At 46.2% G+C, this 144,179-nt stretch overlaps 2 protein-coding genes across 2 annotated transcripts in view; one reads left to right on the top strand and one right to left on the bottom strand.

The window, feature by feature from the left end:
• Positions 1–42,805: 42,805 nt before the first annotated feature.
• On the bottom strand, positions 42,806–133,121 carry LOC119172561 (FAST kinase domain-containing protein 1, mitochondrial). Its single transcript, XM_037423720.2, has 9 exons — positions 132,723–133,121; positions 112,574–114,024; positions 107,533–107,772; positions 103,908–104,044; positions 70,760–70,897; positions 60,902–61,015; positions 60,186–60,303; positions 47,740–47,854; positions 42,806–43,073 (listed from the first exon to the last, which is right to left on the bottom strand). The coding sequence occupies exons 1-9, from the start codon at positions 132,990–132,992 to the stop codon at positions 42,984–42,986; spliced, it is 2,673 nt and encodes an 890-aa protein (XP_037279617.1). The 5' UTR covers positions 132,993–133,121; the 3' UTR covers positions 42,806–42,983.
• Positions 133,122–140,637: 7,516 nt separating this feature from the next.
• The window catches only part of LOC119172562 (ELMO domain-containing protein 1), a 10,128-nt gene continuing 6,586 nt past the window's right edge, over positions 140,638–144,179 (top strand). The window contains exon 1 of the mRNA XM_075893878.1: positions 140,638–144,179. This exon is cut by the window's right edge and continues 6,586 nt beyond it. Coding sequence (XP_075749993.1) covers positions 140,929–141,876 — 948 coding nt within the window. The 5' untranslated portion in view covers positions 140,638–140,928 and the 3' untranslated portion in view covers positions 141,877–144,179.

Genomic DNA, 144,179 nt, shown 5'->3' with positions numbered 1-144,179 from the left:
TTTCTGGCACCATACCTACTTCCTGGAAAGAAGCCATTGTTATCCCTATTTTGAAACAGGGCAAGGACCCTTCCTCTGTTTCAAGTTATAGGCCAATTGCACTAACCAGCTGCCTTTGTAAACTTTTTGAAAAAATGATAAACCGCCGACTTTTATATTTCCTTGAAACACACAATCTGCTTGACCAATACCAATGTGGGTTTCGAGAGGGTAGATCTACCACCGACCATCTGGTGCGTATCGAGGCACAGATTCGAGACGCTTTCGTCCACAAACAATACTTTCTTTCTGTGTTTCTCGATATCGAAAAGGCTTACGACACAACATGGCGTTTTGGCATATTAAGAGACTTGTCTCACCTGGGTGTGCGCGGTAGAATGCTTTCCATAATTGAGAGTTACTTGTCCAATCGGACATTCCATGTCCGTCTGGGCAGTGTGCTCTGTCAAACATTTGTCCAGGAAACAGGCGTGCCTCAAGGTGGCGTGCTTAGTTGCACACTTTTTATTATCAAAATGAATTCTTTGCACTTGTCCATTCGCCGCAATATGTTCTATTGTACATATGTCGACGACGTTCAGCTTGGCTTCAAGTCATGCAACTTGGCCATGTGTGAGCGGCAGGTTCAGCTGGGTTTAAATAAGGTCTCCAAATGGGCAGATGAAAACGGATTTCGACTTAACCCACAAAAAAGCACGTGTGTTTTGTTCTCTCGAAAGAGAGGCATGCACTCGGAACCTGACATTCCACTGAACGGGCAACGTCTGTCCGTCAAAGCCGAGCATAAATTCTTAGGCCTAATCTTGGACAACAAGTTGGCATTCGTGCCGTACATCAAGTATTTAAAAACAAAATGTTTAAAAGCCATGAATGTTATAAAAGTGTTGTCACGTACTACGTGGGGGAGTGATAGGCAATGCCTCATGAACCTCTATAGAAGCCTCATTCGCACCCGCTTAGACTATGGGGCCGTTGTCTATCAGTCTGCTACTCAAAGTGCCTTGAAGATGCTGGACCCCGTGCACCATTTGGGCATCCGCCTTTCTACGGGTGCTTTTCGCACCAGCCCCGTAGAAAGCCTTTACGTTGAGTCAAATGAATGGTCGCTTCATCTGCAAAGAACTTAAATGTCCTTTGTTTATTTCTTTAAGGTGAAAGCAGACAAGGAGTACCCCTCATACTCTACAATTAATGATTTGTCGAGATCAACTCTGTTTCAAAACAGGCCTTCGATGAGGCAGCCCTTCTCAGTTCGCCTGAAGTGTCTAGCTGAAGAAACTGCAGTGTCACTTGAACACAGTTTAATGGCTCCTGTAGCATACCCGCCACCGTGGCAGTGGCAGACTATAGACTGCGATGTGTCTTTCCTAGAAGTTACAAAACATGCACCTATTGCCCATATCCGAACATACTTTTTGGAACTTCAAAACAAATACACACGTCCTGAGTTCTTCACAGATGCCTCCAAGACTAACTCCTCTGTGTCCTACGCTGCTGTCGGCCCATCGTTTTCGGATGCTGGCCCTCTACATCCACGCACAAGTATCTTCACAGCGGAAGTTTACGCGATACTTGTGGCAGCTAAACACATCAAACAATTACAAATACAAAAAGCAGTAATTTATACAGACTCCCTCAGTGTGGTAACGGCTCTGCACAGTCTTAAAAAACAAAAAAACCCGGTCCTTGTCTCACTTTACTCCATTTTGTGCACACTCCACACACTCAAACAACATGTTGTAGTGTGCAGGGTGCCAGGGCACCGTGAGATCCAAGGCAACGTGAGGGCGGATCAGCTCGCTGCATCCGTCCATGAGAGCACCGCCATTACATCCATATCAATCCCGGTCCTTGATCTTAAGCCGTCTCTCAAACGAAACCTCAGGGACTACTGGCAGAGCAAGTGGGATACACACACACAAAACAAACTACACGTTATTAAGCCACACCTTGGTCATTGGCTGCCTGTATCGAAATCACGTCATACAGAGGTAATACTAACGAGACTCAGGATAGGACACACATACACGACACACACACACCTTTTGTCCGGTGGCGATCCACTATTGTGTGACAGATGTGGTGAAGCATTAACAGTCCTTCACATTTTAATTCAGTGCAAACAATTGGACACTGTAAGAAAAGAACATTTTCCATTGCCCTACCGACAACATATACCTTTACACCCTGCAATGTTCGTCGGTAGGGAACCACTTTTTAGTCACAAATCATTGTTAGCGTTTTTTAAAGAAATTCATAGTTTTCATATCATATACCCGGGCATCCCGTAGCATGACCTCTCCAGAGAGGTTTTTGCTGCGGTGATTACACAAGAATGCACGTGCCTCACGGCCCTTGGACGCAAGGGTATGAACGTGTGAGGCACTTGTGCTAATGCCATACATATTCACCATCGTCTTTTATTATCACCAACTTTTGCCATCTATTCACACCACACACCTTTCACGGCATGGTCATGATTTTATTACTTGTATGTTTTTACCCGCCTTACCGCGAGGAATTTTATGGCCCTTATACAGCCGCTAATCACAATCATCGTCCACATTCCATGTCCCATGAACTGGCGCTCTTTGGCCATCAAATGGCCCTTGCGCCAAAAAACACTATATATCATCATTGCTTAGGGGCGCCGTACACGCTCCCTTGGACTTCGCATCAGGTACCATCCCTGGAGCAACCTTGGTACCGTCGCCAGAAGACAGGCGTAATTCCTCGCCTGTAGCCGCCAGCGAACTCTGCACGGCTCTGCAGGCCGTCGCTACTACGAGCCAGCGTCTTGCAGACGCCACCGTCGCCTTCTCAGCAGCCTGTGCACGCGCCATGTTGCCTCCTCCGTCTATGGAAAAAATTCCTGACTTTACTGGCGTTGATCAGGACCCAACCGTCTGGCTGGATGAAATCCATTCGTTGGCCCATCGACATGCATGGACTGACGACGTGACGCTATCTCTAGCCGTAAGCCGACTGCGCGAGTCCGCCAAAGCGTGGCATCAATACTATGGCTGCAAGTACAAATCCTGGAGTTACTGGACTACAGCCTTCGTCACGGCCTTCCCACCACTTCCATCCGCATACGACGACCATTTCATGCGCATGCGATTGCGTCGGCAGGCTCCATCAGAAGACGCCCGTAAATCCGTTTACGATAAGCTCGGGCTTCTCGACAAATGTGGCATTACATGGATCTCTCTGGCTGCCCGCCAGTATGTCGTTGATGGCTTGGCTGACCCTACCCATGCTGCCAACTTATCTTGCCAGTCCCCTGAAACGTCACCCCAGGTTTTCCCTCAAAAGGCAGCCGAACTTCAGCAAAACTCCCGTCGTCAGCTTAGCATGGACACATTACCGGCTGTCCGTTCGACTTACGCCTCCACACGACACTGATGCTTCAAGCAACGGATGCGGTCGCATTGGCCACAACGCCAAGGAGTGTCGTCAACCTTTCCAGACCCGAATCCACTACCAAGCTTTTCAAACTCCTCGGATGTCCATTCATGTTGAGGGAATAGGTGACCTATCTGCTCTGGTGGATACCAGTGCGGAACGAACTGCGCTACATCGACGTCATGCTCCGGACACAATCCGACCGTGGACGCAACCTCCCCTCTGCGGACTTGGAGGAAGTGTCATGCCAGTCGGAATGCTCGACATTTCAGTCCGGACGGCAGCGGGCACTAAAGTTCTTCCAGCCATTCCCGTCCTTGAAGACCTCCCTGCCGACATGATCCTTGGTGCTGACTTCTTGCTATCTGATGACATTGAGCTCACCATACATCGCGGCCACGTCGAGCTCCGGTCTTCGACAGCTGGGACTACCGCCACAACCCTGCCACCACCGACAGGTGAGCCGTCCACTCCGCCTACCTTATCTTCTATATTGGCTCGCCATCAGCCAGTATTCGCTAGCAATACAGCAGAACTGCCAGGCACTAATTTGCTGCTCCATCGCATACCAACGGGAGATCATCCGCCAATATGTGTACCACTGCGACGACACGCTGAACGAGAACAGGCAGTGATCGCAGAACAAGTAGATGAAATGCTTGCCGCGGGCATTATTAGGCCGTCATCGAGTCCGTGGGCAGCGCCGGTCATCCTTGTTTGCAAGAAAAACGGATCACTACGCTTCTGCGTGGACTACAGGGAGGTCAATAAGTGTTAAATGCCTGACTCGTACCCTTTACTCCGCATTGATGACGCTGTTGATACAGTACGTCACTGCAAGTTCTTTTCGTTGCTTGATTTACGCGCAGGGTACTGGCAGATTAGCGTCGCGGAGGAAGATCGATGTAAAACGGCCTTTCGCACACCTTTCGGTTTGTATGAATTCAACCGCATGCCGTTTGTACTAAGAACGGCTCCTTGCACTTTTCAGCGTGCGATGAATTCAGTGCTCGGACCATTGAAAAACCAAGCCTATGTGGTGTACTTAGACGACATCCTGGTCGTTGGCAGGACGGAGGATGAACACCTCCGCAATTTGGACGAATTACTACACAGACTCCATGCAGCAGGGTTTCGTTTGAACAAAGAGAAATGCCAGTTGCGGTGTCCAAGATTTCGTACCTGGGACATAATATATCTCCTGTCGGCATTCAGCCACTCCAGGAGCGAATAGCTGCCGTGTCGCAGTATCCCACACCAACCTGCTTGAAGCAGGTTCAGTCATTTCTGGGTATGGCGTCATATTTGCGAAGGTTTATTCCTCACTTCGCTTCGATCGCAGCTCCCTTGAGCGGTCTTCTTAAAAAAGACGCGCGGCTTGAATGGGGCGTCTCACAAGAAAATGCTTTTCGAGCTATAAAACAAAAGATCACTTGTGGCCCCATACTAAGTCACTTCAATGAATACTGGTCCACCGAAGTGCACACTGATGCCAGCCAAGTCGGGCTAGGAGCTGTGTTAGTGCAGCGTGATCCAGATGGCGTAGAACACGTGGTCGCTTATGCCAGCCGAAAACTTTCAGACACCGAGCGCCACTATCACTCCAACGAGCTTGAATGTCTTGCAGTGGTATGGAGCGTCGATGATAAGTTTCGACATTATCTTTTCGGGCGTAAATTCACTGTTGTGACTGATAATGCTGCTATAGCATGGATGTTCTCCAAGCAGCAACTTAAGCAAAATTTGCCCGGTGGATAATCACGCTGCAAGAATACAATTTTGACGTGCGCCACTGCGCCGGGTGGCTAAACAACGTCGCCGATGCACTCTCACGGAACCCCCTTGACTGCGCGCAACAAACCAGGCAAACCCACATCTTTTTCGCCCAGATGGATATATCCCGAGCCCAACAGGAGGATAAAGATTTCGCATCCATTATTGCATCTATTACTGACAAGGGAAATCACAGTACTTTTGTGATGCGCAATGCCGCATTGTACCGGCGTCACTGGCAAGCGGACCGATCCGAAGAACGTTACCTCCTGGTGATCCCGAAATCCCACAGGTCAGAAATATTACGAGCCATTCACGACTCCCCAGAAGGCGGACACACCGGCCAACGAGCCACACTCCAGAAACTACAAGAACGTTTTTGGTGGCCGAAGATGCAAAGTAGCGTCCGTTCGTATGTCGCCAGTTGTAAAATTTGCCAGCAGCTTAAGCGACTGCCTGGGTTTCAACCCGGATTACTAACACCAATCCAGATACCCGAAACTATTTTCCACACGATTGGCATTGATTACATGGGCCCTCTGCCCACCACCACTGCGAAAAATCATTACGTCATTATAGCAGTAGACTACCTGTCAAAATACGTGGAAGTGGAGGCCGTGCCATCTCTTCGACTTCCTCAAGCACCGATTTGAATGAAGACATGAGTTACGTTCCGTCTGGTTCTTTCCACTCGCCTCTCGCTTGTTGCGCGGCCCCGCCGCGGTGGTCTAGTGGCTAAGGTACTCGGCTGCTGACCCGCAGGTCGCGGGTTCGATTCCCGGCTGCGGCGGCTGCATTTCCGATGGAGGCGGAAATGTTGTAGGCCCGTGTGCTCAGATTTGGGTGCACGTTAAAGAACCCCAGGTGGTCAAAATTTCCGGAGCCCTCCAATGCGGCGTCTCTCATAATCAAATGGTGGTTTTGGGACGTTAAACCCCACAAATCAATCAATCAATCGCTTGTTGCGCGACATTTGCTGCTGTCGCCAAGGAAGCCGAAGACGAGAACTTTTCATCTGCTGGCACCTTGAGGAAACGACTGCTCCGACATCATCTGGATATAGAGACGTTTATTCGTTTCTCTTCTCCTTTTTTCTCCTTCACTGTCCCTGCACCCCTAGTTTTATACCCTGTCTCCCCATTCAACCACTCTTACAGTCCAATCGTAACGCACCACTCTTACAGTCCAATCGGAACGCACAGATGTGTCTCTCCTAGCCACAACCTCGAAGACCCACCGCCTCTTGCCCACTCATCGGTTCTCCGCCGTCGCTCGGGTTTCTTTCACACCGGTTCCCGGAATGGTCGACGACGGGCGTTGCCAGGTCGTGGAAAAGCGCCTCCGAGTAAGTTCCCGCGATGCCGGGCTGACAGGCCATCAATACAATTGGCCCTTGCGCCAATGCCGTCGCCTCCGCTGATTCTGATTGTCCGGCGGACGCGTACGTGTACCTTCCACGTGTACCTTCCACGTGTACCGACCCTGACCTGGCTTGGTCTCCTGTAAGGCGGCATAATTGAGCCCGACAGCGGCACGGGAGTTGTCGCGTCCTTTGTGGCCAGCAGACAGTCATCGTCCCGCATTCCGGTGGCCCTGCTTCCTTGTTGGCGAGGGGTCGCCTGCCGCGGGGTGGGTAACATAAGGTATTCGGGGAACGCACGAAGTTCGAGCCCAACAACATGGCTTACCAAAAAATTTAATATCTGATCGGGCTACAACATTTCGTAGCATGGAACTGAAAAAGTACATTTGCACGGCAGGCGTGCAGCACCACTTTGCATCCACGTTTCATCCTCAAGCAAACGGCCTTACTGAGAGAACCAACCAGAGCATCCAGGCACGACTCGCTCCATATACGAAGGCAGGGACAAGAGGAGAGGCCGACTGGGACGTCCACCTTCCGTCAGCCGCTTTTGCGATTAACACGGCACTGCAGACGTCTACCGGGGAAACGCCCTACGAAACTGTTTATGGGAAACTACCACAGCTGAAAGCGGTGCTCAGTCTGGATTCTCCCAGTATATTTCCACGTGCAGACGATCGCAAAGCGGCCTGTCAGAAGATCTGAACTGAGGCGATCAAGAAAGCCACCCACGCACAAGAAAATCAAAAGTGCCACTATGACAGACGCCTTAGACCCACTCCTGCTTACAACATCGGTGACGAGGTCTGGGTGCAGAGGGGCACCAGCGGGCCTGGCAAGAAGCTACTCCCTAAGTTCGACGGGCCATTCATAATTACTCAGCGTGTAGGAGAAAATACCTGGCGTGTGAACACCTCAGATGCGAACTTCACTCTGGATAAACGCAAAAGAAACAACTTTGCCGTGCATGTGTCGCGCTTGAAAAAAGCAGTCGGACTGCTGCAGGTTCAATGAACTGAAATTTCTTTTTTTTTCGTTTTCAGGTCCGCAGTATGGCCGAATGTAACGAAGAGCGGCGTGGCAGCTGTGGGCCATGGGCTAGAAAGCCAGGAAGAAGAGGCAGAATAGAACAGCTTGCCCGACGAACGGGTGTTGTGTCTAGGTCCGTTCAATTCACCTGCACCACGTGAACCAGTTCACGGGGTGCTGCACTTTGCCATTCGTTTCAGCGGTGCAGCATTGACGACCTTTGAACCCTGTCATTCGTTTCATGCAGGAAAGGTGCAGCACTGGTTCAAGATTTTCCTGCACCTCCTACACTGATGGTGCCGGCTTGGTGCAGCCGCATGTGCAACTGAGCAGACGACGCAGCACTTTCGCGTAGGGTGGCTTAGGCGTCATACACGCCTCTAAAACGCGCTGTGTTTTGCCAATATGTTTGCGCCTCATAAATGTCCACATATGTGGTTCGCCATCGTTCAGTGTTAGCTGTACGGTGTAAATTAAGCTAATAGAAATAAGGCCTGCACGCTGTTGGCACATCGTCATTCGTTTCGGGGGTCACGCTGTGCCTGCGCCGCTGAACTCACGCTGCACAATTTATGAACTTCGCGTGCACAGCCGTGAACTGGTTCCAATTGGTGCAGGTGAATCGAAGGGACCTTCTGTCTCGCTTTCTACAATATATATATATATATATATATATATATATATATATATATATATATATATATATATATATATATATATATATATATATATATATATATATATATATCATTCTATGCCAAGTGTCCCAGACGTGGCGCTCGACTATCACAGATTCTGCCGATAAAGTTTACACCCAGAGGATGTCCACAAATGGTCTGAATATCGAATGTTATTTGTGAATATTCAGTGTATGTTGAGTGAAAACTTCTATTTAAATATTAAAAGTGGATATTCATAAAATATTTGTGAACATTGTTTTACTAACATATATGCCTAAACGAGTTCAACCCGAAGGTCGCGGAAGCGAATCCCGGCCGCGGAGGCTGCATTTTTTATCAAGACGGAAATGCATTAGGCTCGTGGATTTAAATTTAGGTGAATTTTAAAGGACCCCAGGTGGTCGAAATTTCCGGAGCCCTTCACTACGGCATCGTTTTGGGACGTTAAGCACCAACAATTATTTGCATCAAGACGCCAGAGCTATTTTATGTATAAAGATAACAGTAATGTGTAGATTTTTCTATTTATGTACATAAATCAATAAGATGCTTTGTTAATAGGTTACTTTTTTGTGAAAATAACCTGATTTGTACACAGACTAGTTCGCATGTGCATGCATGCTTTTGTATTCACCCACACTTCAGCCACTGCAACATTGTGGGATTGTATGCACGTTGTGCAATCAAATTTCACATTAGCATGCAATCAATTTGACACTTCATAATGAGCATTGTGATTGTATGTATGTATCTCTAAAAATAATTTAAAAAGAGAGTGATTTCAACAACAATTTTTACATGTTACACCACAAGCAGAATATATTGTAAAACTTGATCGTTGTGGGAAGTCACTCGTAAAACGCAGCCTACACCAGGTCGCTCAAATCTCGAGTAGAAAATCAGAAAAACAATTCTGCTACACTGAGCTGAACGCGCTTGGGCCACTCACAGGATGTGACGGCTCGTTCGGGGCTCGATAAATACCACAGTAAATCCCACGCGCTCTTTCAAACAACTACGGGGCACTACTTCACATTACCGCGCTCACAACTCTATGGGCGCGGCACCCGCACGCCAGCGATGTTGTGTATTGCATCGTCTAGGCCACGAAGGAAGGAAAGGTAAGGATAGGGCAAGCCCAGCCGGCGCAAGACGTAAAAAAATGTGTCAGAAATTACGTCACGCGCAGCCATATTCACTGGGCACAATGGCGGCGTTTTGTTAGTATTGATGTAGTGCGGTGCGGCACCATTCAGGCGGTCCAGCAGCAGTGTGCGCGTTTTCATGGGCCTCGCACCTAACCATGGCGTACTGCAGGTATTCGACAGCATCCATTCTTTGTGCCGCATTGTTAGTTACGCGATTTTGCTCCAGTGGTGGTTGTAACCAGGTGTCTGAACTAGAAACCACGGAACGAGCGCGCGTATACATACTCCAAATTTGCAGCGTCCGTTAAAAGTATGCTGAAAAGCCATCATAGTAGATAATGACTGTGCTCAAGAATTCGTTCAATGAATGCCTTGCAGGTTAGTGACAGTTACCCGGTGTGGCTTCTTATGACAATGGACGATGCATTTACGGTCCACAGGCCCTTATTAAGACTGTAATGTAATCTTGCTTTTCATGTTCCTGTACAGTTACCACATGCTTCTGCGCAATAAAGCTCCTGTTCTGCTTCGCTTAAGATGCTCCCTCTCCGCAATATTGTCTGTATTGTAGCAAAACTCGTTAAAATGTCTACACGCACCTGCACAAGGTAACTAGGTGCAACGTCACTAGATGCGCGTGCTTGTGCATTCAGAAGCTGACAAAGCCGTGTTGACAAACGATGTTGACCAAGTGATGTTGACCTTTTCTCATGCATTCCTTCGGCTAACTTTCCCACCTTTCGCCCTAACGCGATCCTGGTCTTCGTTATCCGTAGCTACTGGTGCACGTGAATCACACAGGAGCCGTGTTCCCACGCACTTTCGGGTGGTCTTCGCTGCTTTCGTCCTAATGAAATCATGGCCTTTGGGATATCCGTAGGAACCAGTGCTCGTCGGACAAAAGAGGGGCGAAAACAAAGAGGCTGGCGCAAACTCAACGGGCTGCCACGCACACAAGCTCCACCGACGCCGACTTTACTGGCATAATTACAGACCATCGGGTTTATTGCAGGGAAGACATTTTTTTCTTTTTTTTATTGTTGTGTCTAGCCCACAGTCTGACCGAAAGTTTCATAAAGCCTAAAGAGAAGCGCAAAAGGGGGAAATAGTGATTGAAAGAAGCTGCACAAATTTCGGTGCCTGGTTCGTCGCGCGGCAATGTCCGAAATATCATCTTTATTTTCACAAAAAACACATGAAATAAGAAAGCTTAACGTGCAACTTGCCGTGTTTATCGTAAACGCCGGTAGTGCAAGAGTACAACAGCCATACGCAGAGATTTCGTCAACCGTATTGCGGCAAAACAGCGAGTTGAAATCCGTTCCATTGGTTTCGGATAGCACCAGCGCACGCGGCGCGCAGGCCACGTGCTTTTTGAGACAGAGAGGGAGTCGCGCCTTCTGCTTCGCATTCATATTGTCACGTTACTCACGACAAACTTGATACAGTGGGTTCATTGAGTCGACAAGCCAAGCAGCGGCTCAGAGAGATCGTCTTTGTCCTCTTTCACTCTTCGATCTCACCCAAGCAAACCATGTGGCAATAGTCCCCCCCCCCCTTTGAAAGCATCGGCTCGATGCTCATAAATAAAAAAAATGAAGGTATACACACGCAGATATAGAGAACCAAAAGAGGGAGAGTGCCAGTACTCGCAGCGCAAATGAGGAAGTTTCGGCAACGCTTGCGCCAAGCGCAAAAAGAAAAGGCATAAAAACACAGGAGAACACAAACAGCAGCAGCAACGCAAAGTCACGGCATGTGGTAGCACGTGAAACCACAAGGGCTACTGTGTGAAGTAGGGCTTCAGCCGATCGACATGCACGGTTTCGGGCCGAAGCTGTCGACGAGAAGACGCTGCGCCGTCCGGAAATACCCCGTAGGTAACATCTGTGTTTCGTCTAAGAACCTTGTACGGTCCAAAATAACGTAGAAGTGTGACAGCTTGGGCTAGTTGGTATGGCATGACGATAGTTCTAGCGCGAGAACAAAACGACGACACAGAGACAAGAAGGACACGAAAGACACTTATAGCGCTCGTGTCTTTCGTGTCCTTCTTGTCTCTGTGTCGTCGTTTTGTTTTCGCGCTATAACAATCGCCAAAATAACGGCTTAGGAGTTTTTCGGATAAGCCTGGTCGCCGGACAGGGATCCACACCCACACTCGGTCCCCAGGGTGGTAGGTGACATTTCGATGGCGGAGGTTGTAACGTCGTGCATCTGCATCTTGTTGGTGACTGGTGTTTATGCGAGCTAGCTGACGAGCTTCTTCAGCGTATTGAGTGTATTGCTCAGCGTCTTGAGCAAGTTCATTGCTTTGGTCGCATGGAAGCATAGCATCGATCATGGTTCGCACGTTGCGTCCGTAAACAAGTCGGAAAGGCGGAAATCGCGTTGTTTCTTGCGTTGCCGTATTGTAAGCAAACGTGGTGTATGAAAGAATCTCGTCCCAGGTTTTGTGTTGTACGTCCACGTACATTGACAGCATGTCCGCTATGGTCTTGTTAAGCCTCTCTGTCAGTCCATTGGATTGCGGGTGATAAGCCGTTGTTTTTCGATGACTTGTGCAGCTCAGTTTAAAAATTTCCTCCATCATTCGTGCTGTAAACGACGTCCCTCTGTCCGTTATCACGCATGACGGGGCACCATGCCGTAGGACGATTTGGTGCACGAAGAACTGCGCGACTTCAGAGGCCGTGCCACAGGGTAACGCTTTTGTTTCAGCATAACGCGTAAGATAATCTGTCGCAACCATAATCTATTTCTTCCCAGAGGACGACAAAGGGAAGGTCCCGAGAAGGACCATTCCCACAAGGTCAAAGGGTGTCCGTGGTGGTGCGATCGGCTGAAGCAGGCCCGCGGGTCTCACAGGCGGAGTTTTGCGGCGCTGGCACTCACGGCAGCCTTTCACATATCGATGTACACTAGTTGATAGTCGCGGCCAGTAATACTGTTGGCGTACTCTGGCGAGAGTTCGCGAATAGCCCAAATGTCCTGACGTGGGCTCGTCGTGGCACGCAAGGAGGATCTCATCACGCATCTCGGTAGGAACAACGAGTACGAAGGCTTCGTCGCTACCACGGGCGTTTTTCTTGTAAAGAATGCCTCTTCTTAGACAAAAAGAGGACAGTTCGCGAGCAATGTGTTGAGGGACCTGAGAGTTGTGGCCTTCCAGGGAATCAATGACTGGGCGTAATTCGTCGTCTGCCCGCTGCTTTGACATAAATTCGGAGTCGCTAACTTCTTCGAAAAAGGCATCTTCATTTTCGGAGCCCCTGACAGCGTTCCCCACAGGTGCTTGAGAAAGCGCGTCGGCGTCTTCGAGTTTGCGCCCTGACCTGTACACAATCGTAATATCGAACTCCTGCAAACGCAAACTCAACCGTGCGAGACGGCCGGATGGATCTCTGAGATTTGCCAGCCAGCAGAGCGAGTGGTGGTCAGTCACCACTTTGAAGGGACGACGGTAGAGGTAAGGCCGAAATTTAGTCGTCACCCACACGACTGCGAGGCATTCTTTTTCTGACGTAGAATAGTTGGTCTCGACTCGAGAAAGAGTACGACTGGCGTAAGCTATCACATGCTCAACGCCGCCGTGTCATTGTACAAGGACAGCGCCAAGTCTGACGTTGCTGGCATCTGTATGAATTTTTGTAGCAGCGTCCTCATCAAAATGGGCAAGAACAGGGGCTGTTTGCATTCTCTGTCGTAACTCTGTGAACGCTGTATTTTGTTCTGCGCCCCAAGTAAAGGGCACATCATCTCGGGTGAGTCGCGTAAAAGGTTCAGCTATCGTCGAGAAGTTGGCGATAAATCGGCGATAATACGCGCACAAGCCGAAGAAACGGCGTACTGCTCTTTTATCTGATGGAACAGGGAAGGTGGCGACAGCAGCAGTTTTGTCTGGATCAGGTCGCACTCCATCCGCACTAACGACATGTCCCAGAAATTTCAGCTCTTCATAGCCAAAATGGCATTTTTGAGGTTTCAGCGTGAGTTCAGCTGTGCGAATTGCTTCCAGAACCTTTCTCAGACGCTTCAGATGTTCTTCGAAGCTCTCAGAAAAGATGACCACATCATCGAGGTAGACAAGGCAGCTTTGCCACTTCAAGCCAGTGAGAACTGTGTCCATCATCCTCTGAAAAGTGGCTGGTGCAGAACAGAGGCCGAAGCGAAGGACTCGGAATTCGTAAAGTTCGTCGGGAGTCACAAACGCGGTTTTTTCTCGGTCTCGTTCATCCTCCTCAATTTGCCAATAGCCACTCATTAGATCAATGGACGAAAAATACTTCGCGCGTCGTAACCTGTCGAGGGAGTCGTCGACGCGTGGAAGCGGGTAGACGTCCTTTTTTGTGACGCTATTAAGCTTCCTGTAGTCAATACAGAATCGCAGCGTTCCGTCTTTTTTCTTTACTAGAACGACTGGCGAGGACTAAGCGCTGCTGGATGGTTGAATAATCCCGTCATCAAGCATCTCTTTTACTTGTGTCTGAATAGACTCGCGTTCTTTGGCAGAAACGCAATAAGGCCGCTGCCGGACGGGGCGGACGTCATCGTCGGTAATAATTCAATGCTTCGTGAGGTGTGTTGGACGGACTTTAGAAGAAGAGGCGGCGCAAGATCGAAACTCCCTTAAAAGGTCGTGGAGTGCAGCCTTCCTCTCGTCTGACAGCGTCGAATTAATGTCGATGCGGTCTAGAAATTCCTAATCCTCATGCGTTTCCTCGGACGCGAAACACTCCGTGACGTCGGCAACAGGGTCTCCATAAGCTAGGGTGGTTCCGCGGAAAAGATGACGGTGCTCGTAACTGAAGTTCGTAACTAGTATAGTTGACTGTCCGTCACGGACGCGCACAACACTTCGGGCGGCGCATACACCTTGGAGCAGCAGAAGTGATAAGTTGCTTTCAGCCACCACGTCGCCGTCTTGGAAGTCTTCACAAGCGACTTCGATGGGAACAGTTGCTCGAGGTGGCAGCGTCACACTGTCGTCAGCAACACGCAGCGCAGGTCTACGGCTGTTATCAGCGTCTCGATCTGTTGCGCCTTGAGTCGAGAAGGTCACGATGGGCTCACGGAGATTTATGATGGCACCGTATTCCCTAAGGAAGTCCATGCCGATAATCAGCTGACGCGAACAGTCGCGAAGAACGAGGCAGCTGAGCACAAACGTTGACGCACGAATTTTCACTCTTGCGGTACAGCGACCCAGCGGTGTTACAACGGGTCCTCCAGCTGTTCGAATTCGCGTTCCATTCCACGGCGTGATCACTTTCCTGAGATCTTTCGCTAGCCTCCCGCTGATGATCAAATAGTCTGCACCAGTGTCTACCAATGCACTGACCTGAAGACCGTCAATCAGCACAGGTATGTCGAGTGACACGCGGTCACTAGGTTCAGATGTGGATGTCGGCGTTTCTTCGGTACTGCGATTACTCTCTGACGAAATGCCTTCGGCGTTGCGTGCAAGCGTCGATGGGAGGTCTTCCGCACTTTGAGTCCCAGCGACCTTGCCGCCGAAGGCCGCTGCCTTCAGTTTTCCCGACGAGGGCTCGGAGAGCGTTCCCGTGCCGTCACCCCGAAACGTGGCCCAGTGGCTGCGGGTCTCCTCGGAGATGGTGACCGCGATTGCCGTCGTGTAAAGGGCGCACGCTGTTGCGCGAGATACTCTTTGTTATCTCTTGGCCTTTGACCGATTCGGGGACGAGGGGAATTGACGGAAAATCCGCGCAGTCCAAGTTGCCGGTATGGGCATTCGCGGTAAATGTGACCAGCCTCACCACAATGATAGCAGAGGGGTCGTCTGTCTGGTGTACGCCAGAGATCAGACTTGCGCATCGGTGCACGGCGACTATCGATGTCCAAATCAGCGTGCGCTGACTGAATCGCGACTGGCGGCATCATTGTCTGGATCGGGACGTATGGCATTGTCTGGAGCGGGACGTGCGGCACTGTCTGGATCGGGACGTGTGGCACTGGCTGGGTCGGGACCCCTTGACCAGAAAGAGGAGTGGCAGATCGCAAGGCTTCCGTGTACGTACAACGGCGACTGTCAGTAGACACAGGAGCCGTTTCCAGGTCAACCGACATGGGCGGAAAACGATGGGCGTGCAGCACCTGCTGGACCTCGTCACGGTTGACACTGGTGATAGAACCAACATCGATTTGCCTTGTCCCGTACATCTTTTCCATTTCTCCCCGGATGACAGATCGGATGATCTCGCGAATCCATTCGGGGCTCTTGCTTCCAGGGGGGGCGAAAATTTCGGGAGTTGAGGCAGCATTCACTTGACGGTCAAAGAGGGCAGACCGTTGGTGCAGTACTCGCTCCATTGTTGCCGCTTCAGTAAGGAACTCAGCAACACTTTTAGGGGGACTACGCACCAAACCAGCAAAAAGTTGTTCCTTCACACCACGCATGAGGTGGCGCAACTTTTTTCTTCTGCCATAGCAGGATCCGCTCGCTTGAAAAGCCGTGTCATGTCCTCGACGTACATCGAGACGGTCTCATTGGGCATCTGGATGCGTGATTGTAGTGCACGCTCCGCCCGTTCGCGGCGGTCGGGACTCCTGTAGGTCTCCAGGAGGCGACGCTGGAACTCGTGCCAAGATGTCAGAACATCATCCCTGTTCAAAAACCACGTCTTGGCACCGTCTTTTAGGCAAGTGTACACGTTCCGGAGCTTCGCGGCATCATCCCAGTAATTGATCACTGCGACACGTTCGAACTCACTCAGCCAATCGTCAACATCTTCATGCTGCTCTCTGTGAAAGGGGCCAGGCATGAGCGGGTTCTGGACGGTGCAGTAGATCGGCGTGGTAGGTGTCGGAGCTTGCACGGTATCTTGTGTCGAAGTCATAGTCGCTGCGTCAGTGGTTGGTGCCTCAGGCGGTAGGCCTCGTTGGCGGCGGCTTACTCTAAGAACAGGAGTGTCCACGGGTGCAGGGCTTATGTTCCGGCTGCTAGACGGGGTCTTGGGCATCGGGTGGATCGTGAGACGTTGTACCCAGCACCTCCACCAGTCTTGTCACGTTACTCACGACAAACTTGATACAGTGGGCTCGTTGAGTCGACTAGCCAAGCAGCTGCTCGAGAGATCGTCTTTGTCCTCTTTCACTCTTCGATCTCACCCAAGCGAACCATGTGGCAATATGTAAACAAGAAAGGAGAATTTGCCCAGTCAATATGGCCGACTTCTGGCTTCATCGCGGCTTCACAACTAGTGACGTCAGGGCCTCTCCTTACGTTTCCTTGCTCCGTGGTCTAGGCCACAGAGGCAGGATGGTCACGGTGTAGGAAGTGTCCGTGGTTAGGGTGCCTAGAGTTGGTAGGTGTGAAAACCGGCCGCTCCAAAATTGCTCCCACTCGCGAGCTTGCAGCGGTGGCTCTGTAGTCGGAGGCGCTGCCAGTTTTCTCCGTTGCAATTAACCCGCAATGGTCTTTTCAAGTTTTTCGTCAGTACAAGAGTTTTATCAAAGTAAATATCAAACAGCAATTTCACCTAATATGAAAACACGCATCTTTCGCTACACGAACATTTCATTGGAGCGGAATTTTCGACAGAGCATCATTCCGACAGCACCACTCTTTATATGCTTGGTGAAACTAAAACGTTTTTATTTTCTATAACATTGAACTACGTCTTAACGGAGTAAAAAAAGCATGCTTTAGGGGAGCAGGGTATCTTTGACGACGTTAGTTTGCCAACATTACCTTGTGCTAACCCGCGATAGATTGTGACGTTTGCTGCTAAATGTGCCTGGACAGTGTGACTTACCGAGTGCAGTTATGCAATGCTATTTTCTCAATGCTGGACTTGTATTACACTTGAGGCAGTATTCTGAAACATGTGCAGAAACTGAGACAACACTTAGTTTTATGGCTGCAACAAAATTTATTACAGTAAGTCACTAACGGACATTTTGCTTACGTGACACAGGGCTTCAATCACTTGACTTTTTTCTCGCTTTTTGCTTGTTTCAGACCCTTAAAAAACTGTCATCACGCAAAATCATCTGACCACTGCTTTGTTCAACTATTTGAAATGTTCAACTCAGCCAATTTCTGGAAACTGCTCAGAAATCCTAGAGGACTGGCTACTAAATTCGAATGCAGGCGCACTGTGCTAAACACGTGTGTCAATTTGGTTTCCATAGTCTCTACCAGGTTTTAGAGAGACTATAAGAGATACAGAAGTCCCCTTAGATCCAAATTTCTAGTCGCCTGCCTTGGCAGCTCGTTGAGTCATTTGGGTAATCCCCCAACGTGCTAGGGTTATCGGGTCATTTCTTTGCGTGTACGTAGTCCGATGAAGCAGCATTTGGTCTTTTTTGTTCTTTAGGCAAGCTTTTTTATATATATTTGGGCAGGCTTGGGAATAAGGTGGGTACAGCATCATCTCATAAACTATAGTCTCGTCACGCTGCATTCTTCCAGTCCTTCCACAATATGCACGGATTCTCACACGCTGAATCTAAAAACCAAGTGAGAAGACATAATTTTCAGGTAAATAAATGTATTTATCGAAAAGCAATGACCGAAGTGTTAAGAGCGGCTCAAGGTGTTCAATATCTTCACTTGCCGATGCCTTCCACACATGCACACAAGTCTTTTCTGCCCTTAAATAAATTCAAAACATTTACCATGGGTCGAAATGTTTTCCGCTGACGGCGGTATTTTCCTGGCGTGCTTTGTCCACCCTTGCGATGGTGCGCTCCCTTTTTGCTCACCTGCCTTTGCATGCCAGAGCACACAAAAAAGGGTGGGTGGGTGGATGGATGGATGGATGGATGGATGGATGGATGGATGGATGGATGGATGGATGGATGGATGGATGGATGGATGGATGGATGGATGGATGGATCGGTCGGTGGGTGGGTGGGTGGGTGGATGGATGGATGGATGGATGGATGGATGGATGGATGGATGGATGGATGGATGGATGGATGGATGGATGGGTGGGTGGGTGGGTGGGTGCTCGGGTGGGTGAGTGGGTGGGTGGGTGGGTGGGTGGGTGGGTGGATGGATGTGGTGGCTAGCGTCACCAAGGCGTAATACTTAATGAACCAAAAACAAGATTTATTTTTCCCCTTTAAATAGTGATGTTGAGGATTCGTACTTTGCATTGAAGGGTTTAATTTTCACTCGTGCCTTGACTTTAGCCACCAATCAGATAACCTGCTTCTAGTTAATTCTACCCGCTTAAAGTCTAGTTTGCCATCCCTGTCTTTAAATCCCGGTGCTTTGAAAAACTCTGCGCCATCATCCTGAACAATAGGGTGAAGCCCTTTACAGAAAATTATCAAGTGTTCGGCAGTTTCCTCTTCCTCTCCACACGCACTGCATACCGTGTCTACCCCTTCGTATTTGGCCCAATATGACTTGGTTCGCAATACTCCCGTCCTGGCCTCAAACAGTAGAGAACTACCCCGAGTATTATCATAGATCTTTTCCTTCGCAATTTCCTGCTTAAAAGTTCAATAGATCTGTAGTGCAGACTTTTTAATCATGACAACTCTCCACATATCGGTCTCAGCTTCCTTCACTTTCTTCTTAACCAATAATTCGTTTTGGCTTGGCCCCCTGCTGTTTTCAAAGTATTTACCCGTCAATTTTCTGGTTGACTTTTTCCATTTCGTATCGACATTCTTCGTGTACAAGTAGCTGAAAACCTTCCTAGCCCAACGCTCCTCCCCCAGTTCTCTCAATTGCTTCTCAAATTTTATCTTGCTGCGAGCTTCCCTGCCCTCAAATGATGCCCATCCCATATTACCTTGTACTCCCTGATTTCGTGTATTTTCGTGAGCTCCTAAGCCAGGCATACCTGTTCTACGTCGCTTAATTTCTAGTCTTGCTTGAACTTCTGATCTCATGCACAAGACCGCATTGCCGAACGTCAGACCAGGAACCATGACCCCTTTCTATATTCCTCTCACAACATCATAACTACTGTAATTTTACAGTGACCTGTTTTTTATCACCGCTGCATTCCTGTTACCTTTAGTCGTCACGTATATTTCGTGTTCCCTTAGGTACTCAGCCCCATTGCTTATCCATACGGCCAGATATTTGTATTTATCTGTTATCTCTAGCGTGACCTCCTGTATTCTAAGCTCACTACCTTCATTACCATTAAACATCATGACTGCTGGTTTTTCCTTACTGAATCTGAAATCTAACCAATCTCCTTCCTTACCACAGATGTCCATCAATCTCTGCAAATCTTTTTTGTTGTCGGCCATTATCACTATATCATCTGCGTACATCAATGCCGGTAGTGCCTGTTCAATGAGTTTTCCTTGTTTGATGAAAGAGAGGTTCCCCAGTCCACTTCCTTCTAATTCGGCCTCTAATCCTTGTAGGCACATCATGAATAACGAGGGTGACTGAGGACACCCCTGCCTAAGTCACCGTTTTACCTCTGCGGGCTTGGATACCTGTTTTTTCCACTTTATAACTACCTTTTTACCTTTATAGATGTCCTTTAAAAGATTAGTTACTCCATCTTCCACACCTAGTGTATCCAGTTTTCGCCACAAGTCCTCTTGAACCACGTTATCGTATGCTCCTTTGATATCCAAAAATGCTAGCCACAGGGGTCTGTGTTCCTTTTCTGCTATTTCGATGCACTGCGTCAGTGAGAACAGATTGTCTTCCAACCTCCTGTGTTTCCGAAAGCCATTCTGCAGTTCCCCCAGCACCCTCTCATCCTCTATCCATGCCTGCAGTCTTTCCTTTATAATCTGCATCGCCAGCCTCTAGACCACTGATGTCACGGTTATAGGACGGTAGTTGTGTATGTCAGCTTTGTCCCCCTTTCCTTTATAGATCATGCTCATCCTGCTTAGTTTCCATCCCTCGGGGACTTCACCATCGATTATTATTTTGCTCACTGCCTCTCTCAAGGCCTGCTTAGACTTCGGACCTAATGTCTTTATCAGCATAATTGGAATGCCATCTGGGCCTTTTGATGTACTACTAGGAACCCTCTTCTCAGCGCTTACCCACTCTCGTGAAAATGGAGCCATTGCGTAACATGATTCATCCTTGTCTATTTTGGTGCATAAAGCACTTCTATGCTGAAAAATTTCATTCATCATTCTTCTAATATATTCAATAGCTTCGTCCCCTTCTAGCCTAGCACCTTGAGCTGTAGTTATAAACCTCTGCTCTAGGCTCGTCTAATTTCTTGGGGAGTTTAGATGGTTCCGAAATTTCGCAGCTGCCTTTCTATCTTTTTTATGTAGTTCTGCCAGCCACTGAGCACCCTTTCTTCTAGTCTTTTCATTAATCAGAAGGTATGTATCCCTTCTACAGCTTAGAAAGATTTTTCATTTTCTTCAAACATCATCTGTCGGTTTACGCCGCTGCTTGGCATATCTGTCTTCCCTATAGGCTTCTTGACGTTTTGCTATGGCTTTCTTACCTTCCTCATCCTACGAACTCTTGGGTTTGGGTCTTCTTTTCCAGGTTGACTTGTCAGGTGCCTTAGTAAGCGCTAACTCAAGCAGTCTAATTAGATTCGTGTATGGTCACACTGTTTTATTATCCTCAGTGATTACTTTCTCAATTTGTTTAGTAGCTATTTCTATTTGCCTTTTGAATAAAAATTTCTCTGTAGTTGCTCATCTTGTCTCTTTCCCATTTTCCCTGCTCTTCCAAAACTTTGCTTGATACGTTTGTGATCACTAGCCAGACTTCTGGAGCCACCTTCATCTATGCGCATTCCCCTGAGCTTATCATACATCCTAAGTGACATCAGTGCGTAATCTATCGTCAACTGCAGCCTTCCTACCTCCCATGTTATTTGCCCTTCACACTTCTCGGTACTGTTGCAAATGATCAAACCAAGCCTTTCGCACATATCCATGATCATTTTGCCTGTCGGGTCGGTACAACCATCTATATATTGTATGTGCGCATTCATGTCTCCTAGTATAATTATCACGCACTCTCTTCCTAACTCCTGAACGTCCTTTGATATACACTCTACCATTGCCTGGTTTTCCTCTCTGGCCTTTGCTCCCGTCCACAAGTACACGAAACCAAGGAGTGTCATTTGACCTGCCACTTTCCCTTTTAGCCATAAATGTTCCTTGCACTCCTGCTTGACCCTTTGCCAGTCTGTACTTTTATGAATAAATGCCCCAATACCACCCCCCTTTCTGCTGCCTTCTGTTCTATTACAATATTCCCACGCGTAGTCCGTATTGTCCGGAGGTTGTTCCATGTCCCTGAGATGTGTTTCTACAAAACCGTATACCATCGGCCTCTCCTCCCTTAGCTGTTCTTCTATCTCTTCCCACTTAAGCCTGTTCCTACCACCCTGCATCTTAATGCAGGGTGGTAAGACCCTATGTCTGAATACCCTATGTCTGAATTGGCTCGGCGCTCGTGGCTACGTCTATTTCTGCCCCGGACTCTACCCATCTTTGATATTGGCGCCACTTTGAAATCGTAACTGTCTATACCACCAGTCAAAGAGTCCCGCTGGTTGTTATCCTCGTTACTGGCTATCCTGGACCACAAAAAGGCCGCGTGCCCCCCCCCCCCAATAAAAAGCTACTGCGTGTCCTGAAAGTCGCCAACTCATCTTATGACCTAGCCTTTTATCGAAGTGAATTCTGTCTCATTGAAAACCACCCCACCTAGGCACCTCTCTGTTTATTTACACTACCTCAAAGCCTTTCTCTTAACTCATCTGCTATATCTCTTTGTTTGCGTCGACAACAGCTCTTTACAGGTTGCCGTCACGCACAAGTAGTTCCGGTGTCGTGTGCATCACTTCCTGTATCTAAGGGAAAATGGCGCGCATGTCATCGACCCCTTTCGCCAAAATGGTCGCTAGTCCTACTGAATCTACATTTAATATATTCTTTAAACTACCCGCAATTATCACGAGGTTTTGTCCATCAGCTTTAGTTGCGAGTTTCGCGCTCGCTTGCCTCATGGCTGCTCCCAGCTTATGTCTTGGAAATGCCCCTACTGAAACCCTTTTGTCACCTCTTACCCTCTCTTTGATTGCTTCTGCACAAGAATTTGAGCCCCTGGCGAGTATCACGTGCTGTGACTTTTCAGCTAGAGTGTCCCGCACCTGGAGGTTACTTGCACCTGTGACACCGACTGCTTTGTCCCCTCCCACCTCCACCACTACTTCCCTGAAGTTAGGTCTTCTGATCACTGAACCGGCTGAACCTGTTTTTTTTTTTCGAATCTGTTTTCTCTTTCTTCTCCCCTGTTTTGAGTTGGTGCCCTACCGTTCTCTCCATCAGCCGCTCCTTTGTTCACCTTTGCTAATGCCTCCTCAGCTGAGCTAAGCCATTCTCCCATAGCAATTGTTTTTTGCTTGCTCTGTCACCAACACAGTCTCCAGCTCGGCAATTCTCATCAGCAGTTCCTTTTGGGCAACCATTATTTTCTCAATTTTTTCTCAACCTCACATTGCCTACACTTGGCGTCAGCCTCCTCTGCATACGCGTCCGCACTGGCCTTCATTTTCAAACCCACCCCACATCCTGAACATTTTAGTTCTTTAACGATTTCCTTTGACAACAATTGTCCTTATGTATTGTCCCACTCATTAAATACAAAACACGGTGTACTACGAAGGCTGCCCTAAGTAAAAAAGTCTACGCTCTACTGCATTTGCATGTTCGGTGTACGTGCGCCCACCCGACGGGGTGGCAGGAGAACACACACACACAAACACGTAAATACCTGGTGACTAAACCTCCAAAAAGTCGTACAATGTAATCAGTGCTATGAAGGTTTACAATGCTGCCTTATTAATTATAAAAGCAAGCTCGAAACATGCTAAAACACTTATCAGCGCAGTCGATCGGGACCCCTCGCAAAACACGTCCATCAACCTAGCCAGTCTGAACTGAACTTCGATGGATGAATTCAATAGCTTTGTCTTTCTGAATAAAAATTCCCCTGTAGTTGCTCATCTTACCTCCTTCCCACTTTAATTGCTCCTCCAAAACTTAGCTTGATACGTATGTGATCACTAACCAGACTTCTAGAGCCACATTCATCTATGTGCATTCCACTGAGCCTATCATACATCCTATGCGACATCAGTGCATAATCTATCGTCGACTGCAGCCTTCCTACCTCCCATGTTATTTGCCCTTCACACTTCTCAGTACTGTTGCAAATGATCAAATCATGCCTTTCACACATATCCATGATTTTTGCCTGTTGTGTCAGTATACCAATCTATATCTTCTATGTGCACATTCATATCTCCTAGTATAGTTATCTCTCACTCTCCTCCGGAGTCCTCAATGTAATTTGTTATACACTCGATCATTGTTTGGTCTTCCTATCTGGTCTTTGCTCCCGTCCACAAGTACACCAAACCAAGGAGTGTCGTCTGCCCAGCTACTTTCTCTTTTTACCATAAATGCTCCATGCATCCCTTAAACCCATACTTTTATTTATAAATGCCCCAATTCCACCACACCCCTTTTTGCTGCCTTCTGTTCTATTGCAATATTTTCATACGTAGTCTGTATTGCAAGGTGGTTGCTCCATGTCCCAAAGATGTGTCTCCACAACCCCCTTTACCATCAGCTCCTCCTGCCTTGACTGCTCTTCTATATCTTCCCACTTTAACCTATTCCTGCCACCCTGCATGTTAATACAGCCTATGTCTGATTTAGCTCGGCCCTTGAGCTTACGTCGACTTGTTATCTCGCGGAGCCCATGTGGTTTGAATATTGGTGCCCCTTTAGAATCGCCTTTGGCTACACTGTTGGCCTCAGGGCTCTGAGACCCCCGAAAAAGCTGTGGCTTGACGATTGATCCTATTACCAACTTTCCTGCCCGTCGCAACACTGCAATGAATGCCATCCTGTGCAAGGGCACACTGTGTTTCTGCTAAGGGCACGTTGCTTCCACCTGTGACCACATGACAGCTACTGCAAGTTTAATGGCTGAAATCGGTATATGAACGGAAAGTTCAAAGCGCACGAGAAGCCGACTGGCGCAGCATAGGTGGTAATGGAGAGCTGTTTAAACTGCTTGTGTGCTCATTTTCGGCTCCTATGGAGCATTACAGTAGAAATGTATGATGAGTTTGCGCCTGAAGAAGCGGCCATATAAGTGCGGTTCGTGACTTCCAAATTTACGTGGACGGCGTACATAAAGCGGTCAAAAGTAAGGTTGACACTGTGGGCACGTAACATTCGCCTCGGGCTTGCGGGTCAACCACTTTTGTGTGTAAGGGCTCGCCTGAGACGTCTACTGCGATGTCGTCTGAGATGTCTACTGTGGAGTCACTATGTTTTATCACAACAAGCGGCGACGCAGAACGGCACAACGCTCCACAAGAGTCATGCCATTTCGATGTTTTCAGCTTCGTCGCCAGTGAATAATCACATTTTACAAAAAAAGAAAATCCTAGTAGCCGAGTGGAAATGTGCGAGTAAGTGTACCAGCCATGTGTGTTCTATTGTGATGCCCACTTATGTCCCCTCACGAACCAAATTAGCGTGGCACGCAGCTTCGTAGAAGGCAGACGCAAGATAATTGTGTGACAGTGAACTTGGTGCCTGCCACCTTTCAGCTTTTTCCTTGACGATAACATAATGCAAAGTTGCGCACACCAGCAAGCTGTTTGCATTGCTGCATTCAACGTCTAATAAGATTAATACATTTGATGGCATTCACGCCTTTGGGATTACATGTTTTCATTAAATGGCACGGTGTTCTCGAACAGCTGAGCTGGCTATGACTTTGTGCCTTCTTTCCATAGTTCGATGTCCAAAAAAAAAACTTTTTTTGGACCCATGTCTCTGCACAAAATCATCATCAGCAGCAGCAGCAGCAGCCTGACTACGTTCACTGCAGGACAAAGGCCTCTCCCATGTTCCGCCAGTTAACCCGGTCCTGTGCTTGCTGCTGCCAATTTATACCCGCAAACTTCTTAATCTCATCTGCCCACCTAACATTCTGCCTCACCCTAACCCGCTTCCCTTCTCCGGGAATCCGGAGAGTCACGGAGAGCCCCGCACGGAGCAGACATGTTTTTTCCCCGTCCCCAGTCCTTTGATTTTGGCAGTTTTTGCTCACTCCCGTGGGCGTATTTATTTCTCGCCTAAACCTTAAATGGCACTCTCGAGTGCAGCCCTTTTTAGGGCTCTAAGGTTTAGCATGTGATTTCTCAACGCCCCTTTTTTTTCTTTTTTATCATTGTTTACTTTATTTCTATGGCACCACCCTGGATGGTCCCTCAATCCCATCGCTACTGGCGGACGGCCTGCCTGGGGGCTTCCCGTCAGGTTATGCCCTCGACTTGGCAGAAAGAGCCAAGGCCTGCGACCTACTGCTCAAAACCGCGGCACAGGTCTTGCACACAGGAACGGCCGACCGACCAAGCCCACCTCACCTACCCTCACCTACCTCCAGCGCACGTACCAGGGCAGGGAGACTCAAGGCAGCCACGAGCCTGCTGTCCAAACCTCCGCAGCAGACCGCGAGCAACGCTGGTCCAAGGCTCCACGCAAGAAGAGCGAAAAACTTCCTACCGAAAAAGCGCCCAGTAACAAGAAGGCATACAGCAGCCACCGCCATTTTAGGGACGCCCGCCATCCTGCAGAACCGGTCTCCATGCCAGGAGACAGGAATTCAAGCCAGCAGCAGTAATGAGGTTGGCTACCCAGAAAAGGCAGAATGTGAGCTGTGTCCCTGCCCTCAGAAGAGCGACGCATCCAGCAGTGGTTCTTCCCCCCCCTCTTCCTCGTCGTGGTCACACAGCACGCCGGCCTCCTCTTCCAACACCTCTGTAGAAGAGAGCAGCCCGGAACAGAAAGAGCAGGGCTCCTCCTCCCCTTTGGTGACTGACACCTGGAAAGGCAGCCCTCTCTACCCCACAAGTCGAGGGAGAAAAACAAGTTTTCCTCTCGGTACCGAGTACATTTCTCTCAAGACCGCCTAATCAGCTACGCCGGGATGTAAACGAATGCAGCGCATCTCGAGAAACGCAGCCGCGCCACCTTGCTCGCAACAGCTGTGTGCTGAAGCTGCCCGAGGAACCATTTCCTTCACTGCCATCCACAGGGGCTCCAAACGGCACCAAACTCTGCGAACCACTGGTTCCTACTACCAACACACGGAAGAAGAACTAGGGGGTACAAAAACCTGCACTTTCAACCCAAAAATGTACCCCACCCTCTCAGCTACCTGCGAGCCCTGGGTCCATTTCCCAGCTGGAGACCGTCCTCTACAGGCCAACCGCCAGAAAAACCTCCTTTCGGTCTGCGACACAAGAGGCGATCTCCGCACAATTAGCGGCAGTTGAGGGGGCACACCGCGTGCGAATTAACTTCGGCCGCAATGTTATCGCTGTCGACGTTGCCGCGGGAGCACCACTCACACCCCTCTTCGCAGTTTCCGACATCTGCGAAATTCCCGTGCGTGCCAGGTAGGCATCAACCAACACCTGCAGTGGAATAATCCACAACGTCGACCCAGCATTCACGGAGGAGAAACTATGCAACATTGCATCGCAGCTCCCTGTACTGCAATGCACGCGATCCGGACGCAATTTCGTGATCATGTTCTTTGGACGGAAACCTTCACAGGACATCGAACTTTACAAACAACGACGCCCGGTTCATGCTCGCCGCCCTCGTCCTGTGCAGTGCGAACGGTTCGGTCGCTACGGCCACACGGACATCACCTGCACCGCACATGAACGTTGTGTGCGCTGTGGCGTGCCACATCCGCGTGCCGAATGCACCGCGCAGCGCCCGCGTTGCATATTCTGGCCACCCATCTGGCCACAGAACCCCGCTGTCCTTGCTGGCAACAAGAGCGTCAGCTACTAGAGGTCCGCGCGCAATCGGCCCGCCCCATGACACGCCGTGAGGCCTTTGCAGTTGTTCGCAAGAACAACTACACGGCACACAATTCTGCCACTCGAGAAGGGTTTTCATATGCGGCGGCCGCTGGTGGCTCTACTGCTCATGCATCAACGAACACCACCACCGCTCCAGAGAACTCCTCGGCGATCTCGGTGCTCGCGGCCGCAGTTCGTGCCGCGTTGGACTTCCTCCCTCACGACTGTCCGGTTCGCCCGCTCTGCATAGCAGCGCTGGCTACGCAACAAGCTCTGACACAGCATGGCGAGTAAAAACTGTGCACGGCGGCCGCGCATCCTTCAGTGGAACTGTCGTTCTTTGCGCCGCCGTCACAATGAGCTCGCTGAGTACTTGCGGCTCAACGAGAACGACATCGTCGCACTACAGGAGGCTTATGTACGCGGAAGCGAATGTAGACTCACTGGTTACTCGAGCTACCACTGTGCAGCGAGGTGTCAAGTGCGCGATTGCGACCTAGATGTGTGCTGCGACCCCACACATCCTCCCACCCGCTCTTACGCCTCCATCTACGTGCGCAATGAACTTTCACATTGCACTGTTGATGTTTCTGACACCTTGTGCAGTGAGGTTGAATGTGTGGCGGTTAAAGTGCGCCTCGGGCAGTGCGACACGGCAGTGGCGTGTGTTTATGTCTATCCTGTCCACAGGTGGGACACGGTATTTGTGACCCGTTTGGTGCGACGCCTACAAGGTGACTGTGTGATTTGTGCAGACTTCAACTCGCACCATACGGCTTGGGGGAGTGACCACATAGACTGCAGAGGCAGAGACCTGTTGGATACCATTGCTGGGACAGGCTTGCTTATTATAAATACGGGCTGTCCGACTTTCGTTCGTCGCGGCGTAAAAAGCAGTGCCATAGACCTCTCACTTGTGAGTGACCATTGCCGGTACGAATGGAAGAGGGAGGCAGACACGTGAGGCTCAGATCATTACCCCCTCCACCTAGAGCCACTTGATCGGCGCCGCGCGGGCACGCGCACATACACTGTCACTGACTGGCCACGTTTTCGGCAACTCTCGGCTGCCTCCCCGCCTTCCGGTGTCACCTACTTCTCGCACGTTGCCCGCTGCGTCGAAGCGGCCTCGCGCAAGTGCACAGTGCCAGTGGGAACACCAGCTCCGGACATAAAACTTCTTAATTTACGTGCGACTCGCGGGAGGCTCCAGCGCCGGGCGACTAAAAGCGACCACAAGGAGCACTGGACACTTTATAATCGCCTTGACGCCGTGTGTCGCCGACACGCACGGCAAAGACGCGACCACTCCTGGAGCAGTCTATGTGTCACGCTGGACGACCCGCGACGCTCCGCGCGTGCGTGGAGGATATTTAGTGCCGTCCTCTGCCCCGTTGAGTTACGTTTCCCAGCCCTCGCCATTGCTGTTGCACATTGTCTCACTTACCAGCAATTGGCCGAGCTACTGGCTGACACCCTCCGCCTCAGCGCTCCTGAAAGCTTGCCCGAGGTTCCCCAACTCCCGGTGCACCATCGCCGAGAGTGGTACAAACCTCGCCGCTTTTTTCTCACCACCAGCATGCACAATCAAGTACGTGCTTTATGCACTGAGGATTTCACTCTCGGGGAGTTGCGCCTGGCTTTGGCGTCGCGCAAACGCTCAGCGCCAGGCGCTGACGGCGTGACATACCAGATGCTTCGCAACATCGATCAGTGCCAGCTCCCAGTGCTCTTGGCCGCCTACAACGACGTGTGGCGCACGGGGATAGTGTCGCAAGAGTGGCGCGAAGCCCTCGTCATCCCCGTGCTCAAGAAGGGCAAACCCGCCTCGGAGCCAGCGTCCTATCGCCCTGTTTCCCTTACCTCCGCAGCGGGCAAGCTCTTCGAGGCCATGGCACTGAGGAGACTTGAATGGATTGCCGAGGCACTGGATGTTTTCTCGCCTTCGCAGTGTGGCTTCCGCCATTCGCGTGCTACTATCGACGCCCTTGCCGACGTCTTCGCAACGCTAGAGGAGGCACAGCACAAAGGAGAGGCCGGGTACCTCATCCTGTTAGACATCAAGGCGGCATTCGACTCCCTGCCACACCCCACCATCCTGAACGCGGTGCGCGATCTCGGAGTGACCGGTCTCCTCTTCACGTACATCGCTTCCTTCCTCGGCGGCAGAACCATGCGTGTGCGCGTCGGTGGAGTCCTTAGTGAGCCGCGTCCCGTGAGTGTCGGTGTTCCGCAGGGCAGTGTACTCAGCCCCTTCTTGTTCAATCTCGCCCTGGCTGACATCGACGATTACATTCCCCGTGCTCTTTCCTGTGATGTGCGCGTGGCGGTCTACGCGGACGACATTGCGGTGTTCGCGACGGGACCTGTGCCCAGTGGCCGGTGTATTCGCACCAGTGTCCAAACCGTCCTAGATTCTATTGGCGCGTTCATCACGGGCAGGGGGATGACGCTTTCACCGGCGAAGACGGAGGCGATGCTGCTGCACCCGAGTTATGGCGCCCAGCGCTACACACTGAAGTTCACTCTCCAAACAATCCCCATCCCTTGGAAGAGGCGAGTGACCTACCTCGGAGGGCAGCTGGACTAACGCCTCAACTGGTCACCAGCGGTCAGCGACCAGCTTCGAAACGCGCGAAGGGTCGCCTCCGCCGCTCGATCGCTCCTTGCTTGCGGCAATGGATGCACACCATACCTTGCTCTCCGCATCTACAACAGAATGGCTGCGGCGCGCATTTTGTACGGCCTTCCTCTCGCAGCGCTTACGCGTTCCAACTGGGAGACACTGGACGCAGCGCATCGTATCGCGATTCGCCAGTTTTTCAGCTTGCCCAGATCATCTCAAATCGGCCCAACACTTGCTCAGGCGGGAGACATGCCACTGTCACTCCGGGCCGATCTTCGAGCGCTAAATCACATAGAGCGTATGAAACGCTCGCGCCACGGACAGCAGCTGGTATTCTGGCTCTCCTCACTTCTGCACTCACGGATGGGGCAATGCGCTGCGGCATTCTACGCCTTTGTCCCGAGCTCACCGGATGTGAATGACTATAGTGCCCCACCCTGCCACCATCGCCCTCTCAAGATTCGGACACGGTTACCGGGAGTGGCAAGCAAGCGGACGACGCCAGTCTGTGCGCTTCGGCACGAAACGGCTGCCACTTTTGACGAACTTCTCGCGGGACGACTTCTCGTCTTTACTGACGGTTCAGAGTTGAACGACGGTTGTGCCGCGGCTGCGTGTGTGGTGCCTTCGCTGGAGCTTCACAATCAGTGCCGCCTCACCTGCGAGGCATCGTCGACGATAGCCGAACTCGCCGCGCTTGACCTCACCGCCGATGCCCTCATTCAACTGAGAGTTCCGTCGACTGCCGTTCTCTCAGACTCACGTGCTGTTCTCCAACTACTCGCGCAGATGGCCCGCACACCTCCGGTTGCCACGCGCATCGCGCGAAAGCTCGAAGCAGTGCAGGACCTAGGGTGTGATCTTGTGCTCCAATGGATACCGGCGCACGTTGTAATATCCGGCAACGAAGCGGCCGACGAGCTGGCCAAAGAAGCACACTCTCCGGGAACCCCTGTGACTACAACGGTGAGCACATTCGACGTAGCAAGGCTTCGCACACGGTGCTCCGTCACCGCTCGCCACCCAGACCCACGAGTTGCGGCAGGGCAGCCACCACGCCCACTCCCGAAAACTTAACTTTCGAGAGAGGAGCGTGCCCTCCTTCTCCGCCTGCGCATCGGCTGCTACCGCACACCGGAACGGGTTCACAGACAGTCGGGACGGGGAGACCCAAACTGCCGTCATTGCCCACAGCCCGAAACACTCCATCACATTATCTTCAAGTGTGAGGAGTATTCGGACGCGCGCAGATCACTCTTCGATGCTTACAGCAAACTGGGACTCTCCACCAGCACTGTTGATGTGATTTTTTCCCCGTGCGCACGCATGCCTGGTGAAGCGCGCGCAAGCTGCCCTCATCACCTTCCTCAAGGCTTATGCGCTATTTGAGCGCTTGTGAACTGAAGGAACATTAGTGCCTCCCCATCGATGTCCACTGGACTCGAATTAATGAGTGCTACGGACCACATTTCTTTTTCGTACAGAGATTACGCGCTTCGGCGAGTGCTTCACGCGCTTTGTACGCCGCACCAATCAAACCGTTGTCCTCCTCTCGATGACGATGCCTCTCCGGCCCTTGGGAGCTTTTCTAGTCAGCTGCGCATGGCGCGTGGGGGCTTGTGCAACACCTCCTAAAAATTCTTCAGGCCTGCGCCCTCCGCCGTGACGTCACCACCAGCCGTCCTACCAGTTCAATACTTCCTGACCGGTTCCGTCGCGCATTCCCGAATTTCCACTTGCTGCAGTGGTGACGGCCGTGCTGCACGTGTTTTTTTTTTTTTTTTCGCGAGTCTGCCGAGCCATTTTCTTTGCGTTGTGTGCAGTGAATTTTACTGCCGGAATTTTATTGCACGAAGCTTCTGACATGCCCAATAAGTGTTGTGTGCCGGCATGTTCAAGTAATTACAAGACCGGGAAGAAAGTTCAAGTATTTTCATTCCCCAAGGATGAAGTGCTAAGGAAGAAGTGGCTCAGTGCTATTCCAAGAAAGGATTTCTTCCCTACGGAAAACAACAAGGTAAGAGCAAACTGGATGTCACCATTGCATCACACTGATGGTGAAATTATACTCATTGTAACCGTTCGCGAAGTGCTTGTGCAATGTTTAGACGCATTCCGAGGTTCGCTGACACTCTGCGACTGCCATTGGTATGCAGGTATGCGCATTGCATTTCACCGAGTCATGCCTTCAGAACAAGTCTACCTACACGGATCCTATGACAGCAAGAGTGCTAGAGGTCTCACTGAAAGTACCACGCCTGCGTTCAGGATCAGTGCCCACACTGTTCCCAGGATGTCCTTCGTACTTGCCGAAGGATGACCCTTCTTCGAGAGAATGCCCGGAAACGAAAAAAATGCGCCGAGAAGCGGCGGACCTCGCTCGTGCCATCGCAGAATCGGAGGCTTCTTATCGTGATGAAGAAACGAAATGCTGTTTTTCCTCGCTTTTTGAGCTTATGGAATGTTTGAAAAGTGCACCTGTGCCAAATGAGTGGATTGTAATTCACCGCGCAAACTGTGCCCTGTTTTTAAATATTGTTGATGAGAGCATGCCGATGTTGCGGTCGTCAGTTACTGTTTTCAGCGACCTGAGTATCAGTGTATGTTTTCATGGTACCAAATTAAGCCGTATAGGTGATTATGTCGTGCCAGGAAGCATTGGGAATGTGAATGTCCTGTCTGCCATCCTGAGTAGGGTTCAAAGCATCCTCGATGAAAAATGCTCCTCAGAAGGTCTTTGTGACGTAGTCGTTAGCCTTCTTGAGCAACTTGAACGAGATGCCATTGACAGCAAGAAACGTATCAGTCGCTTCTTGCGAGAACAGGTGGCGTTGCTTGAAAAAGAACGATTGGAGTATTCCTCCGAAAGTATGGTGGTTGCTTGCATATTGCATACCATATCTCCACACGCCTACAAATTTCTCAGGGGTTCAGGTTTTTTTGCCATGCCACATCCCAGTACTTGTCGAAATGTCTGCTCCTCGTTTCACTGAGTCAGCCAGTGAAAATTTTCTCAGGTACATAAAGCACAGATTTAAGCAATTGCAGCCGCATGAAAGTGCCGTGGTTCTCATGGTTGACGAAATTCACATCCAGCCTTTCTTCGATTTTAAAGGTGGAAAAATTTCAGGGGCAGCAGGAAACAGTGAAGAGGCCACTACTTCTGCTCATGTGTTTATGGTGCAAAGCATGCTGAGTTCTTTTCGCGAAGTGGTGCACATTCTGCCTGCACGAACAATGAATGCTCACTCTCTTCATGCTGTCCTGAAAAATGTAATCATTGGCCTTGAGGAAATTGGTTTTAAAGTTCTTGCAGTAGTTTTAGACAACAACGCAATCAATCACAAAGCACTCAGTATGTTTTCAGATCCGCCAAAGCCGAGCATCGTTTACCCAAATCCAAAAGACTCAACAAGACCTATGTTTTATGTTGTAGATTCTGTGCACTTGTTGAAATGCATTCGAAACAACTGGATAAATCAAAAGAATCTTGGGACAAACCTATATTTTCTATGTTTGATCTCTCAAACAACAGTGTCCATCCCGACTGCATACAGCGGGCATCATTCAAAGATCTTCGGGAGCTGCACAAGCTAGAGGCTTCTCAGCTTTTGAAGTACAGCTATCGCCTTTCGTCAAAGGCGCTAAATCCTAGCAACTTCGAAAGGCAAAATGTTAAGCTAAAACTACAAATATTCAATGCTTTTGTAGCTGAGGCACTGGATCACCACTGGAACTTTCATGCTTTATGGCATGCCAAAGAAACTGCCAATTTTATCAGGATAGTTCTCCGCTGGTGGAAGATTGTAAACATTAAAACACCTTACAAAGGCCATCACCACAGAGATGTTTATGAAGAGCCAGTTTGGTGCCTGAATGGTGACCCTAAGCTGGAATTTCTCGATGCGTTTGTCACTTGGTTGGATGTGTGAGAATCCTACAAACACGACAACGACGTTCTCACGCGAGAAACTCAATTTGCTCTAAGGCATTCCGCCTATGCAATACTTGAATTCACCAAGTACTGCCTTGTCGAGCTTCGTTATAAATATGTCCTGCTCGGCAAGCTGCAGACAGACGGCCTCGAAAACCGATTTGGCCAGTACAGGCAAATGGCTGGTGATCATTACCACATCAGCATTAGGCACCTGTACGAGAGTGAAGGCAGGATTCGCCTACAAAATACTCTTCCTATAATGAGCAGTGACGATTTCATTGATGAGGCTCTTCCATCGGCAACAGCCATAAATCAACAGGACTTCAGAGTTACTGTCAAACCTGAAGATCTTGACAGCTTAAGCGCACGCATCGCTGTTTTTGCTTATGTTGGAGGCATTTGCACTAACTCTGTGGTAAAAACGTTGAAGTGCATCTACTGTCAAGAGAACCTTGTTGCTGACAGTTGCGATGCTGAGTGCGATGGTGATGCTAATTCTTTAATAGGAAGTCTCAATCGAGGTGGCTTAAAATTTCCGAACGCGTGTGTTGTGACAGTAGTGATGCACACTGAAGTTGTTGTTGCAAAGTTGCTGCAGAATGAAAAAAATGCCGGGTGCTTTCTGCAGGCACGAAATCACAGATGCATTGTTCAACAGCTTGTGAAGGAGAGCTTGCCAGCATTTGAGGAACTGGTGACTTGTGCGAATGGGCACGAACCAGACTTGGTGATAAATATGTTGATAAAATGTTCGACAAATGTTCTGCTAAATAATTATTGCAAAGAGAGGAATGACGCAGCCGCTGTTGCTAAAGCCGATGCCAAAGCTGTCGCAAAAGCACGGAAATTGAAAACTGTTGCTCCAAAATAAAGTGCTCATGTATCATTTGTAATTTTCATTAGTATGTTCATTTATTTGTGTTTTTGATCATTGCTTCGTGCCCTTGTTTCGTGTGTACATGTTGAATAAACTAACTCTTACTACAGGAAGTTTCCACGTTTGACAAGTTTCTTATAATTAACAATACCCTTTGAAGACATTGTGACGCGAGAGAAAACAATATTGCTGAGATACAACTCGTTCACTGCGAGAGGAGTGCCAGAAGCGGCGCGCTCCAGCAGGACCGGTCGGACGGCGAGTGATGACGTAGCTGACGTCATGTCACGTGAGGCGCAGGCCTGAAGAATTTTAGGAGGTGTTGGCTTGTGAGTCCGTTGCGGAGAGCAGAACGAATGACCCTCGCCTCTCTTTTTATTTTATTTTTTTCCAATCTTTCCCTCCCTATATCTTTTATTCCCCATACCCCATTCCTGTGCTGACCTGTTGAGGTGTCCTTGTAAGGGGAGACAGTTACGGGTCGGCACTTTTCTTTTCTTCTGTTATAACCACTTATATATATCTGGGAATCCAATCTGTTACCCTTAATGACCAGCGGTTATCCTGTGTACGCGCTACATGCCCGGCCCATGTTCATTTACTCTTCTTTATTTCAACTATGATATCCTTAACCCCCGTTTGTCCCCTAATCCACTCTGCTCTCTTCTTGTCTCTTAAGGTTACACCTCTCATTTTTCTTTCCATTGCTCACTGCGTCGTCCTCAATTTAAGCTGAACCCTCTTTGTAAGTCTCCAGGCTTCTGCTCCGTAGCTAAGTACCGGCAAGATATAGCTGTTATATACATTCCCCTTGAGGGATAGTGGCAATCTACCTGCCATGATTTGAGAGTGCTTGCCAAATGTGCTCCACCCCATTCTTATTATTCTAGTTACTTCAATCTCGTGGTTCGGCTCTGCGGTTATTACCTGCCCTAAGTAGACATAGTCTTTTACAGCTTGAAGTGCACTATTACCTATCTCGAAGCGCTGCTCTTTTCCAAGGTTGTTGTACATTACTTTCGTTTTCTGCAGATTAATTTTAAGACCCACCTTTCTGCTCTCCTTGTCTAACTTCGTAATCATGAGTTGCAAATCGTCCCCTGAGTTACTCAGCAATGCAATGTCATCGGCGAAGCGCAGGTTACTAAGGTACTCTCCAATAACTCTTATCCCTAACTGTTCACATTCTTGGCTTCTGAAAACCTCCTGTAAGCACGCGGTAAATAGCATTGGGGAGATTGTGTCCCCCTGCCTTACACCCTTCTTGATTGGTATTCTGTCGCTTTCTTTATGAAGCACTATGGTAGCAGTTGATCCCCTGTAGATTTCTTCCAGAATGTTTATATATACTTCATCTACGCCTTGAATTCGTAGTGTCTGCATGATGGCTGATATTTCTACTGAATCAAACGCCTTCTCGTAATCTATGAAAGCTACGTATAGTGGTTGGTTATATTCTGAGCATTTCTCTATTACCTGATTGATAGTATGAATGTGGTCAATTGTTGAGTAGCCTGTTCGAAATCCTGCTTGTTCCTTTGGTTGATTGAATTCTAATGTTTTCTTTACTCTGTTAGCAATTACCTTTGTATATAGCTTGTATACTACAGAGAGCAAGCTGATCGGCCTGTAAGTCCTTGTCATCTCCTTTCTTATGTATTAAGATGATGTTAGCGTTCTTCCAAAACTCTGGTACTCTTCCCGTCAGGAGGCACCTCGTAAACAGGATGGCTAGTTTTTCTAACACAATCTGTCCTCCATCTTTCAGCAGATCTGATGTTACCTGATTCTCACCAGCAGCTTTGCCTCTTTGCATGCTCTCCAAAGCTTTCTGACTTCTTCTATCATTACCGGCGGGGCGTCATCTCGGTTACTGCTAGTTCTTATAGTATTAGGGTCGTGGTTGTCTCGGCTACTGTACACATCTCTGTAAAACTCCTCCGCTATTTTAACTATCCTATCCATATCGATAGTTATTTTGCCTTGTTTTGTCCCTCAGTGCATACATCCGACTTTTGCCTATCCCAAGTTTCCTCTTCACTGCTTTGACGCTTCCTCCGTTTTTCAGAGTGTGTTCAATTCTTTCCATGTTATACCTTCTTAAATCGCATACCTTACGCCTATTAATCAACTTCGAAAGTTCTGCCAGTTCTATGTTGCCTGTTGTACTTAAGAATTCATGATTTGACACTTCTTAATTAGATTTTTCGTTTCCTGGGAAAGCTTGCCAGTGTCCTGTCTAGCTACCCTGCCTCCAACTTCCACTGCACACTCCGTAATGATACTCGTCAGATTATCATTCATTGTATCTACGTTAAGGTGGGTTTCCTCACTAAGAGCCGAGTACCTGTTCTGAAGCGACAATTTGAATTCCTGTACTTTCCCTCTCAGTGCTAGCTCATTGATTGGCTTCTTGCCTATCAGTTTCTGTCATTCCTTCTTCAAGTGTAGGCGAATTAGAGACCGTACCATTCTATGGTCACTGCAGCGTACCTTGCCAACCACTTTCATATTCTGCACGATGCCTGGGTGTGCACTCATTATAAAGTCTATTTCGTTCTTGTTTTCGCCATTAGGGCTCCTCCATGTCCACTAGCGGTTTCCTTGTTTTCGGTAGAAGGTATTCAATATCCGTATATTATTGCGTTCTGCGAATTCTACTAGTGATTCTCCTCTGGCGTCTCTAGTACCGATGCCATAATCTCCTACTGCCTGGTCTCCAGCCTGCTTCTTCCCTACCTTTGCATTGAAGTCGCCCATCACTATAGTATATTGTGTTTTTACCTTACTCACTGCAGATTTCACGTCTTCATAGAAGCTTTCAACTGAAGCGTTATCATGGCTGGATGTAGGCGGGTAAGCCTGTACCACCTTGATCTTGTATCTTTTATTCAGTTTAATTTTGATATCTACCACCCTTTCATTAATGCTATAGTATTCCTCTATGTTACCAGCTATGTTTCTGTGAATTAGGTACCCCACTCCTCGTTCTCTTCTGTCTGCCAAGCCCCGATAGCAAAGGACGTGCCCATTCTGTAGCACCGTATAGGCGTCATCTGTCCTCCTAACCTCACTGAGCCCTATTATATCCCATTTAACACCCTCTAGCTCCTCGAATAGTACAGCTAGACTTCCCTCACTAGATAAGGTTCTAGCGTTAAACAATGCCAAGTTCAGGTTCCAATGGTGACCTGTGCGGATCCAGAGATTCTTAGCACCCTCTGCTGCGTTACAGATCTGACCGCCGCCGTGGTCAGTTGCTTCGCAGCTGCTGGAGACTGAGGGCCGTGAGTTATTTGACGTATGCATGTGGGAGGTACAAAATACATCGGGTTAATTGGCATGGAAGTAAGCAGTGCTCGCACCAATGTCGTGTTTGTAGCAGACGCAGGAGTGATGCTAGCTCAAACAGTGAAACGTGTTGCAAAGAATGCTTTTAATGAGACAGCGGGATTCCTACCATTTCACTACGGGAATAACTCGAAGTAGCACAGTTTCACTTTTAAGCACAATGGTTACAAAATTAAAATCGTGCCGATAGCTTCCAAAAGGGATCAATAAGCGATACTGTAGGTGAGAGCCTCTGACTGCACACTTTTGTGAGCAAGACATGATGAAAAAGCACTTGTGGAACAATTATGTTTTGCTAAACTACCTGTAAGGCCTGGAGTAATTATTATGTGATGCATCGTGAAGTAATGAGTTTTTAACTTAGTGCAAAATGGGTAACATGCGGCCAGAAACAATACAAAAACACCATAGTTCCACTCTTTCAGAAGCTGCATGCCTATTATGACAGCCCGGACGTTTTTGCACAAATTTAACTGCGTATGCTACTTGATGAAGTTGCTTTCGCATCCTGCATCTTTCATTTATGTACAGTAGGTAGACATTGTGCATTCGCATGAGCAAGGCATTTTAATGTTTCGCTAAAACAGCGAAAATCTCTCGATCATAGAAACACGAAACATGCTTTCTGTGCTTCCCGACTAGTTTGTGTAAGTTTTGCATTTGCATTGGGTAGCATCTGCTGGGATGGCAGGCCCGGAACATTTTTTTGTCGCACTTGCAATACATGGCATGACACGTGATGCAATTCATTGAATTCTGTATGTTCTGGTCTGTAGATGTGGGAATTATTCCCTTCAGTTCGCCATACGGACTAAGTTCTAAACGAGTTAAATGCAGGTCACCACCAGTGGCTGTACACCAATTTCACAAAAAAAAAAGGGTGCCATTTTTAAAGCAATTCATCGCCACCGTGCCGTCCAGCTTCTGTGATGTTTTGGGGTCATGCCGGCGTGTCGGGTTCTGCGGCAGTGTATGCAGCAGATGCACTCAGTTCATCAAGTACTGCTGCACTTTGCATGCACAGGCTGAATACAGCAATGTTTGGCGAGTGTAAGGGCACTCTAAGTAACTTCTAAGTTGTCACCTTCAATATAACTAAAATAACAAGCAGCAGCAGCAAACAAGACATTGCCACACCTTCGCTGATGATTGGCATAGGAGGCGAGTTGAATTCTAATGTAGTCTTCGAGGAGCACGTGTCAATTGGTAGTTGCTCTTTGTGTTTTGTTATAGTAGCTGGCCCTGTTATGCCCTGGGAATACGTGCTCGCGTTTACATTTAGGAGACGAGCGAATATGTACACCATTGAATTCGCTGTTATTTGATTTGTTGTACAGACTTTGCTCCCATAGAGGGCAACACCACAAGCAATTATACTTCCGAAGTATTCACATAAAAGCGGTTGAGGCTGAGCTGAAGCAAGCTAAAGGAGAGAGATTGCGCTGATGACACATTGAGCCCTTTCTTGGAGCTTGGTCACCATGCATCTTGGTCACCGCCCTTTCTTGGTCACCATGCATCTGGGAGATAAGTCCGCAATCTTATGAATCGACTCATTGAGACTCGGATCGAACCATAAGCCTGAGTGATTCCGGGTCAGTATGAAAAGTTTGAGTGAGTCTAGTTGATAAAAATTTTAGTGATTCTGAGTCTGAGTGATCGTGAAATATATATTTCATAGGTGAGCCTGAACCAGTTCCACATTGTTTTGCCGACCTCTTGTACCATCTAATTGATTTCAGAGTTACCATAAGATTTACCTCAGCTCATGCTAATCATGTCTAGCCACACATCGATGCAGTAGTGTTTATACACCAGCTTGATAGTATACGAATAGATTCGTGAGTTAAGAGGGGGAGGTGGCTTGACCCTTCCCCACTTTTTATCAAAGGAAGGTTTTGTTAAAAACATCTAGTGCAAATCATCGCTTTTAATAAAAATGTCCTCAGTGGATTACAACCACTGATAACTTGCATTTTAAGATACAAGATCAAAAGCACAAAGTAGAGCACAAATTATGCTAGATATCGGTGTTAAATAGCACTAACTCCTTGGACGAAACGGCTAATGGTACGCGGATGGACAAGTGAGTTGACTCACTCAGACGGAGCGGAGAGTGAGTCTGAGTGAGTCAGGGTGAGTTTTTGTAAGTGATTTTGGGCGCAATTGAGAAAAATTTGAGTGGGTGTTAGTCCAGTTAAAAAAGTTGTTGAGTGTGAGTGTAAGTGTGAGTCTAAGTCTAGGGGCAAGGTATGTTTCATGAGTGAGCTCTAACTTTTGTGCCAACCTATGGTCTGGGATGACCTCTGCAACGTCTTATTGTCACCATTACTACTAAGATCGGCTCCATCAAGCAATCTGCCTGGAGCTTCTTGGTGCAATAATGTGGTAGTTGTGGCTGGCCTCACCTTTTCCTGGAACTGAAACAGCTATGTTCTTCCCCTTTGGGGCATTGTGTTTAGACTTCGTGTGAACAATAGATTCCCTAGCAATTGCCCAAAATACATTTCAACTGATCTTTCGCCTGCTAGAAAAGGTAAAACAGCTGTGTTTTTTATCTCCCAACACTTCGCCGGACACGTTTCTCACTGCTGCCTCGAGGGCTCCTGGCCGAGAGGTGAGTTCTTACAGTGCCCCATGAGGCCATTCAGCAAAGCTTGACAGTCGTCCCACCGAGTACGTTCAATAATGCAGTGACGATTAATAAACCTTAGAGGGGCACTCTTGGATGCGAGAGTGATGACAGAAGCCCATATTGACGTAATCATGCTCCCGAGTGTAGGAGAAAGACTTCATTGTAATCCAGAATGTGGGACATTCAAAGGAGAAAAAAATAGGAGAGAGAGAAAAAAAAGTACAGTGCATCGATAGAAGAAGCATTCCAATGCTTTGTTTCAGGATGTGTTGTATGCCCTCATGAGCTTCGAAGTACATAGTCAGTACCCTTTCTTGGACAGAACACAAAATCGTGATGAAATAGAGTGACTAGATGTCTCGATTTAGGCGGGACATATCCCACTTCTGAGGCTGTCCTCCCGATGTGCCGCCAACTACTTTTGCGGGGGCATTCTGTCCTTTTTTCAGCCGAAGGCCGGCTCGCAAACCTTCAAGCAATACAATACCCTACATGGCTATGATCTTTCATTCCTTTAATTTTTCTTTCTCCCTATCTTTTCTCATTCTCTCGCCCATTGCAATGTGGTTTCCATAAACACTTGTTCAGGTACCGTGCCTGAATAGCATAATGATTACGTTGCTTTTTACAGCGAAAGCTGTTATAAAACCACAACTCTGCTCATGCCCAGTTGTCCATAGCCAGATCGTGCTCTGGTCATGCCCAGTTGTCCATAACCAGATCGAAATTAGAAAAAAAAAAACTAGCACCAATGACACTGGGGCTTGAACCCGAGTCCACTGGGTGCCAGCCTAGTATTCTACCACAGAGCTACACCAGTGCTTGTGACTAGTTGGCAAACTTGCCTTAGGCAAGCTTGATGTCGAGAAAACAATCGCATTAATTCAACTAATAAAGCGTTTTAAAACAGCCGAAGAACAACCAGTCAGCGCACAATGCAAATAGCCGTCCAATGCTCTAACCTCTTACAAAAGCTTGTTTTTGTTCCCCTATTTACTGTGGCGCATACCCACTTCAGCCATAATTCATCATCGTTGTCAGCCACTGCACGAACAAATGGCACAAAATTCTTTGCAAGTGTTAAGCGGATACCATGCTTCTCAGAAGAATCACGAAAAATAGCGTAGCGAATGCGGATCTTTCACCCCAAAAATTTTATTATTAATGCTCTAGTGGGCACCAAGCAAATGTGCTTGCAGTAGTTACCCAATGAGTGTTTTGAAAGGCTCTGAAAGGCCGCTCTTCTAGCTTTCGCTGTGACTGTGCTGCGCCTTCCACGCAGGCCTGGCTTTTTTTTTTTTTCAGAGTGTGGTTATCAGAGTTTGCAGTTTTATTGGGCTTTATGTGATTTTTCTTTTCCCCTGGTCATTGAAACGAAAGCTAGCCATACAAAAAGGCAATTCTTAAAATCTAGGCATACCCAAATGCCACGTCGAAATATTGAAGGGACACTAAACAGAAACACTGATTTCGTTTAGATTGATAAACTGCCCTCTGAGAACTCTAATGCCACAAATTTCACTATTATTAGTTTTTTATTAGCAGATGAAAAGAAGGTTGAAGTTTGATCTTTAAATTTTGCACTGAAGTCTTTTCACATGACGTAACAAACTTCAAAATGTATTTTTCGTATTTTGACAATATTGGCTCGATGAAATTTTCTGGAACTTCGTATTTCAGGTCTATGCCACCAACAGATGACAATGTAAATTAGAAGCTATGTACGACCGAGTAGACGCGTTTCAAATTTATGACGTCAAGGCGTTTGGTGCGGAAATACAAGATGGCGTCTGCACTCACATTTCCTTTTTGTGCGTTTTCTTGCTTAGCAAGCATTGTCTTGTGTTGAAAGTGCTGTTTTCGAGATTGCAAAATTGTACTTTACTAATATGCGAAAAATCATTTTGCCCTTCAGTGTCCCTTTGCCACTCAACTGGGACACTGGCAAGCGTGTATGTACATGGTCTTCGGAACCAATCGAGAAAACAGCGCAGCAATAAACATGACGGCAGAGAGAGGGACATCTTCTGAGAATTGTCGCTAGTTTCGAAGCCAGCCACAGGGTTGACCTCTGGAGAAGAGGCCGAATTGGTCTTGAAACGTGGGGACAGTTTTTCATATAAAAAACTATACACTAATTGTGGCTGGAAAGTCTGTTTATCCATTCATAAGTTTGTGCCACGTATAAGGTTCTGTAAAATGCTAGCAGAAAATAAGAACAACTTAGCAAGGCACACAAAGGTCATTCTGTTTGTACACTATGTCCTCTTTACAAGAATAAATTACACAGTAAATTGCTATCCGCAGAGTTATCTGTTAGCTGATGCCAAAGATCTTGCCATGGAGGTAGTCTTGCTTGGCACTTGATTCGGCCAACTTCATTGAGTTCCACTCGTAGAATGGCACCTGTCGAAAGCAAGTAGCATTCATTGTGTAAAAAACAGCAGCAGCAGCAGCATCCAAGTACACCACATGATATTTCTAAACCTCACAAAAAAAAAAGGCAAATACTAATCTTGTGCAAATATTAGAATAATTCAATTATTTGAACAATTATTACAGTATTCGAATTTGCTAAAAATCAAATAATAATTCTCCAAAGCGCCCTTTCGAAGACTACTGACATGCAGACGATGCACTCATAATAGAACATTTGGAAATGTGCCTAACTGATTTTACCGACACTAATGTCAACTCACTTTGGTCGTTTGAAAGATGTGTCATTACTGTATACATACGTTTGCACCGACCAAATAAAAGTTACTAGGCAGACACCATGGATGACGCGTGAGATAATCCACCTGAAGCGAAAAACAAAGAGATTAAAAAACACACCGCATACCTATTGGTAACCTGAAGGAACTAAAAGAAAACCTTGCGCCGTGCACGTGGTACCTTCTTCGAAAGATGACTATTTTAGGACAGCGCTACTAAACTTTATTTCTTCTGAGAAGATCCTAAAAAGTTTTGGAATTATATAAGCAAAAAAAAAAAGAAGCCAGTGTCTCGAATTTCTATTAATGGTTCAACTGTTACTGATCCTGGTGGCATTGCATGCCATTTGAATGAGTACTTCCAGAGCATTTTTTCTAAGTCTGGTATTTGTCCAGCAAGAGACACAACATTTCATCCCTCCGATGTCAGTTTTATTTCTTACCCAGGCGTGGTTTCTATGCTATTAAACTTAAAGACTAAATCTTCATGTGGTTCTGACAACCTTCCTAACGTGTTCCTGAAGCAATATGCCGAGTCTATTGCAAAGTTTCTTGATATAATTTAGCGCGATTCTTTACTTTGTGGTAAATTACCAGATGATTGTAGGGTAGCCAGTGTATTGCCAAATACAAGAAAGGTGATTGATCTTTATTAAAAAAATTATCTATCGATATCACATACATCACTCTGTTGTAAACTTATCGAGCACATTATTGCAAATCCAATAAATTAATTTTTAGATGAACATTCAGCCCTCTCTAATTATCAAAATAAGTTTATAAAAAGCTACTTAATAGTTACACAATTTGATACAGCTATCCATTCACTTGCTTCATGTTTGGATACAAATGGTCAAATTGATGCAATATTTCTAGACTTTAGCAAAGCGTTTGATGGTCCCACATGACAAACTAATCTTAAAACTCAGAAACACTGAACTTCCAAAAATTTTGATCACATGGATTAGGAGCTATTTGACTAATTGATCCCAGTGTGTGGAAGTTAACGAGTGGCGGTCTGGATATATCCGGTTGGCTCCGGAGTCCCTCAAGGGGGTGTATTAGGACAATTGCTGTTTCTGCTGTACATTATTGATATCGTTACTGTCATTGATCCTGGCATTCAAACAAGATTGCTTGCAGGTGACTGCGTGTTGTTCCATGAAATCACCTCACCTAAAAATCGGCACCACATTAACTCTGCTCTTGCTAACATTTCCGAATAGTGTAACACATGGGACATGAAACTTAATGTTGATAAGACAGTCTCTATCTTCGTTTCTCTCGCCGAAAAGCTCCCCTTACCTTTGTATACAAGCTAGACTCATTATCATTGCATGAGGGTCATTCCACGCCAAACGTCCCAGGCATTTTGGCGACCATGTCAAATGTAATAAAAAAAAATCATGCTGATTTACTGCATTGAGGACAGTAAATTGCCAAAATATTTCGGACAGAAAAAATTTTTTGGTCACATTGGTACTTTCTGAACTTCCTAGAATGTCGTCTGGGTGTTGATTGGGAAAACATTTATTTTAAAAGTACCACTTTCTCTTTCTGTACCAAATTTAGTGTGCATGTCAAGTAAAGGTGATTGTGTAAGGTGTTTGAAGCTTAGTAATATTAATGCAATTTTTCTGCCTCATGTGCCTCCAAGAACTAAGCCAAAATGTGTTATGTGTGCAATTTCTTTGTTGCAATACTACATTTTGTATGAATATCTGAACAATTAATTCTTACTCAACAATGTACTTTGCAGAAAAAATAAATTTTGAACGCTCAAATTGTCGATATTTATGAGAAAAAAATCACAAATTCCATAAAATCGGCATTTCTGTCCATAGTGAGACGCGATCGGCACCATGTGATGGTCCATTTAAAAATCACCTTCAGACCTAACTCGAAAGCAAATGAACAGTTATTTTTATGTGGCAAATTTTATCAGTACATTTTTTGTTTGAAGCAAAAAAATAATTTTTGAAATTTCCCGTTGATGTTGATCTTTCCATTTGGTTATACCACAGCTTTCGCCTTGAAGTTCCCTATTGCTATCATTGGGAAACTTGGCACATAAAAGGAACTGTTTATTTGCTTTTGATTTAGGCTTAAAAGTGATTTTTAACTGGACCACAACGTGGTGCCAATCGCGTCTCGATATGGACAAAAATGACGGTTTTGTGAAATTTGTGATTTTTTCCCGTAAATTTCGACAACTTGAGCGGTCAAAATGTATTTTTTCTACAAAGTATACCTTCTGTGGAATAAGTATTCATTGTTCAGATATTCATACAAGGTGCAGTATTGCAACAGAAAAAATACAAACATCACATAACATTTCGGTTGAATTCTTGGAGGCACATGAGACAGAAAAATTGCATTATTATTACTGAGCTTCAAACACCTTACACAATCACCTTTACTTGACAAGCACACTAAATTTTGTACATAAAGAAAGAGTGGTACATTTAAAATAAATTTTTTCCCAATCAACACCCAGACAACATTCTAGGAAGTTCGGAAAGCGCTGACGTGACCAAAATTTTTTTTGTGTCCAAAATATTCTAGCAATTCACTCTACTCAATGCAGTAAATCAGCACCATTTTTTTCAAATCAATTTGAGATGGTCGCCAGAACGGCTGGAACGTTTGGCATGGAATGACCCATGAGGACATGGTATACAAGTACTTAGGTGTCACTCTTACTAATACCTTATCATGGAATACACATATAGATAATATTTATTCTTTCGTATACTGCAAATTATACTTTCTAAGACATAGGCTCGAATAGACTCCTCCAGCTGTAAAATTACTTGCTTAGAACACACTAATTAGGCCGAAACTTGAATATGCATGTGTTGTTAAGACCTCTTTACTAAAAGCAACATTACTCGCCTAGAAAATGTGCAAAAAAAGGCTGTCAGGTTTATTTATTCAAATATTCTTCCATGTGACTCACCCACTGAACTAATGCAGGCTAACAACATTCCATGCCTTGCAATAATACGGAAAGCTGCACGTTTAGAATTTCTTTACCACCATTGGAATTGGAAACCAGCAATTAACCCCTAACCCTATCTTTCATCTTCAACATCAAGACTTACTCGCCACCGTCATCTTAATTCTTAGACACCTCATTTTACGAGAACAGATTTATTCAAATTTTCTTTTTTTCCACCCATTGCAACAGACTGGAATAATTCTTTGTAGCTTTTAATAACATTGGAATTGTTGCAAATTGTTTTAGCTATATTTATTTTTTTCTATTGTTACTGCTTTTTTTTTTAACTCACCCTATTTGGACCTGTAAAGGTCAGCAGTATTGAATAAAGAAAAGAAAGAGAAGATAATTGCTGTAAATTTTGAAGTATTAAAAATGAACCAATAGATGTGAAAAGAATGTCCAAATGCTTGGTGAGTTCATGATTAACTTAGTGCCGAGTGCTGCGAATTAGCGACATACCAAAAAACTTCGAGCTAGCAAGCACAAAATGCGGGCCACCTTTGATGCCGGCTGTCACATACTCACGGGGAACGTAGCTTTGAAAAGCCTAGCACACTCTCAAGCAAAGCATTCTATGCTAGAACCATTTGTATTGTAGCTGATGGACGACACTGCGAAGAACATCTAACAGCCTTCACATCTTCTTTCTTTCTCACATGCAGGGGTGTAACAGCCGAAATAAAATGTGGAGCAATTTTCAGAGCAGCAATATCTTCCTTTTGGAGCACTAAAATGCAAATTTGCAGCAGGTTACAAGAAATAAAACATCAATTTTTTATCAAAGACCAAATTTGGAGCAGGATAAAAAGAAGGCTTACATTTAGAAAAAGAAAAGTATGTGCAAACAATTCAACATAACCTAAATTGAGCAGAGTAATTTGATTTGATTGATATGTGGGGTTTAACGTCCCAAAACCACCATATAATTATGAGAGACGCCATAGTGGAGGGCTCCGGAAATTTCGACCACCTGGGGTTTTTTAACATGCACCCAAATCTGAACACACAGGCCTACAACATTTCCGCCTCCACTGGAAATGCAGCCGCCGTAGCCGGGATTCGATCCCGCCACCTGCGGGTCAGCAGCCGAGTACCTTAGCCACTAGACCACCGCAGCGGGGCAAATTGTGCAGAGTAAACATGAGCACTGCTATTTCAATAAAACTAGTATTTTACGAGCCACCCCACTGGGCAAACGATGATGATGTCCGCATTAGCATTTCCTGCGTCTGTCAAATCCTTTGACAGAATTCGTGAATTCAAATGTAGATCTGCCAAGCCGGCGACCTTGAAAATCAATGAGTTGGTGAAACTGAAGAGCAGGGGTTCGGTGAAAAAATGGCATAGCACTTACCAGAACCAGCTGGTAACCAAGGATCTCGAGGTGCCTTATCTTAAGTTGCTGATAGCCTGTTATCTGGGGATAGTTCTCACAGAAGCTTTTCTCTCCCAGGACAAGAATTGCGATCCTGCATCACCACAAGTACGCTGCCAATTAGTACACTGATGACTGTGAGCTAGTCTTGAGGCACTTCATCACTAGAAGGAAGAAAGGCCGCATATTACGGCAAACACTAGTTGTAGTGAAACAACTATGTATTACTTTTTTCACAACACCACTTTAACGCATAACTGCCAACCTAGGAACCTCGAAATTAGGAGGATTTACAGAGCAAAAAGCGTGATAAGGCGGGCGTGCTATAAAAGAGAACTGCAGTACACTTTTCTTTTCTCACAGCTGCAGTAATGTCCTAGGCAGCTAAGAATGATTGCCACTAAAATTTTAGACGTCAGCAATCCCACTTGTTAATACAAAGAGCACGCACACGTGTGTAATTAAAATAAAAGATATCCCATGCGCCGTAACAGCTAGTAGCCTCATTTCAATATGAGAACGCATTTTCACAAGAGAAGAGTGTACCGAGAAGAAAGTGAGTAAGGGAAGATGCTACGCGAAAAAAAAAAGTTTGTTCAATCTTTAGCTTATGGAAATATTATTCTTTCTGTATAAACAGGCTTTTATGCTCATTTCAAACATGTAATCAGTTTTATAGTAAGTTGCACAGTTTTCATTTTGTTCCATAATAATGTGTAAAATACAAATCTTTTTAAACACCCTTTTCTTGCCACTAAACTTTTATGGGTCCATACAGTTAATGACTAATATTGCTCATCATTAACTGTAGAATGCAAATAACAAAAAAGAAAGTGTGTATAAGACATCTTAAAGGGCAAAAAAATATTGTAATGTGAGAAGTCCTACAATGTGCTGACCATACTAATTGCTTATTTTACGCTCATAATAATTATATCGGTCATATCAAGTTTAAAAGAGACTCTGGAACAGTTCTTTGACGTTTTGTCAACATTTAGGCTAGAGCATCATCAAATCATTCGCACCACAAATTTAGTGACATGCCGTGTACCAAAGCCCTTACGGTATCATACCCTTCTCCCTCACTTCTGCCTTTCCTCCTCAACTCATGAGACACGCTGGTGATCGCAGAGCTCTCATGAGCTCGCACAACGATTTGAGCTTCGCCCCGTCTAGACCTCCATGATTACTTGTACGCTGACAGGTTGCATGGCATCTCGGAGGCCATCACACAGGGCGCCTGGCAGCACGCATGCCTTCTGGCAACAGAGACGAAGATCGTGGAGTGGTTCATATCTGTTCCAACAGGTGCCGCCAACCTAGCAGCCGATCTTACTTCCGCACTTTCATTCCATGACAGCCAATCAGGCCAGCAGCCACAGTGACGTCAAATGGCCAGAGCGTGTCGCTCTTGAAAAAGGCGGTTGAAAACCTGTTTGGCTAGGTTGCAGTGATTTATAATGATCTGCATCGATTCGCAGCTTTAAAGCATTGTAATAAATTACACTGTTTATGCAAAGAGCTCAAATCGGTCTCTAAATGACCCTTAACACATGATTTACTTGCCCAATGTGTTTGTAGAAAATCGCCAAGACCATTTCACGGTCCCTTTAAAGGAGATATTTTCATTCTTTACATGTTAAGAAATACAAGGGTGAAATTTCATCATGGTCTGCTATCAGAAGTGCCAAAAACAAGATGTCCAAACTCAAATAATTTTGCAACATTGTATATTGAAAAAAAAAAAACGCATTTCAAAGATATAAGTTTAAGAGGAGATGCTACTCGAAGATGCTTTTTTTTAATATTCACCCTAGAGCAATGAAACTTCAGCTGTTTATAGAACTTTTTATGCTGATTTCAAATATATAACTAGTTTTCTTGCAAGCTGCTTACATTTAGCTCTGCAAAATGACAAAGTGAAAACCTTAACCCTTCTGTTCCTCCCCCCCCTCTTTTCATCTCTGAAGTTCGGTAATTTTTTACCATTCATAGTTCATAATGTTTCAAACAAAGTGTAGAATACAAATAAATAATTAGAAAGCACATATAAAATATATAATAGGCATGAAAAATATTAGACATAAAAAGTCCTTATTTGACCTATCCTAGTTAAGGTTTACATACATTTTTTATTATAAAATAAAATATTGAAATTTAAACTACGTAATTGTATATGTCATACTTCGGAAAAAATTTGGGCAAAATTTCAGACAGATGCGAGCACTAGAAGTGCCCGAAAAAGGAGGGGCACATTGAAAAAAATGGCAACATTTGTGTTTTGAGAAAAATGAGTTTTAAAGTTAAAATTGAGTTTTTATTTATGAAATATCTCTATAAATGTGATGAAATTTGCACATCAGAAAGAACAATCTTTGTTGTAGTGGCCACTGCCACTGGAATATGCTAGCACCATGAGTTTGTCTTTCTCAGCTTTTTTGAGACGACTCCTCACAGACATTTCGCTCACAGACAGTGTGTCACAGGTCCCGTTAATTCGGGAGGCGATCACCGGGCTAATTCCAAGGGCCGAAGTATAGGCCCCCCCCCCCGAACTGCACCACGAAAGCGTGGACAATTTAGAAGAGGTCCTTTTTGGCGCGCCAGCGGACGCCGGCTGTGGCCCAAAAAACAAGGCAGAGACTAGAGTTGATAACAAAACAAAATTATATTCTCAATAATGGCACACCAAAACAATACACAAGTATGCACACTCCACAATAGTTGAGTACAATATGTCACCAATCAAACAACGTACTACACAGTACAATCAGCCACACTCGAAACAACGGACACAGACAACAATATGCACTACAATGCAGTCGCATGCATTGAACAACCAAGACACTTAAAGACTAAAGAGATAGAAAACCTATTCAGTCCAAAGTTCTTGGAACAAAAGTCTGGATGATACTCTTTTGAGAATCACTCACTCAAAGTCCAGCGTTGTTGTCGTTCCGCTGCCCCCGAAGTTTCTCTTCCAGGAAACCTCTGTCGTTCCGATGCCCCCGAAGTTTCTCTTCCAGGAAACCTCTGTCGTTCTGCTGCCTCGAAGTTTCTCTTCCAGGAAACCACACGTCTTCACTTGGCCGCTCTCCAAGCTTCAAACTTCTTCGCCGTAAACATGCCGGCTTCACACACGCAGCTGTTGCCATGCGTCTTCGCTCGATAGCGATAGACACACGCTCTTGCCTGTAGCTCGAGCCTTCACCCCTCAGGTGGAAATCCTCTTCTTCTCCTGCTTTGTCACTACGGACAAAACCTTCGCCGACTACACGGCGGAATCCCTACGCGCTCTGGCGCTAACTTCCATCTTCTCCTGATCTCTCATCTCGGCTGCTCGATTAAATACCTTCTGCGCGAGATTCCAGAAAGTTCTCATCATTTCGTCGGCGCGATACGTAGCGAAGGCTGGGGAGAGGGCGAGACGGTTCGAAGGCTGTTCGCGACGGATGACGCAACCCGGCATCACCCCGCCCCTTTCCATCTAGAAAATTCCAGTGCTTGCTCGGCCTCCGACGTGAGGAGGTTTTGTCGGCGAACCTATGCTTCCGAGGAAGAGAGTCGCGCGCCTGGGGAGTCTTTGGATGTTTGTTTTCTTTTTTTTATCGTTCACCTCGCGGCGTCACTCCGGCGTTTTGCCGCGAGAAGTTGGCGGCGCCCCCTTTTTGAGCGCTCGTTTTGTGACACAGTGCCATAAAACGCTTGTCAAACTTCTTCCGTTCCTTTTGGAAGAGCTTTGTGCCGACTGCAAGCTAGGAAAAAGTTCGACAGGACTGCGAAATCTAAACTAAGTCCAGTGCCGGTGCCATTTTGCGGCCATGTTTGTGCCACATACCATCGTACATAATGTCAACGTCATCCCCGCTAAGCTTCTTCACTGTGAGCTCCTTCGACCTCGCAAGATTGGCACTGACATCATCCATTGCCGCATCACGAACTTTCTGGCTGATGGCTGTGAATTACATTTAATGCATTGGCTTTTGCAAGCCAAGAACTGCCGCAAATTGAACCAGCTGCGCGAGGGCGTGGTGCCACAACGGCTTTCAGCGTGAGCAATGGCTTTTTTCATTCACAACGGAGGTAAATACACGATAAAAGCATTATTCAGCTGCGCTGCTCGACAAGACATGGACCCCGCAAGTAGGCTTCACAGCACATACAGGCGCGCAGCGGTCAATGGCGATCTCCGATCCGTACTACGTGATAAGCCAGTCGTGGCACTCGAAAAACGCGCAAAAGCATGCTTCTTTTTATTGTTTCTTGCACCGCACCAGCGAGGGAAACTGTCGTTATTTGAAGAGTGAGGCTCGACTTTTTGCCTCATGCAATCGACAATGGCGAGTGGCGGCGCATTATCGGCGGCAAGGTGCTCGAAGACTGGACATTTTGGACCTTTCAACAGGCACCCTGTGCTCTTTACATGCAATTTTAAACCATTCCCAGTTAAGTCTCGACATGTATTTTTTTTTCTTTTCAGAACAGTAGAGGTACTAATCTTATCAAAACAGGCGAAAATAAAAAATAGTTAATTTTGAAGAAAACTCGCGTTTTTCGACCCGCTTCTCCCCTTAACCTGACCATGCAGCAAAGATATGTTTTTTAAAACGATTTCTTCCACGAGAGCTTGGGAATCATGGTTTTTTTGAGCATATGGGTTTAGTGAACAGCTCATGCGAAATGCAATGGCTTTACGCAGCTGGGTGACAATTTTCAAGAGACTCAAGACAATAAGCTTACTTTAGCTTTAGTAGTCACCTTGTGTCGTTTGAAAGCTATTTTAACCTACTTTGAGCTTATTACAATCTTCAATTTTTCTTCCGTTGTGAAAGTAAAGAAACTAAATTTGTGAAAGCAAGTAAGAACAAAAATATGTAACTTTGGAAACAGCTTGCGTTTCTCGACTCGCATCTCGTCTTAAAGAGCATTATGCAAGCAATTAAAGCAAGGATGTTTTTTTGAATAGCTGTCCTTTGTTATTAAGGCGAAAGCCTTAAATGGCAATGTTGCCGCACATGTGCAAGACTTCACCCACTTCACCAAACAAGTCCAGCAAATGTGAGCAAAATAGCTGTGGGGGAAAGCAAACTGCCTAAGCATGCAGTAGATTCCTCTTCCCCCGCGGGTGCTCACTTCCCCCGCAGGTGCTCAGGCTTGCAGGTGTTCTGTGGAGGTGCACCGTGCAGACAGAGGCGGGGCACGCTGTCATCATGTGCACTCCCTCCCACCAGTTTCCCGGTCCACAAAGTGCAATGCATTGCCATTGTGCCGCTCAGCTTCTGCTGTCTGTCTCGTGCAACAAGAGTCCAACACGTGCTGAATAGTTATTTTGTTTTCACACCAGGATTACTGCTGTTTTTCGAAAGATTTAGAGCCCTGCCTATAATATCGTGAGGGTCAAAATTCAAAGGTCGCCCAGGCAAGAGCTAATTGGCAGCTGTTGTAATGAAACATTCCCTTAACTTCAGCCTATTTTAAGGGGCCATGACACCTAATTTTCCCTCATATTCTGTGTTATGGAGTTAATCCTTGGGTGTTCAGAAACAAGCTGGTGAAATTTCAGCACATTTAGCTGAGCACTGCATTTATGACTGAATATTTTCATAAACACACAAACGACCCAAGAGTCTGACAATACTGGAGCACTCATGAGCTGCGCCGTACCAAGCCACTTGCTTTGCGAGCATCAATATTTAAGCCAACGATTTTGTTTTGTGGTCAGTTTGTGCATACAATTAAGCTATTTGAGCTTTCTTCAGCCTGGCATTGAAAACTGAACAACTTGCAGTGGCTGAGAGTTAGGTAGAAGAAGGCGGCTTGTGATGGGCTCTAGATGCTAAACAAAACAAAAACGCTGGGAATAAAGAAAAATTCTTTACCCGACAAAACATAAACTATATACACAATAAGTGGTGAAAAATGCAATAACTTAAACTAAAGCTCCTGGCACACACTACATCCCCAAAACTAAAAACAGTATTTTTACAGTTACATCACTGCTTGAAGACCTTGAAAAAGCAACTCCAGTACCAGGTCAAAGTCCTGTTGTGTTCATGAAGAACAAAACTTCACCAAAGCATGACTGTTCGATGCATTGTCAGGTTTCCGTAAAGTCTGGTAACCGACGCGTCAAACACCTGCCGAGGCTGTCTGGCCCGTCCTCAGGTACACAGTCCAAAGAGCAGCAGAACATCTGTGCTGTCCCAAGAGCAAGGTCTTGCTGGGTTGAGCTGATCGTGCCCCGCAGGCCACAGTGCATTGCTGTGAAGATGGGGGTGCACTTTACCAGGCAGACATACTTGCGGTGAACCATCACACATCCACACTTCTTGCCACTCGAATCCGCTCTCCTTCTCTTCTTCTATGTGCTGGCCATGTCACCTCTTGTGCCGCTTCTTTAACCTCTTCTTCTTTGTGCTCTTTTTTCCACTTTCTGCAGGATACAATCTTCTTTAATATATACATCTTCGTTGATACCCTTTTATTTTATTTATTCTTCCTCATTTTCTCCCTCTTTTCCGACAATTCCACATACTCATGACACTCCATGAAACACATGACATCGTGGCAGCAGTTGGCGGGGTTATTGCTAGCAACTCCTAGGGTTCATTTTGCAATGACATCTTCTTTTGCTGTTTACTTTTTCCAATTGGAAAAGGTGCAGTAACAACTTAACTTTTATTTCTCACAGAGGACCACAATGTGGTGTCATGGCCCCTTTAATGGCTCGAATGCATTACATAAATGGCCACACATCGAGTGCAAGAACATTACAACAAAAAGTCAGCATGTAAAGACATTTTTTTACCAACCCAGGAGGCTTTTGAGATGTCTGTCAAACTTAAAATTATTCTTGTCAGCTTTTGCAGGCTTCTTTTGCAGGCATATATTTCTTATCTAGTTTAGATTTGTAAAAAAAGGTGAAGCTCACTCATACACACTTGAGAGACATATTCTGTACTTAGGGCCCACTAGCACTTAGACTCAAGGCCTGATCTAAGTTGGAGCGAGTGTTCTAATTTGAGGCCATATTGTTTTTAGCAAGTTCCGGATTGGCACTAGTGCTGCATGTTTGGTATTTGCTCTGAAACTGCTTAAAATGTGCTCCAGTTCTTCATTTATGAGATGAGATTACCTTTGTTACAGTTGGTGATTAGTTTATCTGACTGAGATGTATTCTTTTCTATTAGCAAAGAAAGACAGTTTCTCCTCAAGGGCAATGCAGTGAATGCGATAGCAACAAATTGGGATGACATGCGAAGAGTGGCAAGCAGATCGATACCTGCAGTGCAGTGTGTTACACACAAACAATGCATGAAACATGCTCACAGACACAGATGAACGATAACTAATAAATCTCACAGTTGTTACTTCGCTGTGTCTGAAAAGCGCGCCCTTTTCGCAAACGGGGACTGTGCAGCGAACAGAGTGACCTTAGTGCGTCTGGTAAATTCAACGCAATCGTTCAAGTGAAAGCCCAAGTTGACCATTCTCCCCATTGCAAGATAGGCGCACGCATGCACGAGCTTCTATCCCTCCACAGCCCCCTCCTCGGGGCAATGTACGCGTGGAAGATGAGCGTGCTTTGCCGCGTCACGCCGAGCAGGGTGCCGAGCACCCTCTTTGCGCCATCTCGCTGGTAATGCTGAAAACACGCTGATATTTTCCCCGATATTGGAACCGCCAGCAGCAAGTGGTGTAGATAAATGGCTTGCTGTTTGAACACAATTGCATGTTTGCACACAGCTGTATGTGTGTTTTCATCATCATTATCATCATCATCAGCCTGACTACGTCCACTGCAGGACAAAGGCCTCTCCCATGTTCCGCCAGTTAACCCAGTCCTGTGCTTGCTGCTGCCAATTTATACCCGCAAACTTCTTAATCACATCTGCCCACCTAACCTTCTGTCTCCCCCTAACCCGCTTGTCTTCTCTGGGAATTCAGTTAGTTTTTTTCCGTGTAAAAATATTTTTGATAGCTTAAGGTAACCGGAAGATACAGAGTTAGAAAGAATTTAACGAGAACCGCTAATAAACCCTCGCCCTCGCTCAGGAGGAGGGTGGCTCACTGCTCGGGAGAAAGGTACGCCCGTCAGATCGAAGACTTGGACCACGTGTTTTTTTTTTTTTCCCTTACGATTGCTTTTAACTTTGGTAATAACCTACCGGGAAACTTCTAACTCATACAGTGCAAAGCCCTAGTTGTAAACCTGTCGCCGCTCAAGTTTCATCAGGACAGGAGCAATAGTACCGGAACTATTTCGTGACCAAAATTAAGCCTAATCACTAAAAAGATTAATTTGGTAACACCATCTCACAAAAGAATTCAAATTTTGTCCGCTTAATATATTAATAAACAGCACTCCATAGGCTAACCGGAGGCCCAACTCGGTACTCTCTAGGCCCTTAATTAAGGGGGTAATCAGCAGAAATCTCATTTCATTAAAACATTTTTATAAAAATAACCACAAACTTGACTGATACACCGCTGAAACCAACCCTTAGAACATAACAATTCGTTTCTTGTGAAAAAAGTATTTCGACAGCTTTAGCCAACTAAAAGGTATGCAGTTAGAAAGAAGTTAAAGAGAAACGCTAATAAACGTGAGGTGCCCGCATCTTCCCTCGCCCTCGCTCAGAGGAGGAGGGTGGCTCACTGCTCGGCCAAAAGGTACGCCCGTCAAATCAAAGCCTCAGACCACTTTTTTTTTTTTTTTCCCTTACGATCGCTTTAACTTTGGTAATAACCTACCGGGAAACTTCTAACTCATACAGTGCAAAACCCTAGTAGTAGACCTGTCGCCGCTCAGGTTTCATCAGGACAGGTGTAATAGTTCCGGAGCTATATCGTGATCAAAATTAAGCCTAATCACTAAAAAGATAAATTTGGAAACATCACCTCACAAACGAATTTAAATTTTCTCCGCCTAATACACTAATAAACAGAATTGCTTAATTTTGCGCACTTGCGAATGAACAAGTCTAGAAATGCATCTCTCGTGAGTGATGTGCCGCGCCTACTGACACACACTAACACATTCGAAAAATTCAGCTTAAGACTGTCTCATGACCGTTACTTCTGAATTTAAATAAGGTAGAAGTTCATGGGAGGATCCTTGGAACATGAGCTGGCGCTGGAGCCAAGATTTTGAAAAGCAAACTTATTCAAATGTTTGCTTCAGCAACACACCACGAACTTTTCGTTGCTTGTACCGTGTCCAACATGTAGAGTGTTTCAGCAGATATGTTCGAAGTCCTTTTAAAAATAGAAATGACTAGATCAATTAGGCAACATATGCAAGACTGTGTTTACTGCTGAGGCAGTCATGTGTTAAAATAACTACAGGTTGTGATTCGATAACCAAATATAAAAATTGGACCAGGGTTTATGGACAAGACAGCTAAAGCAGGGATCCCACCTCTAGGATGAAAGTGTGTGTTATCCGAGAAGCACACAACTAATTCTGTACATGCCAAAAACTTATGCACTCTAATGAGGGATGACAGCATTTTCACTGAAAATTGAAAATGAAGTGAGAAATATCACAACTACCAAATTCTTATTGCGGACTATTTACTATTTACTGTCATGTAAAAATTAAGCAAGTGTCCATTCTAGGCTGTGCCATGGCTCACTGAAGCACACTGTATGTTTTGGAATAGCTCTCGCCCACAGCACAAAGTGAATATATGTGTACCTAATATATAATGTAGTAATATATATGAGTGAGCTGCTTATTTTCGGTTATTAGCTAATTATTTTTGTAAACAGCTATTGTAACAAGCACCTGTGTACTTTAAAAAAAACCTCGTCTGTTTTAGCACTATGCAATGATAGTGCTAAAGCAGCAGCGATGGCGTAGTGATTAGAGCATCCGCCTCGCATGCAAAAGGTCCGTGGTTCAAATCCCGGTGCCGCACAGTTTCCAACCAGATAAAAAAATCCGCATAGTGATGGAACTGCATTACGGGGCCTGGAGTGCGGCCTTACCGGTAACCACTGCCAGGAACGCACTCCCTCACCAGAGAAGGATTGGCCACCCTGGTGCAGTATCTGGCCGCTACCTCCCACATGCAAACGTCAAACGTGTGTTTTCCAGGCTTCAGCAAATATTCAAGCACTTTGAATATTCAAATGAATATTGCAGCATACAAATGTGCTTCAATATGAATTTAAATTATTGCAAATTTCGAATTGAACAAACAAACATATATTAGACTGCATGTTACCCCTGTAAAAGTGGTTTCACTGCAGTGCAGGGCTAAACCGTAAATACAGCTAGACAATAAAAATCCGCACTGCCGCAAAGCCCCACTTCGAGGTAAAATAAACATATATTACTTGGCTTACCATCATTTCATTATTTTTTAAGTATGAAAGCTTCTTATACTGGCCTATATGCTCTAAGTAGAGTAAATTTTAAAACAGAACATATGTGACAGGTTATAACTAGCACTCTACCGAAAGTCAAATCTTGCTGCTATTTAATGTTGAAGCAGCCTGGAACGAAAAAGAATGACATTTTCACAGACCTCGTTCTAATTTTTTTTTAATGTTGCACAAATGAGTACGGTCACGACAAATATGGAAAATTTTTTTATATGTGCTGTATACTGTTCGAATCCCATTCAAAATGATTGGTCCAAATCACTAATTGCTTCAAGTTCACTTTGACCCTAAAATTTACTGTATGCACACTCCTGGTGTTTTCATTTCACAGGTTCCTTTGCGGCAGCATTAAAGGGCCACTCACCAGGCCCCATACCGAATTTTAGTTAGACAGTGGAAGTTGTTGGGTGTCCAATGAAAACATTTTGCCACAAAATTTTTTTGAATCGGTTCATCACAAGCGGAGAAAACGGGTTTTTTGAAGCAGCGCGAAACGAGGATCAGAGGAGGTGAGCTCGAAACCCTTGCCACTCCTCCTCATAGCCTTCGCAAGCCAAATTGCTTCCTCATCCTGCCATCCGACCAAGAGGTCACGTGCACATGACGTGCCCAAACAAGTCCAACTCCCAAGCACGCGAGCGGCGTTGCTTTGTTGTCCCGCGTTACTTTGTGGTCTTCTGCCTGGTTCTGCGGGATGGTTTGGAAACGCTGGCTTAGACGCCGTAGAATAGATGAGCACAATGAGTGCGCGAACGCGTAGGAGCGTTCCACGGTGGTCGTCTGCTCGATGCGCTGATCCCGGGGACACGAACGCATGCGAGATGCCGCACATTAGCCCCGCATCTCGTTGCAATTCACGAGAGAAAAATGGCAAAAAGATGCTCACATTCTCTTATTGCGTCTCATTATTTATCTAGAGCTTATTAATCTCTTCAAGCAACAAAATTACATAAACTATGCATGCCATGTTAAATAATTATGGCCATGTCACGTGCCACGGCTTGCAACGTCATAGAAGAGTCGTCTACGTAGAGGACCAACATCACTGCATTGCCGTGTACGCAGGGCCATTTATACGCGCACGTCATGCCCTCATTCTCTATGCCCAAGCCGGCAGAAGGGAGGGGGAGCAGCGTTCATCTTGAAATTTGACCCATTTCCACGACGCGTAGTGTTGCAAATTTTGGCAGACACGATCATGAATGCCTCGTCTACGCATTGCGCTTGTCAGCTCAAAATTGTCAAACCTGGTGAGTGGCCCTTTAAAGTTTAGCCTGAATGGCACAAACGGCAGGGTTTCCTTGCCGATGGTGATCAGCTTCTGCTTAAACAGTGCACATTGCATTTACTACTGTGTCACCTTGTTGTCTCATGCAGCACTCTGTTTTCCTCATGATCGTGTCAATCTTCACTAAGGTTGTTTGCTCAGTCAAAGCAAGGGACGCTCAATGCGGGAACAGGTGTATGATAGCTGGGGAGGTGGAAGTGATTTTAAATGAAAAGAAGATAAAAGTTAGCCCCATAACTGTTTCTCAGGGGGAGGACACCTCAACAGTAGCTCACGAGGAATGGGGGTAAGGAGGCATTAAAAGAATAGGATTAAAAGTTATAGAGATAGAGCGAGGCGGAAGGAGAGAGCGAGGCGCAAAGACAGCCACATACGGAAGTAAGGAGAATATAGGAAAGATGGACACGGTCGCAGGAGTCCAAGGACGGGGCATTACTCGGCGAAAGCTCTTGTCGGCGGCAGAAGATGGCGTAGGGCGAGCCAGTCGGCCAGAGCTGCGCTGTCGTCGGAGATGATGGGGTCACAACAGGTCGGCAAGAAACCCAGCGAGTGAGCTGGGTTTCTAGCGAGTGACACTTAGACATTTGTGTCATAAAAACAAGTATTCTAGCGAATGATCAAAACACACTATGACGATTTCTTTTCTTTAAAGATTAGAATACACACAATCAATTTTTACAAACAGAAAGAAACACTGAAAACACAGTAACAGTATATCGGTAAAAACTTTGATGGGTCCTCGTACCTTTTGTGAGCCCTATGAAATGCTGCCGGAGCTTGGCTTTCTGGAATCTTGTGGTGTTCCCTGGTGCTGCTGCTGAACTCAACAGGTGTCTTTGATGCGTCCAGCTCACAGGAGAGTGCTGGAAGAGAGAGGTAGTTGATTCGATATCATCAATCACTACTTCAGGGACTGATCATCATTGGTACGAAATAAGTATACTGGGCGTTAGATATTCAAAACATTGGAGATATTTATTCTTGTGCTCATAACAAGTACTCAGAGGTACTAAAGTTTGTGACCTGACATAAAATATGGGATTTGTTTCTGCTTACATTGAGATTACTTGCAGATGATGGCTGTGGCATCATCTGCAAAATGCAAGTTGCAATCGTAAACGCACTGCTCACTTCATCGATGCGGCACCACTTGAAAGCTTGAGTATCGTAACCTGTGAAGATGCCTTTCATCAGCTCGCTTTTCTGCCTCTAGGTGGCACCACAATCAGCTGACTTTCGTGATTTAAGGGAATGTTGCGACTGTATTCACACACATGTAGGCGTGTGGGCAGTTTCAGAACACGTACGACTGAATAACTCTGGGCGTCAATCGGCATGCATATCTGCAGGTAATGTCGACTCTACACTGTGGCTGAACACAGCATGAACGGTGTCCCATCGGAAAGTGTCTGAATACATACTGAGCAATGCATAGTCAATCGATGAAGAAAAAAGACTCACAAAGCAGGTAGCCATACGGTGCAAACACATGTCTCTGCACAAACTGACTTCCACCTAGGACGTGCTCCAGGTTGTCTTGAACGTCTTTTTGCAGGGCAGTCAAGTGTCTTCGAGCTGCAATCAAAGCGACAGAGACAGTCCTTACATCAAGCATTATGTCGTGCAGGTATTCACTAATGATAAATTATTAAAGTTATTGCCTCAAGTGCTTCATCGGCTGCTGGCCTTCAAAAACACAACCTGCAGTACAAAAACTCGTGCTACCTAAATAAATACAGCTCATTAACATCAGGGTTTTACCTGCATCATACCCAGAAATTCCACAAGGCAGTCAAGTATTCTGTCGCAAAGCCACACTGCTTAGAAAACGCCTTGGCCAAACGCCCTACAAAGTTGTGATGTTGACCAAGAAGTCACATGAACAGATGCTTTACTGTGAGTCAAAGGCACACGAATGTGCCACGCATCACACCGTGTGAATTGCTTAATAAGTTGCTTGTTGTAAGCTGCTATCCTCAGGCAAATTATGGTATAGTGGGTACTTTGTAACTGCACTCACAGTAGGAAGACTGATAAAGCTTATAATGGGCTCTAAGGCTGCTCCTCTGTCTTAGCCAAACTGGGTGGCCTTTGCCTTTCAGTAGCTGTCTTAGGCGAATGCATTAACGGACCCCGTGGGTTTTCGAAACGTCCTGCCATACAAGGGATAGTAGTTACATGACATTATTAAACTTTATTTTTACTTTTTGCAGTCACTACACAGTTTTGCCACCTACCCTTTAACTAAGATGATAATTGTTTAAATTTTAAAAATTATTTCTTTCACCTGACGTTGTCTCCCACCATAAGAAAAGTGATCATAAATAATGAGCAAATATTGCATGCCCCTTGTACATTGCTTTGAAATCCCTCACTAAAATATGTGCCTAACATTACCTGCAAATTGACACACTAGCAACAAAGATTTATATTAACACTAACAAAGTCTACTACAGGTTCCTGGTTTTATCGAGGGTTTCAGCACCATAAATTTGAGAAAACTATGCCCAAACCCAGAGCCATCTTTCCCTTAGGATTCTCAACTTTCCCGGCTATGGCAGCTACATTTTGAATGGAGGCAAAAATGATGTGGGCCCGTGTGCTCAGGTTTGAACCCCAGGTGGTTCAAATTCCAGGAGCTCTTCACTACGGCATCTCTCAATCATTTTATAGTTTTGGGACGTTAAACCCCACATATCAATCAATCAATCAATTGATCCTCAACTTCCTTGTCATCTCTTGCAGTTTTAGGCTGCGTATGTTTGTTTGGTTTCTTCGCTTCTTGTATCAGAAACCTCTCACAGTACTCCAAAAATTACGTAATACTGAATGCCTTGGAATGTCCTAACGAATCAACCTCCTCTTTAAAAAATGGCTGCATTACGATGTTGTAGCTCTCGCACGCTGCCTGCTCTGAGTATTAATTAGGAATGTGCAAATATTTAAAATTTCAAATATTTTTCTAATAGTGTTTGCTATTCAATTCAAATTGCACTTGAATCATACTATTCAAACTGGTCTAACTTCTTGAAAACAAATACGGTCCATGCCTAATTTGCGAAACCCCCTTTGGAATTACTAGGCTTCACCCCATCCTAATCTCCTTTTAAGCTGTCTTTTAAGCTCTGCTACGCTAGCACATTTATTGAATCAAGAAAACAAAGAGATGATAGATGTGGCAGCGGTGGGGGCTAAATAAACGCTGTTTTATACTTGAAATTTTGGCAGGAAGTTCAAAATATTGAACGCTGAAGATATTTAGCATAATAAATTTCAGATGTTATTATATATTGACGTCTATGAGACAGATTTGGAGGTACAAACTCAAAGAGATCACACACTTGTTCACTAGATCAGTTGTGCTTACACAGAAGTTGAAAGAGGAAGAAAGGCTGAGGAAACAGCATCGCTTTGGTTCGACTTCAACGCAAAATTTTGCTGAAAGCAGAAGACATACATACCACTACAGTCAAGAAATAAGAAATAAGCGTGCATACGCAAGCGACCCCACCCAATAGAGGCGTGTGCGCATCACATGGCACGGATCGTGACTTTTATAGCGTGTGCCCCTTGTGCCATCGTGCTAGTGATAATGAGAGCATGTTGAAGTGCCACCAAGGTGTGAGTACCGCCAAAGGCAAATGGTGTTCATAAATGGCTCGCTGTCAGTGTGCTGAAAAGCGTACATTTTTTGGCCGAGTCGTTTGGTGTTATGCACTGCGGAGCAAGGGGTCACAGGTTCAATTCCAGCAGATAGAACTTTTTCTCCTAGCTTTTCTATGCTATCAGTATATATTTTACATCGTATCTGTGACGGGAATACGTCAGTGGAGCTTTGGTGGGCCCCAGAATAAAACACTGACAAAAACACAGTAGAGGATTATCACTAGTCTGTCACACAATTTATCTACCTCCACGACCTCTTGCTCTTATTTATTTATTCATTTATTTATTTTTACCCCCAGGGTACACATCACATTTCAGAGGGGAAGGGCATGCACAACAATGAAAAAACAAGAAATACAAAGCAAATGGCATAAAAATGTTGTCACTAATTGTGGTACAAAGATTATTAATCCTAACAACTCACATCGTAATAAAGCAAATGATAACACTAATTTTATTTTTATTACATGGTGAAGGCACAAAGCAATACAAATAAACTGTTCAACAAACATACAGGTGGTAATTAGGTAATCATTGTTTTAAGGACATTCTTAAGTTGAATGGATTCATTGATGCTTGTTATTGATGCAGGCAGGGAATTCCATTCATTACAAGTTCTTGGGAGATATCATTGGGCATATGTTACTGTGTTGCAATAGGGGACTGTGACTTTTTGTTGGTGATTACGGCGAAGAGAAATGAAGGGAGCAGCTTGGATTAAACGGGAACGGAGTTTCGGATTATGATAGAATATTTTATGAAACAGGCAAATGTGAGTGCGCTTTCGGCGGGTAACTAGTGGGATGAGGTTTAGAGATGCCTTCATTTGAGTGACACTAGCTGAACGATGGTAGTTAGCCAAATTGAAACGAGCTGCACGATCTTGAACAGATTCCAACATGTGTGATAATGTTACCTGACCGGAGTACCAAACAGATGAAGCGTATTCCATTTGAGAACGGACGTATGTAGTATATAGTAATAACTTTAGTGATGATGGAGCGAGAAAGAAGTTTCTTTGAAGGTAACCCAGTGTTTTATTAGCTTTGGACGTTATATGTTCTGTATGTAATTTCCAGGACAAAGTGTTAGTTATGTGGACGCCGAGGTACAGGTAAGATGTTACAGTTTCAAGGGGGTGACTGTGAAGAAAGTAAGTTGGACAAGTTGTACTCGACCGAGAAATCCTCATAGACTTGCATTTTTTAATGTTTAGTTCCATTTGCCAAATATGACACCAATGAAGTATGTTATTGAGATCAGCCTGTAGAGAATGAATATCATTGTCATTAGATATGTTACGGTAAATCACACAGTCGTCAGCGAACAAACAAATTTTGGAAGTAACAGAAGAAGGTAAGTCATTTATATAGATTAAGAATATACAGTAGGCCAAGTACTGATCCTTGAGGAACCCCAGAATCAACCGGTGCAGTGAAAGAATTAACATCGTTAGTGTTGACAAATTGAACACGAGAAGAAAAGAATGCACAAATCCAGTTAAAAACTGCAGGGTCAATTTTTAGAACACTTAGTTTATGTAAGAGCAGGGAATGGTTAATTTTATCAAACGCTTTAGCAAAGTCAAGAAATATACAGTCAGTTAAAGAAGCAGAGTCCAAAGATAAATGCAAATCATTAGTAAAAGAAAATAGTTGACTATCACAAGAAAAAATCTTTCGAAAGCCATGCTGAGTTGAAGAGAAGAAGCTATTATCCTCTAGACAATTAACAAGATGATAAAATATTATATGTTCCATTATTTTGCATGGTACACATGTGAGAGATATAGGACGATAGTTAGATGGACTACGTTTATCACCGCCTTTATGTACTGGAATAATCGCAGCAGTTCTCCAGTCTTCAGGTTGTACACCATCATGATACAATTGTGAAAATGGGCACGGCAGCATGGGCATGGCAGCATGGCTGGGATGCGTCTCGCTAATTCGTTCATCTATCTCGTGCAGCTTTTTGCGGCACTGTTGACTTCGTCAGCGGTGCACAATGGATCATGTGCTCGGACACATCCTGCCTCGACCAAGCTAATCGACGGCATCGACTGGCATGAGGCGAAGGCGCCATTCAACCCTGTGATCTGGACGCTACCGCACATGCCCTTGTCGACTCCGATTACTTCGGGGAACGACCATGGCGCCACCACGATGACGCATTGGACCCACAAGGCTATGAGAATGCCGCACGACCCTCGAACAGCTCATGGGCACGGCAGCATGGCTGGGATGCATCTCGCTAATCCGTTTATCTATCTCGTGCAGCTTTTTGCGGCACTGTTGACTTCGTCAGCGGTGCACAATGGATCATGTGCTCGGACACATCCTGCCTCGACCAAGCTAACCGACGGCATCGACTGGCATGAGGCGAAGGCGCCATTCAACCCGGTGATGTGGACGCTACCGCACATGTGCTTGTCGTCTCCGATTACTTCAGGGAACGACCATGGCGCCACCACGATGACGCAATTTACCCACAAGGCTATAAGAATGCCGTACGACCCTCGAACAGCTCATGGGCACGGCAGCATGGCTGAGATGCGTCTCGCTAATCCATTCATCTATCTCGTGCAGGTGAGGAAAAATTATGGCAAGTGCTTCCGAACCAGCAACCCTTACATAGTTGTGCTGCCGTGCCCATGGCTGATTTGTTCTATGTTTTGTGATTTGGGACCGTTTCTTGTGAAATTATTGCTTCTTGCTGGTGATGTAGAGACTAACCCTGGACCTGATATGACGCAATTTTCCAAACAGCTCCAGCAGATAGCAAACGATGTTAAAGAAATGAAAGAGGTAACATTGGCATCCATTGACAAGAAGTTGGAAAGCCTACCCGCTCTTGAAAATGAGATATCATTGTGCATGAGGGAAATCACATCATTAAGAAATCTCGTATCTGCACTAGAGATGAAAATAGACGATTTAGAAAATCGGTCTAGAAGAAATAACCTCATAATACATGGTATCCCCGAAGAAAAAAATGAAGACCCGAGTTCGCTTGATACCATTGTTAACGGGAAAATAATAAGTGACATCCTAAAAACAGAACCTGTCGCTATAGAAAGAATTCATAGATTAGGCAAACCAGCTACAAAGAAGGTTAGACCAGTTATACTCAAGCTTCTTGATCACAGAGACAAAAACATAGTGCTTAAAAACTGCTTCAAATTAAAAGGCTCTAGCTTTGCCATCAGCGAAGACTTCTCAAGTCGAATTCGTGATGTAAGAAGGAAATTATGGAACTGTGCAAAGAAATTCAGACATGCCGGAGATAAAGTCATAATGAACTACAACAAACTGTGCATAAATGGAGAACTGTTTATTTGGGACTGTGAAAAAGATGACATCGCTCCTGTGGTATCTAGCTATAATGCCGATGATCGGCCAAAAAACAGTCAAGACGATGCACGGACATTGCGCCTGCGCCGCCAAAATACGAATCAGAAATAACGTTTTTAAACATCAATGCGCATAGCATTTTAAACAAAAAAGACTGCCTGGAAGATCTGCTCATTTCGCTAGAACCAGAATTCATAGGTATCACTGAATCATGGCTATCCCCTGATATCCTAGATGTGGAAGTAACTCCTCCAAATTACGCGATTCTACGCAAGGATAGAGAGACATGTGGGGGTGGAGTTGCGTTACTAATAAGCAAAAAATTAAATTTTACGCCACTACCTCATGTTGAAGAAGTAGAGGCAATATTCTGCAAGCTTTTACTCAGCTGCTATTCAATAATTATCGGTTGTGTTTATCGAAGTCCCGCTGCTGACACTGACACCATGCTTTTGTTGTACAAATACATGCATAATCACCTTTGACAGGGCCGAGTAATCCTTCTCGGGGATTTCAATCTACCTGATATCAACTGGTTAACAATGGTGCATCATTCCACCCATTCATATGTTATTTTAGATATTACGTTAGACTTCAACTTACACCAAGCAGTTAATACGCCTACTCGCAATCATGGGTTTGGTGGGAACATACTAGATCTGATTTTCTTGAGCAGTCCCTTTCCCTTGGAAGAAATAGAAATAGAGGTAACAGATGAAATATCGGACCACAAGATGGTGATGTGTAGTATACCAGTCAACAACAAAGGCTCCAAATCGGTGCTTAAATCCTTTCCCGACTTTCAGAATGCTGACGATACTAGCATTATCGACCACCTTTCACACGAACTATCATCCTTCACCGAAATTTCCTGCCAGGCTTCAACTGATATTGAAATATTATGGCATACATTCAAAGATATTGTCTCACCTTGCATTCAAAAGTTCGTACCCTTAAAAGCAAAAAAGATAAAGAAACATAACCCATGGATCACGTGTGACGTAATTCATGCAAAATGAAAAGTGAAGCGACTAAGAAAATCACTTAAGAAAAAGTTTATTACGTCAACAAAAAACAACCTTGACGATGCCATCATTAGGCTAAAAGTAACTTCAAAGGCCGCAAGAGAAAATTTCTTTAGTCACAAACTGAATAACTTCGTAAAAACATCACCTACAAAATTCTGGAACTACCTCAACCCTAAGTCATCCGATGAAAAAACAGCTTCCCCCAGCGAAAGCCTAGCTACTGCGAACGCTCTTAATAATTATTTTCAATCAGTCTTCACACGCGATGATAGCAGTACACCTCATATGGAGGCATGTGCTAAGAGACATATAGAACCTATTAAAATCACTGAGTCAGGCATCCTTAATCTTTTGCTTAATTTAGATGCCAAGAAAGACTCTGGGCCTGATAATATTCCCAACACATTTCTGAAGAAGTACGCAGAATGGGTCGCAAAGTATTTATGTTTAATCTTTGACAAATCGCTAACAACTGGTAGGCTTCCAAAAGAATGGAAGACCGCTCAAATCACTCCTGTACACAAATCCGGAAACAGGCATGACCCAGCTAATTTCAGGCCTATCTCAATAACATGCGCAGCATCTAAAATACTTGAACACGTTATTCTCAAACACATAACATCGTTCCTTGACGCTGAGTCTATCCTAACGCCCTTCCAACATGGCTTTCGCCGTGGATTGTCTACAGTGACACAACTTTTGGAACTTGTTCACGACCTGTCCCTGGGCATCGATTTCAGAAAACAAATTGACCTTATCCTACTAGATTTTTCAAAGGCCTTCAACCGAGTGACTCATCAGAAACTAATTTTGAAGCTTAAGTTAATGCTAGGTAATGGCCCCATAATTAGTTGGATAACTGATTATTTAAGAGATTGTTTACAGTTTGTTGAAATTGACGGCCAGTCGTCTGATACTGCCCAAGTGATATCCGGTGTACCACAGGGTTGTGTTTTGGCTCCGTTTCTTTTTTTAATATTCATCAACGACCTACCCGCTAATATACATGTCAACATCAAACTGTTCGCAGATGACTGCATTATCTATAATATAATCAACACGCATGAAGATCATGTAGCCCTTGACCGCCCTTTACAAACAGTAACGAAATGGTGCTCCGATTGGCAAATGACATTAAATGCAAAAAAATCAACCCTACTCATAACGTCGAGAAAAAGGAATAAATCATTATTCCCATATAAAATTAATGACACGGAATTAAGGGCCATTACTGAACATAAATACTTGGGATTACCAATAACTGAGGACCTTAGATGGAGTAGCCACATAAGCCACATAACAGCGACCGCGCTCAAACGACTCTTTTTCATCAGACGCCGCCTCCGTTTAGCCCCCATAGATACCAAACTGTTGGCTTATAATAGATTTGTCCGACCGATACTAGAGTACGGAAACATAGTATGGTTTCCTTTTACTAAACAAGACATCACTAAACTTGAAGGTGTACAAAGAAAGGCAATACGGTTCATTTTAACAAGTATGCGCCACACGAATCACCTACGGTGGTAATGGAAACTGCTGGTATAGATACTCTTCAGCGCCGAGCCAGAATAGCTAGACTGAAATTTATGTACTTAATAGTTCATAACAAAGTAAATATTGTTCATTTTTAACAAGTATGCGCCACACGAATCACCTACGGTGGTAATGGAAACTGCTGGTATAGATACTCTTCAGCGCCGAGCCAGAATAGCTAGACTGAAATTTATGTACTTAATAGTTCATAACAAAGTAAATATTGATGCCACAAACTTCATAACAAGCTTACAAACACACCCTACCAGACATAACCATACGCAGATGCTCACTGAATACACCTTCCATACCGACTGTTTTAAAAATTCATTTTTTCCATTGACCATAAGAGAATGGAATAACCTTCCCTTACATATCATAGAAAGCACATCACTAACACAGTTCTTAACTGCACTTGAAAGCGTACCTTGAACCCTGTCAGACAGTTTTTTTTTTTGTTGTTGTTGTCGTTTTCCCCCTCCTATTGATGTACGAAACTACACCTGTCACAGTTCTTCATGCATTGTCTCTCTTACTTTTTTCTTTTCAAACACCAGAAACCCCACAGTATGCATTTGTTGCCTCTCTCTAAAGCACCACTGTGTAAAAATGCTTACACCATAGTCTCACAATGCTTTTTCTTTTTCTCTTTTTCTCCTTTTTTTTTTCTTCCCTTGCCTACGGTTTTATTATGCGAGCCTGTTTTCTTTATATTATTGTGCTACTAATCGCTCTTGTGTTGCACTTTTTTTATAATTAGTTGGTGTTTCCATTGTATCACAATTTGTGCTGTTGTATTCAACTATTGTATAAGCCCTCCTGCTATGATCCCTTTGGGATTGGCAGTATTTACAAATAAATAATAAATAAAATATGCACTTCAGTATGATGAAACTGTATTCTTTGGTATTCTTTAAAAATTTATTATTAATTCCATCAATACCATGAGAAGACGTTAGTTTTAGGTTGTCGATAATCATGACGATGCCATGCGGGTTAAACATGATGGGATCCATCTCAAAATGATTGTACGACTGAAGCTCAGGACATTGGGTATAATAAGATGAAGAAAACGACTTGATGAATGTATCGTTTAGCACAGTAGAACAAAGATGGTCGGGAACAGGATCGCCGGTGGGTGTAAGCAATGATGCTTTACTGGTGCTAAGTGGTTTCATTATACTCCAGAAACGTTTAGGGTTAGTCTTCAGGATGTTCGGCAGGGTTACATTGAAGAACGAGGATTTAGTAGCCTTTAGCGCTCGCGAATATGCTAAAGAGGCTGTCTTGTACTTTGTCCAGTTGGCCGGTTTAAGTGAATACTTAGCGATTCTAAAAAGTCTTTTTTTCCTGTTAGAAAGTCGGTTTAAGTATCTGTTATACCATGGAGCTTGGTTATTGGAGTACACCCGGCGAAGAGGGATATAGAGATGAATTAGTTCAGACACTTTATTACGGAACAAACACCGATTAGTTTCTACTGAGCGCCCAAGATAACCTGGTAAGAAAATGTCAAAAAGGAGCACAGTTCATTATTAATGGCTAGATAGTTACCCTTGTTGTAGTCTCTGATGTTCTTGGACTGTTTTACTGATGGTGCATGCGACAAATTGTCTTGTTTGTCAAGATGCCCTGATGCCTTTCTGTCCTTATCCTGAGTAGTGCTCTGTTCGATATTATCCGTTTCTCACAAGTACCAACACAAAAAGAATGTGAAAAAAAAAAGTTGTACCGACCATTTACGGCTCGTGCAGCGTAGAACTGGTCGTGAAACCATGGTATGTGCTCTTCCGGAAAGTCCAGGCAGGCAATACGGTTGAGTGTGGCCAGCAGCTCACGTACGTGGTGATCATTTCGCTCATTCTTAACAGATCCTGCGTTATTAAAGAAACATCGTAGAGATGTGCACCTTGAAAGAAAGATCAATGACACAACTGATAAATGAGGCAATGATGCAGCAGTGAATGACGATGAAGGAATAAGGAACGTGCAATGGTGTCCTGAAAATGTATGCTCCAACTTACGAAATTACACTGAATGTGGATGAGCTGGCACAGTCATCTCCGTGATTAAAAGCACCACATTATGCACCAAAAATTCATGTATCACTTAATGCAGCAAAGCCGTGAATTATAAATAAACATTTGCAAATGTTCGGAAATATTGACAGAACAAATGAATACTGCAGTGTTCGAATTTGCTGTGATATGAACTCAATATTTGTAAAATTTTGAAGCATTCAAAACAAATGAGTACTAACTACATTTTAGAGCCTGTAACCTGCCTGAAAAGATAAGTTCACTGCAGTGTCGGGCTGATAAGCCTAATTGTCTGTTCAGGAAAATACACATTGTCATGAAGCCACACTTCGAGCTCAACTGTGCATGTTACCAACACCCTGAATATTTTTTTGTAAGTTTAAAAGCTCATTAAAAAGAATATTGGCTATGTGTGGCAAATTTTCACCTTTATAACTTGCACACACCCTGCCTCTATAAAAATCCTACTACTGTTAGAGTTAGTTTTGCAATTACTCTATACTAATTAACATCTGCACAAAGTTCATGTAGACCCACAAAAGCTTTATATCCGCAAGTCTTGTTATATATAGGACGATGTGTTTTCAGAGTTTACTTTTTTTGAAATTGACAGGGCGTCTCCTGGACTTCAATTTTTGGTTGAAACATGGCATTTATTGTAGTTAATTTTTTTAAATCATCAATTTACCAAAATTTGGCATTCAATTTTGCATTATTTTCAATAAACCACTATCCTAGATGAAATGATGAAATGACAGCCACACAGGAGGACATCAGAATACACAAAGCATATATTTTTGATTTCTGGAATGTTTGAACGCACAAGCACGTATGCACACAAGATAACCTTGAATACACAAGGCCTATGTGTGTCATCTTTACATTCTTATTAGCTTTTCATAATCATAAACAATGCACAAAATCTTGTTCCTTCCTACAGAACACTGCACAGTTATCACTGCAATAAGTTTCACCATTCTTTGTATTGTGAAAGGCTTCAATTACTTCACGTGACATTTCGTCACGACTTCTGCCCCAAATCCAGATTTTGTTCGCCACCGGCTTACATTTGAACTGTTTACGATGAAGAACCAGATTTGATCTTGCTACTTTATTTAGCAATTTAAAATGTTCCCAGGCTCTAATATCTACACAACAACCCATGTTAAATCGTGAGAGTGCCAGTCAACACCGCTCACAGCCATAATGGTGAGCGTGAAACACTCTTTTCACAAGCTGGCATAATGTAGCACATAATCTTTTAATTAACAAGCGGACAGCTGACCAATTGAAAGTTCAGTTCCTGCCAGTGCCAAATTACCTTTTCATCCACTTGACTTCGTTCACAACTATATCCTAATTAGTCCAATAAAGTCAAAGAGCGGTATAATTACTTCCCTTGTATGCCTTCCTTGGCTTTGTTACATGCTGGTTTTCATTAAGGTTGTCTTAAACAATGACGATATGTGGTTTTTATTGGCGCAACGGCCATACTTTGCCAAAGAGCACTATGAAAAAAATTACATTAAATAAAGATCAGTGATGCGTGGTTTGCAGTGACATATTGTTGATGTGACTATGGTGCTGTTATGTGGCTGAATAGGGGCCTAAAACACCATGCCCTACGGGGGGGTAAAACATACAAATATTCAAAATCATAAGGATGACATGAAATGCGTGTAACACGAATGAATGGCAGTGGTCCTTGAATTTGAAATAGGTACAGTCGACTCCCAATAAGTTGAAGTCGCTTAATAGGAATTGTCGCTTAATTGGAAGTGGAATGGAGGTCCCGTCAGTTTTGCATGCAATTCAATAGAAAGAAATGCTCATTAATTGGAAGCTAGAAGTCTCAAATTTTGGGTAATTAGAATTCTCGATCGCATTCCCGGAGAAAATTGTAATAATATTTGATAAATTTGCTAGTTTTACAGTGCGAAAGAACGATGTCTGTGCGGCCAACACTGAAAAGCATCGCAGCTGACCACAGCGCCACCAGTTCAACGCTTCCTGCAGCTTAACGGCGCTGTTAACATCGCAGCTGCTTACAGTACCTCAGACCACAAAGCAGCGAGGCAATTCTACGAGCGACCTGTGCAGTGAGTGAGCAAGCGCTGGGCCTAAAGGTTGATTCACCCGAGGGAACAGAGAAGGCGTTTTCGCAGCGAACAGCGCATCACGTGACATGCGCGTCATCCAAACGTGTCGTCCTCGTTTCATTCGCTCTCCTCCACTTGCGGCGTGGCTGGAAATGTGTCGCCGCTATTTTGACCCCTCCATTTGATGGTCATCTGCTCTCAATCGAAAAGATTCAGCATCAAATTTGTCAACATTAGTTGGATTGACATGGCTAAGAAGCAGGCAGCCGGCTTAAAAGCCACGTGTTTCATTTCCAGGGGTGGCGCAGTGGTTAACGCCTCGCTTTCATACTCAGCTACTACTTTTCTTGGCACTGAAGGAAAAGCTACGGAGGCGGAGTTTCTGCACATGTAGCACTACGTGAAGTAGTCTGTTTTGGCGCGTGTCTCATAACGCTGTGGAAAGTGATGGGGGCGCACCATCAGCGTTTCATGTAGACGCACACGCCGCTTAGCATTTGAGGTGCACGTAAAAAGGCAGGACTTTCTCACGCGTTCAAAAACGAGAAGTCACCACAGATAAAAGAAATACGAATATCTTACTGTTGTCAGCTGCGTCCTGTCTCTATTAGCTCCATGAAGAAAATAAAGGCGGAACATTTATATTTCACGTAGAAAATATGGGTGCTACTTTGGAACTACCTTCACTGGCAGTAGGGTGCCCGTGATATGGCTCCGTAGCTTTCTTTTCAGTGCTAAGAAAAGTCGAGTATGCACGAGGATTCCTCGGGCGTAGCTCCGGCTGTGTGCAAGCGACGTGCCCGCTGCTGCACTGGATTAAACTAATCACATGACTATTCGGTCCGCAGAGCAGCGGGATTTCGCCCTCGCATGTGAATCTAGCTTAACCGTTTGTCACGTTGAGCGGACAGTGTTTCCACATGCAATGGAGCTCTACGTGTATTTCAGGTGCAGTCATGGCTATGGCAAACCGCGGGCCCTATCAGACGCTAGACTGGGCGACGAAAGTCAAGATTTTGAAAGACGTGGAAGTAGGAGGCACCGCCAAGCAAGATATTGCCCGAAAATATGGCATCCTCAAACATCCTCAAGAGCAAGCGCTCGTTGCTGGACGTGTTTGAAAATGACCAGTTTTAAGTTGTCTCACAAAAGGATGCACACTGGCGCCCACCCGGAGTTGGAGCAAGCGTTGCTCGTCTGGATTCGGGAGGAGTGAATCAACCAACTTCCGCTGAGTGGCAAGATCGTTGCAGCAAAAGCCTTATCACTTGCGACCATGCTAGGCATCGAGAGCTTTGCTTCGTCCGATAGATGGCTTACACGCTTTAAGCAACGCCATGATATGGTGTTTAAAAGCGTGAATAGAAAAAGGGCTGCCGACAACATGGCAACATGTGCTATGTGGAGATAAGATAAGCTTCCCGAATACTTGGACGAATATCAGCCGCAAGGTATCTTCAATGCCGGCACGTTTTTACAGAACGTTGCCAGAGAAGATGCTGACCTTTAAAGACGATGACTGCGCTGGAGGTAAGCAGAGTAAAGAAAGAGTGATGATGATGATGATGTGTGGCGCTTTATGGCGCAAGGGCCAATTGATGGCCAAAGAGTGCCATTTCAATAGACTAGAGATATGAACAAAGATATTGTAAATGATGAGTGGCTGTAAAGGGCCTTAAAATTCCTCGCGCTAATGCGGGTAAAAACTTAAGTATTAAAATCATGACAGTGGCGTGAAATATGTGCAGTGAGAGTTAATGTCAAAAGGTCATGATAATAAGACTATGGCAGATATGTAGTCACCACAGGTCCTGCTACAGATCACCTTGAAATATGCAGTGAAAACTGTGTACATCATTAAAAACGTAAACAACAAGTGAATTTTAAAAATCGGATCCCTACCGATAAGCATCCCAGGGTGTAGTGGGAGCTGCTGTCAGTAGGGCAGTAAAAAGTGCTTTTTCCTTAGAGCGTCCAACTCATTACACTGGACGAGAATGTGGAGAATCGTAAGTGGTTCTCCACATCTCGCACACAATGGTGGATCACTGGTAGACAGAATATATGAATATGTAGAGTATGTATGCCCCGTTCTTAACCTTGTGAGTGTCACTTCTGTATGTCGCGATTTTGATAGGGGCGGCCAATGACCAAGTTGTGGCTTAATAACATCTAGTTTATTACTTGTGTGTCTATCCCACAAGTTTTGCCAGTAACCTCTGAGTTTTCCTTTCAGGAAAGGTTTCATGTCAAGTGCAGGGATTGGTATTGATGCATTAGCGGCATGGTTGCTGGCGGATGCAGCCAGCTGATCTGCCAAAACGTTTCCCTGTATCTCACGGTGTTCCGGCACCCAGCAGACTACAACATGCTGTTTGGATGAGTATAATGCGCATAAGAGTGAATAAAGGAACTCAAGAACTGGGTTTTTGCCTTTTGTAAGTGTTTTCAAGGCTTTCACCACACTCAGAGAATCCGTGTAAATTATCGCTTTTTGTAGTTTTATATGTGCAATGTGTTTACCAGCTGCAAGTATTGCGTAGGCTTCTGTGAAAACGCTTGCATCAGGATGCAGGACACCAGTATCTGAGAAGGATGGGCCAATGGCTGCGTATGAAACAGAAGTGTTGGACTTTGCGGCATCTGTAAAGAACTCAGGACATGTGTACTTTTGTTGTAGTTCTAGGAAGTATGTGCGGATATGTACAATGGGTGCGTGCTTTGTAATCTCTAAAAAGGACACATCACAATCTATCAATTGTCACCACCATGGTGGCAGACATCCTGCGGGAGCCATCAAACGATATTCGAGTGACACACCGGTTTCCTCAGAAAGGCCCTTCACACAAAGTGAATAGGGCTGTCTCAAAGATGCCCGGTTTTCAAACAAAACAGAAGTAGACATGTCATCAATTGTGAAGTGTGAAGGGTGGTCCTTGTCTGCCATTGCTTTGAGATGATATAGAAAAGACATATAACATCTCTGTAGGTGGAGTGACCATTCGTTTGATTCCACATGCAGGCTTTCAACTGGGCTGGTGCTGAAGGCACCCGTGGAGAGGCGGATGCCTAGGTGGTGAATAGGGTCAAGCATTTTCAGGACGGTAGGTGTCGCAGACTGATAGGTTATTGCTCCAGAATCCAAGCGAGTGCATACGAGGCTCCTGTACAAATTCATGAGACACTTCTTGTCACTCCCCCACGTAGTGCGTGACAGCACTTTTAGGACATTCATGGTTCTGATGCACTTGTTTTTTAGATACTTAATGTGTGGTACGAAGGTTAGCTTGGTGTCCAGAATTAAGCCTAAGAATTTGTATTCGGCATTAACAGACAGGCGTTGACCATGCAATTGAATGTCAGGGTCAGGGTGAGCGCCTCCCTTTCTAGAGAACAAGACACACGTGTTTTTTTGGGGGGTTTAATCGGAATCCGTTTTCCACCGCCCATTGGGAGACCTTGTTCAAGCCAAGCTGAACCTGCCGCTCACAAACTGCTAGGTTACAAGACTTAAATCCAAGCTGGACGTCATTGACATATGTACAGTAAAACATATTTTGTGGGATAGAATGACGCAAAGAATTTATTTTGACAATAAAACGAGTACAGCTAAGTACACCACCTTGCGGCACCCCTGTTTCTTGAACAAATGTTCGGGAAAGAACGCTGCTGACTCTGAGACGGAATGTACGATTGGACAAGTAACTTTCGATAATAGTAAACATCCTGCCACGCACACTAAGATTGGACAGGTCTCTTGATATTCCGAATCTCCATGTTGTATCGTAGGCTTTTTCGATGTTGAGGAACACAGAAAGAAAGTATTGTTTGTGAACGAAGGCGTCTCTGATCTGTGCCTCGATACGTACGAGGTGGTCGGTGGTGGATCTACCCTCTCGAACGAAACCCGCATTGGAATGGGTCAAGAAGATTGTTTGTTTCAAGGTAATGTACAAGTCTGCGATTTACCATTTTTTCAAAAAGTTTACACATGCAACTTGTAAGCGTGATTGGCCTGTAACTACTAACGGAAGATGGATCCTTGCTTTGCTTTAAAATCGAAATAATAATGGCTTCTTTCCAGGCAGAGGGGATTCCACCAGAAAACCAGATGGAGTTATACAGGGAAAGCAGAGTTTTTAGTGTTTCAGAAGGCAGTTGTTTTAATATTTCGTATACTATACGGTCCGAACCTAGAGCTGATTTATTGCAAACATGTAGCGATGCTTGTAACTCGGCCAAACTGAAAGGGTTGTTGTAAGTCTCATGTTTAGAGGATTTTCGCTGCAGTTTCTCTTTTTCGATTTTTCTTTTGTGTCGTTGAAAAGCTGCAGTATAATGCGACGAACTGGACACCTCTTCGAAGTGGGCACCGGGGAAGTTCGCCTAGTCTTCCAAGGTGTCCCCTTGTGTGTCTACGAAAGGTAGTGAAGATGCGTGTGTTCCTGTTACCTTGCGAACCATGTTCCCGACTTTAGTTTCTTGTGTATATGAAGTGATGCCTGAGAAAAACATGCCAGCTTTCTCCCCTAGCCTGCCGGCGCGTTCTCCTACCTTGGGACTTGATTTTCTTCAAGCTTTCAAGATTCTCTGCTCTCGGCAAGTCCCATAGCAATCTCCACGCTTTGTTTTGTTGTTTGCGTGCATTGCGACATCCAGTGTTCCACCATGGGACACGTCACTTGCCAGGCAGTCCAAAAGTTTGCGGGATGCAGTTCATCGCAGCGTCGGTCAGAAAAGCAGAAAAGTATTGCACAGCTACATCTATGTTTAAACCAGATAGGTCAGTCCAACTTAAGTGAGTAATCTGCGAGAACTGTTCCCAATCAGCTTTGTCAGTGATCCATCTGGGGACCTGAGGGTGATATTGATTCGATATGGGTGTGCTTAGCGTTATGAGAAAGTGGTCACTTCCGTAAGGATTTTTGATGACATTCCATGTCAGTAAAGGAAGGAGGGATGGTGAGACAATACTGAGGTCAATTGACGAGTAGGTATTGCTGGCGAGGCAGTAGTATGTGGGCTCTTTCGGATTTAAAAGGCACGCACCAGAAATAAAAAGGAACTGTTCAATCAGGCGACCTCTAGCATCGCAGCGAGAGTCACCCCATAGACTGCTATGTGCATTGAAATCTCCAAGGAGGATATAAGGTTCTGGAAGTTTATCTATTAGGGACTGGAATTCACGTTTTTCAAGATAGTAGTGTGGAGGCATGCAGACAGAGCAGATGGTGATGAGTTTGTTCAGGAGAACTACACGAATAGCCACTACTTCAAGAGATGTTTCGAGTGGTAGATGAGTACATGCCATCCCTTGATTGACTATAATAGCCACACCACCAGATGACGTGACGGCTTCATTCCTGTCCTTTCAAAAAATAATATACTGGCGTAGAAAATTACTGATCTTGGGTTTTAGGTGTGTTTCTTGTACACACAGCACTTTTGGAGACTGTTTATGTAAAAGTTCTTGAATATCGTCAAGGTTTCTCAGGAGTCCTCTGACATTCCACAGTAAAATTTGTGTCTCCATTTTTAATGTAGTTAAGTGCTGTGTGTACAGAAACGTTGCCTTAAGTTACAGGGCCTGTTGGGGCCCTGTAATACAAGGTTTTTCTTTCTTGCTTCGCTCCAAAGAGCTGCGCCTTTCCTTCAGCGTCTGGGGCGCCGGAGGAGTATGGCTTGTGTCCATCACCTCTTCTGAGGTAGCGGATGGTGCCTGCTTGGCAGGCACATTTATGGCAGTTTCAGATCTGACTGCACTTGCAGTGGTCCGTGGTCCAGCAGACTCTGAAGTCTGCTGGCCGTTTTGAACAGGAAGCGGAGCAGTACAGGCTGCTCCAGCCGGAGGCGCTTCTGGCACAACCGCAGTCACACTTGGTGTGAATCTCGCAGGTGCCGAAAGACGTGGCACGGCACCTTGACGAGCCAAGTCGGCGAAGGAAGGTTCAGAATGATTGTGTGTAAAAGAACATTGATGTGCCTCTTGAAATGACAGGTTGAACTTGACCTTAAGTTCTAATATTTGTTTCTCTTTTTTCCATGCAGGGCATGATCGGGAGTAGGCAGCATGCTCTCCTTCACAGTTAGCATAACAGGCTTCTGAAGTGCACTTTTCGGATACATGTTCACAAGATGCGCACTTCACGCACGTAGCGCGCTCTCTGCACGTTTGGGATCCGTGTCCGAAGCGCTAACACTTGAAACATCGGCGAGGATTCAGTATATAAGGTCTGACACGAAGCTTGCAGTAACCAGTTTCAATAGAGTCAGGAAGGTTGCTTGTACCGAAGGTAACTATAATGTGCTTTGTTTGGGTCTGTTTATTATCTCGCCTGATTATTATTCTTTCTACTTTCACTACACTTTGTTCCTGCCAGCCTTCGAGCGATTCACTTTCAGACAGCTCGAGGAGGTGATCATCAGATACGACACCACGCACTATGTTCATCGACCTATGTGGGCCCCCTGATACTGGGATGTTATCAAATGATACGAGTTTTGTGAGCTTGTCGTACTGAGTCTTGTCGCGAACTTCTAGAAGGAGATCGCCATTCCCCGTCTTAGTTACTTTATAGCCAGGGCCAATTGCATCTGTGAGCGTTTTCGAGACAATAAATGGTGAAATCGATAGAACTGTTTTCTTTTCATTTCGGCTGTGGATTACATGGTACTTGGGGAAGGTCTGTTTAGGCTGTGCGGTAAAGAAGCTGTCATCAGTGCGCCACCTTTTCAGGTGGCGATCGGGGATTGCGGGAAAAGGGTTTTCCATAAGAAGCATCTTAAATTCGGCGGCGATGGTGGCCACCCACCACCGAGCCCAACAAGGGGACGCTACAAGGTTGAATAGTGCACACTTGGAGACGCCAGCCATGCATCGCCGCTATAACCGAATATAACTACACAAGGTTGGGTAACTACACAGGGTTGACCCTCGCCGCCAGAAAATTTGGAAGTAAACGGAAAAGAGAAGATGACAGGACAGATAAAAAGTGAGAGGTAAGGACAAGGATGTAGGTAGAGAGAGATAGGAAACGGCGACTGCCGATTTCCCCTGGGTGGGTCAGCCCAGGGGTGCTGTCTATGTGAAGCCGGGGCCAAAGGGGTGTGTTGCCTCCGCCGGGGGGCCTTAAATCACCCGTCATCGGCTCAATCCCCAGGATCCCCTATTCCCCGGACATGGCAAAGCCACGCACGGCTAGGCGTGGGAGGGAGTCGAAACCCCCCCTGTTAGCTCGGGTCCGTGGTGACGCTACGCACCAAACGCCTGCTCTCACAGACGCCTCTGCGGGGAGTAAAGAAAGAGTGTCAGTGCTGATGGCGGCGAACATGACGGGCTCTGAGCGATGTCTCCTGCTCGTAATCGGCAACGCCGCTAAGCCTAGATGTTTCAAGGGTTTGAAAATGTTGCCTGTAGACTACGCGTCTAACAGGAAAGCGTGGAAGACCACAGGCATATTCAAGGATTGGCTGATGAAATTGGATCGCAAGTTCGCGTTAGCAAAAGGCAAGGTGTTGCTGCTTGTGGACCAGTGTAGTGCACAAATGAATGTGCCACCCTTGAGTGCCATTCGCGTCGCTTACCTGCCAGCGAACACTACATCAGAGTTACAACGTATGGACCAGGGGATTATAAAGAATGTGATGGTACTTTATCAGAAACATCTTCTTTAGTGGATGCTATTGTGTATGGACAATTCCACTCAATATGAGATCAGCTTTCTCAGCGCTATACATATGCTGGCACGAGCTTGGGGTAACGTAATGAATGAGACCATCGCAAACTGCTTTAGCACATGTGGTTTTGTTACAAGTGCTGCAGATGATTCATGAAGAAATACATGTACCGTCTCAATATCTGCCTCTTTGTTTATCGGTGTGTACTGGTTAAGTTCTGGAGGCCAGCTTGATTTTGGCTGGGACAACCATTCAGGACCATACAACCAATAGCGACATGCACGTAGAGTCCTTATAGGTATGTCTCTAGTCAGTATATCCGCCGAGTTGTCTTCGCCCGGGCAGTAGCGCCATAGTGCCGTTTCAGTCACTCTGTGCTTTACCAACTGACTCCACTTGCTATGGTTTCCACGGATCCAGCTCAGTGTGATCATGGAGTCAGTCCACATGACGCAATGAAAATGCTTGAAATCCCATGAGGAGCAAATGTATTTTAGCAATCTGGCTCCCACACCCACAGCCATAAGCTCGAGCTTTGGCAGCGTTAATGTCTTAATAGATGCGACTCTTGACTTCGCTACTATCAGTGAGGTAGCTGAGTTCCCACCTTCATAAAATGCTCTCAAATAGGCACATGCTCTATAAGCCTTCAGGCTGGCTTCAACGAATATATGCAGTTTAGCCTCTTCAAGTGCTCCATGCAGTCTGTATCTCACGCAGTGTGGAATCTTTATGTGGCCGAGCTGAATCACATTTGCACACCAGGCTGCCCACAGCGTCTTGATCTCCTCGGGCAATTCCTCATCCCAGGAATGGCCTAAAACCCAAAGACATTGAAACAAAAGCTTCGCAGTGATGGTGAGGGGTGATAAAATGCCATGCGGGCCACAAATTCGAGAAGCAACCTTCGGTAGGGTACATTTCGTGTCGAACTGGCCAGCGACTAAATACTGGGCCACATGTTTAAAATAAAACTTGAAGTAATCATTTTCTATATCCCATTGCGTTCCCAAGACCTTGCTCCTTCTACTTGCTATGCTCCTTCTACATGCTCCTCCTGGTTGTTGAAAATGTTCTGCAGCTGATGGTCATTGGTCTTCCACTTTCTGGGGTTCATGCCAGCATCTTTCATAAGTGCTTTCAACTGCTCATAGATGTGTAGACCTTCGTGGAATGTGTGCGCACCCACCAATAAATCGTTGGCATAAAATGCCTTCTTTAATGTAGATGCGAGATCTTTGTCTTCACACGCGTTATCTAAGTGGTAGTGAATAGTTGCCATGAGCAAGAAGGAACTTGATGTTGATACAAACGGCACGTGTGTCATGCGCCATTTGATGAGCTTACAGTATTGGCTTACCGAAATAGAGTCAAACCAGAAAAACCAGAATGCATCTCGGTCAGTCTCCTGTAGCTCAATTTGTTAGAATTCCTTTTCGATGTCGGAGTTCACGGCGACAGGGAACCATCTAAAGCGAAGAAGTACTTGTAGCAATTCTGAATTGAGGTTCACTCCTTTATCCAAGCAATCGTTAAGGGATAGTACATCTTGGGTGTGTGACGATGCGTCGAACACTACACATAGTTTATTAGTTAACGATTCCTCTCTTATTACTTCCTGATGTGGCATATAATATATGGCCCGATTTCGATCCAGAGGAGTATCTTTCAACATTCCTTCCGTTGTTGATAGCTTCGTGTTAATCTGTGTAGACGTGATAGCGCGATTTCCTGGTTGTTCCCTAGAAGTGGTTTCTTATCTTTCTTCCAAGTTAACGTCACGGTGTATCTGTTGCTTTTTTACTAACAGTTCCATAGAATTTTGCAACTGACTCGTGGGAGAAAGGTTCCATCGAATCTGTGATGCCCATTGCTTCTAGTTGCTAAATACATTGCAATATCTGCGAGGTTGATTCATCATTACCAATTGCTTGCACTTTCGGAATGCAGACCATTAAACTAGAGCTGTAGTCAAGAAAATCGGCCCCGACTCAGCATGTTACACTGCAAATGTCATCAAAAGACGATAGTCTTGCGTCTGGAGAGAGTGAAGAAAATGTTTGTTTGATGTTCTGTGAAAGAAAATCGGTGAATGGTATTCTGGAGGCGCTGCGTTAGAGTGTCTCGAGCGTGTAGCGGAGGCAAACGAGCACATCGAGGAACGTTAGACACGAGCGCCATCTGACAGTTTTTTTCAAAAATGAAGGCGTGTACGCCCACGAAGAAAGATGCGCGCCAGTCTCGGATGTGATAAGGTGTACAATGCAAAGCGACGGGCAGGTGCCACCTCCGTGTTGTCGTAGCAAAGCGTTGGAAACACCTTTTTGAGCATCGCGTTGCACTGTCAGTCCTTAGAGTTACTTGTGTGTGCCTCTTCTAGTATAAAGGCACACTTACAAAATATCGACGAGCTGTTATGGCGCCTCAGATATGCACAATAATTGCTTCTTAATTGGCAATCGCACAACTATGAACGCTGAATCTTGAGCAATATTGATGGGCGCTTCGGATGGGGTTGGTCGTTTGGTGCCGTTTGAGGTATCGTTATGGGCAGACAAACAGACAAATGTACAGACAGACAGATTAAAATCTTTTCGTTGAAGGTCCCCAAGAAAAACTATCGTCTTTAAAAGGCTTTTAAAGACTATCGTCTTTAAAAGCCTTTTAAAGACGATAGTCTTTCTTGGGGACCTTCGTCTTTAAAAGGCTTTTTGGTGACTGGGCCCTTGTAACGTCCATCTAAACGCTGTGTCAATTGCTAGCAGTCCGGGAACTTCTGCACTCTTGACGATATGTCCCAACATGATTTGCCAGAGATGGTCAGCAGCGATCAACAAGCTGAGGGTATTTTCTGTTTCCGCATCAAACTTATTTTTGTCCACAATGACATTGCCTTCAAGACGCAGGTTCTGAAAGAAATGGCTGTCAGCTTTCAGGGAATCAACGTCATGACAGATAACTGGGACAACAATTGTGCACACTGTACAGGTGTCAGAACCGTGTTGGCTACGCAGGGAAACTTCTACGACCTGCCATTTTTCTACAGTACTTGGTGATGAACAGCCCAACGTATTCAGTGCAATTTGAGTTTCTCCCAGCAATTGTAAGTGTAATTTCGTTGTGAGATCTTCCATGATGAAGGATCGCTGGCTCCCTCCCTCAAGAACCCCTCGGACATACCTTGTGTTGCCGTTTTTGATGACAAAGGCGCCAAACGTCTGTAGATATACTGCGTTGTGATTTGTCGTGCCCCCGCTCAGTGAGTCCTTGTCACACAGCATAACTGATTGTGACGACGCCATTCCTACTGTGCTGCCGGAGGAGTCAACTGGATGAGAAGGTGTCGTTGTTTAATTCGTTGAGTAGTGCAGGCCGCGCATACTTGCGTGCCCCCCCGTGGCAACTCGAGCAAGTGAGTTTTACACGACACAAGGCCTTAGGACGTGCATCGATAGCAGCGGTTGTCCTTCGCATGCATTCCTTTCTTCGAATCAATGGCAAGGTTCACGTCACAAGTGCGGGTGCCATGTTTCTTCGACTTACAGAAAAAACACTCACCCCAGCTGCTCAATGCGTTGTGTAGCATAAAAGCCGCTGGTGCTGCCGCTTCGAGTCCTCTGTGCACGGTCATGCAGCGATTGGTCATTAAAGGACTTTCACTGCTCCCGGCTTTCTGGCTCTATACGTGGAAAGGTGAACAGCTCCTGCATCAGATGTAGCAGCTGCCATGCTTAGCCTGAAGGCGTTGGCAGCAGACCCATTTTCTCTTAGTGTCTGACTGCGCTTTCCACGTGTATAGGCCAAAATGATGTCGTACGGCAGGGCTTTCAGTAAAATGTCAATCAGCAGCATAGCCGTAAAGCTAAGAATGGGAACATTTAGCGCAGTTAGAGAACGAATATTCAGCTGCACAGCATCGTAAGACCCTTGAGGCCACGGACGTCGCTTCTGGACTTTAAGTGAGGTAGATTGCGAAGCACTGATAGGTAGTGTTGCTCGATCTGTTTTGGATATCCAAAGTGTTCCTTTTATAACTCGATGGCATCTGCTTAACAAGCTTCGGAAGTCTGAAAACCACATATCGCCGCTGCCGCTTCATCCACAAGATAGTGATGTACATAGAAGTACTTCATCGTTGTTGACAAAGCGTTGTTCAGGTGGACGGTTTGCTCGAACTGCTTCCAGAAAGTCGACCATTCATGTATGTCACCTCTAAATGTTGACATGCCAAGGTTTGGGAGCCTTGAGACAATTCCCGTCGACGCGTCAGAAGGTGATGGGGTTGCATTCTGAGGAGCAGCCGCTGCTGCACTGTCTCCGTGTCGCAAACCGTCTATCTCGCAGCTAATCTCGATGAGCATACTTATAGCTTTGACATTATACTCCGCTGCCGGGACATACTTCACTTCGAGCCGCTCGTCCGTTAGGCACTCTTTGAGCGCATCATTAATCTTCAAGAGCTCTTTGTTGCTAGCTGACAAACGGTCATAGATATCTGTGAGCTTGGGCTTGTCAGCGGTAGGATCTGTTAGCAGGGACCTTGCTTCTTGCAGGAGCTTTGTGTTCTGTGCTCGACGAGCGGAGCACTTTGTCTTAAAGCGATCCAACGGATCCAGTGTTCAAGTCAATGAGTCTGGTGTGCGCCGATCAGGAACAATCCGTTGCAGTCCTCACCGCCCGCAGCACGACGCTGTCGAGTAGAAGGTACTCTCGAGTTGTGTGATGAAGGAGACATGTCCACATGGGGGGTTTCGGCACCACGATGTAAAGGAAACTATCGATCGGCGAAGGAACCAGACCAAACGCCGCTTCTGGATTCCAACTTCTTCTCGTGCAGTGCTAGCCTGCACGCATTTATTTCTTTTCTATTCCAACAAAAGTAATGTAGGGCAGTGTGTACGAGAAGCGAGTGGCTGTTTAGCTGGGAAGTTGTAATTCAAGTGAAAGGGCCATCACGGGCCCCGTTATTTGCTTTTTAGTTTTCTTGGCGTGCTCCAAGGAGCCCCGCCGCTCTTTTGGCCCCAGGGGTGCTGCCGTGTCCATTGCCTCCTCGGAGGCACTGGATGCACGCACGTGTGAGCTGGTTGTCCGAAGTTTTGACCGCGCCTAGCAAGGTAATGCCTTGAGACCTGAAGACCCTGGGGTCTTCGATCTCTGTTCATGAGTTAGCGGAGTACCGAACTACTGCTGCCTTGGGGGCAAACACCAGAGCTGATGGCTCGCTCTGCGTAGGCCAAAGGAATGGCGAGGGCTGGTGCAACACTGCCCCCTGACGCACCGCATCAGCATTGGTTGGGCCATAAAATGGCGAAACTCTTTTTCTTGCATCTCTAAACGAAATATTCTTCTTCACTTTCAACGTGACAATTTCTATTTCTTTTTTCCAGAATAAGTAGTACCGCGAGTATGCAGCATGATTTCCATCATACTTCCCACATTGCGCAGGTTCTTTGCAGGTTTCAGACGTGTCGCCAGAAGCTCCACATTGAGCACATGTTTGCCGAGCACGACAGCTTTGCGAGCCGTGGCCATTTATGTCTGACATTGAAAGCAACGACGAGGGTTCGGGATATAAGGGCGAACGCGGAGCTTTGTGTACCCAGTTACAAGTGTCTCTGAAAGAATGCTGGAGCCAAACGTAATGATGATGTGTTTAGTTCAAATATCTTTGCCATCTCGCTTCATAATAATTCTCTGCACATTGACTACATTATTATCTTTCCAGCCGTCAAGAAGTTCAGCATCTGTCAGGTGAACTAGGTCGCCCTCTGTTACAACTCCTCGGACAATGTACATTGAACAATGTGCTGATACACTGATGGGGACATCACCAAAGGTCTTCAAGTTAGACAGTTTTTCATATTGCTCTTTGTCCCAATTTTCAATGAGGAGGTCTTTAGTGGCCATTTTCGTTGCTTTGTAACCTGTTCCAAGTGTGTTTATCAGGCACTTTGAAACTAGGAATGGGGAGAGTTTTCTGACTGGTTTTGTAGGTGTGTCACTATGAATAACACAGTAGCGTGGGAAGTTCTCCTTGTTTAGTTGAAAAGGTTGAAAAGTTGCTTCACCCTCTTCAGGGAGCAATCGATGGAGAGTTCAAATAAACAATGAATTGTGTTCAGTAGCAGTGGCAGCAACTTATCACTAAGCCCAACAAGGGGACGCTGCAAGGCATGAAAAAGTTGCTTGCACATGCCAGCTGTACATCGCCACGATAACCTTACGTGACGCATCCCAAGGTAGGGTGAGCAAACGAGGTTAACCCTGTCGCGTGGTTAGTGCCGCGAAGAGGCACGGGCACGCAAAAACCGACAGGCACAAGCTGGCTCCCCGGACAAAACTGGGTTCCCGCACCTTTATTGGGACTGACATACATGTGACGTATGAAGGTAGCGATGGTTTGTAGAAGTAAAGAAGGAACAAGTGCAGAATGAAATAAAACATGGCGTATGAGCCAGGCTTCGTCACCCATTCATCGCAGCATCACACGAGTCGACAGGATGAAGACCTGGCGGCCACTTCATCAACCAGCCACCATCTTCGAACGTCTCAGCAAGACGCAGTGACCGAACGTGGACCACGAAAGTACATCCCAGCACTACACCAAGACCAGCATCATGACAGCACCATCAGACGACCTTGACATCCCCAAGTACACCGGATCAGCGGAGGACAAACCCGTACAGGACTGGTTCAACCTTTTCGAGCTCCACGCCGCCGCTGCATCCTGGTCGGAACGGGAGATGATCACCAACTTCACTGATTACATCTCAGGTGAGGCATTCAAGTTTTACCTCACCCACATCTTCGAGAACGATGAGTCTTGGCAAAAGATAAAAGAAGAAATGATCATCTGGTTTCAAGACTATAATCAAGATTCGGTTACTACCAGCCATATCGATGCATTCAAACTCAGTAATCACATTCATACGCAGCCTTCACGCATTCGAGCACAGAGCAGAAGTTTACAATTCCCGTCAGGCGAAGTCAGTGATCTGCTCATAGAAAGACATCCAAGCCGTTTTTCTGCAAGGCCCAACCTTCCACCTGGTTTCGCATGTGCACAAATATCGCCAACGCTAACCTCTTCCCTGCAAAACACAAATCAAGACAATATTCAAGCACCCAATGTACTTGACTCTTCATCTTGCTTACGTAAGCCATCATTTGGTTCTGTGCCAAGTAGCTCGCCTGGTGCTCGTCACTCTCATCGCACCCCTCAAGATATCGCCACATACGCAACAGACCACCTGAAATATCGGCCAAATAACTTTTCAAGCCACTGTCATTCCGAAAGCGGTTGTACTTCAGGAACGCTTGGCTCAATGCTCCCGCAAAGAAACAAACATACGGAATCGGAACCACGTCAAGCCATGTTTGCGGTGATGTCATCCTCAGGAACCGGAACAACCGAAAGTCGAAGCTGTACGGAGTCACTATTGTATGCAAGTCTCGCCGATAAAAACAAAAATGTATCTACTGCTTTCCTTTACACAAATCATGCTTGCATCCCACTCGTAAATAATGCTGGTACCATCGACAGTGTCTCCTTATTCAACGACGATGACCACCCGCAATTTTCTCAACACCATCATCAAATCAAGAAAAGACGACGACGAATGAAAACTTCAACGGAAGCACGCTCCCAACTTGAACGACTTAAAAAATTAAGAACTTTGAGCCAAGGGCCATTTCAAGAAAAAAGACGTTTCCGGATGAAGGAACATCGTCACAGACGCTCTCTGTGCCAGCGGTTGCACAGACGACAACACCACGGAAAACACCCATTAATCCGCGGAGCAACTTCTTGCACGCCGCCAGCACACAGGCATTTAGCCGTCACCATCTCTCAAAAAGCACGCATACTAGATACAATGCATCTGTCGCAGCCACGATTCAGAATCCAACGCATTAGACATCCAACCTTCCAACGCTACAAGGACTCCCAACCTTGTTCGTTTTTCGCTACTATCCAGGCTGTGTCATCATCATTTTCAACGTCGAATGCATGGTTATGCTCTCCAGAACGCAACAGCCAACCTCGCCCACCTGAGGTCTCCTAGATCTCACTGGACTGCCTTCCCTGTGAATGTTTTTGTGCAAGTGCATGAAACTGCCGTGTTACATGAAACTACTCTATTTTGTGATATTTTTTCCTATGATGAGGCACCACTTGTTCATGCTTCATAGTTTGTAGCTCGGGCATTCTTTCGGGGGGAGGGGGAATCATGTGACGTATGAAGGTAGCGATGGTTTGTAGAAGTAGAGAAGGAAGAAGTGCAGAATGGAATAAAACATGGCGTATGAGCCAGGCCACGTCTCCCAGTCATCGTAGCGTCACATACATATATATACATACAAAGAAGGTACAGGGGGTGCCACGCTTCAGTGGCACCCTAATCAAAGCACTGAAAGGTGGCGACCTTTACATCTCTCCCCCTTGAATCGAAGCATTAAACGTCTGTTGGGAGGATGGAGGAAGCCCGACACAAAGAGTTTCACAAATTCAGACAACACGGAAGAACAACGCATCAGCCGTTTTGTGTTCACGTCAAACTGCTGTCCCTGGCCCCAGGAGACCGTTGCACCATTTGCCCGCGGCTGGTTGTGAATTCTGCAAGGTCAGCAGGCTGAGGTTCCTGAGCGGGAACAAGCTGCAGTGGTAGAAATGGTTGTTTCTCTCTGTGATGTGGTTGTTGCGCAGCTGTCTATGGTGGTTTCTCTTCTGCAGCAGCAGGAGTAAAAGGCACTAGGTGACGGCAGTTGCGCTGTAGGACTCCACCTTTCTCCATTTCGACCACGTAGCTGCGTGGCCTATGACCTGGACTGAGGACTGTACCTTGCACTTTCTCGGGTTGCACCCAGACATGCTGACCGGTTTGAAGCGGTGGCAGGTCTCCTGCTCCATGATGGACGAAGTTGTCTGTCTGCTTCCGCTTGTAAGCTGCATCCTTAGCGGCGTCGTTTTTCCCTGACGGTCAGTTGGGACGTAGCATGGATTCTTGTTTCAAGACCTTGGTTATGAGTTGGCGTCCCAATAACAGCTGGGCTGGGCTGAAGCCATCAACCCCTGGAGTATCCCGATAGCTGAGCAAAGCCAGATGAGGGTCGCTCGATTTGTGGAACAGGTCCTTGACTGTACAAACCATCCTCTCTGCCTCTCCGTTCTATTGAGCATAGTATGGACTACTGGTCGCATGTTTGAAGCCGTACGATGCTGCAAATGATGAAAATTCTTGCGACGAGAACCATGGCCGTTGTCTGACCTGATTTTTTGTGGGATTCCGTGTCTGGCAAAGATGCTTTTGAGAGCGTCGATGACTGCCTGAGCTGTTGTGCTTTTCAGGGTAACCACCTCAGGGAACCTCGAGTAATAGCCCACCACTAAGATGAACGTCTGGCCATTGAGGTGGAATAAATCCATTCCGAGAAATTCCTAGGGACGTCCAGGTAGGGCCGTGGAGACCAGGGTCTCCACAAGGGTCTCCACACACTGTTCGCAATTGGCGTCGAGAGAGGCGATGTCTGCAGAGGTGCCCGACCACCAAACCGATTCCCAAGCTAGGGCTTTGGTTCTGTTGATGCCCTGATTACCTTCATGCAAGAGCGTCAAGACCGCAGGCCGAAGAGATGATGGGTTGACTATACGGGGGCCTTTGAGCAAAACACCACCGCAGACTGAGAGCTCGTCTACCGCAGAGACGTACTTCGAAAAGTGAAGTGGCATCTTTGAATTCTGTGGCCAACCCTGCTGGCAGAAGGAAATGAGAGCATTGCACTCTGCATCCGACTCTTGTGCCTGTCGTATGTCTGCATAGCTCAATGGCAAGACATCCGATGTGCAGCCGAGGACATGTGCTGCGAAGAGTTCCACTGTGTCGAGGGGAGTGGATGCCTTGACGATTTGAGACAAGGTATCTGCTGTTGCTAGCAGTTTTCCCTGCACGTGTAGCATGCGAAATTGGTATTGCATTGTCGTGAGTTGCAGTCTCTGAATATGAGACGGCAACATTTCCAGCTCCATCTTGCCCAGGAGTGAAATGAGCGGCAGGTGGTCAGTCTCGATGTCGAAGTTGATGCCGCAGATAAACTCGTCAAACCTTTGAACAGCCCATGTCGCTGCCAAAGCATCTTTCTTGGTCTGGCTGTAATGCTGTTCGATCTCAGTCAGTGACCTCGAAGCGAATGCCACAGGGCAGTGCTCTCCCGAGGGTTGCATCTGTAGCAAGACTGCACCAAGTCCAACAAGCTGGCGTCTGCAGACACTGTAGTGGCGTACGACGAAATAATACTTAGCCATGTACCTGTCTGATGTCAAAAGTTCCTTAATTTTCTCGAATGAAGCCTTTTGTTCATGCTGCCACACCCAACTTGCTGACTTGCTCAGTAAGGCTCTGATGGGTGTTGTGACGTCCGAGATGTGCGGTAAAAATCTGGCGAGGTGATTCACCATTCTCAGCAGTCTTCTAACGCCGGCGATGTCAGTTGGAGCTTCCATGGCTTTGACTGCTTCAATCTTGCTTGGCGTGGCCTGATGCTCTCTGCTGAGATGACAACTCCGAGGAAGGAGACCTCAGATATCCCAAAATGACATTTGTCTTGGTTCAGGGTGATGCCTGCTTTTGCAAGGCGGGATAGCACCTAGCTCAATCTTGCGTCATGCTCTTGGTGGGTGCGTCCAAAAATGAGAAGGTCATCAATCATATTGGCAACTACACCTTGGCCCTCCAGGATTCTTAACATAAGTTTTTGGAAGTATTCGGGCGCAGAGGTGATGCCAAAGGGGAGCCGGCAAAAGACCTAGCGGCCCTATGGGGTAATGAATGTCGTGGGCTCTTGTGAATCAACCGAGAGCTTAACCTGGTAGAAGCTTGCAGTCGCATCGAGCTTTGAAAAAACTGCTGCATCACCAAGGAGGCCAAGGACTTGTTCCACGGTTGGTAGAATATGACGTTCATGAAGGACGACCTTGTTCAGTTTTGTTAAGTCAACGCACAGCCGGTAGGAACCATCGTCTTTCCGTACGACAACAAGACCGGAGCACCATGGTGTAGGCTTGTTGACCCTGCGAATCACGCCGGCGCTTTCCAATTTGTCCAGGCCACGGCAGACGACCTCGAGCAACGGGATAGGGATCCTGCGGGGGACACTTAGCAAGAAGGGCACGGCATCAGGTTTCAGTCGGATGATGTACTCCTCTTTCAGAGTGCCCAGTCCTTTGAAGAGCTCGGCGTGCAGCATTATCTTCGGGGTCTTGAGTTTGTCAAGAAACTTTACTACTTGGAGGGCTTGCAGCGCAGGCAGTCAGAGAAGAGGTACTGCGAGAGACTGTATGATGTAGAAGCGCTGGAAACTTGTTTTTCCTTGCCACCGAAATCATGCCAAAAAATATGAGCCTAGCACGAGAAGTGGCTGTCCTCCCGGGCCGGTGAGCAAGCTCTCAACTTGGTCGAGCTTGGCGGGCAGCAGAGAGAAGTTGATGGGCACGGTAGATACTTTGGCCCCAGAGTCGACCTTGAACTGCACCGTATAGTTGTCCACAGTAACGTTGACGAACTTAGCCGTGGCAGGCATCCTGAGGCGTGCAAATGAATGGAGCCAAGCTTGTTCTGCTTGTACTTCCTCGAGCGGCGCACTTCAGCTAAGTGCCCTTTGTTTTTGCAAAAGTTGCTGGCGGAGCGTTGAGCTGGACAGTTCGAACGTCGGTGAGGTGCGCGATTGCAGAATTCACATGTGGACGGATCGCGGGCGCGCTCTACTTGCGACTGCCGCGCAGTAGGCTTAGCTCCGGAACGACGAGAGGCGAGCTTGTCCGCTTTTGCGGGGGCGAGGTGGAGCTCACACGAGTTCTCGGTGCGCTTATGAGAATACTTTTCTTTATCGACGTCTTCGGGTTCGCGGGCCTGAGTCCATGCCTCCTTGAGCGTCAGCTTCACGTTTCGGCACAGCTGGTCCGAGAGGCGGGAGTTGCGGAGCCAATGACAAACCGGTCACGTACAAGCCTTTCCTCGACGGCAGCCGACTGATAGTTACAGCGCTTCACCATCCTACACAGCTCTGCGTACTACGTATCAACGCTTTCGTCTGGCAGCTGGACACATTGGTGAAACCGTGATGACTCGTAGAGCTCATTGGCTAGGTGCATGAAATGCTCAGTGAAGCGAGCGGCAAGGACTTGGTATGAGTTGAGCCACAGGATGTCGAGCGGAAAAGTCTCGAGGAGCAGGTGGGCGTCGGGGCTCAAGCAGTACAGTAACGAGCGTACCCGACTTCCGACGTTTTTGTGATCCCTGAAACCACCGCGTAGTCTTTGTAGAGGCGGAGCCATATCGACCATGTTGCCGGGTTCGCGAAGTCGAACGGAGCTGGTGACTGGAGGTTGATGCCATACAGTTACGGCAGTTGCGCCGGCTCGCTTGTCTCATTGAGAGGCATCGTGTTATCATTCAGTCGTGGCAAGGCCTACGGCTGAGAGCGTTGTTCGTTCGCTATCCCACTTCTGACACCATGTCGCGTGGTTAGAGCCGCGAAGGGGCACGGGCACGCAAGGACCAACACGCACAAGCTGGCTCCCCGAACAAAACTGGGTTCCCGCAACTTTATTGGGACTGACATATATATTGTCACGATTATTAGCCGTAAGCACAACAGAAGAAGAAGAAGCCAGCAGCCCATGTGGCAGTCTCTGGCATTTATCGAGGAAGACGACATTAGGCATCTGCTTTTGCACTTTGTTCTTTTGTGCGAATAGAGCCTTGCTGTTCACGTCGAAATGAAGCCTTGTGTTCTGTTCCTTGCACGTTACGACACTGGTAGAGGTGCTGGACTTCTACAACTGACGCTCGGAACTCCTCCGCAACCCGGCACTTCAAGTCCAACACTGCAACCTGTTCCTTCACTGGATACCCCTGTCCACCGCTACAGTCGCCCATAGCGAGGCCTTAGTCCTGAGGCGATTTCACTGGAACTTCCCCAGCAAAGCACTCCACCTGGAGAGAAATGGCAACTGCAGGTGCTTCCAGCTGACTTTTGAGCAGCCTCAGATTTCGGAGACATTCCATGGTGAGGCTTATGAAGACGTTGAGTACTGGTTAGCCCAGTATGAGCGAGTCGCCAAGGCAAACCGCTGCAGCACCGAGCTAAAGCTTTCACACGCCTACTTTGCTTTATCGGACAGCGCTCGTACGGGGTATAAGAACTTCGAGACAACGCTGTCTTCATGGGATGGATTTCGGCAGCAGATTCTTAGCACCTTCGCAAACAACGACCACCGTGACTTTGCTCAGCAACTCATCGAGTCTCGGGTCTAGAAACCGAATGAGAGTGTCGCCTTGTTTGCGGAGGACATGACCCGCCTATTTTGAAGGGCTGACCCTGACATACCTGAAGCCAAGAAAGCCCGCCATTTGATGCGAGGCGTCAAAGAACAGCTGTTTGCCGGCATTCTTTGCAATCCACTGACGACCATTGCGGAATTCATCAAAGAGACTACAGCTATCAAGCGAGCACAGCAGCAATGGTGTCGCTATTACGACCGACCAAACGGCGCCTCAATCAACGCCTCTGCTCTGACGGCCGGCAGTGACTGTTTTCTGCGTGAGCTTATTCGCGAGGTTGTTCGTGAGGAGATTCGCAGCTTCCTTGTGACTCCGTAAGAACCTGCAATGGCTTCAGTTGGAGAAGTTGTGCGGGAGGAAATCAGGCAAGCAATTTCACAGCCCGAATCACTACTAGCCCAGCGATATATTAACTATGTGTCAGCCACCCGTCGTTCATCACCAGTGCCGCACAACTCGTCTGCACTGGCTCATTCTTACATTGGGTCGGCAGCACCAGTCTACAACCCACCGCCGCCACCAACGTCGACGACTCCGCAATATAACGCACATACTGGAACTCTGTTCTACCCGCCGTTCTACCTTCCGCCGACACCTGCAACTTGGTCGCCGAGGGTGCCTACCAGTCGACCATTCGTTCGCAAGACGGATCTGTGGCGCACCGCCAACCGCCGTCCACTGTGTTTCAATTGCGGAGAAGCTGTACATATATACCGCATCTGCCCATATCGTGAACAAAGATACCCGACTTATGCGCCGACTTTTTCACGACCTCATTTCGACACCCGACGTGACAGCGCGCAGCCGCACACGCACAGCCATCCGCTCTGTATCGTCGCTCCTGCTTTCCGTCACCTTCGCCGAGCTCTTTGCCGAACCATTGTAGTTACGCCGACACTGTCCATGGCAAGTCCCCATGCCCTCATCAGGGAAACCAACGGCTGCGACCTTTGGAGGGAAGGTTGCCACCGGTCGAGATGCTGCAATACTTCCAGTATCAGCACGGTATGACGATACGATGAACTATGCTACGCCGCCGACCCCACAGGAAATCGTAAACGTCGACCTAGCTGTTTACACAAATGGACGTCCTGTGACAGCACTAGTAGATACTGGCGCAGATTTCTCTATCATAAGCAGAAAGCTTGCCGATTGGCTTGAATTAAAAAGTTAAAACTTTATAAACGGGGCCTAATATAAGAACCGCGGGGGGCGAACTGATGACGCCGACTGGAAAGTGCACTGCCAGAGTTAGTATCGGTGATTCAGCTTTCGTTGCCACATTCGTGATTTTGTCCGAGTGCTGCAAAGACCTGATCTTGGGGATGGATTTGTGTGAATACAGCGCCATCATAGACATTCCAAACAGGTCAGTTACAATTTTGATGTCCCCAGATCAAGTTTAAGATATGCGATCTAACGACCAGCGACGTAAAGATCTGCGCGCCTTTGAAGATCACGTGAACCTTCCACCCCGTACAAGTGCTCTCGTAGCTGTAACATGCGACCACCCAGGCAACTTTGACCACATCCCTGAACAAATTCCAGCATTGCTATTCAGCCATGGCCTATCTATTGCAAGAGCCGTTGTATGCCTCAATTGTAGACAACATGCACGTTCTGGTTACGTACTTCAGTACTGAGCGATGACATCTAGCGAAAGGTATGGCAGTCACGTGCATGGAGGAGCTCACTGAGGTTGCAAGCTGCTTGACTTTGGAGAAAGCTGGTGTCACTGGGTCAGCCCCTCTATCCGTCGACGTTGACCAAAGTTTACTGCCCCCGCAGAAGCAAAGCCTTCTGGAACTTATGAACGAGTTTCAGGACTGTTTTTCTTAGACGTACAGAGTTTGCGAAACGCCACTGACGAAACACCACATAATTACGGATGAAACGGCCAGACCCAGACGGCAGAACCCATACCGAGTAGCTCCGCGAGAACGTAGAACCATAGAAAGTCAGGTGCGAGAGATGCTTCAGGATGATGTTATTCAGCCGTTAAAAAGTTCTTGGGCACCACCGGTAGTATAGGTGAAAAAAAGGACGGCTTAAGTTTCTGCGTTGTTTACCGCAAGCTCAATCAGGTTACGAAAAAGGACGTTTACCCGCTGCCTCATATAGACAATTCCCTCGATCGACTAAGCCATGCACGGTGTTTCTCGTCGATGGATTTACGGAGCCGATATTGGCAAATAGAAGTTGACGAAAGAGATCGAGAAAAAACGGCATTTGTGACTCTTGAAGGTCTTTATGAGTTTAAGGTTTTCCCATTCGGCTTGTGCTCAGCACCAGCAACGTTTCAGCGGCTCATGAACACAGTCCTATCAGGCCTGAAGTGGCAAACCTTCTTGGTATATTTGGACGGTGTCATTGTATTTTCAGCGACATTTGACGAGCACTTGTAGTGACTACACACAGTATTTCAAGCGATACAATCGGCCGTACTATCGCTTAAGCCAGAAAAATATCACTTTGGCTTTGAAGAGCTTCTTTTCTTGGGACACCTTGTCAGCAGTGAAGGTGTACAGCCTAACTCAGACAAAATAGCCGCTGTTGCACGTTCTCCCACGCCATCAAACAAGAAGGCAGTGAGGCGATTTTTAGGCCTCTGAGCCTATTACCGATGCTTCATAGAGAATTTTTCGCATATTGCATCACCTTTGACACAACTCACCCAAGAAGACATCATGTTCGTCATCATAGCAAGATGACGCCGAAAAAGTAATTGCTTATGCAAGTTGGACTTTCTCCCGTACAGAGGAGAATTACTCCACTACTGAGAAAGAGTGCTTTGCGGTGTTGTGGGCGGTCATGAAGTTTTGCTAATACTTGTACGGCCGCCCCTTTAAAGTCATCAGCGATCACCACTATCTTTGCTCGTTGACGAACATAAAGGACCCATCAGTATGACTGGCACGCTGCAGCCTCAAGCTTTAAAAATTCGATATGACTATAGCTTATAAATCCGAAAAGCGACATACAGACGCTGATTGCCTTTCTCGCGCCCCATTAGAAGATGCAAATGCCGAAGATGAGGACGATGCGGCGTTTGTCGGTGTAGTCAACATGTCTACAATCACACAGCACTAACGCAACAACCCCGAGCTGCAACCCCTTATTGATTTTTTGGAGGAACGCACATCTGCTATGCCAAAACTCTTCACAACAGGAGTAGCATCGTTTTGTTTGCACAACGAGGTCCTTTATAAGGCGGACTTTTCTCCGAGCGGCAACACCTACTTACTTGTCATCCCAACACCACTCAGGAAAGAAGTACTAGAGGCATGCCATGACGAACCGACATCCGGTCATTTAGGCCACACACGAATGCTATGCCGAGCGAAGCAGAAATACTACTGGCCAAGACTGACGGCGACCGTTCGAAACTACGTCCGGACATGCATTGATTGTCAGCGCAAGAAAGTCCCACCCGTCAGACCAACAGGCCTCCTTCACCCTATTGATGTACCGTGTTCTCCATTCGCCCAAGTCGGAATGTTCCTCCTGGGTCCATTTTCAACTTCCTCGGAGGGTTGCAGATGGATTATAGTAGCCACAGACTACCTCACTCGTTATGCCGAAAGCAAGGCTTTGGAGCGGAGCACGGCTAGTGAAGCAGCCCGGTTTTTCATTGAGAATATAGTTCTCAGGCATGGCGCTCCATCTGTAGTAACAACTGACAGAGGAAAAGCATTCACAGCTGAGCTATTATACACAGTTTTAAGCCTAAGTGGAACATCTCATCGGCGTACAACGACATACCATCCACAAACAAATGGTCTGACGGAACAGCTGAACAAAACACTTGCGGATATGCTTGGCATGTACGTCAATGTGGAACATAAAACTGGGACGAGATAGTGCCTTACGTCACTTTCGCTTACAATACGGCACAGCAAGAGACAACACGCATGACACAATTCCGTCTTCTCCATGGCCGTGACGTCACAACCATGCTCGATGCTATGTTGCCCCATGAAAGTGATGGCCTTGAAACAAAAGCACAATACATAACTCAGCTTGCTGAAGAAACCAATCAACTTGCTCACGTACGTATTCGTCGCCACCAGGACTATGACACAAGGCATTATAATCTTCGTCACCAGCCAGTCTCCTATGAACCAGGAGAAAAAGTTTGGATCTGGACTCCAGTTTGCCGCCGTCGCCTCTCAGAGAAGCTCTTAAGGCTCTTTGGGCCGTACAAAGTACTCCGGTGTCTCGGTGTTAACTATGAGGTGATTCCCGACAGTCCACATTGTTCAAGACGTCAAAGACATGCACCAGAAGTTGAGCATGTGGTTCGGATGAAACCTTATTTGTCCGAATGAACCCGTGGGCTGCCAGTGACTACAAACCCTTCCGCCATGATGATGAAGCATTGGGATGATGCCTTCTTGAGAGGGAAGCTAATGTCACGGTTATTATCCGTAAGCACAACAGAGGAGGAAGAAGCCAGCATCACGAGCGGCAGTCTCTGGCGTTTTTCGAGGAAGAAGACGTTACGAGTCTACTCATGCATTTTGTTTTTGTGTGCGAATAGAGCCTTGCTGTTTACGTCGAAATGAAGCCTTGTGTTCTGTTCTTTGCACATTGCGACAATATTGCCGGAAAAAAACCAGTTTGGATTCGAGAAGCTTTGTTTCCTCGGTCATGTAATCAGCGCTCAAGGTGTTGGCCCGGACCCGGAGAAGATGACCGTGGGGCTGTTTCCCAAGCCAAAAGACAAGAAGGAGGTACACCGATTATTGGGTTTATGTGCTTATTACAGACGGTTTGTGAAAAATTTTGCGAAAATTGCCGAACCTCTAAGAAGACTCAGAAAAGAGGACGTGCCATTTATTTGGTGCACCGAACAAGACAGTGCATTCAACGAACTAAAGAAACGTTTTCAAGCCCCATCTATCCTGGCCCACTTCAACGAAACCGCAGATACGGAAGTTCATACAGGTGCCAGCAATCTTGGCCTAGGTGCGGTCCTGGTGCAATGGCAAAATAGAGAAGAGAAAGTGATAGCATATGCTAGCCGCACCCTCTCAAATGTGGAAAAAAACTACTCTGCAACCGAAAAAGAGTGCTTGGCAGTCATATGGGCGATCAGCAAGTTCAGGCCATACCTCTACGACAGGCCATTCCGTGCCGTAAGTGACCACCACTCACTTTGTTAGCTAGAGAGCTTAAAAGACCCATCGGGACGGTTTGCGGGATGGAGTCTCATGCTCCAAGAATATGACATTACGGTCGTATATAGGTCTGGCAGAAAGCATGATGATGCTGACTGCTTATCACGTTCACCAGTCGACTCGACTCTTTCAGAAGAAGAGGACTTCCCAATCCTTTGTGTGATAAAAACCTCAGAAATCGCCGAACATCAACGGGCTGACATGGAACTGCTTCCAGTAATAAAGTATCTCGAAGGGCACGACGAACAAGTTCCTCGCATATTTAAGACAGGGTTATCCTCATTTTGCCTCCGAGATAATGCACTTTACAGGAGGAATTTCGAACACAACAAGGAGAAGTTCTTACTCGTTGTACCATCAGCCATGAGGCATGAAGTCTTAGAAGACTGTCATGATTAACCGTGTGCGGGTCACTTGGGCGCGAGTCGAACATTCGCCAAAATTCATCAGAAATACTAATGGCCCAAGTTGCTAGCTTCCGTGAAGCATTACGCCAAGACGTGTCGCGAGTGTCAAAGGCGCAAAACACCACCCCTCAAGACGGCCGGCCTTCTCCAGCCTATAGAGCCACCAGCGACTCCATTTCAACAGGTTTGAATGGACCTCCTCGGACCGTTTCCAATGTCGGCATCAGGAAAAAGGTGGATAATAGTTGCGACTGACTATTTGACATGATACGCTGAAACTGGCTGCCTTGAGCGAGGAACGGCAACGGAAGTCGCGAAGTTTTTCGTTCAGAATCTTGTTCTTCGCCATGGAGCCCCACGCGTGGTGATTACCGATCGAGGAGCAGCGTTCACGGCTGATTTGATGCAGTCCTTAATGACAATGACTAACACCAGCCATAGGAAGACCACTGCATACCATCCCCAAACCAACGGGTAGACAGAACGTTTGAACCGCACCATCGCTGACATGCTGTCGATGTACGTTGACATTGAGCATAAATTGTGGGACGAAGTCTTGCCATACGCAACCTTCGCCTACAATACAGCCGTGCAGGAGACCATCCACGTCACAACATTTCAGCTGGTCTACGGTCGCACTGTCACTACGACACTCGATGCCATGTTGCCAATAGACAACTACAATTACGAGCCATCTGAACTTGACGACTTTCTTGCAAAGGGCTGAAGAAGCACGCCAGTTGGCACGACACCGAATATATCAACAGCAAAACAAGGACACAAGCCACTATAATCTGCGCCGCAGAAAAGTTCAGTACAACCCGGGCGAGCGAGTGTGGATATGGACACCAATCTGACGCCGCGGCCTATCAGAAAAGCTTCTTTGTCGATACTTTGGCCTCTATAAGGTTCTCCGACGAATTAGTGACGTAAACTACGAAGTCATCGCCGATGGATACATCCGTTCAAAGCGGCGAAACAGCGCAGAAGTCGTACACGTCGTTCGTATGAAGCCCTATTATGAGAGGGAATAAAAATGCTCCCTTTTTCTTTTTGCCTCCCTCCATCGCGCATCGGGACGATGCATATTTCGAAGGGGGACTAATGCCACAGAGACTGTTTACACTATCCGACATTATGAAAAATCAGCCTCCACAGTCTTGTGCGCACTCCTGCTTGTGGCCGCACGACTCATGCCTCTTGTTCACGGGGAAGAGTCAGTGTGGGTTGGAGCTGCAAAGAAGAAGGTGCGTTGGCAGATGAACAGTTTTTGTTTTGGAACGCTCTAGCGGACTCTTCCATCTTTTCGCACATAATTTTCAGGGCACAAGTTCGCCCATAATAAACCAGTTTTTGACGTTTCTTCTCTTGCACCCATTAAAATATATACATACACAGAAGGTACAGGGGGCGCCACGCTCCGGCGGCAGCCTAATCAAAGCATTGAAAGGTGGCAACCTCTACAAACCCTTGCCGCCAGGAAGACTCAGAAGTAAACAGAAGAGAGAAGTAAACAGAATAGATAGAAGCGAGGGATAAAGACGAAGATGCAGGGAGAGAGAGATAGGAAAAGATGACTGCCGATTTCCCCTGGGTGGGTCAGTCCAGAGGTGCCATCTACGTGAAGCCACGGTCGAAGGGGTGTGCTGTCTCTGCTGGGGGGCCTTGAAGGTCCAAACACCCGGCGTCGGCTCAATCCCCAGGATCCCCTTTTCCCCGGACACGGCAAAGCCACTCACGGCTAGGCGTGCGAGAGAGTTAAAGCCCCCCCCTGATAGCTCGTGTCTGTGATGTCGCTACACATCAAACGCCTGCTTGCACAGACGCTCCTGCGGGGAGGTTGTCTTAAACAAAGAAATGAGCCCGGAAAACTTCCTTCTTTGATTCATCTTTAAGATCATAACAGATACGCATGAAATGCCAGCTGTAAACTGGGGGTCTGCCAATATTCAAATTTTTGAATATTTTTCTGAAGCGAGTTAATTCTATTCAATTTGCACTGAAATTTGCCATTTGGGCTATTCAAACTTCGCGAAGACAAATACAATTAACATCTGATTTGCATTGGCCATGGAGCTTTATACAATAATACTTAGAGAGGAATCTGGCGCAGCAATCGTGTACTCGCATAAAAATTATGGGAAGTACAAGCTTCACATCGGATTGCGTTAGCTAGTGCACTGTTTACAAATCTTTTTCTACAGTTTCGGTTTTGTTCTCCGAGCAGAGTGGGTAGTAAGGTGCAGTGCAAACCCCTGAAGCAGCGCCCTAGTTCAAAATGGCTGAAGACCACTAGGTTTGAGATTTGCTGCGGCTTTGGAGCTTTAAAAGATGCATTTGAAGCACCGTCCACTCACCGCTGCGCATAAATGTAGCGTTTCATGCCTGTGCAGAATAATACATCGAGTTCACATTTTTCCATAAGCGCATCTTGCTAAAACTCGTTTGAATTGACAGCGAAGCTAAGTAGATGCACTGTAACGCTCTTCTGACTTGAATTTACAACAAAACGAGAGGTGGGTCGGGGGCAGACAACTTAGACAGAAGCACCTGGCATTGCAGCAGACGAAACGTTAAGTGTTTCTCACTTAATACTGCCCTTTTATTTCCATAAATAATGTCTACCTTTGAAGAAAAAACAAGAATGTTTGTGTTACATTGTTGTAAAAAAATATTTTATTATATCTTGATGCCAAACTTGGAACGCAATGGCAGAGCAGTGCATGCCCTAGTGATTAAATATGTCCAGTTTTCACTTCCATCTCATGGTCAAAAAAAATTTTTTGCAATAATGTTTACGTAAAAAAGAATGAAGCAGGTTTAGATTGAAATTAATTTCTTATCACTTTGTTTTACACTTGGAAAAGAAGTGTTGCGAACCTCAAGAATCTAATCCAACCGAAGCAAATTCGAAGCCTGTGCTTCCCATATTTCACATGGGAGTACAAGAGCCAATGAAGGAGCCTGCGCAGACACTAGCACCGAATTCCCTTCTAGGTGTTCTTGTATGAACATTTATGACAGTGGCCCTTTCAGATTTTAGTATGCTTCACCCCTTTACATTCTCGCACATTGGCAAAGCTGCCTTTCAAGCTCTGCTGCAGTCGAATATTTTGACTCAAGAAAATGCTGGTTCAAGGATGGAGATGATAGATGCGGCAAAAATTGGGGCTCAGTTAACACTGTTTTGTCCTGAAATTTGGACAGAAAGTCTGAAAAATGAGACACCAAAGATTTTTAGCATTGAAATTTTCAGATTTTTCAATATATTGACATCTATAAGGCAGATTTGGAACTCCAAACTTGACAGAAGCAAACCCTTGTTCAACACATCAGTGGGGCTTCCACAGCTGGCCAAAGGAGGAGAAGCTAAGCATCTTTGCCTTTCACATGTAAAGTGTTGTCGGTAACTTTGGTAGCACCAAATCATGTACATAAATATGATTTGGCATCTACATTGCCTTATTCTTGATAAGATAACTATGAAACACCACCCTGCCAGAACTGCATTAAACTACTCAAAAAAAAATTTCACACCACTAACTCATAAGAATATGCTAATGAATCCTCTCCCACTCTTTTTTTCTGCAATTTGGCACTGAAGTATTAAAAAAATATTCTAGGAATATTCAGTTCCATTTGCACTTATACTTCAATGTGTATGTTCCCTTTGCACTCAAAATTTTGCAATTTGAACAGCTCTAATGAAAACATTTAGGTAAAAGAAATATTTGCAATCACATGAGATAAGCACATCAAGTCACTACAAATCCAGCCAATGAAGGTGATGTTGTAAGTGTGCAAGCCAATATTATGGTGACGTGACATTTATTTAAGATGATGGAAAGGGGTGTAATGCACATCAGCTGGCCCTAAACTAATGCGTTCCATTCTGTGAGCACAATTATTTTTTTTACAGTCACAATAGCTTTGAAGAAATGCCTATCAATCAATTATTTTACATAGCTCAAAACACCAACAAGGAGAAATTTGAAGTGATGCAGCCTCTTACAGTGAGTGGTTAGCAGAGGACTACAAGATGCTGCTAAATAGGGCAGACTAGCTTTAATTTTCGGTGGTGTTAACTTTCTGGCTTGATACGAGTGTTGCCTTGTCATAGGATATGAAGTAGCCGGTCCACGTACCGGTCAGCTCACAATCCAGGCGCTCCATAAAGGGCAGAGCAAAAATACGCTGTATCAAGTCGCTTCCCAAGCACTGGAAGAAGCCTAGGGCCACTGCTGTCTGAAGCACCTCAGGAGTTGGCAGTTCATCGAAGCTTCTGGAATGTACGGGCGATTAACTGTAAGCATCGACTTCCCAAGATGACTCTGAAAGGCAGTGGTGGGTTCAGCCATATGGGTTTTTTTGAAGGGCCTGTCAGAAAACGTCACTTGAAACTTTCATTGCAGACTGGGACTTTCATGAATCGCATAATCAACGTAGGGAAGTAAGAGCTTGAGAGAGGAAGGAAAATTTAGAAAAAGCAAAATGTTTTTCCTTTTTTTTCCTAGCATATAAACCAGGATGTAGAAGTGTGAAAAAAAACTCTACAGAGCAACCCAATTAGGTGCAGTAATTTACTCGTTTTATACCACAAAAAGGCTACACTAGTGTCACTTCATCAGTATGGATGTAGAGGTTACATATTGTTTTATCCAGCTCCTGTGCCAGTTCTTGTGCCCACAAACGTTACATAGATCATCATGATACATAGGGTTCAATACCGCATTTACTTGCATAATGAATGCACTTTTTTCCTCGAAAAATCGAAGCAAAGTTTGGGGTGCGTTTATTACGCAGGGTAAATTCTATAAAACTTTTTCAGGAGGAGCGCAGTAATGCAAAAAAAAGTTTCGTCGTTTAGCCTTTTGCAATTGACAAACCCGTACACTGTTTGGAAATAGCTTCTTTGTTGCACTTTACTCATTTTCGGCGGCTCATGGGGCAATCTTCTGCAAGCTGTCCCTAGGCCGCCCGCGCACACCATAAAAGTATTTTGCGGCTATCTTTTCTTGCAATCGTTTAACCGCAACAGTGGAATCTTCTGTGATTTCGAGGGGCGCCCAAAAGTGAGCGCTACAGCGCTACAACTCACTTTGCCAACTTCGCGACAACCTCGCACTACAACCGTGACAACGGCCTTAACATTGTAGCAAGTAACCAGAATTAAAGCAAGCCACCACAGAAACATCAAAACAAACCGCAGATAATATGATTAACGACAAAATACAGTCACTGCCTCGCTTTTACATAAGAAGTTACTTTACACGCGAATAACAAGCAAACTGAGAATCGTCGGTTGGCGTGGGCAGTTTCGTGACTTTCACTCGCTGTGCGCTTATCAGCTGCAATGTCTCTACAGTCGCACTGTTCGTGGACCCTGCTGTGGCGCACAGATAAGACGGGGGGACGTGCCACGCACAGATAGAAATACGATATAGCACGCAACAACGGGTGAAGGGGGGAGGGAGCGAGCCAAGGTGGGTGGCAAAATAATAGTAAACGGAAGAGATCCAACGGTTCAGAAGGCCCCAAGTGTTGGTTAACGGGACTGCAGCGGATGAATGTAGGACTGTATTAGGCGGAGGAAAAAAATCCAAATTTTGATTACTGAAGTTGGCAGTGCATTTATTATGCGAGTGTGTTCATTACGCGAGCAAATTTATGATTAAAAACAAAAAGGGAGACATTCCCGGTAATGTTCTCATTCATAAGCAAAAAACTAGCATTGAAACTGTCAGACCCCAGACTAGCCTGTTAATTGACATTACAGTCAACGCACACAGCCGGGCAATTCCATGCAATAACTCGGAGGACGTTTAAGCTTTGCCTTTGACAGCGGGCCTTGTTTGCACTGATTTCTCAATCGCTTGCCATGCTTCACCTCTCGGAGGGCCACAGTATAAAACCACTTAATTAGTAGCGTCGAACTTTATAGTTTACTAATAGAACAACTACTGGTTTCAGCTTAGCTCAAAGAATTTTATAGCCAGGCATAACATATGTGTTCCTCTACATGTCTTAATCGTAACAGTGCCTGGTTGCCCAGAGTTTCCTAAAACTAACTAAAGGGGCTCTGGCACTGCGATAGTTCAGCGACCATGAGAATTATGGGTATGACATGGGTTTGCCTAGTCTTCGTGCTTACGGGATTCAAACAAAGTTGTGGCTTCAATTATTGCAGAGTTTCGTTTTTGTTTCGAATAAAAAGAGCAAACCGTTTCGAACTTCGTGACCCGTTTCAAATTGGTGAGCCTAAAATATTACTGTGGTGAAGCATAACTGACAAACTATATTTCTGATTGTTGTCTCATGACAAATCAGCTTCAAGCCATGCAAAGCCAAATGGAACGTAAAGTGCAAAGACTAGGCAAATCCGTGTACTAGCCATCATTCCCATACTCGCTGAAATACCACACGTTACAGCTCCCATAGACATTAGCGCCAGAGTTCCCTCAAGTATAGTTAAAGGAAACTCTATGTCTGGTTGCCCTTTCCCTCTGCTGAGATACGTCTCTAATGCCCTACCGTTTGAGCACTACACCCCTCTCCGAATGCAGAGTTTGGAACTGCACACAACCCACATGTGAGTTTGCATGATTTCACAGACTACACTGAGCTCCCAGCTTGCACAGTACGGCAATGTATCCAGGCATGGATTTGTTCGAACAAGAGAGATGTGCAGCAATGTTGAGGCTGCATACATAAAGTCACTCCCGAAAATGAGGAGGCTTGTGGCTTCAAAAAGCAATAATCGAGAGGAAAAGTAAAAAACGAAAGAAAACGTAGTACTAGCACTGCAACCTGCACCAAAGAAAAGATCTCAAAACTTCCATTTTAGGATGGACAAAGCAATAAAGCTGGCCCTACTGCATTTCTCAAATAACGAAGAAGCTGTTTGTTCTGTTCTGCTACATCTCGGCAACTAACTTTTACAACTTTTTTTTTAAGAGATTGAATAAAGAAAACTTGCATGAAATAGAAATTAAGAAAAAAATAAATGAAGAAAAATTTGCAGAATACTATGCATACCACACATGTCAACCATTTTTTAGCATCATAATTAGGAACATACAGGTTTTAAGAAAATTATCTCTAGCTGTACTTCTGTCACAACCTATCGGCTGCCAAAGCCGGCGAACCATAAGGTACAAAAACAAAATGCATATAATCAAACAAAGTTGACCTAAAAAGGTAGGTGCGTAGAAAATGTAATTTGCAATAAGTACTGCCTTAGTTTTTAATTGTTGTTCATATTTGGTCCTGCTACTTTACAAGTACAGTTAAAATTTAATTTGTTCATTTCATTCTTGGTGTTTGTCGAACATCTGTGCACAGTTTCGTTTTCTGGTAAAGGCGTCAACAGCAAAGTGGCAGGCAGTGGCTCTGACATAAAATTTTTAACGTTCCAGTTGAAACTAACATTAGTCAGGGCCCAGAGAACGACAGTGATGAGTATTCTAAACCTCAAAGAAGCTTTCAAAATGGTTCTGTGCATGCATGAATGCCACAATCTTTTTGATATAAAAGTAAATTTATATTTCACTTCATATTCAACTGAAGAATATTGTTTTTAGCTGAAATATAGAACTTATCCCATCGTACGTGTTGAGCATTTCATATCATGCAGCACTGTATAGAGAGTGCATCAGCTGAATGTTGCATAAAACAGGTATGCTTAAAAAACAATTGATACTTGACATGTGGTAGCCTAATGTTAAGGTTAGGTAAACTCAATAAAATGAAGAGGCGGTACCTATGCATTACCTGAGAACAAAGGAGCCCACAACCTTTGCAAGCTGCTCCGCCTTGTTTGGAACCAGGCCACTAATGAAGCAAGCATACGGCAAGTGGCACAATGTAATAGGAAATAACCAATCTGGCTTCCCCACTGCGCGGACCACTAGCCGGTTCAAGTAATCTGGAAGCCATAGTCGTTCCGCAGTCAGCACTTTGCAGAATGCCGCCAAAGATCGAGGAGAGGCATTCTCCATCAAGGCAGCAGACCTGCAGCAAAAACTTTGAAGTCAGCAATGCCCACGAATTCATGAGGGAAACACGAGATGAAAATAACAAGTCAAGAAAAGAAATATGGCTGTTCAGGTGTGCAGAGATTTATAAAACTTGCACGTGGACCCTTCGTAGGTTTGCCAATATTTTTGGCATGGTGGCACGAAAACAGGCTGTGATATATTGATACAAACTACGAAGAGTGTCTGAAACAAACGTCATTAAAATCAAACCAGTACTTTACAGAAAAAAAAAAGTGTGACATACATGTGCCACTGACTCATGAGAGCGTTTTCAAAAAGTGGAAAAGCATTGTCCCACCGATCCATGAGGACATCATTTCGCGGTTGTATCAATGGCTATTGTGATGAAACAGCCGAAGCAAGTGGCGCAGAGCAGCATTTCTTAGGCTGTGTTCCAGCAGACCTCCTGCATGTGCACCTTGTGTGAGCCTTCATAACGATCAGGTCAGTTCCTGTAAAGCTCCCTTCACCGCATCCATGAACCTGTTTTTTTTTTTTTTTGTTCATTTACCAGTGCTTTTTTGCGTTACCGAAATTGTTGAGTATTGCTGTTGTCCCTGAATACGCTATAACTTTTCAAGAGGTATTCATGGTAGGAAACAGCGGGATACAACGAAGGCTTTCTCCCCTTCTTATTATCCCGCTGTTTGCAGAGACATTTATTCTGTGAGATAGATGGGGGGCGTATATATACCAGAATGACCTGCAACATGGATGGCAAAGGCTTTATATATTTCACTGGTGCTGTTAACAAGACTGTCCGGCACTACTGAAACAACGGTGTCCAATAAATATATGAAGCTTCTGCTGTCCATATCGCAGGTCATTTGTGAATATATGAGCTTCTCATCTATCTCACTGAAAGACAAGAGATTAAGTGTCTCTGCAGTTGAGCATTTTATGCTATTCAAAAAAGCAGGACATCTATGCGTAGGTGGGTTAGGAATATCTTTTCCCTCTCTTCTGCCTTTCCAAAATGTTTATATATTTGTACAGCAAACATTAACACAGTTGTTGGTAGTCAGCACTAGTCCTGTTCGGTCTTTCTCGCCTTTGTTGTATCCCACTGTTTCCCATTATTAATATGTACCAATGAGCTCACGTTTGCATGCTTGTCACAAGGTATTATATGATATGAAGCAAAATATTCACCCACACCATTATCCGCAGTTACACTGAGGGACGAATGTGACAATTTTGCAGTGGACTGTGTTTTGATGCATTTATAAATCAAGTTATTGCACAGACTGACAAAAACACGTCATGACTAGAAGCTCAAATAAGTTTTCTCAAAAAACACAAAAAAGAAAATTATCAGGCATTTTGATTTAATGCCACTCCAACACAACTTCCACCCTTCGAAAGCACGGTTGTGCAGAAGCCTGCAAGATGGAGGAATGCTTAGGAAAGACCTAAGTTGTTGTTCATGCGTTCGTAGATCATAGCTACCACGAAATCCATACAAATTTTTCTTAAAGAGAGCTTCCTGCTTCATGAAAAATTTGTCACCAAGAAAGATTTCCTATTATTGCTTCAAGCTAGAAACATGTGGGTGGCAATTTTTCCTTTCAAAAGTCAATTGTGTAGATGATTCACTTTAAGACAATGAGGTGTTGGTTTCAATTCTTTTAGACCACGCTCCCGAAAATGGCATCCCCGGTGCAAAAAAGATATCTGTGAGCCACGGACAAAGCACATGCCTGTGATGCCGCATGCAGGCAATTGGTGAAAATTATCAGAAGCGTCATAAATGCCACTGCCTGCAGTGGCAGTACAACAACGATACTATATAATTCTTTCTATCGCATCTAACAATAGTTCCAAGCACTTTGTATTCGATACATATCTCTGCACTGCAAATGTATGCAGAAAAATAGGTCTTTTGCTCCAACCTCATAGGAGGCATTGTATTGTGAAATCCACAATGTCACTTTTCATTGGTGAGTCATTTCAGAGGTCTCATTTCAGAAAAACTACCTGCAGAAGCTTGGAAATGACTATTGGGCCCGTATTTACAAACCAATCTTGGCTTTACCTCGCGTTTTTCTCAACTTTCTGCACTCTTTACATGTGTTATAAGGGCATAACATTTGTAACCTGGTGGAAGCTAAGGAAAAGATTGGTTCCAGAATACTGACCAACGCTGTTCATGACGTGCAACATAAGTTTAAAACTGATAAATAAAACTCGAAGAAAGGATGAGGTTGGTTTACGAATACAGACCTTGGTTCTCGAAAAGTTAGAGGTCTCTAATGCTCAACAACACACTTATTTGTGTGTTTAGCGAGACACTTCTTGTGTCTGTCTCTCAAAAGTATTTTTGCGAAACACTAGAACCAAATACACAAATGCTTTATAATTAGCCAAACTTCATATCTCAAAGTCGTATGAAATGTCACACTAACAATACATTAGGCAAGTTGCTGCATCAATGTTATATAACTGAATGACAGAAACATGTGACTGTTTTTGGTTTCTGAGAACCTAGTAAAATGACCTCAGCACAACTTCACCACAATTACGCACAAAATCAATGGAAAAAAGATTAAACATCGATGCCATCAGAATGAAATGCAGTCAACGACTAACTTGTCTGACACATCTGGTAATTCAGGAACCTTTGCGGCAGTTCCATATATAGTTCATACAGTGAATGCATAACAACGTTCCAAATTTCACAAGATGAAACCTATTGCTATGTGATTTTTCAGGCTTTTTCCAGTAATCTCAGGTTCACAATCACATTATTCAAAAGCCATGATGACAGCAACGTTCCTAATCTTGCACCACTGAATCAGCCTTCTTGCATGCTATACTTGAAGTCGTAGCATTCTCCGACAGTCAGCTTCACCACAGTACTTCACTGCAACACGGCCGAGCATACACATTTTATTGCAGTAAGGCACATCTAGAATGGGAAAGGGGCACGGTTATGATTCGAATGCCTTTGCAGGGCCTCTACACATTGCCTAGATCAGTTTTGATTTCCCCCATCAAGTTCTTCAACTAAATGCAATTTTTCTGATTTCTAAAAAAAATATAAATTTCATAAATTGGCATGCACTACAACATAGTAATATAAACACCTGTCTTCAAGTCAATAATTAAAAAGTAAATTAACGAGTATTTGTCATTTGATCACAACAGTGCCATGCTACTTGCGGCAAAGCATTTCTGCCTCGATGTGGAGTTTGTGTACAAAAACGACAGGAGCTTTACTATCATGAAATTTTTATCACAAATCTGTATTGTTTAAAAAAAAAAACACTCGGTACTCCTGTACTCGATGTACTTGAAAGTCAGCATTGTGAATGAGTTTTTGATTAACCCTTTGTTCTTGCACTGCTCTTACGTTTCCACACTTCATCCCTATAGTCAATGCCTGAAAGGTGTCAATTCGCCTTTTTCATTTTTGTAGGGCTTTGGTAAGGGCTGGGACAACGAGCACTGCCAAAAGCAAAGCCTCCAATGCGAACAGAGGTTTCATGACTTTTCTGCTAGCGGAAGGCCACATGAGCTGCGGCGTCGTGAAAAAAAGCCGATTGTGTACGTGCACATCTGCAGCTTCATGTCACGTGTGCACGCACATGCCAAAGAAGTGTAGCGGCAGGCCTTTGAATTTCTAATAGATGTGGGAATTTGAGTCCTTAACAGGACAAGAGAACACTGCCCTCTCCGCTGATATTAGACTCGTTTAAAAACTAATGCAGAGATGGATTCACTGAAAGGCAATCAATTGTTGCAAGGCAGCACTTTTAAAGGATGCCCTCAAACCCATTTTAATTCTACGTTATCCCGATTGCACAGTAGTCTACTGCATGGATGAATTGTTCATATTGATGAAATATGGACAGAAAGTGCTAGTTACCCATAATAATAATAATCTTAAAATAATATGCCCTCAGCTATAGCAAGCAAATAAAACAGGCAATAGGAATTCATGAAGGTCAAGGCAGAAAATCAAACTGTCCTGCAATTCATTCAAATGGAATGATGCACCAGTGGTGGTATTTACATTCGGCCTTCAATCTTAGTGAGCAAAAGTCAATAGCGACGATTGCTTTCAGGAAAACAGAAAGACCAGCATTTAGCACATTAATCAAGGGCCGGCCCCTTATGTCAGACAACACACTGATCTCCATGTATGACTTCATGCAGGTATATCAAGCACAATAAGACGAATGCTAATGTGGGATGAATAATCTGCAATGAACAGTGATACCTGCACATACGTGTGTTCAGTTTCTGTTTTACAAATTATATAACACACAAGAATTACACTAATACACACGTGTAATAAAGCAACGATGAAAGCGTGAATTGACACCAGCACAATTTATGTCAACACTCTTGAATCGCGAGTGTTTGAAAAGTTCAGTGTGTGTTTTCATGAATTCTTGTATGTATGTGTATCTCTAAAACTTAACATAAATCTTTTGTGAGAACTATTGCATTGGTCTGCTGCCTATTCTTATCCTACGCAGCAATTGTTTCCCCAAAAAATATATGCAACTCTGCCATAGGTGCAATGGCACTGTTCCATGAGGTCTGACAGCCTCGATGAATTAGTGTACACATTATTAAAGATAGTGCTGGTGCAAAAATTTGCGACTCAAAGCTGGTGGGAGATTTGCGACTCAAAAAGATCAAGGGAAAAAAATGCTATCTATCCCGTGCCCCTCATTTTTTTACTTATTCTGTTTATGCCAGAAGTCATAGGACAAGTTTCCACTAAGTGCATTGACCCAAAGCAGATGGCACTCAATGTGGCCCACCTGGTTGCAATGCACTCCTTCAGCTGGATGTTGTGTCCTCTTGACGACCACAGTACTTTACTGCAGACAGCCAATACAGCCAGGTCGTCTAGATCTTCAGCCATTTCCACTCGTCTGCAGACTTCCCTGTGAATGTCCGTCTTGACATCCATCAGCATGGGGGAAAGACTGGTGGCCCTCCTCAGCTTACTGAACGATGCCTTTTCTGCCGCCTTAAGGCCCAGCGAGAGTTCTAGCAGAGACCAGTTTCGAAAGCGGCTTGAGAGTGAGCTGAGCCGGCACACATTCTCGAGGCTTAGTTCTGACAGTCTGAACGTCAGCAGGAACTGTGCTGCCAGAGCGACTGCTGCGAGCTTCCACGAGCTTTCCAATTCTTCCTTGCTCCACTCCAGCACAACGGACTCAAAAGTTTCACTGCGAAAGCGAGTATGGTGGTAGCAGGAAAGGTAACGTCTTATGAGGATCATCAGCGATGGATTGGACAGGTCCGCTGCCATGTTCCAGAACGTGGACAACAAACTAAAACTGGTGATAGGAAGCCATGTGACTATGTCAGCAATGGCAACAACACGGCGATGCGAAAGGCCTGCCTCCAAAAGTTGGGGAAGAGAACTTTTGATCTGCTGCCGTTCTGGCTGCTGCAGGCGAGGACCCACGACAAGAGCATGCATAGCTGACAAAGACGGTGCTTCCTTGAAAAGCTGCAGTGCTCGCTCTTGGATCAACTTAATCGTACTACTAGCATTGCAATGAGTGTCAGATACCGTATTGACAAGAGACGTGAGGTCCCTTACATCCAACGAAGGTATGAGTGGGTCGATGTAAGCAAGGATGTTGGACGTACAACTGTCACGAAAGCTGCCCAGAGGCTCGTGAGAGGTAACTGGTAAGCTACGAAGCAGTGTGTGAGCATTTGATGCAGGAGTCAAAATCTCAGAGGCCTTATCGCAGAAGGCAGCAATGAGAGATGGTGACGACAGGTGAAGTAGGCGCCTCAGTGAAATCGCAGCACACTTTAAGTCCTGCTCTGTACTGCACGACGGAAGTAACTCCTGCAACCGTGAAACGGAAAGACACTGATAGGTGAGATTGACATTTCTCGATTGGTTAAGGCTAACAATGAAGCGCGAAAGATCTTGAAGGTTAAAGGACGAGCAACGCGAGGCGGCTTCCCGAAGCAGCACGTGATAGATGGAAATTGAAGGTTCTTGAAGGAGCCTCTTCAACGAAACTAGCACTGCTGTGAGGCAGCTGTTAGTCAGTGAGCCACACTCGCGATGAAGTTGATCCACCAAAGAGCTGAATCCTGATGAGAAAAGCACTGCCACTGCATCAAAGGTCTCGTTTGAGGCTCTTGAAAGTTTTTTGAGGTCCCACAGGGACACAACTGCTTGCGCAGCATACACCAGTGGGCATGGCGTCCCAAGCTCAGACACGGATCGAAACAGCTCCTGCAAAAGAACAATAAGAAATGATAAAGGCAGTGAAGTAGACGAGAGAAACAAACAAGAAAACAAGGGAGCAAAACGCAGCACACTAATTTGACAGTGATCCAACAAGACAAATGATACCTAATCTCTGCAGTTATAACCATGAGTTTAGTTGAGTGCATTGGCATTGCAGATGCGTACCATAGATGCTTTAGAATAGCTTGTACTTCATGAATCCAATCACATGAGTGTTATACCAACATATTTCGCACTTCTGTGATGGCTTGGCTTGTACGATATTTGCAAAAACTTGGGCTTGGAACACCAACTCAGAGTTGTCAGTGCATGATATATGCACAGCCGACACAACCCAATGTGACAGCATATGCAACATTTGAGTCCACCATTACAGAACTGTCATTTTATGAAATCAGGTGCTCAAACACAAGCCCAAAGCATGACATGTGTTTCATTCACACAAAGCTTGCAAACGCACTGAGCAGGACCATTTCATGATAAGCGGAGTTCTGAACTTCTTGAGTTGGCATGTTGTGTGTGCATATATTGCCGCATGTTGTTAGGCACCTATCGAAGTCTTGCGCCGCTTCCTGCTCTTATGAATTCTGCCACACCAACTGACAAGCCAAACGCGACAAGCTAAACGTGCCATGCAACGCTGGCTGCACGCGTCACCACATCACGCGCTGGAAAAGGAACGCTGGCGGTTTTTCGAGGAGCAGCTCGAGGCGAGACACAAGAGAAGAAATTGACGAGGTTTTGAGTAGTGAGCTCACAACCTTTGTGTATTTAGTTGACAGGCACAAGTTCGCCATTAATAAATAGCTGTTTTAGCTTCAAGCACTGTATATGTTCGTTACAAACTGGTGGAGGTGCTGGGTATGATTCCAAGCCCATCTCAGCATAGGAAACATAGCCCAGAACCCCGAAGGTTGGAGCCAGCGCTGTTGACTCCCGTACACTAACGAACGAGTCGTCGCCTACGAGGTGAGCAGCCCGAGTTTGGTGCCCTCTTCGATTCTTCGAGACCAGTGGAGGACGTAAGTTCCGAAGCCCCTGCAATGGCCACCCAAGCGACTTCATTTCCATCGCATATCGTCATGGACCCGCTGAGGTATTTCACGGTGATATTTTCGAGCATTCCGAGGACTGGCTCGACGGTTTCGAATGCGTTGCCAGACTGAACGGTTGGAACGAAGACAGGAAACTTCGCTACATCTACGTGGCACTGCAAGATTCTGCACGTACGTGGCTCAAAACCACGAAGCGTCCTTATTATCGTGGGACGACTTTCGAAGAGAGTTTCTTGCTACGTACCCAAACACGGACCGCAAAGAAAAGGCAGAGGCCGCTCTTCAGACGCGAAACCAACGGAACAACGAGAGCGTTGCCATGTACATTGAAGACATGTCTCGACTGTTCCGCCGGGCCGACCCGAACATGGCTGAGGAAAAGAAGTTGCGGCACCTGATGCGTGGAGTGAAGGAGGAGCTTTTTGCAGGCCTGGTGCGTAATCCACCGTGCTCTCTTGCTGAGTTCAGATCATAGGCGACCGACCATAATAGAAAAGACCCTGCAGCAGCGCTCGCGCCAATACAACAGGGACGTAAGCGTCTCATCTGTTAGCGCGGCGTCAACAACCCTCACGAGTAGCATTGACCTCTTGCGTGAAATGGTGAGGGCTGTCGTAAGGGAAGAACTCCAGAAAATACAAATGACTCAAGCTCATCCAGCGATTTGCTCACTTCCCGACGTTGTGCGCGAAAAAGTACGGCAAGCGGTTCTACAACCACAACCTCAGGTACTACAGCGCGCACAACCGGAGCCTCCGCCTCAGTTGTCGTACGCCTAAGCTGTACGACAGGACCTCGGACGCATGAATCGGACGGCTGCGACTGCTGTGATGTCTCCGACGTTTTCTCCTAGTACGCCACTACCAATGCCAGAAGCAAGACCACGTAAGAGCGATGTATGGCGCACTGTAGACCGGCGGCCCCTTTGCTACCACTCCGGAGAAGCAGGTGACCTTTACCGGGCATGCGAGTATCGTCGAGCGGGGCTGCGTGGTTTTCCAGTCAATGCACCATGCCCACGGAACGGTTAACGGCCCTACGAAATCGAAGAATACTTGTCGTCACGCTATTCACCTCAAGATCCCAACAACGGGAGTCGCGTTCGACAGCACCGATGCGCTATCGGTCGCCGAGTCCTCATCCGTCATCAAATCTCCGAAGATCACGTTCACTTAGCCCGCGGCGGGAAAACTATAGCCAGCGACCTCTGGAGGTGAGGCCGCTGATATACTGACAACTGAAGACCCTCCACTGTTAGCCCTAAAGGACGGTGGCAGTTACGCAACGACGGACAAGTGCAGTAGTAGCGACGTTACCTCCAAGATATTAGTCACGATCGACGACGTCGAGGCCATTGCGCTAATAGACACTGGCGCAGACTATTCCGTTGTCAGTAATGCTCTCACAAAGAAGCTTAAGAAGGTGATGACTGTGTGGACCGGACCTCAGATACATACCACTGGAGGGCACTTAGTTAGTCCCGTGGGGTTATGCACCGCAAGGATAGGAATAAGAGAATTTGTGTATGTCGGCAGCTTTATTGTGCTTCCTGAGTGCTCCCGGGAACTGATTATAGGTATGGACTTTTTGCAAACAAACAATGCAGTCATTGACTTGCAAGAGTCCCAGGTTTCGTTTTCTACGGAGAATGCCATCGCCTTCTGTCATGCGGAGAAACCAATCGTTCTACCTCTCCGCATTGTGGACGAAGATGTAACCGTGCCGCCACGTTCCAGTGTGACCGTTCTTGTGAGGAGTGAAGTTCTTCGTGACTGTGACGGATTAGCTGACGAAAACATCGGACTGCTACTAGAAAAAGGACTATGCGTGGCAAGAGGCCTGGTGAGCCTTCGTGATGGATGTGCCTGTGTCCTATTAACTAACTTTCGAAATGAGCTGCAGCATGTTGCGAAGGAAACATCCGTAGCATCGCTGCATGAGTACGTGCAAGTCTCAGATGTTTGCACTCTTGATAAAGCTTCAGAGCTAGTAGATAACGTACTCCAGTCAGTAGACATTGACAGAGAACTCTCGTCATCTCAGAAGCAGCAGATTGCTGACCTCATCAGAGAGTTCGCCGAGTGCTTCTCCACCTCGTCGAAAGTCGGACGTACTCCCGTCGCAAAGCACCGTATCGTGGTCGAAGAACACGTGAGACCTGTGCATCAGCGCCAATACCGAGTAGCGCCAAAAGAAAGGGAAGCCATCAAGAACACAGTGCAGGGAATACTCAACGATGATGTAATCCAGCCATCCGACAGTCCGTGGGCATCACCGGTAGTGCTAGTCAAAAAGAAGGACAACACTCAGCGGTTTTGCGTTGACTACAGAAAGCTAAACCAAGTCACAAAGCGTGATGTTTACCCACTTCCACGGATCGATGATGCCTTGGATAAGTTACGCAATGCTCACTTCTTTTCATCATTGGACTTAAAAAGTGGATATTGGCAGATCTAGGTGGACGAACGAGATCGCGAGAAGACGGCGTTTGTGACCCCAGACGGACTATACGAGTTCAAAGTGCTCCCTTTCGGTTTGTGCTCTGCTCCCGCTACCTTCCAGAGAATGATGGACACTGTGCTCTCCGGACTCAAGTGGCAATCGTGTCTCGTCTACCTCGACGATGTAGTGGTTTTTTCTTCTACCTTCGAGCAGCACGTCCACCGACTGAGAATGGTCCTGGATGCCATTCGCATGGCAGCACTGACCATCAAACCGGAAAAGTGTCACTTTGAATTTCGTCAGCTTCGGTTCCTCGGGCACATAGTTAGTGCGGAAGGCGTCCGCCCAGACCCGGAAAAGATTGCAGCAGCTGAAAATTTTCGGAAACCGCAAGACAAAAAGGCCGTCAGACGATTTCTGGGACTATGTGCCTACTACAGACGCTTTGTTGAAAACTTTGCTAAGGTCGCTGAGCCTTTGACACGGCTAACGAAAGAAAATGTACCATTCTCTTGGCGGGAGGAACAAGAAGCGGCTTTCTCAGAGTTGCGACGCCGTTTGCAGTCTCCTCCAATACTTGCCCATTTTGACGAAGAGGCCGACATAGACATACATACAGACGCGAGTAACGTTGGCCTCGGTGCCATCCTCGTTCAGTGGCAGAATGGAGAAGAAAAGGTCATTGCTTACGCAAGCCGCACTCTATCGAATGCTGAGTCCAATTACTCAGCGACAGAAAGAGTGTCTCGCAGTTATATGGGCCATCATCAAGTTTCGCCCATACCTCTACGGCAGACCGTTTCGAGCAATCAATGATCATCACACATTGTGTTGGCTGGCAAACATCAAGGACCCTTCAGGAAGACTTGCTAGATGGAGCCTGCGTCTGCAGGAACATGACATCACTGTGGTCTACAAGTCTGGTCTCATGCACAATGACGCGGATTGCCTGTCTCGCGCACCTGTTGAGTCTCCATCATCTGACCAAGAACAAGACATCCCATTTCTTGGAGTTCTGAATGTGTCGGAGATGGCTCGTCTTCAGCGAAAGGAACCGGAACTATGCCCGCTTATCCAATACTTGGAGTGTCACCAAATTAAGGTACCACGAGTTTTCGTCTGTGGTTTGACATCCTATGTCCTTTGGAACGACGTCCTATACAAGCGCAACTTCGTAAACACCGGTGAGACGTTTCTGCTTCTTGTATCATCATCACTGCGAGCAGATATCTTAGAAGCGTGTCAAGACGACCCATCGGCTGGCCATATGGGCAGTAGTCGCACTTTGGACAGAATTCGCCAGAGGTATTATTGGCCGAAATTAAGGGATTCGGTGCACCATTATGTTAAGTCATGCCGGGATTGCCAGAGACGTAAAATACCACTATCGAAACCAGCGGTTCTGTTGCAACCAATAGAGCCACCAAAAGGGCCATTTCAGCAAGTGGGAATGGATTTGCTTGGTCCATTTCCTCTCTCTTCATGGGGAAAGCGCTGGATTGTTATAGCAACAGACTACATGACTCGATATGCTGAGACATCACCTCTCGCGAAAGGAACGACGGACGAAGTAGTCCAGTTTTTCGTCACTCAGATTGTACTACGACATGGCGCACCGCAGGTTGTCATTACAGACAAAGGAACAGCATTTACTGCCCGTTCGATGCAGTCTGTTATGAAGCTCACCCACACCGACCATAGAAGAACTACAGCATACCATCCGCAAACAAACGGATTAACCGAAAGGCTTAATAGAACTCTCGCCGACACGATCTCGATGTATGTGGACGTTGAGCACCAGACATGGGACAGTATTTTGCCTTATGCAACATTTGCGTACATACCGCAGTACAAGAAATGACACACAATACCGCAGTACAAGAAATGACACACAATACCGCAGTACAAGAAATGACACACTTCACGCCATTTCAACTTGTTTATGGTCGGACAGTCACAACGACCTTGGACGCGATGTTACCTGTGAACGATTCGAATGAGAGTGACCCACACATCAGCGACTGCATAGAAAGGGCAGGAGAGGCACGGCAATTGGCAAGACATCGTATCATTTTGCAACAAGACTCCGACGCAAGTCGCTATAATCTGAAGCGGAGAGACGTACAGTACAACCCCGGAGACAAAGTGTGGGTGTGGACGCCTATACGCGCACCTGGCCTATCGGAAAAACTGTTGCGGCGCTATTTCGGCCCTTACAAAGTACTTCACCGGTTAGGCACGCTAAACTACGAAGTAATTCCTGAAGGGCAAGTGTGCTCAACTGACGCAGGAATCGCCCAGAAGTCGTACATGTAGTACGAATGAAACCGTACTACGAAAGGCACTGAACGAGACAACTGATAAATGTGCTCACACATCAGATAAATACTCCTTTACAAAACTGTTCGACGTCAGCGTACGCATCGGGACGATGCGTTTCGGGAGAGGGACTAATGCCGCATGTTGTTAGGCACCTACCGAAGTCTTGCGCCGCTTCTTGCTCTTATGAATTCTGCCACACCAACTGACAAGCCAAACACGCCAAGATAAACGCGCCATGCAACGCTGGCTGCACGCGTCACCACATCACGCGCTGGAAAAGGAACGCTGGCGGTTTTTCGAGAAGCAGCTCGAGGCGAGACACAAGAGAAGAAATTGACGAGATTTTGAGTAGTGAGCTCACAACCTTTGTGTATTTAGTTGACGGGCACAAGTTCGCCATTAATAAATAGCTGTTTTAGCTTCCGGCACTATATTTGTTCGTTACAATATATATATATAATGCAACGAGTGAGGTTACGTAAAAACACAGGCTATTATTCAAGAAGCGTTACCGCAACAAGCTGGTACAGACAGGAACCCGGCAAGCACGAGCAACACACGGACGTCAACGTCTTCTTTCACGCTGGCACAGAGCTGGCGCCACTATGCTCCGGTATAATTACTCCCCACGCAGAAAGGAGCCAACCTGGCGACCTAGGGAAATGACACGACAAGGGGGTCATAGCCCTGTTTGAGGCGTGATACATGTACTATTTCACGCCCACGGCAGCGTTGGTCCGAAGATGGATCAAGGGGCTCAACTTCATAGTTGACAGGAGATGTTTGTCGCACAACACGGTAGGGGCCATGGTATTTCGTCGAAAGCTTCGGGGCAAGACCGGGAGGAATAAATGGGACCCAGAGCCAAACCAGCATTCCTTGGTTATAGTGGACCCTAGACACAGAGGCATCGTGGTCAGTTTTCTGGCGCCATTGGTCTTGTCCGGTAAATGAGCGAGCGAGTTGACGACACTCTTCGGCATAAGCAGCTGCTTTGGAAACAGGCGTCGCTTCGGAAACATCAGGCCTGTAAGGGAGAATGGTGTCCATGAAGCATGATGGCTCACGTCCGTACAAGAGGAAGAAAGGAGAAAAGCCAGTAGTTTGTGGCGCAGAGTTGTACGTGTACGTGACAAAAGGGAGCACTTGGTCCCAATTAGTGTGGTCGTCAGAGGCATACATGGCAAGCATATCTACAAGGGTACGATTAAAGCGTACGGTCATGCCATTGGTTTGAGGATGGTATGCCGAGGTTTTCCGATGGACAGTGCGACATGCCTTGAGCAGCTTGTTGACGGCGTTCGAGAGAAACAGGCGTCCACGGTCACTCAGTAATTCACGAGGTGCACCGTGTCACAAAATGAGATGGTGAAGAAGAAAGGACGCAATGTCTTTCGCAGTGATAGCAGGCAGCGCAGGTGTTTCAGCGTAGCGTGTCAAATGATCGACGGCGACGATAATCCACCGGTTGCCTCGAAGAGAATTGGGTAGAGAACCATGAATATCAATTCCGACGCGGTGGAATGGTCTCCCTGGGCAGGTTAAGGGTTGCAAAGGGCCAGCAGTGCTGTGAGAAGGCGTCTTGCGTCGTTGACACGTGGTGCATGACCGAACGTACTGGCGAACGTGCCGATACATGCCGCGCCAGTAGTATCTTAGACGAAGGCGAGAGTAAGTCTTAAATACTCCAGCGTGGCCACACTGGGGGTCATCGTGAAAGGCAGCGCAGATGTCCGAACGCAAATGACGAGGGATGACAAGGAGTCACCTACGGCCGTCCGTCACGTAATTGCGGCGATACAACAAGCCTTCACGGACAGCAAAGTGTCTTGCTTGACGAGAGAGGGAGCGTGAAGTCGTTTCTGACGAACTGTGAGAGAGGACGTCGAGCAAAGAATTGATCCAGAGATCCTTGCGCTGCTTAGATGGCATGTCGGTGATGCTCAACGATGACGAATCGTAGATGGCAGTTGGTAAGCAGACAAGGTCAGGAGGCAGTGGAGAATGGGAGAGTGCATCGGCGTTTGAATGTCTGCGTCCTGAGCGATAAACAGCCCGGATGTCGTATTCCTGAAGGCATAAAGCCCAACGAGCGAGGCGGCCAGTAGGATCTTTCATGGACGCTAGGCAGCATAAGGCATGGTGATCTGTGACATCAAACTGGTATCCATATAGGTAAGTGCGAAATTTTCCTCTAGCCCAAATGATAGCCAAGCACTCCTTTTCCGTGATGGAATAGTTGGACTCTGCCTTCGTTTGGGTACGGCTGGCATAGGCGACAACGTACTCGTCGCAGCCATCCTTGCATTGAGCGAGAATGGCACCGAGGCGACGCTGCTTGCATACGTGTGAATTTCAGTGGGTGCATTCGAATCGAAATGGCGGAGAACTGGCGGAGACGTGAGTAGCGGGCGCAGCGCCGTGAATGCGTCATCGCAGTGGGAATTCCAGCCAGAGAGGTCCGCGCTATGGGAGAGAAGCTGAGTCAGGGGGGCAATTATAGAGGCGAAATTGCGAATTAAACGCTGAAAATCGGAACACAAGCCTACGAAACTACGGAACTCCTTCAGGGTAGTAGGCTTGGGGTACTCGGCAACAACACGCAGTTTGGCAGGGTCTGGCGATATTCCTTCTTTCGAAACGACATGGCCGAGAATTGCGAGTTTGCGGGTGCTAGAACGACATTTCTTGAAGTTTAGTTGCAACCCGGCTGCCCTAAGGCACTGAAGAACTTGTTCCAGACGGGAAAGATGAGTTTCAAAATTCGCCGAGAATACAACTATGTCTTCTAAATAGCAAAGAGAGATGTGCCATTTAAGTCCCCTGAGGACACTGTCCATCATTCCTTCAAAAGTCGCAGGCGCATTGCAAAGGGCATTAAATTCATATAAGCCGTCAGGGGTCACAAACGCCGTTTTTGGATGGTCTGGTTCGGCCATTGGCACTTGCCAATATCCAGAGCGCAGATCCAGTGAAGAGAAAAACTCTGCACCTAGAAGGCAATCCAAGGCGTCATCAATGCAAGGCAGGGGATAAACATCTTTGCGTGTGATCTTGTTTACTCGACGATAATCCACGCAAAACCTGATGGAGCCATCTTTTTTTCGCACGAGGACCACTGGCGAAGCCCAAGGACTGTGTGAGTGTTGAATAACACCACGCTGCAGCATCTCGTCGACCTGTTCAGTGATGACGTCACGCTCAGCCTGCGAGACGCGGTAGGGGCGCTGACGAAGTATATTATGATGACCGGTGTTGATATGGTAAGCGACAACTAACGTACGTCCCAAGGGAGGTTGCCCGTGGTCAAAGGAGACGCGCAAACTGTCAAGTAGTTGAATGAGCTGATTGCGCCGGTCTTGCGTAAGGCCGGTGTCTACGCTGCGCAACAGAACGTCTTCGTCAGGTAGTGAGGGCACAGTGGCAGCTTTGACAGCATCCACGGACATAGTCGTCGTATCAGAAGGGGAATCGAAAGGAAAGATGTCATCATAAGTGTCAAGACTCCCAATACATTCGCCATGCAAATAAGGTAGCGGGACAAGGGAACAGATTGCACACGTACACAGCACTGGAGCCATCGGCAAGTAAGTGTTATGACGGCAAACGGGACAAAGTTCCGGCAACGAGCGCATTCTTGTGACGGCATAAAGAGGGCATTTGAATCAGGAACGGAGTTGCACAAAAGAGATACGGCGGCGACCGAAAAAGCAAAGATGACAACATCAGCGGCGACGATCACCTTTTTGGGTGAGCGAGGAAGATCTATGAATGTCGTGCTGAATAGAAACAAAACGAGTTGAGCACGAGCGCAGTCGACAACCGCATGATTAGCAAAAAGAAAGTTCTATCCCAGGATGATTTCATGAGACGCATGCGGAAGGACGACAAATTCAACAATGTAAAGCGCTCCTTGAATCCCAACATGAGCAGTGCATGTGGCAGAAGGTTGGACGTGTTGCGAACTCGCTGTGCGTAGAGAAGTTTCAACCAGTGGAGTCATCACTTTGTTCAGTTAGCGGCATAACACTTCACTGATTATACAAATAGTGGCACCTGTGTCGACAAGAGCAGTTGTGGCGAAACCGTCCACAAACACGGCAATTTCGTTAGGGGCGAAAGATGAGGCCTTGGAAATTTCGTCGGTGGCGCGCATATATATGTGTGTGTGTGTGTGTGCGTGTGTGTGTGTGTGTGTGTGTGTGTGTGTGTGCTTGCGTGTGCACGTGTGCGTGCGTGCGTGTGTGTGTTGTTAAGGCATCCATTTGACGGGACTTAGCAACAATACACAACGAGGTAACAGTCAAGAAAAGAAAAAGCGCAGATCAGACTCTGTGCAAGCAGTATTCCTTGAGAAAGAGGCCGAGGAGGATGACCCTCCAGAAGGTGCTGGAGAGCGCAACCCTTTACGCAGTTTTAAGGCTTTGCTACAATTACCCAAAAATAAAAAGGTAACCACCCGGCAACCTAACACCCAACAGTGTTTCGGTATGAGGAAGTCATAGTAGGCCTTAAGATACTTTGTGTTGACGATGTCGCAGCCTCGACGGCCTCACGTCCGGAGATGGTTCGATGGTTTTTATCAGGTTTCGATCAGGTGTAGGTGATGAAGGGCAGAATAGCACCCCAAGTTGTGTGATCAGCGGTGACATACATTGAGAGCATGTCGCAGACTGTACAGATAAAGCGTTCAGTTAGGCCATTCATCTGCTGATGGTAAGTAGTTGTTTTGTGGTAAACAGCATGGCGCTCTCTAAGGATTGCTTCGATGATGTCTGACAAGAAGACACGACCCTGATTGCTGAGAACCTCCTGGGGTGGACCATGATGCGGTAGGAATCTGTAGGGTAGGCAGGAGGCAACATCATGCACTGTAGCCGCTGGGAGAGCGGTGGTTTTGGTGTATCACTTGGGGTGGTCAACAGCAACGATGACCCAGCGATTACCAGCTGGGTCATCAATGCCCACGTACCAAATGTAATGGTTCAGGCGAGGTAATTGTCGCAGACTGGCTGGCGACTCATGTGTTAAGCTTTTGGTTGTTGACAATGTATGCAGGAGCGAATAAACTTTAGCACATAGTGGTATATCCCTAGCCAGAAGTATCGTCCAATACAATGATAAGTTTTGGATACCCCAAAGTGCACGCACTGGAGATCAGAGTGGAACGAGTTGCATATTTCAGAATGCAGACTGCAGGGTATCACTAGTAGCCACTGATGTTTTAATTGCGCAGGTGCAGTAGGTCCCCATAAATGGCAAGATAGTGGGCTCAGGGATGCAACACCGATGTGAATGGTGCTGCTCATGGATCAGTCCACAAGTCTATTTATTCTTTGGCTGTTCAGCATCGAATTGGTGTGAACGCCGATGGAAAAAACGGCAACGCAAGATACTGAGCAGGGCGAAGTGTCATTAGTCAATGGGGCGTGCGAGAGAGCATTGGCATCACCATGCTGGCGTCTGTTGCAGTACAGCAACCAAATGTCCTAGTCTTGCAAGTAAAGTGCCCAGTGGGAAAGATTAATATGTGGAGTTTAACGTCCCAAATCTAGTAGGCAAGATGGAATCCTTCAATAATGACAACCAGCATAGTGCATGATGTTCAGAGACAACAGCAAATTGGCGACCATAGAAATAAGGGTGGAACATAACAAGGGCCCTGATGATTGCCAGGCATTCTTTTTCCAAGACGATGTAATTGGTCTCAACTTCTGCAAGCGTACGACTTGCATAGGCTACAAAATACTCTGGGATTCCTTGTTTGTGCTGCGCAAGAACAGCGCTGAGGCCCCCTGCTGACACCCACTGGGACTATAACATCAAAGTGGCGCAGTACAGGAGGAGATGTCAACAAACGCAGCTTTTCAAATGCATTGTCCCACTTGGACAACCGTGAGATCAGGGGCCTGTTACTTCCAAGGAGCTTGTTTAGCATTGATATGATAGTGGCAAAGTTTCAAATGGAGCACTGAAAATAGGAACAAAGTCCTATGAAATCGTGCAGTTCTTTGACGGACGTAGGTTCGGGAAGTTCGGCCACTGCATGAAGCTTGGCTGAATCAGGGAGGACTGTGTCAATGGACGACGACATATCTTGAATTATTCAGCAGCCGTGCTGCAAATCGGCACTTCTTCAAGTTCAGTATGAAAGTTGGTGTTGTTCGATTCGAGCGTCGACATAGCATATATAAGCATCCTAAAAGGAATGTACAGAGGATTAACTGCCACCATAGTGCTCTCTAAAGAAAGCGACACAATACCAATCAAGAAGGGTATAAGACGAAGGGATATAATCTCCCCAATGCTATTCACCGCGTCTTTACAGGAGGTTTTCAGGGGCCTAAAATATGAACAGTTAGGGATAAGAGTTAATCAAGAGCACCTGAGTAACCTGCACTGCACCAATGACACTGCACTGCTGAGTTGAATTGTAACTCATGATTACTGAATTATACAAGAGCAGGAAGTTAGGTTTTAAAATTAATCTGCAGAAAATGAAAGTAACGTACAACAACCTTGGAAGAGCACAGCGCTTCGAGAAAGGTAATAGTGCACTTGAACTTGTAAAAGACTACATATACTCAGGACAGGTAATAACCACGGAGCCGAATCACAAGATTGAAGTAACTAGAAGAATAAGAATGGGGTGGAGCACATTCGGCAAGCACTCTCGAATAATGACATGTAGATTGCCACTATTCCCCAAGAGGAAGCTATATAGCAGCTGCATCTTGCGGGTACTTACTTATGGAGCACAAACCTGGAGGCTTACAAAGAGGGTTCAGCTTAAATTGAGGACGACACAGTGAGCATTTGAAAGAAAAATGATAGGTGTAACATTAGAGGGATGCTGAACAAAAATAGAAAAAACTGACAAAACTTTGTAATTTCACTCAAAAGATGCCACTGTTCTTATAAATAGAGTTTATTTCCCATACCTTTGATGGATTGTGAGTGCGTGGTGGCTGCTCGCGAGCACGAGCAGTGACGTCAAACTCACCGAGGCGCATTCAGGATGCACGTGTTCTTGTCCTCCTCTTCCTTTCCTGCAGCTGTCCTTTCACTCCTCTCTTTCCCTTCCACAAAAGTGCTGGCCCTTAGCCCCAGCTGGAAGCATTGTTCGCTGCTGTTGCTATTCATACCGGTTCTAAGAACCGAAGTGGAAGTTGAGCGAGTGAAAAGACGCCGGCAATGACTGGCATTGTTGGCCTGCCAGTTTCCGGTGAGTTTGACGTCACCCACCGTCACATCCTCTAGTTCACGGTGCTTCCGCTCGACGCGACAGTTTGTGAAAAACGCATTAAATTCATTATTTTACCATAGTTTCTGCTTTGAATGAAGGTTGTCTCTATCGGTTTCAGGATCCAATTTATCAACTTGGCTGAAAATATCGGCGGCAAAAATTTTGTTCAGTACCCCTTTAAAAGACAAAAAGCGACCAGAGTGGATCAGGGAACAAACCAGGGTTAAGTGTATCTTAGTTGAAATCAAGAAAAAATAGACATGGGCCAGGCATGAAGTGCTTGGGCAGGATAATCGCTGGTCATTAAAGATAACTGACTGTATTCCCAGAGAAGGCAAGCGGGTGAGAGGGAGATTAGGAAGTTTGCGGGTATAAAAGGGCAGCAGCAAGGATAGGACCAAGTTGACTGGCGGATCATGGGAGAGGCTTTTGTCCTGCAGTGGACATAGCCAGGTTGATCATGCTGCTGCTGAAAAGCATCAAAATGCCACAGACGTTGGAGATGTGTGGATAAATAAAGAGCAAAAACCATGATGCCATGGTTTTTGCACAGCTTAAATGGCACAAGCACTTGTGCCATTTTAAGTTGCAAAAAATGGTATCCATAATGCGCTCAAAGGTCGTGGTTGCATAACACAGTCCAAACTGCATGATATTGAATTCGTACAAGCCGTCAGGCGTGACCAAGGCCAGTGTCATCAGCCACGGGTTTTTTCGCCAGTAGCCTGAGCGCAAACTGAGTGATGAAAAGAAATCTGCTCCTTGTATGCTGTCAACGGTGTGGTTCAATAGTCCAATACACAAAAGGTGGCAGCGTAGTCTTGACTTGTTACCTCACAGGGGTCCTGTTTGAGAGCACTACTACCTAATCTGTGCAGCAGTATAGTCCCGTGTCATTTTTTTAGATTTAACAGGCTTCTTTTATCGACAAAAAAAAAATTGTGCACGCAATTTGTACGTTGTCAGCCGTCACTTGAACATGCCTATATACGCCTCATTGGCACTCAGTATATGGCGAGTTATAAAAAAAATTAAGGCTATTTAACTGCACCTCCTCAACGAAAAAATTGGTAGCGACTACTACAGTAACTGAGAACAATATGCAGAAGGTGTGCATATTGTGCACAATTGAGAACATTTGGTGTGCTCTTTTTTTTTTTAATCGAGCTACATGATATTTGGGTGAGTGTGTGTGTACACTGCCGTCCTTTATGAAAGGCAACACGTGAACACGTGGCCTTCGCTCTGCGGAGGCTGCCTACAGCACCATCCACTAACAGCTAAAGAAAACACGTTCGCTTTCAGCGTCATCTGTTGCCCCCCCCCCCCCCCCCCCCAAAAAAAAAAAAAAACCAGTTATGGCCAGTAGACAAGCGCTGTTAGATAGCCCTCCATCTCGGCTCACGCATGTAGTGCATAGCCCACTGCCAACATTTCGAACGTTGTGGGCGACCACGGCGCATGCTGCAGTAATCGCCCGATATTGCTCGCCGCACGAGTGGTGAGGGAACCTAATCTAGCAGCGCTTGTCTACTGGCCATGACTCGTTATCTTGCTTGGCCATAGATGATGCCAAAAGTGAGCGTGCTTTCTTCACTTGTCGGTTGATGGTGCTGTAGGACACTGTCGTTCTTTATGAAAGGCAACACGTGAACACGTGGCCTTCGCTCTGCGGCGGCTGCCTACAGCACCATCCACTAACAGCTAAAGAAAACACGTTCGCTTTCAGCGTCATCTGTTGCCCCCCCCCCAAAAAAAAAAAAAAAAAAACCAGTTATGGCCAGTAGACAAGCGCTGTTAGATAGCCCTCCATCTCGGCTCACGCATGTAGTGCATAGCCCACTGCCAACATTTCGAACGTTGTGGGCGACCACGGCGCATGCTGCAGTAATCGCCCGATATTGCTCGCCGCACGAGTGGTGAGGGAACCTAATCTAGCAGCGCTTGTCTACTGGCCATGACTCGTTATCTTGCTTGGCCATAGATGATGCCAAAAGTGAGCGTGCTTTCTTCCCTTGTCGGTTGATGGTGCTGTAGGACACTGTCGTTCTTTATGAAAGGCAACACGTGAACACGTGGCCTTCGCTCTGCGGCGGCTGCCTACAGCACCATCCACTAACAGCTAAAGAAGACACGTTCGCTTTCAGCGTCATCTGTTGCCCCTCCCCCCCCAAAAAAAAAAACCAGTTATGGCCAGTAGACAAGCGCTGTTAGATAGCCCTCCATCTCGGCTCACGCATGTAGTGCATGGTCCACTGCCAACATTTCGAACGTTGTGGGCGACCACGGCGCATGCTGCAGTAATCACCCGATATTGCTCGCCGCACGAGTGGTGAGGGAACCTAATCTAGCAGCGCTTGTCTACTGGCCATGACTCGTTATCTTGCTTGGCCATAGATGATGCCAAAAGTGAGCGTGCTTTCTTCACTTGTCGGTTGATGGTGCTATTGGACACTGTCGTTCTTTATGAAAGGGAACACGCAAACGCGTGGCCTGCGCGCTGTCAACCGACAAGTGAAGAAAGCACGTTCGCTTTTCGCGTCATCTATGGCCAAGCAAGATAACGAGTTATGGCCGGTAGGCAAGCGCTGCTAGATTACCTTCCCTCATCGCTGGTGCAGCGAGCGATATCGGGCGATTACTGCAGCTTGTTTCGTGGTCGCGCACAATGTTTGATATGTTGGCAGTGGACTACACACTGCAGGCGTGAGCAGAAAGAGAGTGCCATCTAGCAGCACTTGTCTACCGGCCATAACTCATTATTTTTTTTGGCAACAGATGACACTGAAAGTGAACGTGGCCCACCATCTGGCGTCGCTGAAACTGACGTTCGATGCGAAAAAATCGGCGGTACTGCGCTTTTCTGGGCCAGCAGACAAACGTGAGCTGGTGCTACCGAATGGCCAGCTTATCCCTCGCAGCACCGAGAACCAATACCTTGGGGTGACACTTTGCAATGTAGAGTGCTACGACTTCCACGAGCCCAAGATGAGGCAGTCGTCACAACGAACGATCAGCACCTTACGGAAGTGCTGCCTGTGGGGTTTTAATCGGTATGTCATTGTATGCGAGCTATGGAAGGCGGTACAAGTGCCTTGCCTGAATTTCGTGAACGCTGTCCTGTGCCTATGGACGAGCACCCGCGAATGGCTAGAGCGTGGACAGAAAGAGGTGGGCCGCATGGCCCTCGGCTGTCATGGAAGAGTGGCCACGAAGGCAGTCCAGGCTGACATCGGCTGGTCATCGTTCGAAGCCACGGAGCCGTGCAGCAAAATAGCATTGGAGGCCCGCCTCCAGCGTCTGAGCGACTCCCGGAGGGCCAGGCGCATTTTTCGGTACCTTCCCCGCAAGGGTATTCGGACCCAGTGGTCGAAAAGAGTTCACCGGCTGCGCGAAAAATTCAGCTTCTTGGGCGAAACGAACAGTGGCTCGCCCGAGGGCCTCACACCACGTTCGATGTGCACTCTATTCCGAGAGGTGGAAAGCGCCCAATGGTGAAGTAGTACTGCTTAAGTCCACCCTGCGGATGTATGGCAAACACAAGGCTGAACTAGGCAGGGAAAAACCCTATGACAACAGTGTAAACAGTGCTTTGCTGTTTGAAGCACATGCAGGAGCCTTACATACACTCACATACCGTCGCCACTTCGATCAGGACCTGCAGGTCCAAGTTGCTATCTGTCCCTGCTGCGCTGAAACGAACGAGAAGGCTGAACAGCTGATTCTGGATTGTGCCCGTCTTTCTTCGCGGCCAGCAGAGGGCACCATTTTGCGACAAGCGCTCGGATTCGCAGCAGAAGGTCATGATGCCACTGTCGTGTCGACAACAAAAGCTCATCTACAAATGAGGTGGAAGGCTACAGTGCAATAGAGACTGACAGGACAGACATGGCACTTCTATAGTGCAAAAAGACTTTTGTGAGAAGTGTGTGCCCGCTGTCTTTTTTGAGATTTTCTATTGCACGCCTTCTTTTCTCTTTTTTTCTTTTGCTTTACCTGCCAGGTCACACTGTGACCACCCGATTCAAAGGGAACAACCACCTATCATCATCACCATCATCGTTTCCTTTTGCTGTGGGTTGATGGTGCCATGGAGGAATGAAAAACTGAGGAGAGGCCCTATCTTATCCCAATGCATTGCGAGAACTGTGGAGGAAGTGACGTCAAATTTATGGGGCAAACAAAACAGCAGACGCTTCGCGGCGTGCTCTCAGCGCTGGTTCGCTTCTGCGCAGACTTATAGTCCGGGCGTAAACTTAGCACATATTGTATGGTTTGCGTGCAGTAAAATGTTGCGAGCGCACCTTTCCCAGACTGTTCGTGCATGGCAGGCCCGAGTGCGGCATGCTGAAATACTTTGTGGAATGTTTTTGTGCAGCAGCACAGAAAGCACCGGTACGTGTGGTAATCAAAAGAATTCAGCCCCTGCACCATCGTATTCGAACTCACCCGCCAGTGACTTACACGTTTTGCTCGCCGTAAGGCCTTTTTTTTTTTTTTTTTAGCCAGATTTTCTTATCTATGGGCCGATTAGCAGTTCTTTGCTCGTATATAGTGTCAGTGTGGCAATGCGAGATTTTGAGAGCTTGCTTGGTAGCTATTCCGTGCAACGCCAGCCTAGTACTTGACGTACTTCACATCGGTAAGAAGGCACCACTGTATTGTATATGCGATCGTGCACGTAAAGCGTGCAATTCCAGCGCGCACACAACTAACACGCAGCGAGTGCACATTGTACAATACATACACATTTGGTCCGATAAGAAGAAAAGTTTATTGTCCTTCCGTATAAACGACAAAACTTCTAAAAACGCGACACGATGCCTACAACACTAAAAACAAAAGTTTGCGTGTGTTCTCAGTTGATACAAAGAGTAAAAACCAACGGAGCGTACAGCTAAGAGCTCCGCATGCAAATACCACGCATTATTGATCAACAGTGAAGCGAACATACGAGAAAAGTGCCACCAGGTACATCCGGCGGAGCACGCGATTCGCACCAAGTATACACTACAGCTGGGCATCGCACAGCTTTCCTAAAAACGCGCAAAAGAAGCAGTACTCGTGAATGGGCTTGCTGCCGGCAGAGAACACCTATCACTCCGTCGGCGCCGCTTCCAAGGGCGCTGCGGCGGATGCTCGCCGCAAATCGCGAACTGTTTATCTGCTTTTCCGCTAGGAGGTAGTGCGGGTGTTTGCGATGCGGCGGCTTCACGAATATGACGTCATGGCCTCTTCTATATTTTTCCCTCCTCCATGGATGTGCAGTAGGCAGCCGCCGCAGAGCGAAGGCCACGCGTTCGCGTGTTCCTTTTCATAAATGACGACAGTGTACACTATATACACGCACACAAAATGGCTGGAAAACGAATTCCGTGGCGGTTGGCTGAAGTTCTATGTCCTTCAGCCACGTCAGAAGCGCAGTAGGTACGCTGTCAACGCCTTGTAAAATAAAATACAAGTGGCATACGCCCTTTGATATTCACCGCTACAGAAATAGGATGCCACACTAGTTTTCATTTTTGATGTTCAAATGCCTTTCGAACACATTTTTGTGAAGGATTGCAAACAAACCACCACGTTTGAACCGAGCGTGCGACGAATGTGCAAGCACTTACCGACGGTGTCTCCGAGGACAACAGGCGCTGGAGCCGAGTGTCCGAAACGTCGGGTACAAGCACGGTTTTGTAAGGGTACTTTGCTAAGAGTGCATCGAGTTCTTCCGAGTCGGACGATGTTCCATTATCAAGGTCATGGTCTTCGCAACTCAGTTTAGCTGAAATATGCACAGCCCGCCTCACGCTACACATGCGAGTGGACGGCGGTACGCACCGCAATGCGCTTATAAAATGCCGATAAAATGCATTCATTGCAACAGGGACTATCATAGAAAAGAGGAAAGCACCACCATGCCAACGTCAAACGGTGACGATCCTCGCTGTAACGTAAAACAGTTTCCATGCGCGACCCACGTTGTTAAGCGAGCGGACGCCTTTTTGCGAACGTATTGCTTTGGATTGAACTGGTTCTGGCTTGCGCAGAACTGGCAAAACACAAACTAAATTTTGTGCTATTTAAAACGTTTAAAACGCCATTACTTCAAATTTAAGAGTTAAAAAACATGACAAAATCACAATTGAGATAAAAATAAAACACTTTATAACTATTATAATGAGTTATTTTTGCTTTAAACACAACCTATGATCTCGAGGAGGTTGCGTCACAGACACAACCAATTTTCAGTCTCGAAACACTGAAACCGAAACAACGAGCAAATTTAAATTTATGTGCGATGCCAAGTCGACCAAGTAGTGACAGTCGTTCTTGTGCGATCCTCCGCGACTATATTGTCGACAACGATACCAGCTCGTCATGGCCACGCCGCGGACGGACCCCAGCATTCTCGAGATCGCTGACATCATGAGGTACCCTGCCGCGGAAGACGCCTTCCTTCGTGAAAATGGACTGTTGCCGACGCCCGCGGTTCGACCTGCAGATAGATCCCAGGCAACTCGAGGGCGGCTGCCGACATCCGAGTACTGGGGTGTTTGCAAAGACCTCGGCTTTAATCCAGGTGAGCCAGGATGCGGTGGAGAAGTCGTGACGTACAATCGCCCAGGCAAGAAAGGAAGCAGACCAACTTTCAGGTGCAATAGTTGCAGAAAACAGCTGTCCCAGCTCCGCGGGACACCCGCTCTGCGCGGTAGGCAGGACCAATGTTCCTTTTTTGCCCGTCAAGACGCACTTGGTCGTCCTAACGTGAAACTCGCTCGACGGGAAATCATATGGCTGACGTACGCCATGGTGAAAGGGTTCTCGTTAAAGAACACGAGGGAGCTTGTAGAGAAGGTGTTCAAAATGAGCAACTCTACGTGGACCGGCTGGAGAAATTATATTAGAAAAGTGGCGCTCGCAGAGCTGCGCGAACAGCCGCCGATGGGTGGAGCAGGTGAGGTTGTCGAGATCGACGAATGCCCGATGAGGGGTCAGCGCAAGGCAAACCGAGATGGCGTTTCTAACGAGGGCCCCTGGATTTTCGGCATGCTGTGCGTGTCCACAAAGGAACTGAGGCTGTTCGATGTTGATAAAAGGGATGCGGCCGCCATTGGTTCCCTGATAGTTAAGAACATCCTTCCCGGGACGACGGTGTACACTGAAGAGGGGGCCGCGTACCAGTGCATACCAACACTTAAAGATGCCAACGACAGACCGCTAAACCTGGACTGGCACACCGTGAACCACAGTGACGATCGTGCAACAGGCGCCAACACGCAACACATTCAGAGTGAATGGCGAAAAGCCAAGTGCCGGCTCGTTCGCTACAGCAAGAAAACGTCTCCCTCACTGATGCCGTCTCACCTCGCCTGGCTTTGGTGGAGGTCGATAAATGCACGTCCCAACGTGAAAGACCCTTTCCTTCGGCTCATGGAGGCAATCGCTCGCCGTTGTCCCGTTTAAGGACAGTCTATCATGCGCCAACTGCGGCGTGATCAACATGCTGGGAGATTTGTTTTTTCGTGTTCTTTTTATCTATTCCGTTTATTTTTATATCGCGCTTTTTCAAGCTGGGAATAAACATTCATTAATAAAAATTTTGGTCGTTTGTGCTTATTGTGAGTAGGGCCCTGCTGGCGACGGTGGCTCGCCGGGTGGGGTCCCATTTACAGGTACGCGCGAGTCGCGCTTAACTCGCTCCAGCAGCGGCGAAAAAGCAGCCTTTCGGGCGTATGTAATCATAATCATCAGCCTGACTACGTCTACTGCCGGAGAAAGGCCTCTCCCATGTTCCGCCAGTCACCTAAGTGCTTACTGCTGCCACTTTATATCCGCCAACATCCTAATCTAATTTACCCACCTAACTTTCTGTGTCCCCCTAAACCACTTGCCTTCTCCATGGGAATCCAGTTGGTTATCTTTAATTACCAGCGGTTATCCTGCCTACGCCCTACATGCCTGGCCCATGTCCATTCTTATTGATTTCAACTATGAACCTTAACACCGATTTATTCCCTGATCCACCCCTGCTATCTTCTTGTCTCTTAAGGTTACGCCTAACATTTTCCTTTAGATCACCCTCTTTGTAAGACTCCAGGTTTCTGCTCCATTGGTAAGTACCGGCAAGGTGCAGCTGTGGCAACATTTCGGCGCGCACACAGTGGACGGGAGAACGGAAGGCTATAGGAGACAAACAAGCGCGAACTCACAACTCAGTTACCCTGGAATAATGTATTCCAGGGTAGCTCAAGGGTGCATCTGCGAATGAAAAGCAAAAGAAAGAACGATAACACACCATGGCGCATTTTTTTTTTTTTACATAAGTGGTATCTACAGCGTGCAGCACAATGTAGAAGTCAAGTATGGCTTTAAAAGGTGAATTCCTTGTAGAAGCCATTCCTTGTACACACAGCTACGGAGATCTTCCATGCTTCGACGACACGATTCCAGAAAATTCAGTTCCCCTTCAGCGTGTAGTAATGGAATGCTGCTACAATTGTTCCTCCAAACTGCTCCAAAAAAGAAATGCTGCTTCATGCTGCTCCAGAGTGCAATATTTCCTAGTAACTGCTCCAAAATGGTGTTGTCAAACTAAAAAGAATGAAGTTGAACCATGGAACCATCCCGTGAGGATAAGCGAAACCAATAGCAAGCTGTATACACCATTACTCAGTGGCGTAAATCGAGAAAAATCTCAAGAGGTGGCACATATCAGGCCATGGTGTTGAATTCATATTTTTAATATGGGTTGTATATTTATTTTTATAGAAATTAAATCATGCTTTTAAATAAAATAAACGAGCATAGGGTCCAAGCTCGAGCAATTGCATTGTTCTACTCAGTCCTTTTTTTTTCACCTTTTTTTTCGATTTTCATAGTTCACACAGCTGAGAGGCATTTACCACAGGTATATGTAGTAAAAGATAAAAACCTTTTTAAAACGTTGATTGCGCTATATTGAACTGTTAACTCAATTATGTCACGTGCAAAAGCTAAATCCCACGTGGGACACTTGCAAGGGGTGTCCTCCCACAGCCTGAACACCAGAAAAGTCCAGACTCTCTTGATCCCCCCCCAACTATACTGTTTGTATAGTAGCGTACGACTTGTTTAATAATAAATACAAATATTTATTACATGCTTAATAAGGGATGTTTTAGACTTCAGGAGTTGTTGAGAACATGCATCTGCTCCGAAAACACCAATAGCATCCCTAAGCTGTAGCATTTTGTTTTCTGCCCCGAAGACACTTAAGGCTGCTCCGAAGCACCATTTTTTTTTATGCTCCAGAATCTGCTCCAAAAAGCAAAATGTCGCTTCTGTCACTGCTCTTACGCGTCGTTACGTGTGGATTCTTTAATGACGGTCGCGATCGAGACCGACATCTGCAATGCGCGTTGTAGTACGTTAGGCACTGCGCCGTGCTGATGCTGATGCTGATGACCTCTGATGAATGGCGCTTACCCACTAAGGGGGATAGGCCAAGAACCGGGCGGCAGGATACTTAAATGAAACTAAAATGAAAATGAAGCCAATCTGAAAAAGTAGCTTAAAATAATACTACCAAAAAACAAAAATATTTGCTGAGCAAGCGGTCAAACCATCTTTTGTTTTTGAAAGACATAACTACGAATTATAAACTAAAGATCTGAAAAGGTAAGGGTTCACTAGCATGGTAATCTTTTAGTTGCGTTGATGTAATCAAACACAGCGGAGCATACATCCCTGTGGCAGTAACCAAATGAAGTTCCGCCAATTGATAAAATTACTGGTAGATTTACTTGTATTCCTAGCTTTTGTAATGGGGCTACTAAAAATCTTTTTCTCTGATAAGAATAACGATGACAGAATAAAAAGAAATGTTCAATTGTTTCAATTTCGTTGCCCCAAATGCATAGCGGTGACGCCTTGAGCCGAGCTTCGTTAAGGTAATAATTTAGTTGTGGAACTGCACAGCGCAATCTGGTATAAGTGACCTCTAACTGGCGAGATACACACCACTGTTTATTCCAGCAATAGCTCAAATGCTCGAAATCTTTGAATTTATCCAAATTACCTTTTCCCCATTGCAGGCAAGCATTTTGGAACCTTAGCGCGGTTACGTAAGCCGTATCTGGCAAAACTGGGATGGTGGGCCCACCCAGGGATACTGCCGCTAAAGAGTCCGCCATTTCGTTCAAATATAATCCGCGGTGACCTGGTACCCATAGCAAATGCAGTTTTTTGACGTTTTTCGGTACTAAATGCCGAAACGTATTCATCAGCTCTGAATTTACTGCCGCAGAAAGTGCATTACAAACTGATAACGAATCTGTAATGATAACTGCTAATGATTCGCTTGAGGGTAATTTGCGTAGGGCAAGAACAATGGCCAATAATTCTGCAATGAATACCGGGGTATAATCTGGGAGTCGAATCGAAAAGGACCAGTCCAAAGAAGGAGAGAAGATGCCAACCCCAGCCTTTTCTTTTGACACAGATGCATCAGTCGCTATGATATTGCTTATCTCTAGGTGAGCTAGATAATCTGCTAACCGGTCATTTAAATACCTATATGCCAATTGTTTCGCGTTATAAGGAAATATATCATCGAATTGTATGCTAAGCATTGACTTTAGGTTGTGTATTGGACCAATATGTCTAATTTTTACATTCAGTTGCTTTAGTAGCGCTTGTGCAAATACTATTTGCGGGGTGTGTAGTCGCGACCAATGGGTTTCGAAAAATAAAGTCGGTTCTTGAATGAAAGCGTAAAATGAGAGTCTTTGTTCTGAACTTTATATCTTTAAGAATGCTTGCACAGTAAGAATTTTAAACATATTTAGCAGAGAAGGTAGGCGAGCTTCCATATACAACACGTTATTTGCAACAAACTTTGGTAGACCCAGACACAAACGCAACGCTTCTCTTTCCAGCAGTATTAGGGGTCTCATTTTATAAGCTGCGCTGCCAGAAAATAATACACATCCGAATTCCATGATGGGCCGCACATAAAGTTTATATATCATTATTAGCACATCTCTTCTTAAACCCGCTTTACGGTTTGCAAGCTTCCGTAGCCACCCCATGGCCCGTGTTGCCTTGAAGTACACATCATCAATGTGACTTCTCCAATTTAATGTGTCATTATATATGATGCCCAAATATTTAAGGGAATTCGCCTGCGGAATGAGCTCATTACTGTACATTAACGAGATGTTGATAGGCTGCAGAAAAGAGAATGCAAGAAGCACACTTTTCTTTACGTTCAGGGTCATATGAATATTTTTAAGCCATCTTTCTATCAAATTGAGATAATTTTGTAGACTCTGACATAATGATTGAAGGTCGGTGTTACTTGCAAAGAAAGCAATATCGTCCGCGTACACATATAACTGAATATCCTTAGTTGATGGAACGGAGCTTAAGAAAATGTTAAATAAAACTGGCGACAAGACAGCCCCCTGTGGTACGCCACGTGTCTGCTTATATCTATTCGATGAGCACCCATCTTTAAAGCAGTAATATTCTCTCCCTCTTAAAAACTCCGACACCCACGCAGTGATGTAGTTGGGAAAGTGGTGATATTCCATCTGTTTTAATAAAATTGAGTGCTCAACCCTATCGTACGCTTTAGCCAAATCTAGAGTAACTAAAGCACAGTATTGGCGCCGACGCCGAGCCAGTTGTATTCGGCTCTCTAAATCAACATGTGCACACCATATTGAGCAACCAGATCTAAAACCAATTTGACTGGGGTTTAATATTGCGTTATTATTAATATATTTTATTAACCGGGCATTCAAAACTCTTTCAGTTAGCTTAATTAGATTTGACGTGAGTGATATCGGCCTTACATTGTCCAAGGCGAATCCTTTTTCCTGCTTTTTAAGAAGCGGAATCACTTTAGACCGCTTCCATTCCGCAGGTATCCAAGCTTTTGTCAAAGAAAAATTCACCAGATTAAGTACTTCAGTTGGACAAATCTCGAATATTACTTTTATCATTGCATTTGTTACCCCGTCTGGTCCAGGTGCCAAAGGAGATAAGTGCCTTATTATCTCTGCCAGCTCATCTAAAGTAACCTCCTCGAAATCCTCACCTGCCATTGGGTTCACAATGTGCAGTGGTATAGTCGACATAAATCTATCTTGGAGCCCTTTCGCAATATTTTCTACTAAATCAGAGAGCTCACGGGGGGAAAGAACAGAAGAGTCAATGTTTTCAGCGGGTGGTAACATCTTTTGAGATCTTAAAAATCTGAAGAGCGCTTTTTTGTTTTTAGCCCTAGAAAAATACTCATGTCGTTCATATTATAACCATCTTTTGCTTTACTTACTGTGCGTTTGAAGTCTGCTGCTGTGAATTCATAATCACACCAATTTTTTGGACATTGGTTGACCAGTAGTTGTTTCCATGCAGCTTTCCGTTTTCTATAGCTCCTCATGCACTCTTCAGTCCACTATGGACTAAAAGAACCTCTTGTGGCCGAGTCTAATTTAAACGTTGCGTCTTTTACTGATCTTTTTAACACTGCACACAGACTCATAGCCCTAATGTCACCTTGTATGTCCTTGCGGTGATCAAAAGTAGTCCTCAAGTCTTTTTCTAATTTTCTATAGTTGAGGAATGAGCGGGCCTTTTCGGCGACATGTATTCTTGGAAAGTTCAGTACAGAACTAATAGGCAAGTGGTCACTGTTAGTAGCACAGTCTAAAGTTTGCCACGAACATATATTTAGAGATGAGCTTGAAAATGTCAAGTCAATTACAGATTTAGAGAGACCTCGGACAAAAGTAGCAGATTGCGAATTTAAACAAGATAAATTCTTGTCAATAGCCCATTCCCACAAGCGTTTTCCGCTTAAATCTGTTTTAAAACCCCAGGCCACATGATGTGAATTGAAGTCTCCAGTGATTAATATATCCTTTCTGCAGGCAGAAAACATATCGTCTAGACTTCGTGTGTCTTGCACCCCGGCTGGGAAATACGCATTTACAAACGACAAGGGAGAAGCGTCTGGTAATATTATGTCTACTATCAAAATTTCACAATCTGGAGTCACACAACGATAAGAGATCGTAGCTTTGTGACTAAACTTAGTTGCTATCAAGACAGCAAGCCCACCACCTCTGCTAGGCCGGTCCAATCGAAATAGCTGATAATTTTTTAGGGAAAACTTCTGGCTGGTTGAAAGCCAGGTTTCTTGCAGTGATATAATATCCGGGGAAAGTTGTGAAGAAAGGTATGATAGGTCTGTGGCTGCGGAAAATATAGATCTGCGATTCCACTGTAATACGTCGTGCTCTCGACCGGGTTGCAGAAATTAAGTGCCTTTCTCATCTTCTAACCACTACCACCACCACCTAGTTCCGTTGTTCATTAAAACGGCTAACGTCGCACACGCACTCCCAAAATACACCGCGTACGACACAAAGCCCTCACGGGGAAGGCACAATGCTTAAAAATATTACTGTAGCACAACCACGGTGTAAGAATACCGTGAGCACAACTACAAGGGCACATTTTTTTTTTTCGCCAAATCTGGTGGCAGCCTGGAAACAACGAACCCTAAATCTGGCAACTAACCAACTAATGCAACCAGAGCAACGACCAAAGCATACAACGTCTAACAGAAGCTTGCCTCTTTATCGAGAGCATATTCGCTGTCTCGCAGACCAGTGGGAAGATATACGAACCGTGCGCTAGTTTTTTTTTTCCCCCTCTGAGTTCTAGGCGCGAAACACCAGGCATGCCGAATAGATGAGGCGTAACGCTGGGTCGGCTGCCTCGCATTCCCCGTAGATTAGTGGACGAGTGCTGCGCGTGCCGAGCGCTGCCGGAGCGGCGATGTGGGCCCTACTGAGTCGTGTCGCGGTCTTTCTGTTCATGCAAATAAGGCCGACGGTCAAGTGGGTCCTCCGCAATCTGACGCGCTTGTGCGAGTTGCAGCGCATTTGCTACGGGACCGAGCGGGGATGCGAGCGCACTCGTCAGCTCGAGTGGAGCTTGCAGATGTCGCGCACCCCGGCCGTGCGGACCATCTACGAAAGGTTAATGCAACTCGCCGACGAAGGCCGCTTCACCAAGGAGCTGTGCGTGAACGCGGTCGATTACGCCGTCATCGGCGTCGCCTACGTCAAGAAGATCAACACGCAGGTGCACCGCGAGTTCGTGCGCTCCTTCCGGACCAGCATGCTGCAGATGTGCGGCTACCGGCAGCTCGTGCACGAGGTGGAGCTGCTGCGCAAGATCCAGTTCGTGGCGCAGGACCCCGAGCACCTGAGCAAGCTGCTGCGGCTGTGGAAGCTGCTGCGACCCGACGAGCACCTGCGCGGCCCGGTGTCGAAGCAGTGGACCGAGGTGGGCTTCCAGGGAGAGGACCCGCGCACCGACTTCCGTGGCATGGGCATGTTGGGGCTGGAGAACCTGGTCTTCTTCGCCACCGAGTACACCGAGGTGGCGCGCCACGTCCTCTCGCACTCGCTGCACCCGCAGTACGGCTACTCGTTCGCCATCGTGGGCATCAACCTGACCAGCCTGCTGTACCACCTGCTCGTCAAGGGCAAGCTCAAGTCGCACGTGTACAACGCGGTCGTCGAGCGTCCGCACGTGGACGACTTCCACAGGGCGTACTGCTACGTCTTCTTCGAGTTCGACAAGTTCTGGCTGGCCGAGAAGCCGGCCGACATCATGGAGTTCAACCGCATCCGGGATAAGTTCGAGGACCGGCTGGTGCAGATGCTCGAGAGGGACGACTGCCTCTTCAAGCTCAGCCTGGCCGTCAAGAAGGTCTGAGTGGGCTGCCATCAGTGGTACGCCAGCCTAGTGCTCGGCTCACACTTGCCAGAGCTGTAAACCAGCTCACAGTGCTGCGTGGGGTGCTGGTGGTGAAATTATTGCCGGATGACAGGCAGAGTCCATGCAATGCCCGGTAAGAAAGAAAAAAAAAAGAAAAAATGCAATTTCTGTACCCACCGCGCTCATACACGAACTGCCCATGTGCCATAGCTCGGATATACCTGTGATCGCAATCGCGTCTTCATAATCACAAATTCATTCTCTTATGTCTGGCATACTCTCTCACTTTAAAAGGGAAGGTGCTCCTCGATGCGCATATTTTAATGTGAATATTTTACACCTGTGATTTTTACGTGTTTTCTCAAATATCACATGATCACCCCTGGTGTGTTTATTTTTGTGTTGTTTTCCAAAACGTTTGCAATGCATCTGGGAAAGGTTTTGAAAGGTACACGTCATATTGGTTTGTGCCAGTTTGCAAAGCAGAGATGAGTGCGTTTAATTTATAGACATTTATGAAGTGCAAAACTTGGGGTGGTTTGGGACTTCTTTCTTCTTGGTTTGCATTAGTTTGTGTGTTCAGATGTTTTAAAATACTTTAGTTGTGACTTGCAGTATTGTTCTGAGTAGCTGAAAACACAACTCAAAAGCTGCTTTCTTTCATGGGAGTGTATGAGACAGCTTCCATAAACCTACAGAGAAGCAGTTAGACCATTCGTGATATTCAAATATTGAAGCGATTGTCATAAGCTACAGTTCACATTTTCGTTTGCTAATGATCCCCCTCTGGACATTCGCCTGTGCAGAGCTAATCATTTTCAAGTGCAGCATTAGATTGTTATTCAATAGTATTTGTGGTGCTAGTCGTCACCAATTCTCATTTAATTATCCCTGCACTCTAGGATGCTTCTTAAGTTGCCTTGCCTCGGAAATGTGAGCTGCAGTGTTCGCTCAGTGACGAAAGTAGTCAGTGTGCCTTGTACTGTTTCATGCATGGCATGCGATGCTGTGGACACTGATAAGACTTAGCGAGGGTGAAAAACAGTGCAAGACGAAAAAAATGGGGTAAACTGTATGTGCACTGGACAACACCTATTTTATTGGCTGCTGCTTTCCATGAAAGAGAAGTAGTTCAGTGTATAATCCTGCAAATATGCAAAATTGTTCTAACTTTAAAGAGCCAGTAAATATGCTCCAAGGTTTTTTTTTTACACCTCTCAAACAAGCCTAGCAATTTTTACAAAGGACTGTGGTGATCACATTTTCAGCATATTAGAGCGCCGGGTGCCGTGCAGACCTTTGATTTCGAAAAACAGTTCCTGGTACCCTTTTCCTTCTGGCCAATCCCCCTTGTGCTCGCAGTGATGCAAACTTGCCCATGGACAACTTGATGTAACACTGAGCTCATCGATTGGTCCTTTGCCCTACGAAATGGTGCCTTGGCCCTGTAGTAATGCTGTTTTGGCCATACAGTTCGCATTTTCATTCTCCTCTACTGCCCTCTGCCGTTTTGTAGAGCCCGAGACTACTGGGAGAAGCAGTATTGCCAAAAAGCCTCCAAGATAAGGAGGCGTCGGGCTACTTTACCGCTATGGTAAAGGTGCTCCTCGCATCGCGCCTCCTCCTTGTGTCGCTATAACATGTTCAGATGTGGAGGAAACCCTGCTTGGTCATTGGCTCAGCGCTGATGACATATCGCTGACATCGTGTCGGAGTGCCGCAGTAAGCAGGGTCACGATGAAAGGCCATTTCCCTCCCTATGGTTAAGAAGGTGTGAGAATTTGAGAACAGCTGAAGCGGATGTTCTAACTGCTGTAGCTTTCTTATTTCAAGGTAAACTGGTGCGTGCAAATTAAGAAAAGGACACAGAAAAGATGGGACAGGGACAAGCACAAACTTTCAACTGAATTTTATTATTCGTCAGCTTTCAAATATATACTTATGATCAAGCATAGTCATGTGGTCACATGGTCAAAACCATACAACTTACAGGAATACACGCAGAAAATTATGCTCACTATCAAATAAAAATACTGATGTGTCGCTAACACAAGCATTGCCTCTTGCAGATATATAAAAGGCTCCCATCAGTTCACCGGCTGTGGTGTCACCGCTCCTACCCAAAACCTTAATCTCTCTGAAAATCGATGAGCACATGCAAGCTTGGCAATCCACGGGCAAATGTGCATTCCCATTACTTCTAAATAAAAGCTCATGTCTTCTTCCACGATCATTCACGCAATGCCCCATTTGACCTACGTAAGATTTCCACAAGATAGCGGTATTTCATAGACGACGCC

Source organism: Rhipicephalus microplus, chromosome 4 (genome assembly GCF_043290135.1).
Source record: "Rhipicephalus microplus isolate Deutch F79 chromosome 4, USDA_Rmic, whole genome shotgun sequence".
NCBI classification, from domain to species: domain Eukaryota; kingdom Metazoa; phylum Arthropoda; class Arachnida; order Ixodida; family Ixodidae; genus Rhipicephalus; species Rhipicephalus microplus.
This window is presented reverse-complemented; position numbering and strand designations above follow the sequence as displayed.

Excerpts from the sequence above, each read along its gene's own strand:
- LOC119172561 (XM_037423720.2), bottom strand. The coding sequence starts at position 132,992 with ATGATAGTCCCTGTTGCAATGAATGCATTTTATCGGCATTTTATAAGC. Across the intron at positions 70,898-103,907 it reads CCTGGATTGTGAGCTGACCG|GATCTGTTAAGAATGAGCGA; the intron begins GTACGTGGACCG and ends TTAATAACGCAG. Across the intron at positions 47,855-60,185 it reads TTTCATAGGGCTCACAAAAG|GATCGCAATTCTTGTCCTGG; the intron begins GTACGAGGACCC and ends GTGGTGATGCAG.